General features: G+C 42.8%; 1 protein-coding gene across 1 annotated transcript; it reads right to left on the minus strand.

Annotated features, from left to right (window-relative positions):
• Positions 1-25,024: 25,024 nt before the first annotated feature.
• Positions 25,025-106,844, minus strand: LOC126101573 (uncharacterized). The gene is made up of 4 exons (XM_049912222.1): positions 106,745-106,844; positions 55,880-55,999; positions 39,344-39,463; positions 25,025-25,180 (listed from the first exon to the last, which is right to left on the minus strand). The coding sequence occupies exons 1-4, from the start codon at positions 106,825-106,827 to the stop codon at positions 25,051-25,053; spliced, it is 453 nt and encodes a 150-aa protein (XP_049768179.1). The 5' UTR covers positions 106,828-106,844; the 3' UTR covers positions 25,025-25,050.
• Positions 106,845-144,179: the final 37,335 nt, after the last annotated feature.

Below are 144,179 nucleotides of genomic sequence, written 5' to 3' on the forward strand. Positions count from 1 at the left end.
AAGCATTTTGGGATGGTTGCCATATATTGTTGTTGGAACTGATGTATGGGGTTCCAACATTGCACCTTCTTCAGACTTTGAATTTCCTGTATGATGCTCTCGCCTTTGCTCCCACTGGAGAAAACTGCAATGCATGGGGGGCACCTGTTCTTCATAAGTCATTGTTACATGCCTCTATTGACATTTCTAGACTTTGTAAATTCTTATGAGACAGTACTTATGAACTTTTACTGATGTAAGTAATTTATATGCTGTAACTTGTCAAAAATTGTTTCTTAATGGACAGTTCGTCTCATGTACCCTAGCACCACTCAGCACGTTCTTCGAATGTATTATTTTGGACCATTCAGAAGATCTGTTATGCTTACTTCGGTAAAGAAATACCTTTTTTTAAAACATTGTAAAGTGATTTATATGAATTGTTTTATTATGAAATTATTTCATGCGATGTAACATTGAAAATCTAGTTGTAAACAAACAAATGCAGCATGTACCACGTATTCAGCGTCGCCTATCGGTTTAGCCCACTTGGTTTCCAATTTGTCCCATGGTATCTGTTTTCACTTGTCTCGTGATTCAGAATGTTGATGAGATACAAAGTATCTAGTGAACGATTTTATATGACTTACATAACATTGGTAAGCTAGAAAGTCATCTAGCATCCCACCTCTGAATCACTTCGATGTCTTCCTTTAATCTGACCTCCTGGGGATACCAAACACCCTAGCAGCATTCAATAATGTGTCGCACCAACGTTCTGTACCTGGTCTCCCTTACAGATGTACGCCACTTTTCCAAATATGACTATCAAAAGGAAAGCAAGGCAGATGGGCCACATACCGTGAGGAAAAAGAACGCTGAAAACAACTATCGAAGGTACAATGGAAGAACAGGTGAATAAAAATGCTGGATGAAGTGATAAAAGAAACATGTCACACTATGAAGCTGCTGACCTGGAACAGGATCAGATGGAGACAATAACAGTGTTAGAAGCATTCAACTGGCCTGCCATGATACCTGTCATAGGAACTGAACACAACATGACAACTGTGGACTACATGAACACTACTACAGTCCATCTGTGCCCTTAAATGTTTGATGTCTTCCCTGACAGTGATGGTATCCCCCAGTCGAATTAAAGTCAGATAGATAGCTGGTGGGTTTGGCATATTAGTTGGCTCGTGCCATGAATTTTTTTCCATATGTTCTGTGTATGAAACATGTAATAGCAGAATCTGTTCCAAAATTGTGAACTTTGGATGTAAAGGTTTTGTTCACTGTGTTCTTCGATTTTAACAGTATAGGTTGTCCAGTCAGTGAGGAATATTACTTAAAATTTCAACATAGTTGCATGAAGCAATCCGAAATAAAAACCTCCCTGACCTGTGGCAAAAAAATAAATGGATTTGCACCACAGTAATCCACCTCCACACATTTTGTTGATTGCTGGTGAACTTTTGCTCAAAAAATTTCTGTAACGATACTCGAACCTCCTTATTCGCCAGAGACAGCCAAATACGACTTTGTTATGTTTCCAGAAATAAATAAAAGTTTAAAAGGCAGTCGTTTCAAAAGCATAGATGAGCTTATAAACGCACCGCAGAGAGAGGTAAAAGCTGTTCCAAAGGTAGAATTTCTGGGACTGGAAAAATCGATGGTAAAATTGCAATAGCTATTGCTGGATGTTATGAAAGAGAGAACATTGGTGTAGACAAATAAATGAAATTATTTCCAAAAAACAAAAATTCCACGCATTTTTCACCACACCTCGTATTTCTCCGCCAGGAAACAATTGAAATAACATTTACAGCGATAGGACTTAAACTTCCAAAAAAGAGACTGTGTAAGAGTTATTGAAACTTAGGAGTGAAGAATGTTTGGAAGTAAAGAACTGATAAATTGGTCTTCTGAATCAAAATTTCGGACCAAATAAAACAGGGAGGATTCAGATTTGCAGTGGACATAATGCGGAAGCAAGAAGACATATTTAGGCGAGCAGTGGATGGAAGCAGGGAATGAGGAAGACGACCCGTTAAGTTGGAAAGACAAATCTAAAAAGGCAATCAAGGGATGGGAGTCGCGAGAATGAATGGCTAACGATGACAAATGAACGGAGAACGTACAACAGAATGGATGAGGAAGCGTAAAGTGGACTAGGTCGGAGACGAAGGAAATGAATCATAATTTATACACATGAAAGACGTTAACACGGCGTGAAATAAAAGTCACGACACCTGCAGCCGTTTCTTTTGCTTTTGATTTATTTACGAGACTAGTTTTGGCGTTACATTACACCAACCTCAGGACGCTTGACCGACGTAAATTGGGAGAAATCCAATATCGTGTCCAGTCTTAACACGAGCCAATATTGAATAACCAGCCTCCGTAGATCTCTGGTTTACGCGTCATTTTCCCTTCTTTCATCAACCGACGATTCGTGTAACTTCTGCTGTGACGGCACACGAGACTGAATTCCTCCCATTTTACGTTGATCAAGGAGCATGAAGATGGTGTAATGGAACATCAAACCTGTTTTACTAAATAAATCGAAAGTGAAAGAGACGGCTGCAGGTATTTTAATTTTTATTTAATATTCATCAGCCGAAGTAGTTCTGGCCATCTATTACAAGAATGGACAAGCAAAGATTTAACACGATGTCTCTGAAGGAGTGGTACATTTCCATTACCAAGAAAGTGGGCTTGGATAGTCTTATCTCTAAAGTAGGCTGCATAAATATTTCTTCCTTTTGTTCTTCTTCTTCTTCTTCTTCTTTCGTTTTACTCGATTTTGAAATTGGTTAGATAAATAAATTTTTTAATGTTCTGTGCTATGATTTTAACGAAGTATTCTTTTATTCTTTCTGATCATGCTTTTCTTTTCTCTTCAGAGATCTGGATCTTTGGTTCGGTATTGACTTTGACCTGGAACCCCTCTTTTTTTGGCATCGTTATTTTTTTGCGGTTTTATCTGTGAGCATATTTTATGACATTTGGAATTCTTTAAAGTCGTTCTCCGTTCCCTTAAACGGATTTGGTTTGTATTTTTATATAGCGTAAATAGTCAAAATTTTTTGGTTAGCCTTTTATGTTCATTCTGAAGATGTGTCCGTAAAAATCAATTCTCCTTTCCCTATTGTGCCTGAGAGTGTTTCGATTCTTTGGTAAAATTGGTAAAGATGACGCGGATTAGTTTGTTGTTATGGAATTTGGTGCTTAGCACTTTTCTTAATATTTTCCATTCTCTGATCTCCAGCCTTTTAACGGACAGTGTTCCTGCTGCGTACAGGGCTTCCGGTTTGATTACCGCGATACAGTGTCTTATTTTTGCATTTCATGAGAGAGAGGCATTTTTATGTTTGTTTCTTGGTGAGCTGAGAGGCCAGTTCAACTTTGCTTCTTGTAATTCTCTTGCCTTTTCCTCGAGGTGCTTCAGATAATCCATTCTCCAAGATATGCGATTTCAATTTTTTATTCTGCTACTTTAAAACGTTTCCGTGGGTTTTTAATGTTTGTCGCTATTATGTTCTTTTCGAAGGAACTTTTGAGAAGTGTTTTTTTTCTGCTTGGTTTTGGCTTCTACCCAGGTCTCGGCTAGTAGGACCATATCACCTGCAAAGGCTGTACAGGTGAGTGTGATGCCTTTGTTTTTAGTTCCGCTATGAGCCTTCCTATTCCACTCTCTGACTATTTTTCTGGCACACAGTTAAATAACAGTAGAAAGAATGTTCATCTCAAAAGGGTCGGGTTGTTCTCCACTGAATTTAGCTTTTGAGTATATATTGGTAAGCATTTCACTGATTAGGTTTGTGGTTTTGCTGTCTAGTATCGAAATCGAGGATCCGCTGTGTGCTGGGTGGTATATTTTGGAACTGAATGAAACTGATAGCGTGTTTGCCCTTCAGTTTTGGTAGTTCACGACGTTTTCGAGATTTAAGGTTTACTATGGGCGGGATCTTCCTTTCCTTAACCCCGAGTGGTATTCTCCAAGGCGATGATCTAGATAGGATTCAGCATGTTCAGTACGACTTTAAGGAATATATTGCATGTAAGTCTAGGAGTGAGATCCCTCTGTACCTGTTGTCGTCTGTTTTGGATCCCTTCTTATGCAGTGGCTGGATGAGGGCCTTTCTGAGATTCTTTCATTTATGCCATTTTCTTCGAAGACAGAGAGGCACTATGACATTTATGTTGACGGTTTTTCATCTGTAATTTGATATTCTTTTGAAGCTTTGTAGTCCCTGAGATTCAATGTGATTGTTTGTAGTTCCTTGATTGTGGGATATTCCAAGTTAGGGCTGAGTCCTGTTGAAGGGCTTTTATAACTTTCTTTACTGACACTGAGGTGACCAAAGTCGTGGGATACCTCCTGACATCGAGTCTAACCTTCTTTTGCCCCTTTCAGTGCAGTGACGTGACCTGGCATGGACTCGACAAATCGTTGGATGTCGCCTACAGAGATATTCAGTCATGCTGTCTCTTATAACATCCGTAATTGCGAAATTGTTGTCAGTGCAGGATTTTGTGCACGTTTTTTGGTCATCAGTCTTCTGACTGGTTTGATGCGGCCCGCCACGAATTCCGCTCCTGTGCCAACCTCTTCATCTCAGAGCAGCACTTGCAACCTACGTCCTCAATTATTGTATTCCAGTCTCTGTCTTCCTCTACAGTTCTTGATCTCCACAGCTCCCTCTAGTACCATGGAAGTCATTCCCTCATGTCTTAGCAGTTGTCCTATCATCCTGTCCCTTCTCCTTATCAGTGTTTTCCACATATTCCTTTCCTCTCCGATTCTGCGTAGAACCTCCTCATTCCTTACCTTATCAGTCCACCTAATTTTCAACATTCGTCTATAGCACCACATCTCAAATGCTTCGATTCTCTTCTGTTCCAGTTTTCCCACAGTCCATGTTTCACTACCATACAATGCTGTACTCCAGACGTACATCCTCAGAAATTTGTTCCTCAATTTAAGGCTGATATTTATATTAGTAGACTTCTCTTTGCCAGGAATGCCCTTTTTGTCACTGCTAGTTTGCTTTTGATGTCCTCCGCCCGTCATTGGTTATTTTACTGCCTAGGTAGCAGAATTGCTTAACTTCATCTACTTGGTAAACATCAATGCTGATGTTAAATTTCCCGCTGTTCTCATTTCTATTACTTCTCATTACCTTCGTCTTTCTTCGATTTACTCTCAGTCCGTACTGTGTACTCATTAGACTGTTCATTCCGTTCAGCAGATCACGTAATTCTTCTTCACTTTCACTCCGGATAGTAATGTCATCAGCGAATCGTATCATTGATATGCTTTCACCTTGGATTTTAATTCCACTTCTGAACCTTTCTTTTATTTCCACCATTGCTTCCTCGATGTACAGATTGAACAGTAGGGGCAAAAGACTAGTCCTTGTCTTACACCCTTTTTAATACGAGCACTTCGTTCTTGGTCGTCCTCTCTTATTATTCCCTCTTGGCTGTTGTACACAATGTATATGACCCATCTCTCCCTATAGCTTATCGCTACTTTTCTCAGAATTTCGAGCATCTTGCACCATTGTACGATGTCGAACGCTTTTTCCAGGTCGACAAATCCTATGAACGTGTCTTGATTTTTCTTTAGTCCTGCTCGCATTATGAATCGCAACGTCAGAATTGCCCCTCTCATGCCTTTACCTTTCCCAACGGCAAACTGATCCACACCTAGCGCATTCTCAATTTTCTTTTCTATTCTTCTGGGCTTCAGCCGTGGTGCGCCTTTTCTGGCACACCAGCTCTTTGGCACGGCTATCGATTACCCGGCTGTACTACGATCTTCGCCCCTGTTGTGATCTGGCGGCGGGTGTTGGCGGCAGGGGAGTTGGCGGTCGGACTCGCGGCGAGGCGCCGGGGCGTGCCTGAGGGGACGACGGGGCTGGGCCAGCGGTGGACCTGCCTGCCGGGCGCTGCTCGTCGCATTGCTTTGGGGCCTGTTTTCTCGGAGAGGCCCATCCATCGAGGCCATCTCGAACAACGCTCTCCATCGTACGTGTAAGTGGTTTTGGTGCCTTCGTTTCGTCAAACGATTAGCGTTGCAGCGAGAGTTCTTGTTGGTCGGTTGGTTCTAATGTAGGTGTTGTCGAAGTAAGAGCAGCCGGCAGAGTCTGTGTGACTGTATGCAGACCAGCAGTTACTATTTGCTTCAAAACCCACTGGATGGACGACTATCAAAAAGCAGATTAGCACGAAGGCTTGGGTGTGATTTTGAGTTATTGCCATCAAGCGACGTCCCTGGTATATTGCTGTAAAAGAAAAAAAATTTTGCAACCAGTTATTCTCTTAGTAGTAAAACTTGTATTTTGTAAAGCTAGTCATTTATATGTACTTCCTTATATACGTGCATTTATTGAATGCACTTACTCAACAGTAATTGGTTTGTGTATTTTATTGTTTATCACCTTCTTAACATATATTGACTGATGTTTGGTTCCAGCTTCTGGGAGTTCGGGTGTGTGGGTGCGGCGCCACGTCCCGTTTCGGTGCATAGAAGCTGTGACGTTCTTGGTCGTCCTCTCTTATTATTCCCTCTTGGCTGTTGTACATATTGTATATGACCCATGGGGAGTGACTTCCGGTTGGGCCCCGGCGTTTAGGTGTTGTTTTGGACGGCTGGTCTGCTGCTTCTGGCATTTTAAGTTGTCACCTTTTGCCCAGGTCAGCCTGGCATCACTGCTCGTTTGATAAACTCGCATGTATAATTAAAAGAAACATATATATATTTAAATTTGCTTGCCAATGAATTATATTAACTGTAACGTCTTACTTGTGCTATATGGTGCCACATTCCACATTTCTTTAAATCACATCTGATGTAATTTACTTTTAGTTAAGTAACTGTAATTTGCTACTTGCTTAAGAAGGAAGCTGTCGTTGTATGTTAGCTATTTGGTTAATGTGGTCTAAAATAAATTGTTAATTTATTTCTTGAATTGCTAGTTGCGTTCAAGTAGTGACATTACAGTAGCCTTGATCTTCTATCCTAAGTGTACCCCTCATCCCCACTTCCTGTTACAATATTATTCTTGTAAACAACTTGGATGCATGAGATGTTAAGCTGATTATACTGTAACTCTCGGACTTGTCAGCCCTTCCCGTCTTCGGAACCGTGTGGATGATGCTTTTCCGAAAGTCAGATGGTATGTCGCCAGACTCATGTATTCTACACACCAACGTGAATAGTCGTTTTGTTGCCACTTCCCCCAATGATTTTAGAAATTCTGATGGAATGTTATCTATCCCCTCTGCCTTATTTGACCGTAAGTCCTCCAAAGCTCTTTTAAATTCCGATTCTAATACTGGATCCCCTATCTCTTCTAAATCGACTCCTGTTTCTTCTTCTATCACATCAGACAAATCTTCACCCTCATAGAGGCTTTCAATGTATTCTTTCCACCTATCTGCTCTCTCCTCTGCATTTAACAGTGGAATTCCCGTTGCACTCTTAATGTTACCACCGTTGCTTTTAATGTCACCAAAGGTTGTTTTGACTTTCCTGTATGCAGAGTCTGTCCTTCCGACAATCATATCTTTTTCGATGTCTTCACGTTTTTCCTGCAGCCATTTCGTCTTAGCCTCCCTGCACTTCCTATTTATTTCATTCCTCAGCGACTTCTATTTCTGTATTCCTGAGTTTCCCTGAACATTTTTGTACTTCCTCCTTTCATCAATCAGTTGAAGTATTTCTTCTGTTACCCATGGTTTCGTCACAGTTACCTTCTTTGTACCTACGTTTTCCTTCCCAACTTCTGTGATGGCCCTCATTAGAGATGTCCATTCCTTTTCAACTGTACAGCCTACTGAACTATTCCTTATTGCTGTATCTATAGCTTTAGAGAACTTCAACCGTATCTCATCATTCCTTAGTACTTCCGTATCACACTTCGTTGCGCATTGATTCTTCCTGACTAATGTCTTAAACGTCAGCCTACTCTTCATCACTACTATATTGTGATCTGAGCCTATATCTGCTCCTGGGTACGCCTTACAATCCAGTATCTGAATTCAGAATCTCTGTCTGACCATGATGTAATCTAACTGAAATATTCCCGTATCACCCGGCCTTTTCACAGTATAACTCCTCAATTGTGACTCTTGAAAAGAATATTCGCTATTACTAGCTGAAACTTGTTACAGAACTCAACTAGTCTTTCTCCTCTTCCTTTTCCCAAGCCCATATTCTCCTGTAACCTGTTCTTCTACTCCTTCCCCTGCAACTGCATTACAGTCTCCCATGGCTGTTAGATTTTCATATCCTTTTACATACTGTATTACCCTTTCAATATCCTCATATTTCTCTATGTCTTCATCTTCAGCTTGCGACGTCGGCATGTATACCTGAACTATCGTTGGCGGTGTTGGTTTGCTGTCGATTCTGATAGGAACAACCCTATCACTGAATTGTTCACAGTAACACACTCTCTGGCCTATCTTCCTATTTATAATGCATCCTACTACCGTTACACCATTTTCTGCTGCTTTCGATATTACCCTATACTCATCTGACCAGAAATCCTTGTCTTCTTTCCATTTCACTTCACTGACCCCTACTATATCTAGACTGAGCCTTTTTCATTTCCCTTTTCAGATTTTCTAGTTTCTCTACCACATTAAAGCTTCTGAAATTCCACGCCCCGACTCGTAGAACGTTATCCTTGAGTTGATTATTCAATCTTTTTCTGATGGTAGCCTCCCCCTTGGCAGTCCCTTCCTAGAGATCGGAATGGGGGACTATTCTGGAATCTTTTGCCAAAGGAGAGATCATCATGACACTTTCTTCAATTAGAGACCACATGTCCTGTGGATACACGTTACATGTCTTAAATGCTGTGGTTTCCATTGACTTCTGCATCTAGGTAGCCAAATCATTCGTCGCATTGTCCAGAGTGTTCTCCAAACCAGTACGAACAACTGTGGCGCTGAACCATGGTGTGTTGTCATCGATAAAAATTGCTGCGTTGTTTGGGAACTTGAACTTCATGAATGGCTGCAGACGAAGTAGCCCCTTCTTAACCATTTCCTGCCAATGATCCACGTAAATTTAATCCATACCACTATAGAGCTATCATGAAGTTCCACAGTGCCTTGTTGACAACATGGGTCAATAGCTTCAACGGGTTTGTGCCACACTCGAACGTTACCATTAACTCTTACCAACTGAAATCTGGACTTGTATGAACAGGCCACCGTTTTCCAGTCGTCTAGTGTCCAACCGATGTGGTCAATAGCCCAAGAGAGGCGCTGCAAATTAATGTCGTGCTTTTGGCAAAGGCACTCTCGTTGGTCGTCTGCTTTCATAGCCCATTAACGCCAAAATTAACCACACTTTCCTAATGGACATGTTCATCGTACGTTCCACATTAATTTGTGCGGTTATTTAACACAGTGTAACTTGTATGTTAATACTGACAACTCAACCAAAACGCCGCTGCTCTCGATCGCTTAGTGAAGGCCGTCGGCCAATGCGATGTCCGTAGTCAGAGATAATGTCTGAAATTTCGTATTCTCGGCACACTCTTTATACTATGTGTGGTGTCACCGCCAGACACCACACTTGCTAGGTGGTAGCTTTAAATCGGCCGCGGTCCATTAGTACATGTCGGACCCGCGTGTCGCCACTGTCAGTAATTGCAGACCGAGCGCCACCACACGGCCGGTCTAGAGAGACGTACTAGCACTCGTCCCCAGTTGTACGACGACTTTGCTAGCGACTACACTGACGAAGCCTTTCTCTCATTTGCCGAGAGACAGTTAGAATAGCCTTCAGCTAAGTCCATGGCTACGACCTAGCAAGGCGCCATTAGCCTAACAGTGCTTGTAATTAAAGAGTCTCATTTGTATCGTCAAGAGCGATGTACCACAATGATGGAGTAAAGTTAAGTATTAACGCAGCTACGTACTTTTCTTTATAGCATTCATTACGTATCCTGTTTTCACGCCAGCCGGCGTGTGTGTACGCGTGCATTTCGGCTACCCGTCACTGTGGACTGGCTGTCTTGTCAGTCCACAACACTATGAATCTTGAAATTTTGGATTCCCTAACGATTCCCGAAATGGAATATCCCATGCGTACCATTCCTTGCTCAAAGCCTGTTAATTCCCATCGTGTGGCCATAATCACGTCGGATACGTCGCCATGTGAATCATCTGAGTACAAATCACAGCGCCGCCAATTCACGCCCATTTATACGTTGGGTATGCGATATTACTATCATCTGTATACGTACGTATCGCTATCCCATGCCTTTGGCTATCTCAGTGTATTATACACGCTAGTTAAAAAAAAAAAAAAAAAAAAAAAAAGCGGTGCACCACGAAAGAATCATCCGGACTGGATGGGAATTGGTATACGTGATGTACATGTACAGACAAACAATACATCACAATGTCAGAAAAATTGAAAGGTTTAGTCAGGAGAAAGAGCTTCACAAATTAAGGAAGTCAATAACGTGTTAATCCACTTCTTACCTTATGTAAGCAGTTTTCCGGCTTGTCACTGATTGACAGAAGTAGTGGATGTCCTCCTGAAGGATATCGTGCAAAAATATGTCTAACTGCGGCGTTATATCGTCAAAACCTCGTGTTGGTTGGAGGGCCCTACCCAGCCGGAGAGATTCATGACCCTGCTGGTCAAGGTAGGCTTTGCCAAGCACGACGACAAGCTGCAGAAACTCTCGCTGTGTGCGGGCGGTCAATGTGAGCCCAGGATGGCTGGCCATGAAGGGTAGCAGAACGACGCGTTCAATGTCTTCGACGTACCGCTGGGCTGTACGGCTGCAGCGGATGGTAACCACAGGATTGAAATGACAGTCCAAACCATCAGTTCTGGTTGTCTGGTCTATGACGGGTCACAGTCAGGTCGGTATCCAGCCGCTGTCCACAGCGTCTCCAGACTCTTCTTCGCTGGGGTTCAGTTCGAAGCGGGATTCGTCACTGGTATATCCAGTCACTGAGATTCCAGGCCGAAGACGTATCTGGAAATGCCCTGAATAGCGGTGTGGTACCAACCTGAGTGTCGCCCGCCGTACCGCCCGACGACTAGGAAAGATGGTCTGGGGTGACATTCCTTTTCATACTGGGACCCCTTGTGTCGTCTTCCGCGGCACCTTTGCAGCACAGCGATACGTCGACAATGTTCTACTACGTCGACAGTGTTCTGTTTTGTTTTATGCCCTTCGTGGTAACCAATCCTGGGATTGTATTTCCGCAAAATAATGCCATTCCACACACAGTAAGAGTTTCCATTGTTTGCCTTCGTGCTTGCCAAACCCTACCCTGGCCGGAAAGGTCCCCAGATCTCTCCCCAATTGAGAACCGTTAGAGCATTGTGGGCACGTCCCTCCAGTGAGTCGGCGATTTTGACGATCTAACGCTCCAATTGTCCAGAATGTGGCACGATATCCCTCAGGAGGACATCTAAACTCTCTGTCAACCAATGCCAATCCGAATAACTGCTTGCTATGGGCCAGAGGTGGACCAACGCTTTATTGATTTAGCCAATCCGTAAAGCTGTTTCTTCTGAATAAATCTTCCAATTTTTCTGAAATTGTAATAATTTGATTATCTGTACATGTACGTCACATTTACCGAATTCCGTCCCATTCCGATATTTCCTCTTAGTGTGTCTTTTTTTTGTCTTAGACCGTATATAGTAATAAATGTCATTAGATCCTAATATTACAAATCCATACATCTCAACGTAAATTTACTTATATGTACCTGTCTTAAAAGACAGACTAGAGAAACTGAGGAACAGAGTGGTTTCGTCCGTGAGGAGATGTTGATTGCTGTCGTGGTGACATGACTCGTGGGTTGATTTTCATGAGAGAGGACATGGATAAAACATTTAAAGTAATATGTGAACCACATCACGCTGTTCGGAAAAACTGTGATTGCTTCCGAACAGAATGTTAACTGTACGCCGTGCATTCATTCCTGGATGAAGTAAGACTTCTCGTGATGCAAAGGCGGCGTATCGGTGGGTTGGTGATGAAACAATTTGTGTAGAAGATATCAAATCTTAACCATAAGTCGACCGTGTGTTCATGTGCATCAGTCGTGAATTCTGTCGTGTCACTCAAAGTGTTTTGCTCGCTCCACAGAATGGGATATTGCAGATAAATAATACGTCAGTGCTGCGTGTTTAAAACTGTGAGTGCTATGGAACTGCAGCCCCACTACATCAAGTTCACGACAGTGTGAATCGTATCATTACCTGGAACGCATATAAACGGATCTGGAGACAGGCAAAGTGTAGATTTTCGAAACACACTGCTAAAAGCATCATGCTGTCAACTGCGGAAGTAGTATATTACGCTCCTTCTCTTTAAAAATTAACTATGGGTCCACTTGTGGCCTGACTGGACGTTATTCTGTATGTGAACTTAAAATGTTAATATCTCTTACTTATACCTTTGTTAACCAATGATTAATGATTATTCATTGACAGGAAAATTATTTTGTTTGTGTGGAGTCTACTACTCGTAAACAGTAGTTTCTTAGATCAACAGTGTTGCTGGGAATTGTTGCAACTTCAGTAGTATGTGAATCTAGTACTTGCTTCAAAATTCCATAACAATTTTTCTATTAATCTGTAAAACAATGATCATGCATTCTCACATCCACTCGGAATTTTCTAAATGTTTCACGGATTCTTATAACTTACGTACTAAATAATTTATGATAATTAACTAAACAAACACTGTTTTTGCCTTGTTTATCAAATTTTATTATTAATTGGAAGGAAAATCAGCATTGGCCGTATTTTGTTGTTTTGTTGTCAGCAAAATCGATTTTCGGTTACTTAGTGACCATCCTCAGTGCTGTAATATACAATTAAAATTGGTAGGCGCTGGTATCAAGCTATAACCACAAGCGATTATGTGATTGCTCTAAGCTTGTGGTTATAGCTTGATACCAGTGCCTACCAATTTTAATTGTATATTACAGCACTGAGGATGGTCACTAAGTGACCGAAAATCGATTTTGTTGACAATAAAACAACAAAATACGGCCAATGCTGATTTTCCTTCCAATTCTATCCACTATTTGGTCGTGGTGCACACAACACACCATGGAGTCGCCAATCAATTTATTATTAATGTTACTGCACAACCTAGGTTACAGGTTATAAGCCGATTTCCAAGTACATTACTGGTTCCCAAATATGATAATGCACAAATAAACATGATGATACGGCAAAGATAGCCATCTCAACTTCTTAAGGTATCGATCCATAGCTTAATGTCAAAGTACTTCAGTGGCCATTTTTTAACAAATTACATATGGAATTACACAATTCAGCAATTCCACTAACATTGGTGCAGATTGACCTCCATGTCTATCCAGTGTATCAAGAATGACACTCACGGCGTGTGATTTTACAAATCCCTCTTTTTGTGATGGCTGCTTGTTTGTCTTTTGGATTCAAGAAGCAACTGCCTATTGTCTGAGTGTCAGTCATGCTACAATGGGCAGGCAGGCAGGTCAATCAACAACAGGCTTAAAGAACATCATAGAAGCTAGAGACTGAAGAACCTTATTCAGCATTTGCGAAACGTTGCCGGAACAATAACCACAAATACATAATAGATGTACAAGTCTTACCCACAGAGGAATAGGGGGCTAAACTCAACCAGTAAGAAATTTTAGAAATTAAAAGATAGATGTGTACATCCTCACACCTATAATTAAATGAGCAAACCCAATTCAATTATGCACCTCTTTTAGATGAGATCACAACTCAAGGATAGAAGAGAAACTTTGGGCCTCAGTCCACCAGTAGGTAAAAACTTCCTGGCTGATGCATAACTTTAATCCCGTAATGTTAGTGGAATCGCTGAATTGTGTATTTCCATACATAATTTGTTAAAAAATGGTCATTGAGGTAATTTTACATTAAGCTATGGATTGATACCTTAAGAAGTTGAGACGACTATCTTTGCCTTATCATAATGTTTATCTGTACATTATCATATTTGGGAACCAATAATGTACATGAAAATAGGCTTATAAACTGAAACCCAGGTTGTGGAGTAACATTAATAATAAAATTTGTGAGAAAGATGAAGGACAGTGTTTGTTTAGTTAATTTACAATTTTTCACCAAGAACCCACAGTTGGTTCAATTAAAATGAATATAAGAGAACTTAATCCATAACGGATGCATTTGAATTCCGTTACTGTTCCTTTCTAGGAGTTAGAATAATAACCGCTGCCAGTCACAACAAAAGATGATTTTATTTAAAACACGACCGGTTCGGGCTTGTGCCCATTTTCAAATGGTTTTACTTTCAGTTACACTTTCAATGCTCAGTGTTGGAGATCAATACAGCTGCAGTATCCATGTCGTTTACATTACATTCATCACATTTATGTAATTTGAAAACGAAATGGATACTGCAGCTGTATTGATCTCCAGTACTGAGCATTGAATGTGTAATAGAACGTAAAACCACCTGAAGGTGGACACAAGCCCGACCCAGTTGTGTTTTAAATAAAATCGCCGTCTATTGTGACTGGTAGCTGTTATTATTCTACACCATACAAATAATTTCAGTTGTGGAAAGGCAGATCTCAAAACTGTCAATCTGTGGCGTGTGTTCGAACTTATCACATATGAGGAGTCGAGAAGCGCAGCAGGTGCTGGATTCAAAGTGCCAGTTGGTGTACACGTTTTTTGGGGTGGTTTGTTTACAATATTACGCAAGCTGCATGGTTTGGCCGCGCAGCTGTATTTTAAGTCAATGAGTGCATTTCTGAGTCCATGCATACTCATTGTTCAATAACAGTGGTACTGTACAGGGTTGTCCATTTAAACGTTTCAGTGCAAATACAATAGATATAGGAAAACGACTTTCACGGGTATGACTGTAAGTAAGGCAGGGGCTAATGGAGAAAATTCCACGAGACATTCTAAAACGTAACCAAATATTATTTTCAACGGAGGCTTATGTTTTATTTAAATGGGCATCCTATATTCTCTCTTACGCAATCAATAATATGAGAAATCACTAAAAGACTGGTGTTGTTTGCATCGCAATACGTCAGTTACATCTAGAGAAATTGCTAAGAGAAGCTGACGCTTGAAATAAACGAAACGCGCCGCTGTTGCGCCTCCCAAGATGGAAGGGTGAACCCCACATTGCTCGTAATCCGATGTGATTCACATACTACGATGCAACAAACGCCTTAGTTACTGCTATTTATGCTGCTATTAAGGGGACTGGAAACAATACACATGTCCAGTCATCCCCACTGATAACTTCGCCTTTGAGATCCTTGGTCAGCCATTCATGACGTTTATCTTGGCCGGTGATATTAACTTTTTTGTTACCGTTCTGTTCATTTCAGTACTGTAGTAAATATCAATAAATACAAACGAGCAAACCATTTCCTTATTTTTCATTGTGTGTGACTGGACACCCGCATTGTTTCCAGTCCTCTTAACAACAGTGTAAACAGCGATGACCATAGTAGTACGTCAATCACATCCAGGTTACGAGCAACATAGGGTCCACGTTTGCATCCCTGGATTTGAAATAGCAGCACGTTTCGTTTATTTAACTAGTCAACTTCACTTTGCAATTTTTCGGAATGTAATTGACGTATTGCGATGCAACCAACCCCATTCTTCTTGTGATTCTTCATAGTATTGATTGCATAAGAAATAAAAGGAGATGTCTACAAAAAACATAATTTTGCGATGAAATTAATATTTGCGTCCATTATAGAATGTCTCACAGTATTTATTTTCATGATCCACAGCTTTTTTGTCATACCTGTGACACTCGTCGATTACCATTTATTGTTTTCTCAGAGATATTAACGCTGAAATGTTTAAGTGGGCCACCCTCTGTACTTGTATGAACTCTGTTTAATGTAAGAGAATGACATTTCAGCAATTTTTTTGATGTTATTTCTTGCATATTTGAAAAAAGGAACAGAGCGAGAGAGCTTATGAATTCTGAATTGGCCATTAAATTTAATTTCACACTTTTTAGTTCAGAATCTCACAAGTGGAGTTAAGCTCTATTCACTACTTATTACAATTACGTTCACTGAGTTTAATGTAACTAGAGTAGGCTACCACTTGATTACAAAGTCATTACACTACCTACGTTGAGGTCGACCACACCGTTGTTTTATAGATCCTAACTGCGAATGAGCAAAATGTATCATGAAAGGATGCAGGCATAACCAGCTGACGAAATACAAAAGTTTGCCTATCTACCTGCTGTTTGAGAGTAAGGTAAGAACTCAAGCTCTCGATGTAAACCTCGATCACCTTCATTATTATATTACTCTCCATCGTGGGGAGCTTATAGCATGCAGTGTTCGTCAACCAGTGAAACCGGACGTGAAATAGTCATAGCTGCAAAACAATTTAGTATCTATGCAATGTTATCGAGTGTTTCTGCAAAGCTATGCTCAAGTTTACAGTTGTTGCACGTCCCTAGTGCATAACCTCACAGTTACTTAGGCCAATCAATCACAGACCGACTATTCGTTACGTACGACCATCACAGCGGCAGTTACGACAGTTAATTGTTCCTTAAGGAGATGACAAAAGGTATCTCCGAAATTTCTAACTTTTAAATTAATATTAGGTGGCTATAAAATGCAACTATTCACAGTGATCGAGCGAAACTTGATAGATACTCTAATGCGTTATTGCGGAACCGAGTTACGATGAAATAGTTAATTAGAATTCTGGCCACCAAGTACAGATATAGCACTGTGAATGCAAGAAAGACGTATAAAAATATTTCCATACGTAATGAGCTAGGAGCGGGACGTGGGCAGAAAAGTTCAAACAAATGAGAAAAGCATGAAGTTGATGTTACTATTAACTTCCGCTTACATAATTTGTACAATATGAGCACCGGAGACGTCAATGAGATTCTGCACAGCGCCAGATTTGCACCTGGTGGCCAAACTGGAACAAATTTTTTCCAGCGTAAATCGGTTCCCAACTAGCTTATGGACCAAGTGCCACTGTCATACGATAATTACATTTGGCCTGGACCTCCCTGAGTAGCTGCACTTTAATTTAAAACCACTTGGCTTAGCTAGAAAGAAGGCCTCGAAAAGTTTATACAATGATGACATCGCGCGGAACATTGTTCCCATGTAGGCAACTGGCGATTACAGATTTATGGTCACCATCACTTTCTTCAGGCAGTATACTAACTACAGAAGTTTGTCTAAATGGCTGTGATAGGATCGTAGGAAATATTCTTACGAAATATTTTGGGATATGCAAAACAAATTTCTGCATCAAGGTCCAGAACCTCCTACAGAATTAATACGCGGAAAAGTGTAGAACATCTACAAAGCATTAGTGAAAAAAGATGAAGACATCATATTATTACATTAAATAATATTTCCGTCTTTCCTGATTAGATAAATTCCATAATGTGAAAATAAAAAAGTGAATGCCCTCTTTCTATTAATTCATGCTGTCAGACGATTTTAGGCTTCCGTCGCGAGCAAGAGTCTACATAAACTATCGTACTGGACGCCATACACCATGCAGTTGATAACACAACTACAGCCTAAGAGGTAGGGACCTTAATAATTTTAATAATAATTTTGTGGCCATTACCAATTATGGTGAAGTTTTGCTGAAAAGAGTAATACGAGTATTAATTAAATGTCTTGTGAATGAATTTTTTACCCCACAACGGGCTTTCAATTGCTTTAATTCTTTCCTGATGGATTAAAACTGTATGCCGGATAGGAAACCGAAGCCGATCCGTTGACTTAGACTAACAATGCTTTAATTGTCTAAGGTGTGACGCAAATCCGTCCCTCACAGATTTAATTTCCCAGTACTTGGTCCGGAAGTAATGGTGTGCAATAACACGAAAGACACATATAAAGAAAATGTTGAAATGTAGAAGAGATCGACAAATAAGAAATATCAAAAAGATAGACAACGGGCCGACCGGAGTGGCCGTGCGGTTCTAGGCGCTACAGTCTGGAGCAGAGCGACCGCTACGGTCGCAGGTTCGAATCCTGCCTCGGACATGGGTGTGTGTGATGTCCTTAGGTTAGTTAGGTTTAATTAGTTCTGAGTTCTAGGCGACTGATGACCTCAGAAGTTAAGTCGCATAATGTGAACAGCACTGTAAAGTATGTCCGAAGTTATGGTGAGGCGTTGGCGTCGGATGTTGTCTTTCAGCATCCCTAGAGATGTCGGTCGATCACGATACACTTGCAACTTCGGGTAACCTCAAAGCCAATAATCGCACCGACTGAGGTCTGGGGACCTGGGAGGCCAAGCATGACGCAAGTGGCGGCTGAGCACACGATCATCACCAAACGACACGCACAAGAGATATTTCACGCGTCTAGCAATATGGGGTGGAGCGCCATCCTGCATAAACATCGTACGTTCCAGCAGGTGTTTATCAGCCAGGCTGGGGATGATGCGATTCTGTAACATATCGGCGTACCTCCCACCCGTCACGGTAGCAGTTACAAAACTAGAATCACTCATTTCCTTGAAGAAAAAAAGGCCCGATAACGATAGATGTGGTAAATCCGACCCATACCGTGACTCTCTCGTCGTGCAATGGAGTTTCCACGACATTTCTAGGATTTTTGGTAGCCCAAATTCTGCAGTTGTGGGCGTTGACAGATCCTCGAAGCGTGAAATGAGCTTCGTCGTTACTCAACCAATCGTCATCTTCCGCCATCTTTTGAAATGCCCACACCACAAATGCCCTCCGCTTCACTAAATCCCTAGGTAACAGTTCATGATGCCGATGGATTTTGTACGGATAGCATCGCCTAAGTGGCAACCAAACAGTAGTGTATGGAATGCCGGTGCGACGTGCGACTGCACGAGCGCTGACTTCCCCGTGCATAGACGAACCCGCTACAGTCTCCATTTCTTCCTGAACTGTCTCAGCAGCATTACGCCTTGTGCTCGGTCAGCCAATACGGGGTCTATTGTCTAAACAACCCGTGGCTTAGAACTTCGAAATCATTCTCGCCACAGCTGTATTTGTCAACGGACCTTTACCCGTTCGAATCCCCTTCCTATGGCGATAGGATCGCAACGCTGAACTAGCACCTTCCCCATTCTGGTAATACAGCTTCACTAAAAGCGCCTTTTCAGGTAACGTCAACATGCTGCGACTGCTGGCGCATCTGATTCTCTCTCTCTTTCTTTTTTTCCTTTATTGTAATTTTGCACCTTGCACAAGGTGAGCTGGCAGCGGCAATTTTACGCCGCTCCTCAGCCTCAGGCAGTATAAATAGAGATAAACAATGAAGACACATAAGTAACAGAACATAATGGTGGTCAAAATAACAGTAGACACAGTAATTAAAAAACACGAAGCCGTTCACACGCGAAGTAAACAAAAGACTCTCAGCACTGTTCACAAACACTGATGATGGTGACGATACACGTGAACGATGGAGCGTGGGCGGCGAAAAACACTAAAGCACAAACACGACGGCACACACACAAAACTGATGGCGACGATCTCCAGCGCGCTAATGTACACGAGGCGTGTGCGAATCCGGGGACCTGCCAAAAGAGGAGAAGAGGGTGGGGGAGAAGGGAGTGTTTGGATGCCAGGGGCAGAGGAGGTGGGGGGAGGAAAGAAGGTATGGGGGGCGGTAGGGGAAGCCCGGGGAGGAGGGGGGAGGAAGGGAGGAGGGAGGGAAGGGAGGGAGAGTGCCCTGAGGAAAAAACACAGGGAGAGGAGGATCAAAGTTGATAGGAGGGCATCATCAGGGAGAGGGAGCTGGTGGAAGCCACCTTGGGAGAGAGTAAGGAGAGTGGAGAGATGGAGAGCAGGTGGGACGTGGGAATACAGGCGTGGCGGCGGACGGGGGCGGGAGAGGATGGGAGAGACAAGCGGGTGATGGGGATCTAGTTTACGGGAGGTGTAGAGGATCCGTATCCGTTCAAGGAAAAGGAGGAGGTGGGGGAACGGAATAAGGTCGTACAGGATCCGCGTGGGAGAGGGCAGACAGATGCGATAGGCAAGGCGGAGAGCATGGCATTCGAGGATTTGAAGGGATTTGTAAAAGGTAGGAGGGGTGGAGATCCAGGCAGGGTGAGCATAGCAGAGGATAGGGCGGATGAGGGATTTATAGGTGTGGAGGATGGTGGAGGGGTCCAGACCCCAAGTGCGGCCAGAAAGGAGCTTGAGACGGAGTCGGGAGCGTGCCTTGGCTTGGATTGTCCGAAGATGGGGGGTCCAGGAGAGGTGACGGTCAAGGGTGACGCCAAGGTACTTAGGGTTGGGGGTGAGGGCGATAGGATGGCCATAGATGGTGACATAGAAGTCGAAGAGACGGAAGGAAAGGGTGGTTTTGCCTGCAATGATCGCCTGGGTCTTGGGATTCTCTCTCTCATTACAGCTCCTTTTATACAAGACTGTCATGCGCAGTCACTGACGTTTTGCTGCCCAGCGCCATCTGTCGGACGTTTTGCGAACTTTTTTTTTGTTCTAATAAAACCCCATGTCATTCCAACATTCTGTGTCAATTTTTACCTCTCTATCTACATTATTCCGTGGTTTATTAAGTTTTCAAATTTATATTGACTTTTCGATCACCCGGTATGTCTCATTATGATATTAAGGACGAGTTTCTTTTTTTCTAGGAAATATGAGCATGTAATAATTAACAAAGTTGTAACATATGTGCATAGAATTCATTATTAATTATTAATGATGCTTCGGTACCCAAAATATACTTTGAAGAGCATTGCGCTCTTGAGAAAGTTGGTATTGCTTGTGGTAATAAACTAAGGCAAATTTGGTATTCAGTGGTACGATTCCGCTGGAGTTAGTGGCGTCCGTATAGCGAACGTTAACGTACAAAGTGTTTCACAATTCATATTACACACTTCTATAGGTTATGGAGGGGACTTAGTAGATCATGTTTTACATAGGAACCCATGTCTCGCAACGTTATCTAACGACGCTACAGTGTCAATGTTGTTGGATCCGGCACCTGTAAATGTATGTATACAGGGTGGTCCATTGATAGTGTCCGGGCCAAATATCTGACGAAATAAGCATCAAACGAAAAAACTACAAAAAACTAAACTCGTCTAGCTTGAAGGGGGAAACCAGATGACGCTATGGTTGCCCCGCTAGATGGCGCTGCAATAGGTCAAACGGATGTAAACTGCGTTTTTTAAAATAGGAACCCCCATTTTTTATTACATATTGGCGTAGTACGTAAAGAAATATGAATGTTTTAGTTGGACCACTTTTTTCGCTTTGTGATAGATGGCGCTGTAATAGTCACAAACGTATAAGTACGTGGTGTCACATAACATTCCGCCAGTGCGGACAGTATTTGCTTCGTGATACATTACGAGTGTTAAAATGGGCCGTTTACCAATTGTGGAAAAGGTCGATATCGTGATGATGTATGGCTATTGTGATCAAAATGCCCAACGGGCGTGCACTATGTGTGCTGCTCGGTATCCTGGACGACATCATCCAAGTGTCCGGACCGTTTGCCGGATAGTTACGTTATTTAAGGAAACAGGAAATGTTCAGCCACATGTGAAACGTCAACCACGACCTGCAACAAATGATGATGCCCGAGTAGGTGTTTTAGCTGCTGTCGAGGCTAATCCGCACATCAGTAGCAGACAAATTGCGCGAGAATCGGGAATCTCAAAAATCTCGGTGTTGAGAACGCTACATCAACATCGATTGCAGCCGTACCATTTTTCTATGCACCAGGAATTGCACAGCGACGACTTTGAACGTCGTGTACAGTTCTGCCACTGGGCACAAGAGAAATTACGGGACGATGACAGATTTTTTGCGCGCGTTCTATTTAGCGGCGAAGCGTGATTTACCAACAGCGGTAACGTAAACCGGCATAATATGCACTATTGGGCAACGGAAAATCCACGGTGGCTGCGACAAGTGGAACATCAGCGACCTTGGCGGCATTATGGGAGGAAGGGTAATTGACCCCCATTTTATTAATGGCAATCTAAATGGTGCAATGTATGCTGATTTCCTACCTAATGTTTTACCGATGTTACTACAAGATGTTTCACTGCATGACAGAATGGCGATGTACTTCCAACATGATGGATGTCCGGCACACAGCTCGCGTGCGGTTGAAGCGGTATTGAATAGCATATTTCATGACAGGTGGATTGGTCGTCGAAGCACGTTCACCAGATCTGACGTCCGCGGACTTTTTTCCGTGGGGAAAGTTGAAGGATATTTGCTATCGTGATCCACCGACAACTCCTGACAACATACGTCAGCGCATTTTCCATGCATGTGCGAACATTGCGGAAGGCGAAATGCTCGCTGTTGAGAGGAATGTCGTTACACGTATTGGCCAATACATTGAGGTTGACGGACATCATTTTGAGCATTCATTGCATTAATGTGGTATTAACAGGTAATCACGCTGTAACAGCATGCGTTCTCAGAAATAAGTTCGCAATGGTACATGTATCGCATTGGAACAACCGAAATAAAATGCTCAAACGTACCTACGTTCTGTATTTTAATTTAAAAAACCTACCTGTTACCAACTGTTCGTCTAAAATTGTGAGCCATGTGTTTGTGAAAATTACACCGCCATATATCAAAAAGCGAAAAAAAGTGGTCCAACTAAAACATTCATATTTGTTTGCGTACTACACGAATATGTAATAAAAAATGGGGTTCCTATGTAAAAAAACCGCAGTTGATATCCGTTTGACCTATGGCAGCGCCATCTAGCGGGCCAACCATAGCGCCATCTGGTTTCCCCCTTCAAGCTAGAAAAGTTTCATTCTCTGTAGTTTTTTCGTTTGACGCTTATTTCGTGAGATATTTGGCCCGGTCACGATCAATGGACCACCCTGTATACAGGCTGATTCAGTGATGATGTTACAAACTCTCTAGGATGATGAAGAAAGATAAATGATACAATTTGAGGTAAGGCTCCTTGTATCGGAGACAAGCAGGCCGACAGTTACAAGCGAAAACCGTTCCGGCACCTCTGCGCCACCTTGATCCCCCTCACCCCCTGGTGTGTCCCTTCCTCTCCACTCCCAACCACTTGCCGCGCCTTTACTGTTGTGTCCCTCCCTCTCTCCATCTCCACACCCTCCATCTCCTTTCCCAACACAACTTCCACTGTCTACCCCTCCCGGATGATGAGCTTCGCCCTGACACTACCCTTCCTACCAACTCTAACCGCCTCTTCCTGCCTCCTCCTCAGGGCTCCCTCTCCCCCCCCTTCCTCCTTCTGAGCGGATTTCCCCTCCTACTCCCCCTCCATCTCTTGTGCCTTCTTTCAGTGTCTCTGCGCTCCCTCCTGCCCTGTCTTCCCTTTTCCTCTCCCGCCCCATGTGTCTCCTGCCTCTTCGTGCACCCACGGTTGCCCCTCCTCTCTTCATCCCGCCGCTTCCCCAGCTGCCCCATGCTCTCCCCTCCTTTTGCATCCTCTCTGACCTTTCCCTCGGCAGGTCCCACCTGGTAGTTTTATTCTTCATCGTGTGTGCTCCAAGTGGGTTTTAAGTGTGTTGTTTCGGAGTGTTTTTAATACTGTGGCCAACTTTTAACCTGTGCATGCTCATCCAGTGTCTTTGTTTTAAGAATCGCCAACTGTGTTTTTTAACTTTCTGGTGACTTTTTTAACTGTCCCCAATGAACGTCTACGTGTCAGTGTATTTTTACCTCCATTTTCTCCCCTTACTCTGTTTTATGTTCCCCTTTTTATCTCCTTCTGTATGTATTATTTTATTCTTGTTTTAGTTGTCATGTCACTCGGCTGAAGAGCGGCGGATTGTGCTGCTGACAGCCCTCCCCTGCCCATATGGGGCAGGGGAATGAAATCACAATAAAGAAAAAAAAACCGGCACCTCTGATAGTGGAATACATGTACATGTGCTGTTGTTGCTAAGATTGTAGTGTAGGCAACTTTCAGAAGTGGCAGTATGGACCGAAACAAGGAAAAAATGTGTAGCATACGTGGGCTCTAAAATGCACACCTAAGGAGCTGTTATCATTTCTTCATCTTGACTACTGTACAACACACAGCCGGCGCCATTAACTTTGATGCTCGGTAGTGTCTTTGGATGACGTTTACGGAGATCGATTACTATGTAATCCTCTAGAAACGTGTAACATGAACTGTGAAACACCCTGTATAGCAAACCAAATCTGCTGAAGTAAGTAAAGTTAAAGATTGGTCAACGATTGTGAGCCAGTGTAAAGCGGAAAATATTTGTTTTATGGTGCAAATCCGTTTTACATAGGTATCCTTGTACCTGACATAGAGCCTAAGAATACCTATGAAAAACAAAGTGAGATTAAGTACATATTATTTAAGTGTAAGAATGTAGCGTATACGACGTTTGGTAAAAGAAAAGGGAAGTTTGCGTTCTAAATAAAGGCATTTGTTTGCAGCATATGACTGCTCTTCAGTTTTTTACCGAAACTGGGATCATATCCGGTTCCATCCCGATGACCTCTGCCGGGAATTTCCAGTACCAAACGATGCAAGATTGAACAGGCTGGCTTCAACCTTCTATGGGAATAAAATAAATATGCGTGCAACAGTACTTTTGTTGGAAGAATTACGGTATTGTAAACCAGACTGCGAGGCGCTCACACAGATACTACGATTTCAGATTGGAGCTTTACAGACAGTTGTGGTACGCTAACATTTATTAGAGCCTCAATAGAATAAAAAGAAGTGCTTCTCAGAAGCAAGCGTAGAAAATGGCCTCGTGGATAAGCAGGCCTCACTACCATGGTGGAAATTACAGGTTCACGAACGAGTTGAATAAGGAAAGGAAATATTGGATATTTCAATGGAATGCATTGGGTTCGCAGGTGGTTATTTGCTGGACATCATTTTCGGTAAATAATGGTAACAACGTTTCCAATTGTGTGTATTGAAACAAAATGTTTTTATTTTCTTCAGTTGGTTTTATTTACAGTAACTGAGTGATCATAGAAATATGTGACGTGTGGAGGGCTAAGTGAGCTCGGTACCAGAAGAGCGTTGAACCGGTCAGCTGCTGTATGCCGCGCGCCACCACTCCGCGGAGTCGACGTCTGTGTAGCCCTGGTCCGAGTCCACGCTCTGGTCCCAGTCACCAGAGTCTGGTACCCACCACGACCACGGGGCGCGCTTGCGACCTCTGCAACACACGTGTCAAACCAATACGTTAAGTACTAATCAATAGTGATCTGTCCACTGTAGCTCAGCAGATTACAGGAAAAAATCACACTGAATTATTTTAATTGTGTAAACTGAGGAGCGAAGGCATGACAACACTGTCGGTCCATCTTTGGAACGCAGTACAACAACAGTTCTGCGTACCATCGAACAGATAAGCGCTTGGTAGTTTTCTGAAGACACGTGGCCCCAGACGTCAACGCTCCGGTCACGCAGTTTCCGTAAACTATAGGTCGACGGTTTGTGGGTAAGGAGCTGGCCACCGAAGTGTTCCATCGCGTTCACATGAGGTGAATTTGGAAGGTAAGACGTCGACGTGAGTTAACTGTGACATTCCTTAAACTACTGTCGTACGGTTCTGGTACTGTGACACGGACAATTGTCTAGCTGGAAGATGCCATCGCTGTCAGGGAAACATCACGCACGAAGGAGTGAAGATGGTTCACACACATGGAATCGAAGCCCAGGCAACGACCTTGTCGCAGTGGATACACCGGTTCCCGTGAGATCACCGAAGTTAAGCGCTGTTGGGCGTGGCCGGCACTTGGATGGGCTGTTGCCATTTTTCGGGGTGCACTCAGCCTCGTGATGCCAATTGAGGAGCTACTCGACCGAATAGTAGCGGCTTCGGTCAAGAATACCATCTTACGACCGGGAGAGCGGTGTGCTGACCCCACGCCCCTCCTATCCGCATCCTCCACTGAGGATGACACGGCGGTCTGATGGTCCCGGTAGGCCACTCGTGGCCTGAAGACGGAGTGAGTGAGTGAATCGAAGCCCACCTGAACGTGCCCCATACCGTAATACTGCCCCCACCAATCTGCATCCGTGGATCGGTCAATGTTTCGACACTCATTCGCCTACAGCTGCTACTCCCTATAGACTGAAAAAGTAACTTCTAGAAAATTATACCTCCAGTTACTGATTACAGCGATATTATTCTGCAAGGCCTCTCTCAGGAAAGCTCACGGCTCCTGGACCTGGTTATGAATGCCTGTGATGCTCGACTTTCTGCTCAAATTTCAGCATCACGTGCGCAGCTGTCCCACCTGCGTGCAGAGAGGCTCAGTGACATTTCCATACCCTGCGCCTTCTCTTCTGTCTTATCAACGAACACTGTCCGCGGTATCTTATCTTAACAACACAGCAGAAACAACCGATCCCGCCAGACGAAATCCTGTTTTTCTCACTCCACCGTTCAGCCACTCCCTCAATATCCTTCTCAATATCAGGAACCCCACCGTATCGCAACCTCCCGCATAATATCAGAGAACTCTATAACATTGCCAGCTTCATAAGATAGTTAATGACGTACTACTAAAGCAGCAATAAGCATTACCATTGTCTCTGTACGCACTCGTTACTCTCCTTCTTCCCAACTTGATATCCCTAATTTCCCACCATTCTTAGCTGATACAGTCTCCTTAAATTTATTTTCTGCAGAGCTCGCTATATCAGGAAACATCGATTTTGCACTATAAATTCTTTTTATATCTGCCATTGTCATTATTGCTGTTATTGACATTATTATTATTATTATTATTATTATTATTACTGTTATCACTATAAGTGGCTACAGAACAATGCTGAAGATTAGGTGTGTCAATTAACTAAATAATGAGGAAGTACTGAAGAAGTGCAGCACGACAATAATGTTGAGGGCGTTCAAAGGATTGGAGGTCATTACGCACATGGCACGTTACGCCTCCAGACAGCAGAACACCTAAACCACCAAAACGATCATATTCGACCATGCTTCCGGGTGCAATACGTCTTTCCACATCTCGCCATCACTGTAGATGATGATCGTTTTGGTGGACCAGGTGTTACGGTATTGGGGTGGCAAAATGTTGTGTGGATGCAGTGAACTCCAAGTCTCTGAACACGGTACACTCACCGGTAGTTGTGACTCTGTACTCCTTACCCATGCGCTTTTTTTCAAGGAAACATTCGGCCCTGACTTCATTTTTATGGATGACAGTGAGCGACGGCAACGAACAGAGCAGGTGGAGGAGCTATTGGAACGGCGGGACTGGCACGAACATCCCCCTGACATGAATCCTGCCGAGCACGCGCGGCACGAGTTGGGGAGACGCATTACAGCGAGCTCACGTGCACCAATGACAACCCCGCAGTAGTCAACCGTGCAGATGGGGGAATGTAACGCACCGGCACTACAACTGCTTCCCAATCTTGTGGGCAGCGAGGCAGCACAACTTTGTAGTTTTCTACTTGCTGATCGATTCTGCAGGCGGGCGTCATCCGTCCCACTTCTATTATACGCCTAGGATATCTACACCAGTAGTTTCTCACATAACCAATGTTATGTTGCGAATAGTGCTGATCTTATGCACTGATGAGCCGAAACATTTTGATTACCTGCTTAATAGCTTGTTTGTCCATCTCTGGAACGAAATACCTAGCTGATTCTGCGTATTACATTTTGTTGGTATGTTTGTGGAGGAATGTGACTGTATGTCTACGCACAGGTCTGTAATTCGCGAAAATAACGGGCCGCCGAGACATCAACTTGAGTTCGCTATAACGCCCCTCAAACCATTGTAGCACGCTTATAGTTCCGAGGCACGGACAATTATACTGCTAAAAGATGACATAGCCGTCGGGGAAGACAACAACCATCAAGGGATACAGGTGGTTCGAAACTATCAGCGTATCTTCGATTACTACCATAGGTCCCGCGCAAGCGCTGGAGAATGATTTCCATACCATTATGCTGCTCTCACCAGCCTGCGTCCGTGGCGCTCTGCAGGTTGCGAGGCGCCGTCTGCCTCGATGACAGTGTTTGTGGAGACGACCAGCGACCCAGCGTAGCAAACTGTGATCCACCCGAAGAGCCGACACTTTTCCATTTCCTGATAGCCCTGTGCCCACGGTGATCGTAACTAACGGTGTCGTTGCGTCAACATGTGAACACGTGGGGTTTTCTGATGCGGAGCTCCACGTTCAACAATGTACACTGTGCGACGAACAGTGTGCTCCGAAACACTTGTACCTGAACCAGTATTTTGCTCGTTCGGCACAGCTGCCACAGATCACCATCTGTCCTACTTTACAGAGCAGCCAAGCCTCGGAACCCCACGTTCTGTGAAGAGTCGTGGGCGTCCAAGCATTTAGCGCCTAGTGGTAGTTCACTGCCCTTCTACCTCTTTCCGCAGAGGCTTGCGACAGTAGCACGAGAACATTCGACTAGCTTCGCCGTTTTCGAGATACCGTTTCATAGGCTCTGCGTAATAATTATCCGCCCTTTCTTAAAGTCGCTTATCTTACGGGATTGCCCCATTTTCAGTTCATATCTTCGCTAGGTTGAGCCGCCGTCCGTGAATGCTCCGCTTTACGTACTTTTGCTACCGTGTCACGTGGCCGCAATGCCACCGGGGTGCATACAATGTAACGGTGGGTAAGCGATCATAATACTTTTGCTGTTCAATGTATTTGCGATTTAAGTTCAAAATGGTTCAAATGGCACTGAGCAATATGGGACTCAACATCTTAGGTCATAAGTCCCCTAGAACTTAGAACTACTTAAACCTAACTAACCTAAGGACACCACACACACCCATGCCCGAGGCAGGATTCGAACCTGCGACCGCAGCAGTCCCGCGGTTCCGGACTGCAGCGCCAGAACCGCTAGACCACCGCGGCCGGCTGCGATTTAAGTGCCAGCAACTTTGTTATGTTACGTTGTAAACTTTAACTTACAATTCCACAGTCAGAGTGCAGACGTGTTTACACTGTGAGCGCCTCTGGTGGCCTCTTCAGTTGGCGTCTCATTGCATGAGGTGTGGTTGCTTAGAGCGGCTTATCAAACAGTATGAAGGTCGGCGGCTTGCTGCTGTGTGAAGCAGGACAGGCGGCGGTCTGTGCCACACCTGGCCACAGACTGCGCTGCTGGAGCGGACGCGAGCGATTCAGAGTACACCGGGGCGCCGCAGTAAACGTTCCCTACTTCCTCACATGTTGCGCGACGGCATCGTCAGTTACGATTACTCTGTACACTGGATCATCGAGAACGTACCGCTGCTCAGTGTGAACGTGTCGTCAGGTCGGATGAATCACCTTTCTTGTCAGCAAGTTGGGTGGCGGTTTTCGGTTGCGGTCTTCATTTGGGTGAACGGCTACTCGGAAAAGTTCACCGCGCCAGAGACTCAGACCTGTGGCGGCAGTATTACTCTGTCTGGGACACTCACCTGGGCGTCCAGTGGAACTGTGGCAGTAATGGAAGGCGACGTGACTGCTGCGGGCATCGTGGAGAATGTTCACGCCACCTGCGTTCCTTCACAGCCGCCGTCATCCCCAATGGCGTGCCATCTTACGGCACGATAAATTTCCCTGTCACAAGGCGACAGTGGGCTACAGTGATTTGAGTAGCATGATCGTGATCTCACGCTGATTGCTTGGTCCCCGAATCCGCCAGATGCGACCCAGATGTAACACAGCGGGAATGCTATCGGGCTCCATGTCCGCACCCGCAAACCGACATGTTTTGTAATGAGATGGTTGATCAGTGCATTTATCCTTCCGTATGCTATCATATAGCAATAGATAAAATGTTTTATACGGCAAAGTGTTTTGTGAAGTGGACGAAGAACCTAAGATCCCGACAATTCATTATCGTTGTCATTTTCATTAGTACCATCACCATTTCAGATCATCAGTTTCCTCACCATAAACAGCTTCGAGATGACACAAATCTTTTTCACCCCAACGAACAAGCTGGCTGGACATGCAGTCGAGAGCCGTTCAAATTCCGTCCTTCCATCGTGATTTACACTTTCGTGGTTTCATTAAACTGCGTAACAAAAATACCAGGATAGATCGTTTTAGAAGCATCCTACCGGTTTCCTTCCTCATGCCTTGCCAATAAGAGCTTGAGCACTGGCGTATCGACGAGATCCTGATCGCCCTTTCTTTATTTCTTGTTGCTTACCTCTAGTGAACAAAAATATCCACTATTAAGTAAGATGAGCTAAACATTCCCGTTCTGCCAATAAAACAGTCCTCCATTCACCTTCCCTGACGCCAACCTGACGTGTTGATTCTATTCATCCCGTCACTCTGCATGTTTAGGCCTAAATGTTTAATCGAAACGACTGTGTCAAGCTGCACGCAACTAATGCTTTATTCGGCCGTTGCAAGTAATCTACGTTTTTGTACATTGAGAGCAAGCTGTCATTTATCACACCAACTACAAATTTTGTCTAACTCATTTTGTATGTTCCTACATTTACTCAACGACGACACGTTCCCGTACACCACCGCGCAATTGGCAAACAGCCGCAAATTGATACTCACCCTGTCCGTCACATCATTCATGTATGAGGTCCGTTCAAAAAATTGCGGAAAATTCGTAATTTCGCGGCAGTGGTGTGTTTGAGGGAAATGCGGTTGGCATCCCTGCACACGCCTGTGATTTGTGTTTAAGTACCGGAATTTTCAGTGTTGAATGCCTGTTAGTTATTCTGTATTCTGTACTGAGTAGAGCGTTGTGTCGCACAGTTTGCGAATATCGAGATAGTAGAGTTAGAGCAGCCACGCTTCTGCATGAAACTGTGCGTGAAACTAAAGGGACACGGTAAATGGTGCAGGAAGCCTAGGGTGATGGGTGCTTAAGCCGTACTCGGTGTTTCGAAGGTTCACACGGTTTAAAAATGGGTGGACGGAAGTTAAAGATGAGCCTCGTTCAGGACACCCTTCGACGACTACCGACGACGCTCGTGCAGGTACGTCAACGAAACTGTGCATTCCTTCGAATACTGACTGTCCGGGGAGACTGCAGAAGAATGTAACATTTCAGTTGCATCATGTGATACCCTGACATAACATCTTGAAAAGTACCATGTTGGCACCAAGTTCGTCCCACGGCTCATTAAATTTTGGAAATTTGTAGTAAGGTCTTATGAGACCAAACTGTTGAGGACATCGGTCCCTAAGCTTACACACTACTTAATCTAACTTAAAATAGCTTACTGTATGGACAACACACACACCCATGCCGGAGGGAGGACTCGAACCTACGACGGGGGAAGCCGCAAGGACCGTGACATGACGCCCTAGACCGGCCGGCTACTCCGTGCGGCCGGCTCATTAATCAGGACTAGAAAAACCTTCGCCTCGCAATCTATTAAGATGGCGTAAATGTGATCGAAATGCTCCTTAAGAGAGTCATAACTGATGATGAGACGTCAGTTATGATGTTGAGACCAAGGTTCAGCTTCACAATCGATCTGGAAAGGTTTTCTAAAACCAAAAAAAGCTCGTCAGGTCAAATCAAATGTCAAAGTTATGTTCATAATTTTCTTTGGCTCTGAAGGATTAGTTAATCATGAATTCGTGCCACAGGAACAAAGTGTTGATCGATGATACTCTCGGGACGTGTTGCGACTCTTGAGAGAAAAGAAAACGGCCTGAAATGTGGCGAGAGAATTCATGGATCTCGCATCATCACAACGCATCCGCATATTCGTCTCTGTTGTTCGTGGTTTTTGCACAAACAACGAAATCACTGTGCTGCCTCATCCTCCGTACTCTCGTACCTGACCCCTGTGGTCTGTCTTTTATTTCCAAAGTTGAAAACCCCGTTGAAAGAACGAAGATTTACAACGACAGACGAGATGGAAGAAAACTAGCAGACGGCGCTTCACGCGATACAGCAAGAAGCGTACCAAGATTGCTTCCATAGTTGTTGACGGCATTGGAGCGGTGTATCAATTGTGGAGGAGAATATTTCGAAAGAGACGGGCACAATAAGGAAAAGGTAAACGTAGAAAAGTTTTGTGGACGAAGTTCCGGAATTTTCTGAACAGACTCTTCTTCTTCTCCTTACGTTACGGCCTCTCTAGGACCACGGGTAGCCCCTTCGTGACTGCATTTTCCTCTTCTTCTCCCAGAACCTCTTCATTTTTTCTCTTCTTCTCTCCCGGTCTTCTTCCGAGATCTTCAGTTTCCGTTTCTCCTGTCGGCTCCACTGGTGACACTCTAATCTTTTCCTGTATTCTTCTCTGTCATTGCTCTCCGGCATATTGGTCGGTGTATATTTGTTCCTCCAATTTTCCTTTCCTTCGACCTTGATCCCCAATTCCAACCAGTCCTTCCGAAGTTCAACAATCCACTTGGTTCCTGTCTTTTCGCTTGTCCTCCCTGTTGTTTCCCACACTCTCTTCGTCATTCTGTCCATCCTCATCCTAACTACATGTCCAGCAAACCTTGCCCTTTTGAGTCTGATTTCCCCGGATATTGTTCTCATGTTCTTCCCCAGGTCTTCGCATCCACCTCTCTCCACCTCTTTTGGGACATAGTATTTTTCTCAGTATTTTTCTCTCTTCTTTCTCTAGTTGTTCTGCCCCATTTCTTCCTAGTGTCATCGTTCAGCGGCATATAATACTGCATTCCTCACCGTTGCCTTGTAGTGGCGTAACTTTGCCTCTGTGGATATATTCTTTTTGTTATATATGCCTCGTCATGCAGAAGGCTGACCTCGTCTTCTTTATCCTCTCTGTTATTCCCTCCTTGCTCCTGTTCCTTACTGTTATAAATTCTCCCAGATATTTAAATTTGTCCACCATTTGCACAGTGCCTTCCGGTGTTTGCCAGTCTGCAGTGGTATTCAATGTCTTTGTCTTGTTGTAGGCGATGCTCAGTCCCACCTTTCTGGCTATCTTACTTAAATGTGTCTTTGCGTCTTCTTCCGTCTCACTTACTACTGCTATGTCGTCTGCAAAGGCTAGGCAGTCCACTTGAGCCCTGTTGTACTTTTTGTCCTCCACATGGGTCTTTGGTATTCCCATATCCTCGTTTATAGCTCTCCATTGCCTGATCACTTCGTCCAGTGCTATACTAAACAACAATGGTGACAATCCATCTCCCTGTTTAACATCAGTCTTGATCTCAAATTCTTCTGACAGTGCTCCTCTGAATTTCAACCTTGCTTTTGTGTCAGTCAGAATTTCTTTTATGAGTTCTTGTGTAGTTCCATCAAGTCCTCTGTTCTTCAGGATCCTATCAAGAGTCTGTCTGTCGATGGAGTCATATTCCTTTGTGAAGTCCACGAAGGTTATTACTGTCTTTTAGTTTTTTAAGGCCCTATGTTCTATCAGCTGCTTCAGGATAAGTATCTGTTCTACACAGCCTCTACCCTTTCTGAATACCGCTTGGTAGTCGCCTACTGTCGTTTCTACCTGTTCTTCTAGTCTCTTGAGCAATAGTTTTGACAGCACCTGAACAGACTCGTACATAAAAAATAAATAAAGGGCATCGTACGATTTAAACAGATTTCAGGTTGGTCTCTATGGACCGAAAACGATAAACTGATGACAGTTTTTTTGATCATCGACTGTAATAGAAGAAAGATAATTGATACTCAGCCATTTTTACCAAACTGCCACACTTCATAATCAGACTCCATTAAATGTATAAATCCACCAAATTAAAAATTTTTTCCGTTGAGAAATGAAAGTAAGAGAATTGATAAAGTCAATGGCAGTGACTGCCATATCTAACTACTAAAAATCTTTATGATTTTCTTCTAATGGATGGTTTCTTAAATGAGTAGTTGAGAGTCTCATTGAACGCACGTTGAGCGAAGTCTCACAGAGCAGATATGGGAGGGCCAATGTCGAGCCATTAGTCCCGCAAGACTACGAGTCCTACAAGAGGGGTACAAGCCGCCACTGCCGAGGAGGCGGCGAGGTGCCAGGTGCAGAGGCGCTGTGTGTGACCAGAGGTCTGCCTGTCAGTGCTTGCGGGATATTGAGAAGTAAAGGACTGTTTTCAGTGTGACATTTCCGCCAGCGCCAGGAATGCACAGCGACTCTTTCCCACTGGTTAAGAGCTACGGAGTTTGCAGGACTGTGAAGAAGTGCACCCTGCAGTTGTCCCGCATTCTGGGAAACGCTGGGCCGGGGACAGTTTAGAGGTCAGTTGTAAGAGATGGAATGAGAAGAAGCCATCCTGCAACTTTATACTTGCGGGCGTGGCTGACTCAGGTTGATAATTTTTTGGTAAGAAACTGTGCGGGCACGTACCATTGGTTAATATAAATACATTCTGGAGAGAGAGAACGCTCTTGACCAGTGCATGCATGGGGAGGCCTTATTCGCTGGACAGATAGTGGGACTCAGACACTGCCTGTTTCCGAGCTGCAGCACTAAAATTCCCCACTGCTGGTTAAACATATTGAAATCGAGTATGCGATGGAGACTGCTGCCTTATTAGAACGTATCTCATTGGGCGGCTCTCAAAAGAACAACTGTCATTGGCGATCAAAATCGAAGCTCACATTGACAAAGTGAGAGTAAAAATTCCCTTCTTGCCGAAGAGCTCTGTAGAACAGTTCCATACGAAACACGACAGGGGAATTTTCGTCAGACAGTCGGACTTCGACCTCGGGCTCTGGGGGAGTCCAGGCTTCGATGCAAGGCGGGTGGGTTCCGCAGCCACCACAGCAGCCACTGGCCGCTACCGGGAACTCCCTGTACGGTAAACAGCAGCTGTGTTCACAAGCCGGATTGTAGGAGGCGAGCGTTCTCAATAATGGCAGGACCTTCACATTTTTATTCCAAGTACGTTTATTATTAATTGCAGGCTCAACATTAGTTCAGTCAAGTAGGTACATGGGCAATTTGTTTCTGTTGTCATTTGGATCTTTCTTGATTAAAGATTAGCAATCACTGCGCGGCTTCTAAGAGCCTAGTTGCACCCCAAATGTTGTGCTGGTTCTAATTTTCTCACTCGAGATTCATTATACAATCTCTCCCAAGGTGTTGAGGCTTCAATTAAATAGTAACATATGTTAATGTGAAGGGCATTCAGTAAGTAATGAAACACTTTCTTGCGGCCAATTTCCGTCGAGAAAATGCACAATACGCTGTGGCACATCGTGGAGTATTCCCGCTTCAGCCTCTATAGCACCATGAAGTTCAAATAGGTGGTACAGCTATAGGTATGTTGCCTTGAAAATGGCGTCTGTAACGAGATGCGTTCCAACAATGGAATTGTCACTCAATTTATTTTGGCAGCAAACCAGAGCATCGCAGATATTCACCGGTACTTCTAGAATGTGTACGCAGACCTGGAAGTGAACAAAAGTACGGTGAGCAGTTGAGTTAGACATGTGTCACTATCGAAAGAAGATCCCGCAGATCTGTTCGATTTCCCGCGTGCCGGCTGGCCGCACGTAGCTGTGTCTCCTGAAATTTTGGAACGTGCAGACACTCCCATTCGACGTAATCAACGGAGCACAATCAAACACCTCGCTGCTCGGCTGAACGTCTCTGTTGGTTGCGCTGACACACTCGTCCACCCGTTGGCGATATCAAAGGTGTGCGCCTGCTGAGTTACTCGTAGCCTAACAGGAGACCATAAAGAGCGAAGGATGACCATCTGCGTGGAATTGTTTGGCCCAGTGCAGGATATACATGGATAGCGGGGAGACTACTGATGCAGCAAGACGTTCGCTCCGTTGTCGACAAGCGGAGTGGCACCATGCGGGCATACAGCCCCCTGTAAGGTGGCGTGAGGCCGTCGCATTGAACGGAGATTGTATGGAAAAATGGGCTGTTGTAGCTATAAGAGTGGGGAATAAGATGGAATATTGGAATCCTGAATAAAACCAACCTGCTTTCAGAAAAAAAGCTGTTACATTACTTATTGAACGCCCCTCGTTATTGCAGGCTCAACATGCGCTCAGTCAAGGCAGTAGATAAATGTGCGATTCTTTATGTGCTTCTTTCTTTCCTTCCTTCTTGATTAACAACCAGCAATCTTCTGCGAACTTAGTTGCATCCGCAAATGTTTCGCTGATTTTAATTTGTTCACTCTAGGTGCATTGTCCATTATTCGACGTTTATCAAGGTGCTGGTGCTTTAATTATATGGTAACCCGTGTTAATACGTCATAAAAGTAACTGTCCTTTGTTATGTATGCAGTCTGTGTATAACCTGAAGCCTATAGGGACTTATAACAAAGAGAGCTTTATAGTGACCATTGTTTAATTTATAGTTTGATGAATATCATTTTTGTGAGTTACAGCACCCATGTCTTTTAGTCACCCTTGTTAATTAATTAATTAACCTATGCCTACATCCGAACTCTGCAAACCGCTACTAGACATTTCCTTTCCTGTGTCACTTGGAAACAGAACAAGGAGAAAACAATTGTCTATATACCTCTATGCAAGACCTAATTTCTCTTATCTCGTGGACCTTACACTAAATGTACTTTGACGGCAATAGAATCGTTCTGCAGTCAGCTTCAAATGCTCATTATTTAAATGTTATCAGTACTTTTCCTCGAAAATAACGTCGCTTTCCTTCCAGTGATTCTCAGAGGAATTAGCGAAGCATCTCCATAATAATTGCGTGTTGTTCAACCTACTTGTAATAAATGTAGCAGCCCGCCACTAAATGTCGCCCTTTAATCCTACCTGGTCTACATCCCAAACATTGGCAGTACTCAAGAGTGTGTCGTACTAGTGTTTTATGTTACGTGGTATCCTTTGTGGAAAAGGACCACCTTGCAGCAATGTCAGTTGCATTTGGGTAATCTTCAGAGTGTCCCGTGTATGCTGGATTCTCTGCCTTTCTGCTCCACAGTCGCTCTTTGTAGGCGTATTTGGTTTCCTTTTATACAATGACTCCGCACATTTGCAGTGGTTCATCTTCATTTGGTTAAGAATTATACAGGATTTTCTTCGATGGACAAAGCCAGAAGGGTTTTCAGCAGTACTTTCCTAAAATCCTCCCAATAAGCCGAATTCGACCATTTCATATCGCTAGACATTTAATCGACTGTACTGTGTCAAGCAGCACACTATAGATGCTGTCTTCGGATATTGTCGGTTTGTTTTTCCTACTGATTTGCAGTAATTTACATTTTATATATTTGAAGCTAGCAGCCATTCATCACAGCAAGAAGAAATTTTGTCTGAGTCATCTTCTATCTTCCTACAGTCATTCAATTTCGACACCTTCCTGTACACCACATCATCATCAGTGATTATTGGAAGTAAGTGGAGCAAGCAAATAAAGTGGAATAATGGCCTTCCTCAAGGGTCCGTCTTAGCTCCTCGCCTCTTTAGCATTTGTATTGCAGATACACCTGCAACAACATCTCGAAAATTTTGATACTCTAATGAGTGGGCACTAGCTGCACAACACAAGGAAATAAAGAAACCAGAGAATGTTGAAACAAATGATTTGGCTGCTCAGGGAAACTATTTCTGCAAATGGAGGGTCCAGCCCAGTTCAACAAAGACGGAGATTTTGTGCTTTGACCTGAACAATAGATTTGCAGATATATAACTTGATATTCGTTTCAACAGTGTCACCTGAATTCACAATAAATCTCATAAGTATCCAGGAGTTACTTTAGACAGAAAGTTAAGGTGTAAGGCTGACCTGAGAAACGCAAGGAATGAAATCAGACAGAAACGTGGCGGTACGTGGGGCCCTCCGGCACCTGCATCATACACAACGGTTTTAGCTCTTATTTAGCTCAACTGCCTGCACACCAAGAAAACAGACATACTTTGGTCACTGTTATGAGGACTCCCACCTTGTATCTAGCTGTCCTAAGTCATACACCTCCACCAAAACTGCGAAGTCAACAAGCACTTCTTAGAGAGTTTGGAAAAATGCAAAACAATTAACAAATTTCTATCCATTCTTTCACTGATGACACGAATATTAAACGACGCAGCTCAAGAGAACCATCATTTTCGGAAGCTATATTTTTAGAAAATGGCGACTTTTTTATTGTGCAATACAGGGAGGTAGCCTGGAAAAATACTATAAATGCAGACCTACAGAAATTTCGAAGTATTGCTGATAAACCTTCTGGCTTTGTCCATCGAAAAAAAAATCCTGTATAATTCTTAACCAAATGAAGATGAACCATTGCAAATGTGCGGTGTCGTTGTATAAAAGGAAACCAAATGGACGTACAAAGAGCGACTGTGGAGCAGAAAGGCAGACAATCCAGCATACACGGGACACACTGAAGATTTCCCGAATGCTACTAACTTTGCTGCAAGGTGGTAAGATTTTGCCACAAAACATTTAATATTCTTGTAGATGTTTATTTATATTAGATCACTGTTTACAATGCAAATTCGGGTTATAGATCGTTTCATTGGATGACAGTGGCTAATACCACGTACCAACAATTTCTGTACTGAGAGGTAATTTGGGCTGAGCACTGAAAGTAAAGGTGAAGTGGGCCACATCTTCCTCAGAAGCAGCTACCGGCCAAAGAGGCGCTGGGAAGAGACTTACGTTTTCTGCAGGGGTGAAGATTTGCTGTCCTGAGAGAGAGAGACAGACAGAGAGAGAGAGAGAGAGAGACAGAGAGAGCGCAGAGTGTATTGGCAGAGAACAGCAGGTGTGCCTCGCAGATCATCTGCACTGCGGCCAACGTGCCAGCGAGCTGACCATCGGTCCGGTGCAGCTGCTGGTCGTACTTCAAGAGGTGACATGCGTATAGGGAGACACTCACAGTAAATGTGGTGAGTTTCATTTGCTTGCCTAGTGAGCATTTTCTGAAAGCGTCAGTCAGAGTGAAGTCTTTTATTTCTCACAGTTAAACAGCATCAGCAAACATTGTGCCTGTATAACAACAGGGGGCACCGTCTAAAGGAAGTCAAACGTATCTTCTGCAAATCTCGAAATCACATGTCGGGGTAGAACCCGATATTGCATGCTTCATATTTATATAAGTTTTTGCATTCTACATGTTTCTTGGAGAATAAATAATTTACGGTATCTAAGTTGTGATTCATTTTAGTAGCACCCCAATGGGAATGATGGTGCTACACTGAAGTGAAATAAACAACACGGTACCTTATTTTATGGAAGTCTCTAAGAGTATGCAGTCAATGGCAGGGTCATCTTAATCATTTGTAGGCATAAAATTGTACTGTGGAGAAAACATTAGGCAACCAGACATGCACACGCCATATGTTACAGACACTGGGGCTTTACAGTTCAGTTAACTGTATTTGTAACTCAGGTGTTTAGTTATGAATGTCACTTGGCTTATGTCCATTAACGTGATCCTTAGTAACCCTGTACGATGAATGCAGTGGTCGGTGCTGCGAGGCGGCCGTACTCACACTTTGCGTACGTCGACGGCGCCGTAGCCCACGGGGACGTGCTTCACGCTGCCCCCCATCGCCTCCAGCGCCGCCATCGTCTGCAGCTCCGCCAGTCGCTGGTCAGACTGCCTCTTCCCCCTGGAAGCGTGCCACACGCACGATTTATTAGCAGCTGCTGCACTCGCGTTGTGACAGACAAAGAAATATTGGAAGAAGGTATTGTTTAATCTGTTTAACTCGCCGCTCTTTTCATAAATCAGAGATCAATTGCGGTGACACGATCTATTTCGAATAGACTGCTTCAGATGGAAACTCCTTCGTGAAGTATAACCTGTAATTATACGTAACAGAAGTTGGTTGCGATGTAACGTAACAACACTCTCGGTCACTATGTATAACTGCGCGAAATTATCAGACCGTTTCCATATCGATCTATTTAATTGTGTTTACTTTGTCAGTTTTTTCGAGTCGATCAGGTTTCGGTATTTGGTGTCACTCAGAAGGTTGTATACATGGAAGAACCCTGGAGATATTAAAAGGTATCAGATAGATTATATAATGGTAAGACAGAGATTTAGGAACCAGGTTTTAAATTGCAAGACATTTCCAGGGGCAGATGTGGACTCTGACCACAATCTATTGGTTATGACCTGTAGATTAAAACTGAAGAAACTGCAAAAAGGTGGGAATTTAAGGAGATGGAACCTGGAGAAACTGAAAGAACCAGAGGTTGTACAGAGTTTCAGGGAGAGCATAAGGGAACAATTGACAGCAATGGGAGAAAGAAATACAGTAGAAGAAGAATGGGTAGCTTTGAGGGATGAAGTAGTGAAGGCAGCAGAGGATCAAGTAGGTAAAAAGACGAGGGCTAGTAGAAATCCTTGGGTAACAGAAGAAATATTGAATTTAATTGATGAAAGGAGAAAATATAAAAATGCAGCAAATGAAGCAGGCAGATCGACAGGAAGTGCAAAATGGCTAAGCAGGGATGGCTAGAGGACAAATGTAAGGATGTAGAGGCTTATCTCACTAGGGGTAAGATAGATACTGCATACAGGAAAATTAAAGAGACCTTTGGAGATAAGAGAACCACTTGTATGAACATCAAGAGCTCAGATGGAAACCCAGTTCTAAGCAAAGAAGGGAAAGCAGAAAGGTGGAAGGAGTATATAGAGGGTCTATATAAGGGCGATGTACTTGAGGACAATATTATGGAAATGGAAAAGGATGTAGATGAAGATGAAATGGGAGATACGATATTGCGTGAAGAGTTTGGCAGAGCACTGAAAGACCTGAGTCGAAACAAGGCCCCCGGAGTAGACAACATTCCATTGGAACTACTGACGGCCTTGGGAGAGTCAGTCCTGACAAAACTCTACCATCTGGTGAGCAAGATGTATGAAACAGGCGAAATACCCTCAGACTTCAAGAAGAATATAATAATTCCAATCCCAAAGAAAGCAGGTGTTGACAGATGTGAAAATTACCGAACAATCAGTTTAATAAGCCACAGCTGTAAAATACTAACACGAATTCTTTACAGACGAATGGAAAAACTAGTAGAAGCCGACCTCGGGGAAGATCAGTTTGGATTCCGTAGAAATACTGGAACACGTGAGGCAATACTGACCTTACGACTTATCTTAGAAGGAAGATTAAGGAAAGGCAAACCTACGTTTCTAGCATTTGTAGACTTAGAGAAAGCTTTTGACAATGTTGACTGGAATACTCTCTTTCAAATTCTAAAGGTGGCAGGTGTAAAATATAGGGAGCGTAAGGCTATTTACAATTTGTACAGAAACCAGATGGCAGTTATAAGAGTCGAGGGACATGAAAGGGAAGCAGTGGTTGGGAAGGGAGTGAGACAGGGTTGTAGCCTCTCCCCGTATTATTCAATCTGTATATTGAGCAAGCAGTAAAGGAAACAAAAGAAAAATTCGGAGTAGGTATTAAAATCCATGGAGAAGAAATAAAAACTTTGAGGTTCGCCGATGACATTGTAATTCTGTCAGAGACAGCAAAGGACTTGGAAGAGCAGTTGAACGGAATGGTTGGTGTCTTGAAGGGAGGATATAAGATGAACATCAACAAAAGCAAAACGAGGATAATGGAATGTAGTCGAATTAAGTCGGGTGATGTTGAGGGTATTAGATTAGGAAATGAGACACTTAAAGTAGTAAAGGAGTTTTGCTATTTGGGGAGCAAAATAACTGATGATGGTCGAAGTAGAGAGGATATAAAATGTAGACTGGCAATGGCAAGGAAAGCGTTTCTGAAGAAGAGAAATTTGTTAACATCGAGTATAGATTTAAGTGTCAGGAAGTTATTTCTGAAAGTATTTGTATGGAGTGTAGTATGGAAGTGAAACATGGACGGTAAATAGTTTGGACAAGAAGAGAATAGAAGCTTTCGAAATGTGGTGCTACAGAAGAATGCTGAAGATTAGATGGGTGGATCACATAACTAATGAGGAAGTATTGAATAGGATTGGGGAGAAGTTTGTGGCACAACTTGACCAGAAGAAGGGATCGGTTGGTAGGACATGTTCTGAGGCATCAAGGGATCTCTAATTTAGTATTGGAGGGCAGCGTGGAGGGTAAAAATCGTAGGGGGAGACCAAGAGATGAATATACTAAGCAGATTCAGAAGGATGTAGGTTGCAGTAGGTACTGGGAGATGAAGAAGCTGGCACAGGATAGAGTAGCATGGAGAGCTGCATCAAACCAGTCTCAGGACTGAAGACCACAACAACAACAACAACAACTGTTATTAACATATACTGGAAGTCAAAACCACCTGTTATTACCAGTGCCGTAACACGTTTGGTGGGCTTCCATCAACTAAGCCTGAAAACCCGTCGCTGGAACAGTGTTCGTCTATTTTGGCATTAAAGAAACAAAATGCTTTTTGAAGCAAAAAACGAAGCTCCTAGAAGGAATTACCTGAATGGGACGGAAATCGGTGGATGTAATACACGTGTACAGAAAAACGAATTATTACAATTTCAGAAAAATGTGATATTTTATTCGAGAGAAAGAGGTTCACAAATTGAGCAAGGCAATTACGCGTTGGTCCACCTCTGCCCCTTACGGAAGCAGTTGGTCGGCTTGGCACTGATTGACTCAATTTCTGGATGTCCTCTTCACAGATATCGTGCCAAATTCTGTCCAATTGATTCCTCAGATCATGAGAAACCCCATATGATTGGAAGGCCTTGTCAATAATGCTCTAAAGGTTCTCAGTTGAAGAGATCCGGCGATGTTGCTGGCCAACGTAGGATTTGGCGAGCACGAAGAGAAGGAGCAGAAACTTTCGCCGTGTATGGGTGGGCACTATTTTGCTGAAACGTAAGCCGAGGGAGGCTTGCCGCGAAGGGCAACGAAACGGGTCGTAGAATATCTTCGACGTATGGCTGTGTTGTAAGGCTGCGGCGGATCAAAACCAAAGGCGTCCTGCAGTGAAATGTAGTGGTACCCCATATCATCACTCCTCGTTAATCAATAATTCAAGAATAGTCTTAATCGCATATTTCCTACCGTTATGTAGACAGGAGTGACACCACTTGCAGTCGACCAATGGTGTAAACGCCCAGAAGATGACCCCTATGTCGGGTTGAAACCGGTGTGCGGTAATATAACAATAATAAATGCGATTAAGACTGTTCTTGAATTATTAATTAATCATACTAATCGCTGCTTCTCTCCACAACCACGTTGTCCAAAAATCACTCCTTGTTGCCGGCGATATGGCAGACGACAGTAAGATTGGTAAACCACCGGTGTCCGGGGCGTCTCCAGACATGTCTGGTCATAGAGGCTCATTTCGAAGTGGGACTCGTCGTTGAAGACTACTCCACTCAGTGATAAACTGGTAATGTTTTGTTGCCCTTTATGGCATCCATCCTGTGCTTACATTTCAGCAAACTGATGCCCATCTGCAAACGCCGAGCCTTTTCTTTTCGGGGTTTTCCCACGGTCCACAATTCAATACTATACAATGCCACGCTCCAGACGTACATTCTCAGAAACTAATACTGGCAGACTCCTCTAGGCCAGGCATAGCCTCTTTGATTGTGCTCCGCTCATCTCCTTTTTATGTCCTCCTAGCTTCGTCCGATTAACTTCTCTTGTTCGCGATCACCAATTTCCATGTTAAGTTTCTCGCTACACTCATTTCTACTGTTTGTCATTTCTTTGGTCTTGTTCTGTAGTCCGTACTCATTAGACTCTTTGTTCCTTCAACAGACCCTATAATCCCTCTTCACTTCCTCCTAGGATAGCAATGTCATCAGTGAATATTATCATTTATATTTATTCATTCTGAATTTTAATCCCGCCCTTCAACCTTTCTTATATTTCCGTCATTGCTACTTCGATGTTTAGATCCCAACATTAGAACAGTCTCTCTTGTTCCCTTACCTTTTTGAAAGAAAGCTGGTCTTCATCTAACAGATCCTCAATTTTCTCTGTTGTCTGTAATATTGCAGTATCATCTTTGGGGAGTTGGGCATACAGTCCGTGCGTCTGACACCTGAAAATTCACGCATTAAACGCGTTCGGAAGAGCCCTCCAGTAGCGCGTTATAAAACATGCTGCTTGTATGATATATGTTATATGGACACACGAGTCGTGCTCTCATTGCAGCTTTCTTTACTCCAGTAAGCAACGTCGTGTGTGGAAGGGTATGAATAAAACTTTCGCTATCATTTAGGTAACACAATTCTTCCGATAACGGAAGATAATGGTTGCAATAATTCAGTGTTATCGTTTTTATTGTAGTATTCAGTCTGAAGACGTGTTTGATGATCTTCACGATAGCCTATCCCGTGCTAGTCTCTTCATCTCACGTAAGTATTGCGACATAAATTCATCTGAGCCTGCTTACTATAGCTAAACCTTTGTCTACCTCTATAATTTTTACACCAAGCACTTCGTACCATTACTCAATTGACGAACCCTTCGTGCCTCAGTGTATGTTCTATCAACTGGTCTCTGCTTTTAGTCATATTGTGCCACAAATTTCTCCGCAACTCGATTCAGTTCCTCGTTAGTTAGTCGATCCACCCACCTAATCTTCTGCATTCTTCAGTGCCAGCAGAGTTCAAAAGCTTGTCGTTTATTCTTGTCTGAAATGTTTATTGACTACTTTTTATTTCCATAGAAAGCTAAATTCAAAACAAATATTTTGAGAAAAGACTTCTTAATATTTAAATTTAATATTCGATATTAACAAATTTCTGTTTTTCAGCAATGCATTTACCGTCTTCTGTGCTCTGGCCATTGTCACAGAACTCATCCCCTGCCTTTCATATATCATTACATACGTTTATCCTGATGTACAGAATGATAATTATTGAACTATATGAATAAAACGTAAATTAGTTGCAAACTACGGGGTGCATACACTTTATTGAAGATGTAAACGTCACTACAGGTATTCAGATTTACGTTGTGATTATGTTCGATATGCTTGCCATCATTAGCGATGATGTGACGCAGACGAATAGCGAAATTCTGCATGATCCGCTGAAGCGTCGGAGCTTCGATGCTGTCGATGACGTCATGAATAGCTGTTTTCAGCTCAGTGATGGTTTTGGGGTTATTGCTGTACACCTTGTCTTTAATATAACCCCACAGAAAGCAGTCGCATTTGTTGAAGATCCGAAGAATATGGCGGCCAATTGAAGCCTATGCCAGTGGCCTCTGGATACCCCAGAGCCAGAATGCGGTCCCCAAAGCGCTCTTCCATGACATCAAACACTCACCCGCTTCGATGAGGTCAAGATCCACCTTGCATGAACCGTATCTTGTCGAAATGAGGGTCAGTTTGGATAATGCGGATGAAATCATCTTCCAAAAAATTCATGTACCCTTCGGCAGTCATGCCATCAAGAAATATCGCACCGATTATTCCGTGACTGGACACTGCACACCACACAGTCAGCGTGAAGAGACTTCTCGATCGTGAAGTGCGGAGTCTCGGTCCCCCAAATGGGCCAATTTTCCTTATTGACGAACCAATCCAAATGAAAGCGTGATTCACCGCTAAACCAAACCGTACAGGGCGTACTAATTCCCATCATACCCCGCGGCCAACCGTGCAGTTTGAACATCCTAACACAAACGGTTCAGAAGTTATAACGATTTTATTTCATACAGTTCAATAATCATCTCCGTGTAATTAAACTATATACAAACTACACAACTCGTCATCATCTTAGCATTCTTTCAAAGAGCCGAGTAGGGTGTGTAAAACAATTTACTAGCTCTATCTTAATATACTTCTTGCCTTGATATAGTCTACCAATTTCCTCCTTTAGTCTTCAGATCTTCCTTAATCTGATCCAATCATCTTTTTCTGAGTCGTCCTATCGATGCTTTCTCCTGTACGTTTCTACCCAACCACTGTTTTGGCAAGCGGTTATTTTTCATGCTCTTCACACTTCCAAACCACAACTTGAAGAACTTAGGCAGTAATTGACAGAGCCACTTTCATATCTGCTCTAATGTTTCCATTCCTAATTTCATGTAGTCTTCTGCAAGGTTGATTGCATACTGGTAGCTTGCTCAAACCTGCCTTGTTGATTACACAGAACTCCTAGCTGTATGTCATAATCGGCCCGAGATACGTTTCAAATATGGTCCGTTTGGCTCTCATAGTATCTCCCTTTACCCACAATTGATCGAAAAATTCTGACTTCTTTCTTACTCTGTTCTGTACTTCTATTCTTGCAGTTCTTTCCTTAATATTGTAGTTTCCAGGTAACTGAAAGCGTCCACACATTGTTTTCTCTCCATCTAGCTTCAGGTTTCCCTGGACAGACGTCCTGCTCAAAATCGTCGCTACAATTCTGCTGGTGCTCACTGCCAGGTGGTACTCTTTAAACTTGGAGTTGTACTCGTCTAATCTTCCCTCTACCACCAGTTCTGTTTCTCCCCAGGTAGCGACGCCATCACCAGGGACTAACACATTGAGATTACCATTTACTATCGCTTTGATTTCCTTTAAACTACTCCTATAAATGCAATAAAAAGTAACAGGGAAAGTGCACTAATCTGCCTCAGTCCTCTCTCTCTCTCCCTCTCTCTCTCCCTCCCTCCCTCCCTCTCTCTCTCTCTCTCTGTCTCTGTGTGTGTGTGTGTGTGTCCTGAAGCAGTTCGGTCTGCCAGTCTTCATAGAGCACATACACAATCTTTACTAGGGAACTGTGAATCATAAATTTTTCTAAACACTGTCATATGATTTTTCCAAATCCAGAAACACGATTATGAGGTCACCACCGAAAACGGCTTGTTACAACAGTCTGAAATAAATTAAAAAAAACGAATGAATAAAGGTTTGGATAGTTCTAAGAATTAACTGTAACAGGTGGCTGTATAAATGAAGCTGAAATACACATATGGATCTAATAGACGAAGCAATTACGATACGAGTTGCAATATTTTATCACACAATAATATATTCAGTATGAAAGAAGTAGAAATTTATTACCTACAAACCATAACTGACATCCCTGCTAATTACGTAAGGTCAGGCGGCATGCTATTGAAATAAAAGTCAGGGAGGGGTATTCAAGAAGTATCCCGGAATAATTCCCCAAGACGCTACAGCATTCAGTCTCAGTTAAAAGGACGATTGACAACTAGGAAGATGCATGACGATGCTATATCGAATGCACGTCTATGAAAGTGTATAACCAAATCAGATAATGTCATGTTGGAAAAAAAGGAACAATCTCATCGTGATGAACTGAAAATTTACTCACTCGGAACCAAACGCAACAGTCTCGGTCTTTGTGATAGATGGAAAATTGGTTTATACGGCAAGAAACTTCATGTAATCTTTGTAGATGGCTTAGAGACAAGGGAGATTTAATAGGTAACTAAAATTTAGCGATTTTACTCGTATTTACGACAGGTCGGTATTCGTTGCGTTGAGACTGTTTAGCACGAGAGGTTCAACGCTTCAGCACCGCTTTCTTATCTCCTTCACTTTTTTTAGTACGAGCATCGGGCAAAAGTCCCTTGTGCGTCACAAAAGTATATGACTGAAGACCACAATTCAGATATTTTCTCGTATTTTTTTCTCCCTCGATAAGAATCCGTTAGATATCGTATTACGCAACATGTACTGGCTGTTTTTATTAGTGCCTTTATTACTGGACCCCACATTTCAGATATTTTTTAGGATTTTTTGCCTCGTTAGGAATCCATTAGATACAGTCTTACACAACTGACGCGAAGATTAATGTGAATTCCGACGATTGTCACTTGTAGAGAGACAACGGGACTGATTGCCTTTAACGGACCGGACTTGGACCTTTGAATAAGAGTTCGCGTTATGGCCGCCTGAACTGACGTCACGTTATGTTTGTAAACATCAGAGACCCACGTTCAGGCTCTCCGGTTCGTGTATCTCTACTGACGACGCTGAGAGTGTCAAGTACGTACGTGACACTTGGGACGTAACGCAAAGGAACTGGTAATAAAACACGTTTTAAAGCTACTATTAACAATGGCATAGATTTAGACATAACATTGCTGCGCTGACGGCTATGCTCACGTGCTAGACACGTGCCTAGTGTGACCGCTCAATGTCATTCAATACGATCACGACGACACTCCTCGATCGACGTTAGCACTCGTGGTGTCACTCACCTTCATACATGGCAGTGGACGTTTGAAAATTCGTGACGCTAGCTCAATGGTCGTCAATTGATTTAAATGTTATTTCCGGCTGACTCTTAATTCAATTACTGCCACGGGGGTGAGGAGAAAGAACACATCCTGGTGATACCAGCATTATGCGTATTTAGATGTTCGATTAACCTGAATGGTTTGCAATGTTCCAGCGATTCTATTCGAACTCTATGCTGATGTACCGACAAGGACCATTTTCGCAGATATGCATGCAAGTACGTAATGGATGTTCAGTTTCTCAATATGATTCGTCGCACTCACACATTATACATCCGCTGTAACAACAGTTTCATGGATTTACATTTTTGGTGTCCCCAATATTGGTTGGCTAAATATTATGACGATACGTTTTATACAACTTCCACAAATATTGTTTATCATGTAGTCAAGACTACGTAATGAAGCCGAAATCGTGGGTAAAATTGAAATGTAGTTTGTTTATTAACACTCTTCTTTTCACTAACTAAGTATGAAATATGAATCGGGATTGGAGGTGATGATCCTATCCTTCATATCTGGTAGTTAATAAGCGAACTATTTTTATGCTGGCGCGTTGTTTGTATCAGTTACCCCCGCAACCGTCCAAGGATTAGATTCTCTTAATGTTCCGCGCACGCGCGTTTCACAATTTTACAAAATGCAAAATTACGTAAACTATAGCTTTCCGTTGCGTACAGCTTTCGTGGGTTCCACAACCATAATAGTTTCCCAAGAGTATTTTCCCAGCTAACACAAAGTTCGAATTATGTTGTCGGAATCATTTTCACTTCACCCGACAATAACCGCCTCTGATCACTTCGTCACACGTAATGTATTTCAAACGTGCTTGAAGAGTCTTTAAATAATCTCCTTAACGAATTTCGCAGTCGCGTACCACTTTTTCATCGACTAACCCGATCGCGATAACTGAAGGTAGAGAGCTCAATAATGTCTTACATGTTCTTTTATATGTATTAAAAAACAAACGCGCCCCTATATCTTTCTGTCCCGCTTGGTCTTTGCTACTTTGCTTTTTATTACTTTTCATTATATTGCTTCTTAGTAATGCTGTGCAGTTATTAAAGTTTCGTATTACTTTCCCCTTTTTAATTCTTCCAAAATAAAGTCTATTTATCCCCCATTTTAATTAATATGATGCCAATTGACACGCCTGCCCGCAAAGTACCGTTATACTAGCCAGAATGAATACTTGCACCATCTAGTCATCTAAATATTGGTCAGCGCGAACATACCCAGAATGACGGTGGGATTGACCTCAAGTATAAAGGACAACAAGGCGAATTTCCGGACGTTCAGAACTAATTTTTATCGTTTATAATCGCCGAATTACGACACCGACTTAGTTCATTACTGATTGAACTGTATACCTTTTTCTGTGATATTTGAAAGACCTTCTAAGAGAAGCTTCACTACATAACATGTATTGATCGAATAATATGAAGATATGAGCGCCGCGAACTACTGTCCCGCCGTCGGAAGAAAAGGCTCCTTTCTGTTGTACCAAATGTAAGCAGGCACGTAACTCACAAGGGAAACTCGCCGTTGCACCCCGCTCAGATTTAGTAGTAAGATGGTCCAGTGGGTAGCCCGTAAAAAACTGAACACAGATCAAGCGTGAAAACAGGAAGGAGGTGTGCTGAACAGCAAAATAAAAAAAAAATCAGTGAACGGTCCAGGGACAGGAAGTGCAATGCAGAGCAGCTGGAGGTCTCAGGGGCTTAGTGCTTGCCTGGCCGGCACGGCAGCTCAGCTGGCTGGTCTCTGCAGTGAAAAACTGAGTGAGGGGTCAGAGTCGGACTTCAGTGAATGTCACGTGACGTCTGCTACGATCAAATACAACGAACCATAATAGGAAAGAAAGAAAGAAAGAAAGAAAGAAAGAAAGAAAGAAAAGATCACGGTGTCTGACTGTTAAGCGGGTGCGCCGTTTCAAAACTACACTCCTGGAAATTGAAATAAGAACACCGTGAATTCATTGTCCCAGGAAGGGGAAACTTTATTGACACATTCCTGGGGTCAGATACATCACATGATCACACTGGCAGAACAACAGGCACATAGACACAGGCAACAGAGCATGCACAATGTCGGCACTAGTACAGTGTATATCCACCTTTCGCAGCAATGCAGGCTGCTATTCTCCCATGGAGACGATCGTAGAGATGCTGGATGTAGTCCTGTGGAACGGCTTGCCATGCCATTTCCACCTGGCGCCTCAGTTGGACCAGCGTTCGTGCTGGACGTGCAGACCGCGTGAGACGACGCTTCATCCAGTTCCAAACATACTCAATGGGGGACAGATCCGGAGATCTTGCTGGCCAGGGTAGTTGACTTACACCTTCTAGAGCACGTTGGGTGGCACGGGATACATGCGGACGTGCATTGTCCTGTTGGAACAGCAAGTTCCCTTGCCGGTCTAGGAATGGTAGAACGATGGGTCCGATGACGGTTTGGATGTACCGTGCATTATTCTGTGTCCCCTCGACGATCACCAGTGGTGTACGGCCAGTGTAGGAGATCGCTCCCCACACCATGATGCCGGGTGTTGGCCCTGTGTGCCTCGGTCGTATGCAGTCCTGATTGTGGCGCTCACCTGCACGGCGCCAAACACGCATACGACCATCATTGGCACCAAGGCAGAAGCGACTCTCATCGCTGAAGACGACACGTCTCCATTCGTCCCTCCATTCACGCCTGTCGCGACACCACTGGAGGCGGGCTGCACGATGTTGGGGCGTGAACGGAAGACGGCCTAACGGTGTGCGGGACCGTAGCCCAGCTTCATGGAGACGGTTGCGAATGGTCTTCGCCGATACCCCAGGAGCAACAGTGTCCCTAATTTGCTGGGAAGTGGCGGTGCGGTCCCCTACGGCACTGCGTAGGATCCTACGGTCTAGGCGTGCATCCGTGCGTCGCTGCGGTCCGGTCCCAGGTCGACGGGCACGTGCACCTTCCGCCGACCACTGGCGACAACATCGATGTACTGTGGAGACCTCACGCCCCACGTGTTGAGCAATTCGGCGTTACGTCCACCCGGCCTCCCGCATGCCCACTATACGCCCTCGCTCAAAGTCCGTCAACTGCACATACGGTTCACGTCCACGCTGTCGCGGCATGCTACCGGTGTTAAAGACTGCGATGGAGCTCCGTATGCCACGGCAAACTGGCTGACACTGACGGCGGCGGTGCACAAATGCTGCGCAGCTAGCGCCATTCGACGGCCAACACCGCGGTTCCTGGTGTGTCCGCTGTGCCGTGCGTGTGATCATTGCTTGTACAGCCCTCTTGCAGTGTCCGGAGCAAGTATGGTGGGTCTGACACACCGGTGTCAATGTGTTCTTTTTTCCATTTCCAGGAGTGTATATGTCATTTGCTTTTATTTTTTTCGCAACAACATGAACTGTCCATCCGGTCATTGAAATGTTTTTCCTCTTTCTGTAGTCTTGGCAACTGTCATACAATAGACTGATTATAGAATAGAAGTCATGTGGTAAGAATACGTTACCGTCGCAAATAAATGTGATGAATAGTGAGAGCAGGAGAGATACCACATAGACGTCTCACAGAAATGAAAACAACAAATAAACAGGTGTGAACTGTGTTACAACAAAGGAATTCCAGATTCAAAACTCCGAAAATGGAACGCAACTTCAAAAAAGTTAGAAACATACGTTTTGACAGAGCGCAGAGAGACTGTGTGATTGTGCAACTGTTGTGTTCATTTGTTGCAGCTTATGTGACAAACTATTATGTTTTCATCATTTCCTTGGCAGTGATCACATTCACCATATTCATACGAACACCTAAATCGGGCAAGGAGGCATATCTCACTCACTTACCAGGTTTACAAATTAGGTGCGTCGGTAAGAGATTCGTATCATATGGCACTTGTACTGTCACTAATGCCGTGTATGACATGCCAGACGTGTTTTCTGGTGGAGGATTTTGTTGACTTGTCGCCTTGTCGCCATCGTTTGCGGTTCCCATTCGAAATCCACTTCCTTTCGTCTGCTAATAGAGTAGTTGTGCAGAATCAACTGCCATTATAGGCCTCTTTCTTACACCTCGCTGGAGCAAACGGACACAAATTTGAATACGGTGAACTGCGAAAGAAAAAAAATTGATACCACGGAGGTTCGAACACAGCTCCCCTACTTGGAAGCCCACCGCAGGGATCACTGAGCCACGGCGCCATTATTGTATCAAACTGATCTATATTGCTCTTTTTGTGTTTGGACCATTCACTGTGTCTATCTCGCTTTTTCTTTCACGATTCAGCACACCTTCTCCCTGTTTTCATGCTGATCTGTGTTGGGTTTTGACGAGCTGTCCACTGCGTCCTCTTAGCATTAAATCGCAGTGTCGCAATTCGGCGACTATAAATCGTAAAAATTAGCTGTGAACGTCAGGAAATTTGCCACATTGTCGCCTATAACCGCACCTCGTCATATTTACTCATTCTGGACATATCTGGGGAGGCGTTGTTGCAGCTTACCCTCACCCTGCGTAACCTGACATAGTCGCAACAGCCAAAGCAGATGCGTAGTCAGAAATAATTAATTCTCTCAGTATATGGCCACAGAGCTAATGGAAAAATAGTTTTAGCCCTTAAACAAACTCTTAGCAGCGATGGAATCCAAAGAAAACATAATAACTGCCTAGATTTTTTTTTATTATTAGCATGAAAATCACCACAAGAGATATTTTAAAATTAGTACATTATGTCAAGACTGAAGAAATTGTTAGATAATAAAAGAGGTATTTAACTGATTACGAACAAAATGTAAAATGCCGGTAGATGAAGGAGGCAAAGGTGAATACAGTCGTCTAAAAAATAAGATTGACAGGAAGTGCAAAATGAAAAAGCGGGAACGCCTAGATAAGAAACGCCAAGCTATAGAAACACACACCACAATGGAGAAAACAGATACGGGTACAAGAATATATTAAAGAGAAGTGCCCGTACAAACTTCAAGAGCTCAGATCGCAAGTTAGTACCAAGCAAAGAAGGAAAATGTAATACGTATATATATAAACTGTACAAGGGAAACCGAACATAAAGACAATTTTATAAATGTCGATAGAACGGTGAGCAGTGGTTGAAAGTCTGTTCTCCAGGTTATTCAATCTGTACATCTAGCAAGCAGTAAAGGAAGCCAAAGCTGAATTTGTAGAAGGAATTAAAATTCAGTGAGAAGAAGTAAAGACTTTGAGTTTTACCGATGACGTAATTCTGTCAGAGGCAGCGAAAGACTTGAAAGTACAGTTGAACGGAATGAAGAGTATCTTGAAAGGCGAACGTAAGATGCAGATTAACTAGTGCCATTAGTCGAAGTAAATGAGACGGTGCTGAAGGTATTACATCAGGAAATGAGAAACTACAAGTAATAAATTGGGCAGCAAAATAACTAACGATGGCCGAATAAAGGAAGATATCAAATGCAGACTGAAACAGGAAGAAAAGATATCTGAAATAAGGGAAATGTTTTAACAGCGGATGTAAATTTAAATATTAAGAATTTTTTTCTGGGTATATTTGTCTGGATGTGAAACGTGGACTTCAAGGAATTCAGATAAAAAGAGAATTGAAGCTTTTGAAATGCGGCGGTATAGAAGAACGAAGATTGTAGGGGCAGTCGCATAACTAATGGGGAAATACTGAACGGAAAGGTGTCCAGACTGGATTATTTAAAAACATTAAAAAAGTTAAGACGATGATTTTATTGTTTCAGGTGTTCCACATAGTCTCCCCGCCACTTGAGTTCAATGCATAGAACGTTCTTAGAATCACGTGAAACTATCAGAAAAGCACTTCTTTGCGATTTTGTACAACTCGTGTGTCACACTGCTCAAATGTCGCTTATGTTGCACCATCATGTGAATTCCTGCACATTGGGTTTCGTGGTACGGTCGTTACGTAACATCGTCTCGTCGCCGGTGATGATTTTCTCCAGAAATTAATTGCCCGCATTATACATTTCAATCGCGGCGCTGCAGGCGTCCTCGCGTTATTGTTTCTGTTCGGAAGGCGAGGTGTGTGGCATGAACATTGCCCACGCTTTTCTCTTCTTAAAAACATTCTGGAGAATGTCCTGAACGTAAGCCCACTATTTAACACTGCCTGGTCACAGCTGACTGATCACATGCAGGTCTTTCGTTGTTTACAGTTGTCAGCTGCCACGACAGCTACTGTGCTGCAGCCGCTTGTATGTCAGGAATAAAACCAATCTTTGAACTTTTTGGACTGGCGGTGTACGGTAGAAATTTACTAATTAAGAAAACAGGCAAGCGGTTGATAGGTCACGTCTTGGGATGTCAAGGGATCTTTAGTTTAGTAATGGAGGGAAGGATGTGGGGTAAAAATCGCAGAGCGAGACTAATGTTTGACTACAGCAAGTCGAGCCACGCGGGCGTAGGTAGCAACAGGTACGCAGAGAAGATGATGACTGCAAATGATGGACCAGCCGGGAGACATGGATGGATCCAGACTTCGTTCTGAAGTTCACAATAACTTCAGCAACAACAACAACAACAATAACTATGACAACAGTATATCAAGGAAGAAGTTAATCTAGTTGTGTGGGTGTCACATAAAGAAATATTGTACTATTGTGCGGATTTCATAATTCCCTGTTTGATATAATTTTACAGTTAATGGTATAAGATTTACAATTAGAAATACGTAAGTAAATCCGGTCTTTACTTCTCATCTACGTGCAACACGGTGGACGATAAAGATACGCGGGCGCTGAAGACTTCTTTACTCGGAGACCACAGTTGATTATCCAGGTAATACATAGATCACCGATATGGGGACGAGGAGGACATATTTAGCACAGCGGTACGTCGACGGTGTTCTACGTCCCGTTTTCTTGCCCCTCATGGCAAGCTATCCTGGGCTTACATTCAGCAAGGTAGTGTCCGCACTCACACAGGAAGAGTTTCTACTGCATGCCTCCTGCTTGCCAAACCGTACCTTAGTCAGGAAGGTCGCCAGACCTCCCCCAAACGAGTACGTTTGTAGTATTGTGGGCAGGTCCATCCAACCAGCTCTGGATTTCGACAGTCTAACGCCCCAATTGGACAGAAAGTGGAATGATATCCCTCGAAGGAACATTCGACAACTCTATGAATCAATGCCAAGCCGAATAATTGCTTGTATAAGGGCCATAGGGAGTCCAATGCGTTATTACTTTGCTAAATCTGTGAAGCTCTTTCTTTTGAATAAATCATCCATATTTTGTGAAATTGTAATCATTTGTTTGTGTGTACATGCACATCGCTACTACCAGTTTCAGCACCATTCTGGGAATTCCTTCGAGTTGCGTCTTTTTTTGTCTTAGAGTGTACATAGAAGTTAGTAGGACACTGTAACGGTATCTTCTCTGTCATGTGGCGAAAACAGGCAATGGAATCTGATTTTAAAGAAGTACGTTCGGAGTACAGGCCCACTAATGACGATAGTCTATAACAAAAATGAGATTTTTGTGAACAAATAAATGGAGTACATCGGAGCCAAAAAATACACATAATCTAGAAAACTGGCGAACGGGAACATAAAAAGCGAAAAATTCCACAAAATTAACACCAAGCTTTGCTATCAATCTAGACTAGTGATGTCGATGTACACACTGATTCGAAGATATCGAAAAGCAATGCCTTACACCCATGTTTCAGTTGAGCTCGTACTTTTACGGTAAGCGGAGTGTAGGCTCTTGGTAAACATAAGAACGCAATGTCAGTAAGGCAGCATATATTTTGTAGAAACCTTGCAAGCGTATAGCAAGTCAGACACGTACAGTGGTCACTTGTTCACTTGCTGCAGTGGCCGGCTGTGTGGTCTGGTCGTACTCACACTTTCTGCACGTCCACGACTCCGTGGCCGACTCGCACGTCCTTGAGCTTTCCTCCCATGGCCTCCATGGCCAGCCTCGTCTGCAGCTCCGCCAGTCGCTGGTCGGACAGTGTGCGCCTCCTGGAAGCGAGATGCAGAGGCTCAAGTTATCCGTGAAAACTAAGGGAAGGAATACGTAGCGGAAGCAGTCTGTTTCATCATCGCCACGTCCTTTCAAAACAAACAAAAATAGCCGCTTACTGTTACTGTTTTTACGAAATTCTGGCAAAGATTTTAAAGTGAAACGTAGAAACTAGCGGGTTTGGTGAATTTAAGTGACCACATTGCCTGTAAGGACTTTTATATTAAATATTTAGTGGATCACTTAACCACTATGATATGAGGTTTTAGTTTTGACGCATTTCAAATTGTTACGTGACCATGTTTTGTAAAGACGATATTCAACAAAATCTTTTTAATTTATTAATTTTTATTTCTACAGTGATGTAAGAATTTTGTATAGGATAGTTGTATGGACCTATTAATGATCCCTGGCGTTGGTTTTCACCACTAAGATGCGAGCAAGCACGTTGTAAGCTGGCGTTTCTTGAATATTGCAAAGTGATTTGCTAATATGCTTGTTGATTTTAGATAGTTTTAAATAGATTTTTATATTAATTTATCGAAATCAAACTCTGTTACTTATTTCGTAACACAGAGGGCGTTACTTGGAGTATGTGACGTAAAATAAGTCTGTAGTACATGCTGTAAACACCCGCCTCAGTTGCCTTCTGCCTATACGCCACTGAGATCATATGACGACTTGTACTGCCACCAGTTTGTTAGATGTAACTCAAACCGTATGTTGCCCAGAATGGATAGCTACTATCGGATAAATTGATTCCGATTCTGTAATTTTCCTTCTATTTTAGCACTGAAGAGGGCTATTTATAGCCGGAATCTAGATACGCAAGAATAATAAAAACCAATGAGATTGCGACTGACTGCTGTGTGCCTGGACCCTAGATCGTCAATATTCCGTGCTGGTTGCAGGCCCTGCCCGTAATCCTTCAAACTTTCTCAACTGGTAACAGTTTGACAACGCATGCACTGTGTTCAGTGTATGCCGCCTTTAGAATCTGAAGATGGTCACCGTATGGCCGAAACAGGTTATGACTGTGTCATAAGAATGTGATTGCGTCTATAAATAAACAAAAAAAATTTTACAAAATAATCAATCATTCACTCCATTGACAAGATCCGGCGATCTCGCTTCCAAAGGAAGCGTTTCGTAAGCACGGAGTCAAGCTACAGAAACTCTCGCCGCGTGTGGGTGGGCAGTATCTTGGTGAATTGTAAGCCAAGAATGGCTTGCCATGAAGGGAAACAAACCGGGTGTCAGTCAGGTTGGTATACCACAGCTGTCTGGGGCCTCTCCTGACACACCTTCGCTGGTCATCGAGAACCCGAATCTCATTGACGTTAGTAGAATTGTCTTCGCTGAAGAGTCTCGCTTCTAACTGAGCCCTGACGACCAACGAAGACGTGTCTGCAGACGCCCTGAACAGTGGCTGGATACCAACCTGACCGCCACCCGCCAAACTTCCCGACAGCCCAGAGTGACGGTCTAGGGCGCCACTTCATTTCATAGCAGGAACCCTTTGGTTGTCATCCACGGCACCCTAACAGCTCGACGGTACGTCGACGATATTGTGCGTTCCGCCTTGTTGCCCTTCATTACAAGCCACCTGGGTTCACTTTCAGCGACGCAATGCCATCCCGGTCGGACCGAGGATTTCTGCTGCTTGTCTTCGTTCTTACTAAACCGTATCTTGGGCAGAAAGTTCGGCAGATCCCTGCCCAACTGAGAACATTTGGAGCATTATGGACAGTGTCCTCCAACCAGATAGAGATTTTGAAGATCTTACGAACTGGACAGAATTTGCACTATATCTCTTAGGAGGAATGCAAAGCCGAATAACTGATTGCGTTAGGGCAGAGATGGACCAGTGTGCTTTGACAATTTGTGAAACTCGTTGGTTTGGATAAATCATCAATTTGCTTTTTTTTGGGGGGGGGGGGGGTTGTGATTACTTGTTTGATGTACGTCACATGACAGGTTTTCCGTCCCGTTCGTATAATTCCTTCGTGGTACGTCTTTTTTTTCTTAGAGTGGGATTACCATTTGCTGGATGGAGTGTTAGAGCGGGACTGAACGCGCTGTGGCTGTGAAGACTGTTTGCAAAAACAGTGACTGTGTTGCCGCTGCCACGCGGGAATACCGTCGACATTTCAACCTTCGACGGAATGTTCCTGTACCGTCGGCACACGCACACAGGTTATGAGTGAAAAACTTTCAAGGAACAGGAAGTCCAGTTACGGCAGGAAAATCCAAAAGTTGTCTGTAACATGAAAGAATAGAGGAGGTGCAAAATGTTGTAATCAAGAGTTCAAAGCCTTATGTGACACAAATTGCGGCAGTGGTGGGAGTGTGCAGTCCTAGTATACACAGAATTTTAAGGCATGATTTAAAGTTGCAATCGTACAAGATACAGATTGTACAAGAGTCAAATGGAATTGATTATGAAAAGCGAATAACTTTATTAATTAAAACTTCCGTGCTGAATTGCCGTGGCCCATATATAAAACTGCTTCCCCTTCCTGACGTTTCGTTGCCTAGCGCACCTCTCCTTATCACGGTGTATGAAGCAGTACGCAACAGACGGTATCTCCCTCGCTTGCTCTCAGTTACGTGGTTTATGTCTTCGTTTTGTGTCCAGCTATTACTTATGCATGTGGTTTTCCTTGACTGTGCGAGCATTGTCTTCCGGGCCCGTAAAAGCGGATCTCCACTGAGGCAAACTAGGTGGGATGTTACATACTACATGTCGCCTAGAGTTGCCAACTTAAATTATTCTACATGAAACTGTTCTACAAAGTTGCTGATGCCCAGAAAATGTGTTGCCCGCTATCCTATGATGCAAGTTGTGTGTGTTTGTAGCATGCGGCTCAGTCAGTTCCACTGAAGCAACATGAGAACAAAGCACCATGTCTTCACCAACGTCTTATAAGAAGCCAGTAGATCATATTACAAACCAGTTCCCTCCTTGTTCAGGTTATGTATCACTACAACTATACTACAACTACAAACACACTCAATATGATTGAATTACCTTATGGTTCACTAACATGAACCTTGCTCACTCCGCTGGTGGTTGACAGTTTTTTCTTGCTTCATCAATGTCTTATAAAAAACTAGTAGATCATAATGGAAACTATTTTCCTCCTTGTTCAGATAATGCACCATTTTTCTTTAACTATTGTAGTTTTTTTACATTTACGGTACAATACTGTTGTTCATAAATTCTTCATATTCTTGTTTGCTTCCAAAACACTACAATCACATTTTTTAGCGGGCTGCTCCAGCTTATCATTTCTCAATTTAGTGTCTTTGTAATGACTACTTTTGGTGACTGTTATAACTAATTTATATCTTTAATGCTTGGTAGTATGTTTAAAATTAAATGTTTAAACTTCTTTTTCCTTTGCTGTTTATCATCTGTCGTTCCAACCAGTGCCTCTTAGTTGGCTATTTAAATACATATATTCATCAAGTAATCACAATTAACAAACATAGAAAACACATAGGTACATGAATTTTGCAGTTGGAGCCGACGAAGAAGGCTCTAGCTAAACAAAAAGTGGGGAACACGGTATTAACAAGAAAGACACGAATTATAAACTACAGACCACAATAGCAAGGATGACATGCTGTAGGCCGAAATATAACACACAGTGTGGTGAAAAAACGCAGATTATAAAACGAACCATAAAAGTAACAAAGTCATTGATGACGATACAGTGGTAATGAAACATATTTGGTGAGAGATAAAGCGTCACCATATGTACTACTGACTGCTGGTGCCTCTGAACTACAGGAACACATTATGAAAACAATGTCAGAGGTTTTTGTAGAACACAATACGACTGCAGAGACTCACATGCTCGTAGAGTAGTGAAGAACAGTTTTGGGTTATCTGTATCAGTGTTTCGTGTATTTATAAAACCACTATTTCTATCTGTGGGAAATGCAGAAAGTATTGCTGCAATAAGTGTTTAACTTGAGGACTCCTTGAGAGAAAGCTCCACTTCAGAACCACTGTACTCGCCTCAAGGAACATTTGACACAGACACAAGCAATGGAAACGTTGTTCATGGATCATGCTCGTCCGTATTCAGAACTCACGTCGTTCCCTGTCGACAGGCGGCGTCAGTAGCTGGCAACTACTTGCCTAGCGCGACGTGCTACGAAGCCGCCTGCAACGTGTTGCCATGTCCCGTCTTGATCTGTTGCTCCTTGTATCATTCGTCGTAGACTAAAGCCACATGTTGGCTCTGTGGAATGGCGCCTTAGTAACTGTCTCGTATCCAGACCATTTTGACACCTAATTTCATTGCGTTTTTACTTTGTTCAGTCGTACGGTCTTTATCAAAATAGCGTAAAGATAGTCTAGTTGTTGTGGGTAGTAGAGATGACGGATTTTCCGGTTTCATAATTGCCAATATGTGGCAACTGTTAGCAGTTATTAGCTGTAGAACACAGGAGTGCTGCAAATTCTGTAGAAATTGTCAGTGTATTTGCAACGTTTAGGAGTGAATATTACCATCGACTGGCCGAGCTAAGAGACTGAAATTTTCAGGAACATTGTGTAGTATCGTTATGCACTCACGTGACAAAAAGTCATGCGATATCTGCTAATGTCGTGTCGGACCTCGTTTTTGCCTGGCGTGCTGCAGCAACTTGGCGTTGCGTGGACTCAACACACGGCGGGCAGCCTCCTGCAGAAGTAATGAGCCGAGCTGCCTGCACAGCCGTGGATTATTTCAGAAACACTGCCCGTGCAGCAATTTGTACGCAAAGTGACCTCTCGCTTATGCCCCATAAATGTTCGATGGGATTCATGTCTGGCGATCTGGGTGGCCAAATCATTCCATCACATTGTCCAGAATGTCCTTCAAACCAATCACGAAAAGTTGGGTCCTGGTGACATGCCCTGGGGACATGAACTTCATGAATGGCTGCAAACGAAGTATCCGAACATAACTACTTCCAGTCAATGATCGGTTCAGTTGGACCTCAGGACCCAGTCCATTACATGTAAACACAGCCCACACCATTACGAAGCAGCCAGCAGCTTGCAAAGTGCCTCGTTCACTTTGCTTCGTAGAGCCAGCGCCACACTCGAATACTACCATCAGCTCTTACCAACTGAAGTCCGGACTCATTTGACAAGCCTACGGTTTTCTAGTCGTCTAGGGTCCAACCGCGATGGCCATGAGCCAAGGAGAGGCCCTGAAGGCGATGTCGTGCAGTTAGCAAACGCGCTCGACTCGGTCGTCTGCTGCGCAGCCCAGAAACGAAATATTTCGCCGCCCTGTCCTAACGGATACGTTCGTTGTACGTTCCGTATTGATTTCTGCGATTACTTCACGGACTGTTGCTCGTCTGTTGGCACTGACAACTCTACTCGTACACCGTTGCTCTCGGTCTTTAAATGAAGCTTGTCGGTCCCTGTGTCGCCCTTAGTGATAGGTCATGTCTGACATTAGGTGTCCTCGGCGCACTATTGACACTGTCGCACTCGGAATAGTGAATTCCCTACCGATTTCAGAAATAGAATGGCTGATGCATCTAGCTCCAGCTACTATCCCGCGTTCAAAGTCTGTTAATTCCCGTCGTGCGACAGTAATCACGTAGAAAATCTTTTCACATGAATCACCTGAGTGTATATGATAGCTCCGCCAATGCACTGCCTTTTCGTACCTTGTGCACTCGATACTACCGCCATCTGTATATGTGGATATTGCTATCCCATGACTTTTGTCACCTAAGGGTGTAATGGGCATGGAAAGGAAATAAGAAAAAACGAATGTGCAAGCGGCACATACGTTAGTGGTAATGGCGAGTGGAGTGTTTAATTTTTTCAGACATTTTTACGTCTACTTCAGTACCGCTTGAGGACACTTGACGCATGAAAAGACGAGAACCTCAAACTGGTATAAATTTATTGTTCTGCAGTTCCGCGCTTACATTGTAGTACAATTTGTATAAATCACCTATGTTGTGCTTGCCGGTTAAATTCTGTACATCATGCCAAATGCGCTATGTGACGAAACATATCCGGACACCTGGCTGAAAATGACTTACAAGTTCGTGGCGCCCTCCATCGGTAACGCTCGAATATGCTGTTGGCCCATCCTTAGCCTTGTTGACAGCTTCCAGTCTCGCAGGCATACGTCCAGTCAGGTGCTGGAAGGTTTCTTGGGTAATGGCATACTATTCTTCATGGAGTACCGATGTCGGTCGGTGAGGCCTGGTACGAAGTCGGCGTTCCAAAACATCCAAAAGGTGTACTATAGGATTCAGGTCAGGACTCTGTGCAGGAGAGTCCATTACAGGTACGTTATTGTCGTGTAACCACTCTCCCGCAGGCCGTGCATTATGAACAGGTGCTCGATCGTGTTGAAAGATGCAAAAGCCATCACCGAATTGCTCTTCAACAGTGGGAAGCAAGAAGATGCTTAAAACATCAAAGTAGGCCTTTGCTGTGACAGTGCCACGCAAAACAACAAGGAGTGCAAACCCTCTCCATGAAAAACACGACCACACCATAAGACCACCGCCTCCGAATTTTACTGTTGCCATTACACACGTTGGCAGATGACGTTCACTCGGCATTCGCCATATCCACTTTTTGGCATCGGACCGCCACATTGTGTACCGTGATTCGTCACTCCACACAACGTTTTCCATTATTCAGTCGTCCACCGTATACGCTCGTTATACCAAGCGAGGCGTCGTTTGGCATTTACCGGCGTGATGTGTGGCTTACGAGCAGCCGCTCGATCATGTAATCCAAGTTTTCTCACCTCCTGCCTAACTGTCGTAGTACTTGCAGTGGATCCTGATGCAGTTTGAAATTCCTGTCTGATGGTTAGGATAGACGTCTGCCTATTACACATTACGACCCTCATCATCTGTCGGCCATCTCTGTCAGTCAACAGACGAGGACTGACTGTACGCTTTTGTGCTGTACGTGTCCCTTTACGTTTCCACTTCCTTATCACATCGCAAACAGTGGGCCTAGGGATGTTTAAGAGTGTGGAAACCTCGCGTACAGACGTATGATACAAGTGACACCCAACCACCTGACCACGTTCGAAGTCTGAGAGTTCCGCCGAGCACCCCATTCTGCTCTTTCACGATGTCTAATGACTACTGAGGTCCCTGATATGGAGTATCTGGCAGTAGGTGGCAGCACAATGCACCTAATATGAAAAATTGGGGGTGTCCGTATACTTTTGATCACATAGTGTTTCTATAATCGGATAACGAATCTAGCACTTGAAAGTGAAGATGATTTGAGAAATGCGACCAATGCTGTAATGAATAAAAAAATTTCTTTGTGGGTATCGAACACGCAGTTCTGTAAACCCGAGAAAACTCGGAGGACTAGAGAAAAAAAAGAATAATTTGACTAAAAGAAATCTCGGACCTCAATCATAATCGATGCCGAAAGAAAATTAGTAAACCATATATCTTGAGCATCAGACTGCAGGATTTGTTCTATCAAGAGGAGATGTTAGTAAGATTGCCTACAATATGGCGAATCTGCTAGATTTAATAGCTGCCTATAATAAAAATGAGAAAATGGCGGGAAAACTTTGGCTAAGTTCCATTTTAAGAAGTAATCCTGACCGCTTATAAGAAAAAGTGAAGGTTGTTCTCGCACAAGAATTAAAGGGACGAACAGAAAAGAAACATTACTTTGAACTCTTCACCTAAGTGAGAGAAAATACTCTTCCTTACTAACCTGGATTCATATGGTAAGCTGATGAAACTGGACTCCATGAACAGTATTGCTGGACAAGCGACTGCTCGAAAGGGTAACCAAGACATAATGTTATGAAATTGTCATACAAAGACGAGCCAGATACCGTTTTGGCTTGCTGCAGTGCAATAGGCTACTTTTTACCCCCTCTTCCCCATTATTGCTTAATGTAGGGCGTGTACAGAAAACCAGAATTTCAGAGGGGGAGGCACATTCAGGGACAGTTATCAGAATTCAGTGTGGACTCGATTTGCTAAAGTTAAAAAAATGGTTCAAATGGCCCTTGAGCACTATGGGACTTAACTTCTGTGGTCATCAGTCCCTTAGAACTTAGAACGACTTAAACCTAACTACCCTAAGGACATCACACACGTCCATGCCCGAGGCAGGATTCGAACCTGCGACCGTAGCGGTCGTGCGGTTCCAGGCTAATGTTCAGAAAGGCGTTTCAGCATCTAGAGCTAATATGAACGCTGTTCGAGATCACGCTTATATCTTATACTGCAACCAAAACCATTCCTATCATTCTTCTCCAAGACTTTCTCATTTAATTTTTCTGTTTTTACTTCCCGCAAAGTAAGGTACAAGTACTTCAGTAGCATCTTCAAATATGGATTCTTCGTCTCATTTTCCATACCCCATTTCTCCCCAGAAGGTGCAAGGACATCAAGTTCTGTTATTGAGTCTTAAGTAAATGGATGCTTATTTCCAATCTCTGCATTTAATATACACCAGAATCTGCAATTAACAACATCCAAGGCTCTGACAACTTCCTGCCCTATTCCCTCATAGTTAGAATCGTCTTGTTCAGAAAATGAAACTAAACACTTTTAACATAACGAATCCAGCTTACATCGTCAGACAAAAAAATCAAAGAATAAAACAAGAGAAAACCAAATAACAAGAAGCCTGCTGAAAAAGACACTCGTAAGATACAGAGAAATGAATCCAGGTTGTCGAAGAAGCGTGCAAGAGTTTCCAAGAACGGACGGACAATATTGGAATTAGGGTTATCATCAGGTGATAACAGTGACCAGGAGAAGGTTCTTCTCTCCGACAATGTGTCAGAGGAATTCAGTGAAGATGAGTGCGTGGGATATATGGAACCATACCATGAAACTCGATCTAGCCACGATGTGTAGTGTGCGAACGCTGGTTGCAAGTAGACTTCGATTTGCAACAACATGTGTGACGTTTGTGGAAGAAATGAGTAGCAAAAGCAGCAAAAATTACAGTTACACCAAAAGTAGAATAATAACTCCTACCGAGTAATTTATTTGTTTGTTTGGATACCTGTCTACGAATAGTTTCATTCAGCTTCTATGTTTACGTCAGTTATCGTAAGTATTTATAAAATTTAAGTGTTACTCTGACTCCTTTATCGTTTCCATTGGTTTGCAATTGTAATAAAAACTTCATAAGCCAGCTGTAAACCGGCAGGTTGGACTTGTCTCTGTATTTAAAAGAAACCAGTTCCAAAGTACAGTCATTGGCAGCTCTCCTACAGATGGTATGTCATCTTACCTACGCATGGAGGATAGATGGCAAAATACAGGCTTTTCAGATACGGTTTAAAATCCCAGTGTCATTGATGTACACTGGTGTCCAAAATTAAAGCAACAAACGGAATGGTTGCTTTTATTTTGCCACAAAACAGGTGATAGTAAAGTAGAAACAATGTAGAGAATACAGAAATGTAATCAACTGCTGCATGCATAACGATAGACCAAAACGTTCTTCGTGCTTTCCAACTTAACGGATTTGCACACACATACTGACAACTGATTACGCTCTATGACGTCGACCGTTATCACCCATCAACACGAAGTCTGGACCCACAGCACCTCGCAACAGCCGCACATAAGGTCCCATGATCTCATCACGATACATCACAGCAGTCAAACATTGCCGACCCACCTGTACAATTTCGTGAAGATGTGTTCGTGCGGTTGCCTGCCTACATTGTAGGTATCCTCGTCAATATCGATCTCTCAATATCGGTCTCTTTCCACAGTGCTTGAGTCCCGAAATCGTATTCCATGTTCACTCCGGATACGAATCCGTCGAGAATCACTCTCCAGATCAAACCGGGACTGATCTGTGAAAAGAACATTGGCTCTCTGTTCGACTGTCCAGGTGACATGTTGACGCCTCCACTGTTCACGTTCCCTTCTGTGAAGACGCGTCAGAGGTAGACATACAACATGTCTCCGATAGTAGAGGTCACTCCACCGAAGCCTTCTGTACACCGTTTGCCTCGGTACGCACATCCTCGGTGGGTTTCCGGAGGTGTGTTGCTCCAGAATTCAACAAACTGGTCACACAGTTCCGGTAAATTAAGGGCGCCCAACAGAGTCCCAGATGTGTTCCACTGGTCTCAGATCAGGCGAATTTGTTGGCCAAGAGATGTACCTGAGTTGACTATCATGCTCCAAAAACCACCACAGCGCGATTCTGGTCTTGTGACATGGGCAGTTTTCATGCTGGAATATGTCGTGACTGTCAGAGAGGGCATCAAACATGGAGGGATGCAGCTGCCATGGCGCCTTCGATTGTTTCTACAGATTCCACCGAGACTCAGATGGATGCTTCCCATAGCGAAGTTCTGCCCCCACTGGCTTTCGTCTGTGGTGGAGTGCACGTGTCGTTCAGTCCTGACACGACCATCGAGCTGGTAAAACAACAAACACAATACAACTAATGGGACGCCACATTTCGACTAATTCACGACCCAGCCGTGACGATGCCACGCCCACTGCAATATTAAATGACGGTGCCGTTCGGCCAACAAGCTGCAGAATCCAATGCTGATGTGCCGGGTATTGGTGAAGTAAGAACATGAATTTTGAGCCATTTTGTTATATGATGGTCGGTAGCCGTGGATTTTTTGTGTTTTTTATGTGCGATCGTTCCCATTTTTATTAGCTTGATAGCTTCTGTACGGTGAGCATTGTTTTTAATGTTTATTTTCGTCATTGAGCAGATTACAACTGAGCGACGTATCCAAGTTATAAAGTTATTACAAAGCAGTGAAGCTCCCGTTGACACTCGGACTTAATGTCGCTCGAACTGAATCATCAGTTCGAAAGTTGATCTGGAAGTTTGAGACCACGAATTCTGTTTCAAACGTTAAGGAAACAGGACGACCGCGTTCCGTTCGAACACAAGAAAGCACTGTTGTCGTGCGTGACAGTGTGACCGTAAGCTCCACAAATCGGTTCGCCGACGAGCTCGACAACTGAGTTTATCACGTAGCTCACTGCGTGAAATCCTTCCAGAAGATCTCAAAATGCGTACGTGCAAGATTCAACTTACACAAGATTTGAAGCCTGCAGATGATGGAAAGAGACCTCGATTTGCTCAGTGGGTCACGGTTCGACAAGCGGAGAAAGATTACGTCACAAGAAGAATAATTTTCTCAGATAGGCCCACTTCCACCTCACTGAGTACGTCGACAAGCAGAGCTGCAGAATTTGGCGTAACGAATATCCGCGGGCGACTGTGGAAGGTGAGATGCATCCACAACGCACGACTGCCGAAACATGCTTTCTGACCGGTTTTTCCCTCTTCTTGATGAAAATGTCGATTTTTCGTTTCAACAATATGGTGCGACGTATTACACATCCCGTGAAGCGATTGCTATGCTGAATGAAAAGTTTTTGTGGTTACGAACGCGCTGAAGTCGTTTCTTCAGTTTCCCCAGGGTATCACAGTACACTTCAGAGTTGATCGTCGCACCGTGAGGGAAGACACCGAACAGAATAACCTCATCACAGTCTCAGACGACCCTCGCACTGACTTCACGGGCTGAGCGTGAGGATTTGAACTTTTTCTGCGGAGGAGAGAATGTACGGTGCCACTACACGGATTGCCGTTTTGTTACCAGTTCGAAGAGATGAATCCATATTTCATCGACTGTGACGGTGTTCGACAAAAAATTGTCACGATCAACCTCGTAACGTCTTAGCAGTTCCGCACAGATGGTGCTCCGCTGCTCTTTACGGCCTTCTGTCAGACTGCTTGGACTGCAGTGGGCGCACACGTCACACCCTTGGGCACCCCAACTGGTGGAAGAGTGTGTCAACACTAGCACTTGAGCAGCGATGTGTTTGGCTGTGATCTGTCGACCTCGTTGCGATGATGGCGGACACCTCTCCCAACGACTCATCATGCTTTTGTTCAGTGCCAGGTCACCTTATACATTCCGCAACCTCCTACGAATATCTACGATGCTGTGCTTTTCGCTAGGCGAATTCAATGACAGCTTCTTGCTCGCAGCGGACCTTCGTTACATGAACTTCATCAAACCGTAGGGGCTGAAGCGGGAATATTTCACGATGTGCCACAACAAATTCAGCGTTTTTCAACCGAAACTGGCCGAGAAAGAAAAGTGTTTCTTTACTTATTGAACGCCCTTCGTAGCAACATCCCTTATGCTACAATACAACATTGATCGCTTCGCAATCAGACTGTCAGAACGCGGCGCTGATAATTAACACATTAACACATTAACCCGAAAACACATTAGTGAGTGTGGCTGTCAAAGTATAGACTCCACCAGCCATCTTCCCTGTTTCTTTTCTGTGCCACGCGAAGCACACATACGAAGCAACGACGATCACAGTATCGGATCGCATTGTCAGCCGGACATGGTTAAACAAGTGGCAGCTGCAATAACAAAATACATAATCTGCGATAAAGTTAATGGGTAAACTTATGACAAATGCCACAAAACATAAGGAATATATCGCCGTGGAAGAATATAAGGAGTGTCTGGAAATTCCCGTTAAAGACCCGTCGGGCTTGTAAATAGGACTGAATAGATAATATTTTGAATAGGAACCCATGCCTGGAGACGTCACCCAGCGATGCTACTGACCTTCAAAGGTCTTGTGGTGCCTGTAAATATATGTGATGATATTACAATTTGTAGGCTGATGGAGATGAATAAATGTATCATTTTGAGGTAAGTTTTGTCTGGTCCGGAAACGAACGGGTCGAAAGTTATAAGCGAAAACCACTTTGATTCCTCTCACAGTGAAATTTTTGTTCTGTTACTGTTTTTAAGCTTGTTGGGTAGGGGTAGCCTACTTTCAGAGATGGTATAATGTACCAAAAAAGGAAAAATGTCCAGTTTGGTTCTAAAACGCATAATTGACAGGCTATGAGTACTTGTTTACCTTCGCCACTACTCCTCTGTTGAAGAAGCCCTCATGGCTCCTAAGGTATGCATTTTGGAGCCCATGTTTACTGGACTTGTCTTGCTGAAAGTTGCCTATCCAACGATCTCTGCTGCAGGAGTGCCAGTACATACATTCCACTGTCGGTGGTATCAGGACGATTTTCGTTTATAAATTCCGACTCGTTCGTTTCCGGTACAGGATCCCTTACCTCAGAATGATACCTTTATCCTTCTTAATCATCTTAGAAAGTCTGTAACATCATGACGGAATAATCCAATATATTCATACATTTACATGGTACCGAAGCTTTTAACTTTGACACTCTATAACGTCGCTGAGTGACGTTTCCGGGCATGGGTTCCTATACAAAATACTACGTACTCACTCCCCTACAAAAGTCCTAGTAGTTTTTAATGAGAATTTCCGAACACAGATTATTCGTTGAGATATCTTCTTCCCTGCCATTTTGTGGACTTTATACCATGCGGTCATTCCTCCCAGTCTTCTTGCGTTTTACATTGTTATAGTTCACTTTTGGTTTGTCTTCTTGCTGATAAAGTTTCTTTTACATCTTCTGCTGCTAAGTTGCTTTATCAAGTACCACCGTTCCCCATTCGCCTCCGTTGCTCTTATTCCCGTTCTCCGATTACCGCGTGCCGTCCCCGCAACGCCACCAGGCCCTACTGAGGCTCGCGGTTTGCAGAGGTCGTTACTCTTCTGTCCAGCACTGTGTGGACACGAAACGGTAGCCACTCAGCGCGGATCGTTGCACCGTAATCGAACGAATTTGAGCGTGTCAGGCAGTGCTGTTTTGTCTGACTAAAAGCTCCTGCTGGATTAATCTGTGGTTGTTGCGTTCCATTGTATTTGGAGGCAGGAATTCCGAGCAACTAATATAAATAATTGTGATTTGAAAACAAAAGAACGTTCAAAATTTAACTCGTACTTTGTTTTCCTTCATCATTTCGATTCACGCTTTATGCTCTACTGCACCTGTCTCAGTAAAAGTTGATTCATACCCTCTGTGATTAGCAAAAATTAAAATGTGTGAATTTTATATGTCTTAACCATTGACGATAACATGGCGTTGCTACTTGAGAACGATGTAAAAATGATGCTTCCTGTAACTCGGACAAAAGTCGACCTCAAGGCAGCATACAATACACCGAGATCCTGATGCAGACACCAACTGATAGGTTAAAGGTCAGGGAGAAAATAAAAAGTGTTCGGAAATTCCCACTACAAATTTCTAGAACTTATAGAGGGGAGTGAGAACAAAATATTTTGAACCCCGTGTTCAGAAACATGCCGTTTCCGTTCAGTTCAGAAGTTCAACTCATCTCCTTCTGCCTGAGGAACTGAATTACGCGTGACACGGTGCAATTATTAAGTAACAATTTGAAAGGAAACATGAGAAAACATCCACGTATCACTTAAGCACGTTTATCTGCATTAACACTTAAACATTACGTGTTTGCATTGCCCCAAAACAAAATAGAATTCAGCATACTGTACGTACAGGACAGTACTGATGGATTAGAACAGCGCATCGACGTGGCGACCACCTATGTTGTAACAGACATTGTACCCAAGAAGCATGCTCTGATACAAACTGTCCATTCCACCTGGTCTCTCTTCAATCTCTAGCGCAGCGACCGGCACTCGTGCCCGCAGTTTCGTAAATTAAACTTTGCATACGACTCTACAAGAAGAGTTACACGTCACCGAATCTTCCTTATTGCACACCAGGACAAGCATCTCTGAGACTTTCCTCTTTTTCTCAGCAGACGTGAACGCGTTACACATCTGAATTGAAACTCGTAAAAAAAAAAAAATCGTTTCTGGGCATGAGTTACTATTCAAAATATTTTGTGCTCATTCTCCTGTACAAGTTCTAAAAGTCTGTAACGAGTATTTCCGAACACCCAGCATAACAAAGAAATTAGAAGCTAACAAGAGCATAACAGACAGGCCACAAACGCTGCATTTGGCAGGTCAACGGTTAAGATCTCCGTCAGTCCATTCAGATTTAATGTTTTCATCAGGTCAGAACCAACAGCCGTTAAGTACTTCAGGAAATCGATTTTAACCATCAGCTGTTTCATTTAAACTACACTCCTGGAAATTGAAATAAGAACACCGTGAATTCATTGTCCCAGGAAGGGGAAACTTTATTGACACATTCCTGGGGTCAGATACATCACATGATCACACTGACAGAACCACAGGCACATAGACACAGGCAACAGAGCATGCACAATGTCGGCACTAGTACAGTGTATATCCACCTTTCGCAGCAATGCAGGCTGCTATTCTCCCATGGAGACGATCGTAGAGATGCTGGATGTAGTCCTGTGGAACGGCTTGCCATGCCATTTCCACCTGGCGCCTTAGTTGGACCAGCGTGCTGGACGTGCAGACCGCGTGAGACGACGGTTCATCCAGTCCCAAACATGCTCAATGGGGGACAGATCCGGAGATCTTGCTGGCCAGGGTAGTTGACTTACACCTTCTAGAGCACGTTGGGTGGCACGGGATACATGCGGACGTGCATTGTCCTGTTGGAACAGCAAGTTCCCTTGCCGGTCTAGGAATGGTAGAACGATGGGTTCGATGACGGTTTGGATGTACCGTGCACTATTCAGTGTCCCCTCGACGATCACCAGTGGTGTACGGCCAGTGTAGGAGATCGCTCCCCACACCATGGTGCCGGGTGTTGGCCCTGTGTGCCTCGGTCGTATGCAGTCCTGATTGTGGCGCTCACCTGCACGGCGCCAAACACGCATACGACCATCATTGGCACCAAGGCAGAAGCGACCCTCATCGCTGAAGACGACACGTCTCCATTCGTCCCTCCATTCACGCCTGTCGCGATACCACTGGAGGCGGGCTGCACGATGTTGGGGCGTGAGCGGAAGATGGCCTAACGGTGTGCGGGACCGTAGCCCAGCTTCATGGAGATGGTTGCGAATGGTCCTCGCCGATACCCCAGGAGCAACAGTGTCCCTAATTTGCTGGGAAGTGGCGGTGCGGTCCCCTACGGCACTGCGTAGGATCCTACGGTCTTGGCGTGCATCCGTGCGTCGCTGCGGTCCGGTCCCAGGTCGACGGGCACGTGCACCTTCCGCCGACCACTGGCGACAACATCGATGTACTGTGGAGACCTCACGCCCCACGTGTTGAGCAATTCGGCGGTACGTCCACCCGGCCTCCCGCATGCCCACTATACGCCCTCGCTCAAAGTCCGTCAACTGCACATACGGTTCACGTCCACGCTGTCGCGGCATGCTACCAGTGTTAAAGACTGCGATGGAGCTCCGTATGCCACGGCAAACTGGCTGACACTGACGGCGGCGGTGCACAAATGCTGCGCAGCTAGCGCCATTCGACGGCCAACACCGCGGTTCCTGGTGTGTCCGCTGTGCCGTGCGTGTGATCATTGCTTGTACAGCCCTCTCGCCGTGTCCGGAGCAAGTATGGTGGGTTTGACACACCGGTGTAAATGTGTTCTTTTTTCCATTTCCAGGAGTGTATATATCATCTACCAGTTTCGTTCATAGACCATCATCAGTGCGTATAACGTAAAACAGATCAATTAAAAACATAACACATTTTCCTTTTAAACTGATAAAACGTAAAGGCTGTCTCAGTGAAAGCACCCAAACAGCTGTCACAATCACGGGGAACCTAAATCAGCTGTTTTCAACCGTCGTCCTCCCTTATGCGAATCCAGTGCGCCACCTCGCTCGGTATGTGCGGATGGCGGTAGTTTCGCGTACACGAGTTATGAAAGGGAGACGCAGCAGAGGAGCTGTCGTTTGTACTCAGACGAGCCACGTGGGGAGGTTTCCGGTGTGATTGTGGCCGCACGATGGCGATTAACAGACTCTGAACGCGGGATCGTAGCGGCGGCAGCCAGGCCCTCGGCATATTCCATTTCGAAAATCCTTTGGGAATTCATTATTAACCGACCCACAGTGTCAAGAGTGTGCCGAGAATAGCAAATTCCAGGCAGCGCCGCTCACTACGGACAACGACCGAGAGCAGCGGACTAAGCGTAGAGTTGTCAGTGCTAACAGACAAGCACCGCTGCGTGAAAAAACCGTAGAAATCGATGTAAGACATACGACGGACGTATCCGTTAGGACGTGCGGCGAAATTCGGCGTTAATGGACTGTGGTTGCAGACGGCCGACGAGAGTGCCTTTGCTAACAAAACAACATCGACAGCATCGCCTTTCCTGGGTTCATGATCATGTCGATTGGACCTTGACGACTAGAAAGCCGTGTCAGATGAGTCCGATTTCAGTGGATCAGGACTGACATGCTCCCGTGCTCGGGGAGCACGTCTTTGGTTTGTAATCAAAACGTTCTCAGTCCCGTGTCCGAACGCCACCACCGCTTAAATTTCGAATAAAAATCATCGGCAATGACGGCCCAAGACGTCTAGCGTAAAAAGTCACTCTCATTCAGTCAACGGCCTTGTGAAAGAGGGCGGGGGCTCTCCTAGGGGAGGGAAACTGCTCCTAAAGGTGGAAGAATCAGCCATGATCAACGGCGTGAGCTTGCAGAACACAATGGAAACCACTGCATTAAAGACACACATGTGGCCTGTAATTGAAAAAGTGCCATAGTGATCTCACCCTTCGCAAAAGATTCCAGAGTAGTCCCCCGTTTGGATGTCCGGGAGGACGCTTCCAATGGGGAGGTGACCATGAGAAAAAGATTGACTAACCAAAGAAAGGGTAATGTTCTACGAGTTTGAACGTGGTAGGGAATCTAGAAAATCTGAAAAGGGAAATGCCAAGGCTCAGTCTAGATATAGTGGCGGTCAGTGAACTGAAATGAAAAGAAGACAGAAATTTATGGTCAGATGAGTACAGGGTAATATCAACAGCAGCAGAAAATGGTATAACAGAGTAGGATTCGTCATGGATAGGAAGGTAGGGAAGGGAGTTATTTACTGTATACAGTTCACTGATGGGGTTATTCGCATCAGAATCGACAGCAGACCAACGCCGACAACGACACTTCAAGTATTCATCCAACGTCGTAAGCCGGGGACGAAGAGACAGAGAAAGTATATGGATACTGAACGGGTAATTCGGTACGTAAAGGGAGATGAAAATCTAAAAGTTACAGGCTATTGCAATACGGTTGTAGGAGAGGGAGTAGACGAAAGGGTTACGGAAGAATATGGGCTTTGTAGTAGGCATGAAGGAGGAGAAAGACTAACGGAGTTCTGAAATAAATTTCAGCTAGTAATAACGAATACACTGTTCTAGAATCACAAGAGGGGGAGGTATACTTGGAAGAGGTCGGGACATACGTGAAGAATTGAGTTAGGTTACTTCATGGTCAGTCAGAGATCCCTAAGACAAATACTGGATTTTAAGGCGCATCAAGGAGCAGATATAGACACTGCAGTAAGGAATAGCTCAATAGTCAGAGAGTGGTGGACATCTCCAAAAAGGACACTCACAGACGGTAGGAGGAAAAAGATAGATACAAAGAAGGTAACGGCAAAGAAGACAGGGTTAACAGAAGAAATACTTCAGATGATCGATGAAAGAAGAAACCAACCAACCAACCTACTTGTACGGCGATTTTAGCGTTTCGAACATCACAGAACAATGAAACACCAGTTTACGTCTAAATCATTGTAGACGATGAAAGGTGGTGGTATGAGGGTCACAGCATGTTGTTTTGTCCCAAGGGTACAGTAGATGCTGTACACTGCCTGTTAGGTCTATCAGTAGACCGTCTGTGCCACCACGACAGCTCTCCTGCTTGCATTGTGTAGCGTGTTAGGCAGTTTTGGCAGTTTTGCACCAAGAACCACCCGTGATTTGTTTTCGTTGTCTTTTTTTTATTCCCTCGCCGTCGCTAGCGAGTTTGAGCTGCCAACAGTACAGCAGGGTACCCTTCAAGGTCGAGCACTTAAACCGATACAAATCGCCTTAAAAAGGAGAACTATCCATAAGTTTTAGAATTATTGAAATTATGAACTCGTTTTGATGGAGTTTTAGAAGAAATACTGAGAAACTACTGCAGCAGTTATACTAAAAGGTGAAGGCCCTAAAGTGGGAGGAGATAATTTGCCAGAAGTCCAGTGACTCTGATGGTGTGACGAGCAGGTGGGTCAGTAACTGCGAATCTGCGTAATGTGGGACAGTGGGTGATAATGAGACGTAAGTTTCAGGATGGTTGTAACGAGGATGAAGATCAGGCCATGGATATGAAGAGCGAAGATCAGTAGAGGGTTGAGTGCGGATGTGCGGGAGGATAGTGAGCGAATCAGATCTCCTACAAGGGATACATGTTGCGTCGGAGTCCATTGTCTGGGAGTGGGAGTGTGATAAAACTGAATAGAGAGAGGATGTGGAAAGTGTGAACGTGTTTGATTAGTGGGCCATGATGGTACAATTCCAGTATCATTCTACGTTTCGAAACAGTTGGCTAGATGGAGTCGAATTTATGAGAGCAGAAAGTAATGAGCTGGGAAATTATTCGTGTAGGATTGCGCAAATGGAGTGCGTGTTATTCACGGATTTGGAGAAAGTGATAGGACTGTAGCGAAACGGGTGTTCAGGCTAGATTGTCATGCCAGAGGATGCGACAGATCAACGATTTGTAGGTCTGAAGGACGCCGGAAGCCTGCTACGTCATTATTATTATTATTATTTTTATTATTATTTTCGTATGCCGGATAGTACATTACACTTACTTACAAATTCAAAATATATCTACAGTATTTAAGTAAGACTTTGTGCATACGAAACTCATTTTGAAGATCAAAGTTCGTCAGTCTTGATGGTTGGAACATTTGCTTGGCCCAGGTTCTCATCTGATAGGGTAGTTCGAAACCAGTAACGGGCTCTTGCTTTACATTTTAGTTATTACTCCCAGTCGCCTTGTCTCGCCAGAGTTCTATTCGGGGAGCTGAAGGTGACGATGTAATGGCTTCAACTGTTCGAAGAAAGGACTTTTTAGACTTCTCCCTAGAATGTGGGATACCTTCCACCACCAGGACAACAACTATAAAGAGACCAATAGGCTTTTTTGAAAACCAGCTCTGATAGTGATCTCCAATAATACTGAAGCTACTCGTTTGTTTGGAAGGTCACTATTTTGGGATTTATATTGGATGTTTGGTATTTAGGCTTACACTGTTAGTTTGCATTTGAGGGTTAGTCCGAGGTATTTTAGTATTTTACCAAACTGTGTAGGACAGTAATAAACGGTAGAAGAGTCGTGAAGACAGCTGCTACCGCTGGGGCGTCCTATAGCTATTGTTTTTGTTCCGAATCGATTTGTCTTGAAGATTTACTGGATGCTGCAGCAGGTGGTCTGCGGACGTGGAGGTGAAGGCACGATTCCGATTTGTGGAAGGTACTGTGTGGAAGATGTTTGACACAGTTCACCGTTTCTAGCTCCGTAACTCTGTATTTCTTTTTGCGTAGAATTAATGGAGACTAATAGGGATGCATTTTCAGACGCGAAGCTTAACGAAAACAAGACTAACTGATGATTCGGCAAGGATAACTGTTGTTTAACTGAATCAGAATCATGCGTTCAAGAGCCATCTAACAGATGGAGGCATCACTAACGACTCACCGCTCCAAGACAGCAACGGCAATGACTTTTAAAAGACTTCATAAAAGACAGACTTGCCGTCTTCGACAGATGAAATTATTTGTTTATAAAATTCAATTTTGGCCTTCAATCATTTGCAGCTGCAAGAATGAAAATTTCGTGTGTTACTACACGTCAAAATTGGAAAATATGAGACTTATATACGTCTATGGATGAGGATGTGAAGTTTATGGCAGCTTTTGCGTGAGTAACGTCAACCTGCAGGACACGTTCACTGTTCGATAGCAAATGAAGTTGCTGCCTAAGCAACAAAGACCGCATTTCGAATGTGATCCTCTCGTCAACCACTTCAGCTGTACCAAACAGTGAACGTATCCAGTAGGTGGACGTTACTCATGTAAAAGACGTCAAACACTTTACATTCTCAGACAAGGGGGCAACCCCGACGTTGGGACGTACGATGTGTGGCCGACCTTGCAGGCGTAACGTCGCGACTCATCCGATGTACCAGGTGATGACGACACGTACACGTGGTTTTCGTGTTTGTAAGACTGTGAACCCCAGCCAAGAAAAAGCTATAAGAATTCCAGTTAGCTTCCGGCCCTCTCACACGTTTTCAATTTTAGCGCAGCTAGTGCCTCTAGAACGAACTGCATTCAAGTGTTTGCCGCTCTGACAGTAACATGTATCTAAGCTGTATGTTTCCATTTTGGAATCATCACAGTCTTATGACCGGTTTCATGCGGTCTGCCAGGAGTTTCTCTGCTGCGCCGACCTCTTCGCCTCAGAGCAGCATCTACATTCAACGTCCTTAATTATTTGTAGGGTGCTTTGAAATCTCCGTCTTCCGCTACTGTTCTGACGCTCTGCATCTCTCCAGAAACCGTGTAAATTATTCCCTGATGTCTTAACACACGAGGTGGACATAAATCGCAGACACAGCACGCTAACACGGCACAATACTGCAACAATATAGATGGCTATATGACGTTAAACCTAATATTCCTTCTTCGCTTGGAACTTAACACGCTTATTCTCTTCCAGAGCAACATGAATCTTTTCTTCAAATACCTCTTTGCCGAGTCCACTGTTTCGCTACTAATCAAAACGAACGAATTGCTCAAATATAATTCCATTAGTTGCTATTCCTAAATCATATTCACTGACGACAAAAGGGACAGAAAAAGGGCAGTAAGGCCCATGGAGCATGTGGGCGATATTTTATAAGAAAATTACGATACTCTCTACACGAATTTCAAATTAATAGATATATTTTAAAATCAAGAAACTACGTTCATTTAAATGGCTTATAATGTTGTTAGTTGTGTTATCCTCTTTGTCACACAGCGCAACATTAATATGCATTAACTTTTTTCCGATCTCTGATCATTGCCACGCCTTGTATAAAGGTGAGCGTGTCTCTCACAGGAATTGAATTTTTAATCGTTATTTTACATATAGTTTATGAATTACAAAATTATTCAACCGTCTATTACCTTCAAAGATCTGCGGTTTACCTTCAACATATCTGCGCGAGATGTAACATGAAAATCTCTGTATTAAAGGCCAACACTTTCACAGGCAAATATCCAGTCCGAACAAAAGTAACCCTAGATAATAGATCCACTGAGCAGGTACTTCCTCTCCAATACATTGCGCGTCACGTAACTTACGGCACTGATACTGCCATTACCCCCGTCTGAATACATACCAGACTACATGCGGAACGACCCAAAGAACAATATCTGGCAAAACGAGAAATCGAACGAGATTGAAATGTTCCATAGTGATAGCTGCGAAAGTATTGTTGGCCATCTCGGAGACATACCTGATGAACGCTAAACATCCTGGTAAGATACGGCTGCCAGAAGCGAACCGTGCTACACTGCACGAAATACATTAACAAATGATAACGTGCGATGGATTTTTACGAAATAGAAGATAAAATCAACAAAATGAATAAAGATGGCTATCACACCGACCAGGTCTTAGAAGGAAGAATACCGAAAGACGTTTTATTATTTAGACTGAATGGCGAAAGAGAACTGGGAATGCCATGGAAACTTTTGGCAACAAATCCTTCTGCGCCCGGAAAAGGTCAATCACATACTCTTTTAAAGGGAAAGAAAGAAATAGAATAGCCTTGCTTTAACAGAAATATACCCTGTGTACATGGACGGGCCTCGCATATAAAATAAACACGAATTTGCCTTTTCGTTTAAGTTTCATTTTTCATTTTTTTTGGTCATCAGTCTACTGACTGGTTTGATGCGGCCCTTCACGAATTCCTTTCCTGTGCTAACCTCTTCATCTCAGAGTAGCACTTGCAACCTACGTCCTCAATTATTTGCGTGACGTATTCCAATCTCTGTCTTCCTCTACAGTTTTTGCCCTCTACAGCTCCCTCTAGTACCATGGAAGTCATTCCCTCATGTCTTAGCAGGTCCTATCATCCTGTCCCTTCTCCTTATCAGTGTTTTCCACATATTCCTTTCCTCTCCGATTCTGCGTAGAACCTCCTCATTCCTTACCTTATCAGTCCACCTAATTTTCAACATTCGTCTATAGCACCACATCGCAAATGCTTCGATTCTCTTCTGTTCCGGTTTTCCCACAGTCCATGTTTCTCTACCATACAATGCTGTACTCCAGACGTACATCCTCAGAAATTTCTTCCTCAAATTAAGGCCAGTATTTGATATTAGTAGACTTCTCTTGGCCAGAAATGCCTTTTTTGCCATAGCGAGTCTGCTTTTGATGTCCTCCTTGCTCCGACCGTCATTGGTTATTTTACTGCCTAGGTAGCAGAATTCCTTAACTTCATTGACTTCGTGACCATCAATCCTGATGTTAAGTTTCTCGCTGGTCTTATTTCTACTACTTCTCATTACCTTCGTCTTCCTCCGATTTACTCTCAAACCATACAGTGTACTCATTAGACTGTTCATTCCGTTCAGCAGATCATTTAATTTTTCTTCACTTTCACTCAGGATAGCAATGTCACTAGTGAATCGTATCATTGACATCCTTTCACCTTGTATTTCAGTTCCACTCCTGAACCTTTCTTTTATTTCCATCATTGCTTCCTCGATGTACAGATTGAAGAGTAGGGGCGAAAGGCTACAGCCTTGTCTTACACCCTTCTTAATACGAGCACTTCGTTCTTGATCGTCCACTCTTATTATTCCCTCTTGGTTGTTGTACATATTCTATATAACCCGTCTCTCCCTATAGCTTACCCCTACTTTTTTCAGAATGTCGAACAGCTTGCACCATTTTATATTGTCGAACGTTTTTTCCAGGTCGACAAATCCTATGAAAGTGTCTTGATTTTTCTTTAGCCTTGCTTCCATTATTAACCGTAACGTCAGAATTGCCTCTCTCGGCCGGCCGTGGTGGCCGAGCGGTTCTAGGCGCTACAGTCTGGAACCGCGTGACCACTACAGTTGCAGGTTCGAATCCTGCCTCGGGCATGGATGTGTGTGACGTCCTTAGGTTAGTTAGGTTTAAGTAGTTCTAAGTTCTAGGGGACTGAAGACCTCAGCAGTTAAGTCCCATAGTGCTCAGAGCCATTTGAACCATTTTGCCTCTCTCGTCCCTTTACTGAAGCCAAACTGATCGTCACCTAGCGCATTCTCAATTTTCTTTTCCATTCTTCTGTATATTATTCTTGTAAGCAGCTTCGATGCATGAGCTGTTAAGCTGATTGTGCGATAATTCTCGCACTTGTCAGCTCTTGCCGTCTTCGGAATTCTGTGGATGATGCTTTTCCGAAAGTCAGATGGTATATCGCCAGACTCATATTCTACACACCAACGTGAATAGTCGTTTTGTTGCCACTTCCCCCAATGATTTTAGAAATTCTGATGGAATGTTATCTATCCCTTCTGCCTTATTTGACCGTAAGTCCTCCAAAGCTCTTTTAAATTCCGATACTAATACTGGATCCCCTATCTCTTCTAAATCGACTCCTGTTTCTTCTTCTATCACATCAGACAAATCTTCACCCTCGTAGAGGCTTTCAATGTATTCTTTCCACCTATCTGCTCTCTCCTCTGCATTTAACAGTGGAATTCCCGTTGCACTCTTTTTCATATCAGGACTTTTATCTCGAGACAGTTACCTGGAAATCAAGAAAGGCGCCAAGCCATGTTAGCAAATTTATGAATGCAGAGATTGCACAATCAACGGTAATCTACCATGGAAATAGAATTTACGTACGTTCTCAGATAAGAGAGACTTCTCTGCATATCTTGTGCATCAAAAAACATTGACAGCAAAACTGAATAAATAATGAACAAAGTAAGAGCATATGGGCTATCAGACCAATTGTGTGATTGGATTGAAGAATTCCTAGATAACAGAACGCAGCATGTCATTCTCAATGGAGAGAAGTCTTCCGAAGTAAGAGTGATTTCAGGTGGTGTCGCAGGGGAGTGTCATAGGACCGTTGCTATTCACAATATACATAAATGACCTTGTGGATGACATCGGAAGTTCACTGAGGCTTTTTGCAGACGATGCTGTGGTGTATCGAGAGGCTGTAACAATGGAAAATTGTACTGAAATGCAGGAGTATCTGCAGAGAATTGACGCATGGTGCAGGGAATGGCAATTCAATCTCAATGTAGACAAGTGTAATGTGCTGCGAATACATAGAAAGATAGATCCCTTATCATTTAGCTACAAAATAGCAGGTCAGCAACTGGAAGCAGTTAATTCCATAAATTATCTTGGAGCACGCATTAGGAGTGATTTATAATGGAATGATCATATAAAGTATTAGGACACAAGCAACATATGGATCAGAGTGCCTAACATTGAATAAGAAAGGCGAATTAAGAGAACTAGAAAAAAGAGAGAGAAAAATATTAAGAAAAATTCTAGGTCCTGAGAAAAACAAGGAAAATAGGTGGATTAAAAGGAGAAATGAAGACCTATACAAAAATACAGAAAAGATCACAGATACAATGAAGAAGAGACGGCTAAAATTTTATGGACATTTAAAAAGAATGGAAGAAACACGGATTACAAAGAAAATTTTTAATTACGTAAGCTGAAAAACACTGTAGGATGGATAGAAGCAGTAAAGAAAGACGCCAACAAATTAGGTGTTACAGAAGAAATAATACGTGACAGGAAAACTTTAGGCTGCTTATAGAAAACGCAAACTATGAAGAAGATGCGCCAAAACCTCGACCCAAGAGAGTGTGGACAGATGAGCAGAGACGAGCAGTTGGCGAGAAAATGAAGACGTACTGGGAAGAACGGAAGAAAAAGAAACACCATAAGTCTTAAGTTGTATGCGGTCCATAGCTGGCCAAATTCATAAAAAAAAAAGGTTGATCGTCGGTCACTGGAAGAATCCTAAGGAACTGCAATCCGAAAACAAAGGAAGTAGATTACAGTACGCTTGTTCGCTCACTGCTTGAATACTGCTCACCGGTGTGGGATCCGTACCAGATAGGGTTGATAGAAGAGATAGAGAAGATCCAACGGAGAGCAGCGCGCTTCGTTACAGGATCATTTAGTAATCGCGAAAGCGTTACGGAGATGATAGATAAACTCCAGTGGAAGACTCTGCAGGAGAGACGCTCAGTAGCTCGGTACGGGCTTTTGTTAAAGTTTCGAGAATATACCTTCACCGAAGAGTCAAGCAGGATATTCCTCCCTCCTACGTATGTCTCGCGAAGAGACCGTGAGGATAAAATCAGAGAGGTTAGAGCCCACACAGAAGCATACCGACAATCCTTCTTTCCACGAACAATACGAGACTGGAATAGAAGGGACAACCGATAGAGGTACTCAGGGTACCCTCCGCCACACACCGTCAGGTGGCTTGCGGAGTATGGATGTAGATGTAAATGTAGAAAATAAACCATGTTAGTGTACACAGAAAGAACCAAAGCACAGTTCAAAGTCTTCCTTTACTTATACGACGGATAGACGGAAAATCGATAATTTAGAAGCAAACTTACGTGCGAGAATAAGTGAACTTTTGACAATTTATTTTGCTGTAGTGGGGGAGAGGAAGATGAAAATAAAATATTGTAATCTGCAAGATGCACCGTGCCTTGCGCGTAGTAGGACGCTGATAGACAGAATATTTTGGACTAAGGTCATGCAGTACTTTACTAAACAGAAACTATAATATAAAATTTGCATGAGTAGGCCTATTGCAAGTTAAATGTGCATTATGAACGTAATTTGGCCATCGATGCGAAGGTTAACAACGGGCAATAGTAAGGAAGTAAAACAAAATAAAATGAATACAAATATACAGCGTAGGAATTTATTTTATTTTATTATCTAATTTTTACACATTACTTCCTGATTTTTTTCTGTTCATTTCTGTTATTGATAATATTACATTAAGCTGGAAAAAGGTCTTAAATTTCCCAACATACTAGCATGATAACCTTTGCAAACAGGTAGTTAACAGGTTAATACGACATGTTAGAGGCACGATAGCGAACAGGTCAATTAAACTGACAATCTCAATAAAGGATAAGAAAAATCTGATCAATTGGGAATGCTTACAGTCATTTAAGTAAAATAGAAAGACTTTATGTACTAATAAATGTATTAATAAGCATACACATAAAGAATAAATATTTCTTTGCTGGTAACAAAATCTGCAGATATAATAATTATAGTGCAGAGAAGTCATTGTAATTAATAATTTGAAAATCCAATAGTGCTTTACGGTTGTTACGTAATTAATGAAACGCAGTTGGTAAAAACATGATAATGTAAACGCATAACTAAACGTTATCATTTAACAACATAATGATAAATGACCGAAAGTGATCTGAGTAGTGGAATTGCTGTTTAGGAAATACGTAATATCTCTTTAGTACCCACGACACTGAATAAACGCTGGAATTCTGCATGCCAAGGCAACACAATAGAAGTGCAATAAACTAAAAGTATACGTATAATAATAGACACAGGCTTAGAGGAAAATGTGTATTATTCCGTTTGCTCTCGTCTAGGCCTTCAGAGAGCCACGTGCCACTACAGTTCTTCACACCATTTTGATTTCTCTTTCTTTCCCTCCAACCTTTTCTTATCCATCCTTATACATGACTAAAGAAATCAGTCATGTCTTTGATAATGTTCTCTTTATATTTTCTACTTTCTGTATATTTCAACAATACTTTTTAATTTCTAGTAGGTGGTAACTTTTAGTGCACCAGATCTTTTCCTTGCAATTCAGCTCTGCAGTGTTTCTACTTCATCCAACTTACAATTTAATGGTAGGCGTTCAATTTTTACCGCTGTGATGTGGTGTTCCCCTTAAGATTCTTAGATAAGAATTTTTATCGTAATCCTCCATGTTACGATAAGCTCCTGTCATCTTGTGGCTCCCTACCTCTGCAGGAAACTTTTCTTAACCATTTTCTTGGATTATTTGTCATGAATATTTGACTTTCTCGTGTTTCACAGATTTCTGTTATTAAAAAGTTCGGAATACTTTTTATTTTTGTGACCTTTTTTTGTTCAGCGATTGTTATGTTTCTTTTGTTGGCTTTTTCCTCCAAGAAATTTTTTCACAGCATTTGTTAAACTGTCTGAAAGTATAGCAAAATCATCATCTAATATCAGAAAACTCAGTTGAAGGCCTATGTTCTCTACCTGCAGCGTTATTGGTGAAATTTTATGCTCAGGGAATTTTTAATTCCACTTTCTTATGATTTTCTCCACAACACAGTTGAAAAGAGTTGGAGGGAAACAATCAACTTGTTTCACTGCTGTATTTGTTTTTAATTTTCGTGTTGCACCCATACATTTTATTTTCGAGGTTGTATCTGTGAGAGACTCACGTATTAGGTTTGCTAATTTAGCTTTAACTCCAAATCCTCGTCTTATTTTATCTACAGCATCCCTGTCAACAGTGTCAACTAGTAATAACTCTGTTCTCGTTGTAACCTGTGATGAATTATGGAATTTAAACTGAATATGTTTCGATTCTTTCCTACATCGGTATGAACGCAAAACAGTGTCAGATGTTCACTCTGCCCAGCAAAATTTTTGAGAATATGCTCTAAGCACCTGGCAGAAGACAGGCGTATATGGCTCAGTAGGTATTGACATCTTTTTTGCTGCCGTTGTTTGGATCTTCGGAATGGAGTATTTATGATGAGATGTTACTGAGCCGTGCTGCGGCTTGCGTTGCTGCTGTTTGCAGGTTTCCGCCCTCTCTTGGAGGCCAGACGGTATCGTTTAGTTGGCATGGTTGCGGTTATGTGTCTTCTTCTCGAGTTAACTCGGTTTCGCAAGCCACTCCGTGGCAGCAGCGGTGATTATCGGTATGTAGTAACTGTTGCCTTATCTTCGGGGCGACTATGTTTTTCCGGGTCGTGTGAGTGTGCGAGTTCGGTTGGGGACTCAGGAGGAGCCAGATCCGTGCAGTGCCAGAAAACGCTGAGACCGCTGGCGGTAGGCATGGACTGCCGGATGGAAGGGCTGTGGTCACGAAGGTGTACGACCTCGTCGTAAACCGGATCCACGAAGCTTTACGATGGCGCATTTCAATCCAAGTAGAGAAACCTCCACCATAGTGATATCCCGCGATTCTGCAGTGGCTTGGGTTCGTGTTGCTACTCGTAGTGTCGCCGAGGCGAAGAGCAGCGAGTGCAGTGCTTGAGGAAGGCGGGTCTGATTAGCTTTCCTCGACTTTTTATTACTATTTACTGCGTTCAACTACTTACAATTTGTTAAGTTCAACCAGCGGTAATTTTTCTTGCCTGGTGGCCGCTAACGCCCCAGTTACCTGCCCTGGGGGATGGTTGGTGATTCTTATACTCTGTTGGTAGTGATTCCTTTCTCGTTGTGGGCGCTCTAAGCACAGTGTTCTCGGGACGTAGTGCAGACCTCCGGTTCCGGCTTTGGCGTATTGTTCCATCGTTGCATTTAGTTTATCGGACGTCAGGTAGCTTCAGCAAGATTATAATTAGTCATTCGTTAGACTTCCACTAGTCCGAGTTACCATCTTGTGAAGTGAATGCAACTCTTGGCTGCCTAGCTCATCGCACGCGAAAGTGTTTGTTGCCGGACGTCCTTAGAGGTCGATTCCTGGCTCAACGTCCCTGGTTTTTGTAAGACATGTGTGTTCCAAAAGGAGGTCTGATGGCCAGTAGTTCAGTGTAACGCTCCTTCAGTCCACACCTTCTGCGAGTATAATCTGCTTTAGTAGCCTTTAAGGAACTTATGTACTGGTCCTTGTGTTTTATTATTGTATTATATATTACAATACCTTGTAATGCCTACATTAAAGGTTATATATGTCTAGTTATTAGTTCTGGTCGTCTTCTGGGATAAATCTAGCAGTCAATTCCTATTCACAATGTATATAAATGATCTTGTGAATAACATCGGAAGTTCACTGAGGCTTTTTGCGTATGATGATGTAGTATATAGAGAGGTTGTAACAATGGGAAATAGTACTGAAATGCAGTAGGATCTGCAACGAATTGACGCATGGATGCAGAGAATGGCAATTCAATCTCAATGTAGACAAATGTAATGTGCTGCGAGTACATCGAAAGAAAGATCCTTCATCATTTAGCTACAATATAGCAGGTTAGCAACTGGAAGCAGTTAATTCCACAAATTATCTGGGAGTAGGCATTAGGAGTGATTTAAAATGGAATGACCATATAAAATTAATCGTCGGTAAAGCAGATGCCAGACTGAGATTCATTGGAAGAAACGTAAGGAAATGCAGTCAGAAAACAAGGGAAGTACGTTACAATACACTTGTCCGTCCACTGCTTGAATACTGCTCACCGGTGTGGGATCCGTACCAGATAGGGTTCATAAAAGAGATAGAGACCATGAGGATAAAATCAGAGAGATTAGAGCCGACACAGAGGCATACCGACAATCTTTCTTTCCACGAACAATACGAGACTGGAACAGAAGGGAGAACCGATAGAGATACTCAGGGTACCCTCCGCCACACACCGTCAAGTGGCTTGCGTAGTATGGATGTAGATGTAGTGTTCAGTGGATGTTGAGTGTTGTGTTATAAAGTTTACCATCTTATTTCACCCGTTTGGTGATCAGTTGCTTGGTTTTTTAATTAACCTTCGCTAGTGTATTTGCTGTTTTAGAGTTTTTTAAATTTAGATTCTAATTTGGTATTTGTATTTTAGCAGTAAGCTAATTATTTACTGCCATTCCTGGCGTCTGATGCCTTCTGGTGTGTTTGTGGTGACTTAACTTTAATATTTGAACACCTGTAATTTGTAAGTTGCAGCGAGTTTTAATCAATTCTTATTTTATTGCCATTCCTAGCGTGTAACGCCTTCTGCCCACACCACAGTGGCTTGCTTTTAAAACATTACCTGCTGTATCTGTATTTAATGGCGATTTTCTAAATTGTAACTCACTGAAAGCACTATTTTTTACATAGTTGTTCATTCCTTCATTGATAATGTGTGGTATTTTTTATTTTTTGTTGAGTCTGGAATTACTAGTTTAAAATAAATTATGTGTAACTGTAAAAGGCTACCAATAGTAAATGATTACGGTCCTGTCCACAATCGTAACCGAATCCTGCCTTCCTTTGACTACCAGGTTTCAGTTACCTGTTCTCCGCATGTCTTCAAAATATAATTGTAGGTTTTCAATCGATTTCAAACGCTCAGCATGCACAGATTCGACTTCTCTGCACTAGATTTACTGTTTTCTTTGGTTTACTTCCAGTATCGTTTTTGTAATAGCTATATAACAAAAAAGATTCAGAGATTTAATCAGGAGTAACTGTTTCGTTGGAACATTTAATTGCATTCAGTGCACTATGCACTATTGCAGATTATAAAAACTTGAGATTAGGTACAGAGAAAAATTACGGATCAAATTTTTATATTTACGAGGTGCATTCAAGTTCTAAGGCCTCCGATTTTTTTTCTCCGGACTGGAAAGAGATAGAAACATGCGCATTGTTTTAAAATGAGGCCGCGTTCATTGTCAATACGTCCCAGAGATGGCAGATGGAATTTTACCGACAGCGGCGAGAATGAGCACTGTTTTAAATACTTAAAATGGCGACGTTTTCCTTACTTGAACAGCGTGCAATCATTCGTTTTCTGAATTTACGTGGTGTGAAACCAATTGAAATTCATCGACAGCTGAAGGAGACATGTGGTGATGGAGTTATGGATGTGTTGAAAGTGCATTCGTGGGTGCGACAGTTTTATGAAGGCAGAGCATTGTGTGACAACAAACCGAAACAACCTCGGGCTCGCACAAGCTGGGCTGATGACATGATCGAGAAAGTGGAGAGAATTGTTTTGGGGGATCACCGAATGATTGTTGAACAGATCGCCTCCAGAGTTGGCATTTCTGTGGGTTCTGTGCACAAAATCCTGCATGACGACCTGAAAATGCGAAAAGTGTCATCCAGGTGGGTGCCACAAATGGTGACCGACGACCACATGGCTGCCCGTGTGGCATGTTGCCAAGAAATGTTGACGCGCAACGACAGCATGAATGGGATTTTCTTTTCGTCGGTTGTGACAATGGATGAGACGTGGATGCCATTTTTCAATCCAGAAACAAAGCGCCATTCAGCTCAATGGAAGCACACAAATTCACCGCCACCAAAAAAATTTCGAGTAACCGCCAGTGCTGAAAAAATGATGGTGTCCATGTTCTGGGGCAGCGAGGCGTAATCCTTACCCATTGCGTTCCAAAGGGCACTACGGTAACAGGTGCATCCTACGAAAATGTTTTGAAGAACAAATTCCTTCCTGCACTGCAACAAAAACGTTCGGGAAGGGCTGCGCGTGTGCTGTTTCACCAAGACAACGCACCCGCACATCTAGCTAACGTTATGCAACAGTTTCTTCGTGATAACAACTTTGAAGTGATTCCTCATGCTCCCTACTCACCTGACCTGGCTCCTAGTGACTTTTGGCTTTTTCCAACAATGAAAGACACTCTCCATGGCCGCACATTCACCAGCCGTGCTGCTATTGCCTCAGCGATTTGCCAGTGGTCAAAACAGACTCCTAAAGAAGCCTTCGCCGCTGCCATGGAATCATGGCGTCAGCGTTGTGAAAAATGTGTACGTCTGCAGGGCGATTAATCGAGAAGTAACGCCAGTTTCATCGATTTCGGGTGAGTAGTTAATTAGAAAAAAAAAAAAAACGGAGGCCTTAGAACTTAAATGCACCTCGTATTTATCTGTAATATGTAATCAATAATTCAACGACAGTAAGAATACGATTTAGAAAAAAAAACACACAGGATTCCAGCCCAAGGAATAATGAACAAGGTCTGTACCGTGCCCGCCTACGACTACAGCTGAATTTCAAACGTAGTTCAACAAAAGGTATTTTTGAAATATAGCTTTAAAATAACGGGACTGTTGCTGTAAAACGTCTCCTCAAACATACACTCTTAGTTATTGTCACCTTCATTATACTCCCTTCCTCTATGCCTACAACGCTCCACACGAATTTTCCACTGATGCAAACAGGGATGGAAGTCTTCCTCCGTGAGCTCCTTGATGAGTTGTGCCGCTTTTCCTTTCACTGCTTCATCGGACTGGGATCTTTTTCCTTTTAATACGGTTTTGAGCTTGGGGAAAAGATAAGTCTCACGTTACTAAGTCAGGTGAATAAGGTGGGCAATCTAACACTGGCATGCTGTACTTCGCTAAAAACAATGCGGCCTGACCATTGTTGCAGATCACATGACTTGTTCTTTCACACATCGGGTATTTTTTTTTCTGACAGAGTGTGCAGGAATCTCAAGCAAGTATGTCGATTAATAGTTTGACTTTCAGGAAACGAGTGAAGATGCACTATTCTATGCATTAAAAAAATCGTCACTACTTTGAAACGTTTTTCGCTGTCGGTGAAGTTTGGCAGTCCCAATGCATGAATTGGCGCTTAATTTCAGGATCATAAGTGATAGACCAAGATTTGTCACTTCTTATCAGTCTTCCCAAGAAATTAACATCAATTTCAATGGTGTTCCAAGTGTGAGAATTTACGGCACCAGTTTCGCACACACTTTTCCTATTAAACTGGCTATGTAAATTTTCCTGACACGCTCTTTGTCAATTTCTACAGTTCCAGCAATCGATTGAGTGCCCAACAGACTGTCAGATCGAATCAGATCACTTACTTTTTCGGTATTTTCATTCGTTTTTGATGTTGAAGGGCGTCCCGGGCGTGAATCATCTTCAATGGTTTCTCTGCCATCTTGGAGACACTTAAACCACTCAAAATCTCACGTACGCGATTAACAGTCTCCGCCATAGACTTCTTTTAGTTAAAAAAATAGATTTCAGTACCAGTTTTTCCAAGTTTCATGTGAAACGTCACGACAGTTCATTGCTCTATTATTACGCTTATAATTTTTCTGGCAAAACAAAGTACAGCTCTTACACAGACGCAGGCCACATCCACAATGATTTGTCTACAGACGCTGCATTCAGCTGACAAGGATTCACGCTTCACAGCTGTTGGTCATTCATCTTTGGCGCATGCGCACTTACTCCGTGACAACACCAGTCTCGTTAGTTAATAGCCACGCCTCGGAAAATATCACAGACTGGTGAGCCAAAGCACTGTGGCCGATACCTGTCGCAGACTGTTACGGCCGTAGTGTTGGTACGTGGACATGACCACACTGTGAATGAATGTACCCGAATTGTAGGTGTATCAATGGCAACTGTCCAACGTGTCTAAAGGAATGGAGTATGGCTCACAATCATGTATGAAGGTGTAAGAAGGATGGTCGCGAAAAAATCCTAACCATCAGTGACGGCAGTCTATAGGCACGACTTGCCAATGACAGGTGGTTTAAACCCGCTAGGAGATGCCGCTCTCAGTGAACCCACATCCATATCAAACACTTTCCAAGACGAACATCACGAAGGGACCTGTACGCAATGGACATTTGATGTCAGGTACCTCGCAAAGGCCCTTGGTCAGAGCGCCACGTACGGTACTTTTTAGGTGGCGCTACAGTAGAGCGACTATCGTAGAAACGAGAGACTAGTCATCCGAAAATGTACTCAATGCTTTCTCAGAAAATTATTTTGAACAATTAGTTCATGAGCCCACTCGAAGCGCAAATGGTTGCCAAAGCGTACTTGACTTCTTAACAACAAATAATCCTGGACTAATAGTGAGTATTGTGGCGAATACAAGAATAAGCGACCACAAGGCAGTTGCTGCTCGGCTGAATACCGCAACACCTACAACCATAAAAAAGAAACGCAAAGTATATTTATTTAAAAAACCTGATAAAAATGCTCTTAACGCCTTTTTAACAGACAGTCTTCTCTCCTTCCGATTTGATCATGTGAGAAAACTTGTGGAATGATTTCAAAGTGATAGCAGTTGAGAGATATATACCACATAAATTAGTAAGTGATGGTATTGATCCCCCATGGTACATAAAACGGGTCATCTGGCTGTTGCACAACGAACGAAAAAAACATGCCAAATTTAAAAGAACTCAAAATCCCCAGGTCTGGTAAAGTTTTGCTAAAGTTAGAAATATAGTCCGTACTTCAATAATTTCCACAACGAAATTCCGTCTCGAAATCTGGCACGACACCCAAAGAGATTCTGGTCATACACAAAGAACACCTGTGGCAAGGCGCAATCAATAGTTTCACTGCGAGATAACAACTGTGAAGTCACTGATGACAGTGCCACTAAAGCAGAGATATTAAACACGGTTTTCCGAAACTCTTTCACCAAAGAAGACGAAGTAAATAATCCTGAATTCCAATCAAGAACAACTGCCAAGATGAGAAACACAGAATTAGATATCCTCGGTGTAACAAAGAAGATTAAATCACTTAATAAAACCAAGGCCTCCGGTCCAATTTGCGTACCGGTCAGGTTCCTTTCAGAGTATGCTGATAGAATAGCTCCATATTTAGCAATTATATACAACCGCTCGCTCACAGAAAGATCTGTACCTAAAGACTGGAAAACTGCTCAAGTCACACCATGATCCAAAAAGGGAAGTAGGAGTAATCCTCTGAGTTACAGGCCCATATCACTAACGTCGATCTGCAGTAGGGTTTTAGAACATATAATAAATTCGAACATTATGAGGTACCTCGAAGAAAACGATTTATTGATACATAATCAGGACGGATTCAGAAAATATCGTTCTTGCGAAACACAACTCATGAAGTAATGAGTGCTATCGACAAAACGATTTTAGATATCCAGAAGACTTTCGACACAGTTCCTCACAAGCGTCTTGTAACCAAACTGTGTGCCCATGGAATATGGCCTCAGTTGTGCGACTGGATTCGCGATTTCCTGTCGGAAAGGTCACAGTTCGTAGTAAAACAGAAGTAATATCCGGTGTTCCCTAAGAAAGTGTTATAGGCCCTCTATTGTTCCTGGTCTAAATTAACTATATAGGAGACAAACTGAGCAGCCGTCTTAGATTGTATGCAGATGATGCTGTCATTTACCGTCTTGTGAAGTCATCAGATGACCAAAACTAATTGCAAAATGAGTTAGATAAGATACCTGTATGGTGCGAAAAGTGGCAATTGGCCTTGAATAACGGAAAGTGTGAAGTTATTCACGTGAGTACTAAAAGAAGTCCGCTAAATTTCGATTACGCGATAAGTCACACAAATATGAAGGCTGTAAATTCAACTATATACTTTGGGACTACAATTACAAATTACCTAAATTGGAAAGAGAAAGATTTGTACAGTGTTGACTCGAATAACCTCTTTGAAATTACGAAGGTAGCACGAACAATAAACAAGGAGTGAAAATTTATGTTCAACTTGTACAGAAACCATCCTGTAGTCATAAAGAGTAGGAGGGCACGAGACGCATTAGCTGAGAAAGGAGCCAGACAGGGTTCCAGCCTATAGCCGCTGTTATTTACTTCGTACACTGAGCAAGCTGTGATGGAAACCAGGGAGAATTTTCTAAAGGGAGAAGAAGTGAAAACTTTGCTGTTTGGCAGCGGGATTGCGATTCCGTCAGAGACGGCGAAGGACTAGAAAGAGCAGTTGAATGAAATGGACAGGGTCTTTGAAAGAGGTTGAAGGATGACCTAGATGAAGAAATGGGACGCTGAATGTAGTCGACGAGTTTTGCTACCCAGGCAGCAAAATGGCTGATAATGGCCGAAGCAGAGAAGATATGAAACGGAGATTGGCAACAACAAGAAAAGAATTTCTGAAAGAGTTAATTTTGTTAACATCAATATAAACTTAAATGTTAGAAATAATTTTCTGAATTTATTCGTATGGCGTGTAGCCTTGTACAGAAATGAAACGTGCACAAGAAACAGTTCAGACAAGAAGAGAACAGAAGCTTTCAAAATGTAGTACTACTGAAGAATGCTGAGGATCAGGTGAGTTGAGTGGATAACAAATAAAGAGGTACTAAGTCGAAATGAAGAGAAAAGAATTTTGTGGCACAACTTGACTAAAAGCAGTGGTCAGTTGATCCTATGGCATCGAAGAATCGTCAGCTCGGTAATGGACAAAAGTGTGGGGTTAAAAATTGTTGTCAAACCAAGGCTTCAAATGAAGAAGCTTGCACAAGGGTGGAGTTAATGAAGAGCTGCATCATCATCATCATCATCATCCCCTCATCATCGTCAAGAACAACAAGTTCAGAATTTTTTAGTATACACACATACGAAACCATCCACCTCCAACTGAAATTTTCTTTGCAGGAGCTGTGTTTGATATTAAACGTTACAGGAGCGTTGTGTGCTTCGAACCTATTACTGTTTGCAGAACAACGAAACAGGAAGATGAGAAAAAAGTGTACCTGCGACTGGAAGCGCGCGGATCGTCTCAGTTCCCCGAGGGGTCATGAAGAGAAATGGCAGAGGAAGTAATAATGGCAGAGGAGTCGCGTCGACGTAATACCACCATACGGCACTACCGTATCTGAAAGTCCATGTCCTATTCTTTGCATGTTCCAGTTTCCTTATTGGGCGGGTTTTGGGAACAAACACAGTTGTTTGTAAAAACGCATAACCGTCTCCTTCAATATTACAAAATTCCACAATGAAAATTTGTATTCTGTCATTAATACTTCCTACTCTGGGTTGTAGTAACGCTGTTCTGTAACGACTTCCCTTGTTGAAGATGAAGGCGAACACTGGTATGGAACACTTACGTGATGTTCCTCTTTTAACTAACACCATTCCCCACGAAAGTAATCAGCCTGTGTTCTGCAGACAATCGCACACGTTTGCGTCCCCTTTTCACCTGGCGGCAGCGCACTGATTTGCGGCACTTGTTACTATTTCATGAAGTTCCAAGCGTGGTATGTCGTTGAAATCCTCTTCTAAAATTCTTTCGAATGCCACACAAAGAAGTCAGTAGTTCTGTAACAAATCGATTCCATAACTCGGCAGCTGTAAACAAAAAAAAATTACTTATCCACGTCAGAAAATTTTCTACATTGCCCTCTATAACGTAACGAAAACAGGACCACGTTCTTTACGTATTTTGGTTGACTTGTCTTAGTTTTCGCATGTATAATCTTGTCAAAATCTGATTGGATGCAGCTCACAACGATAATCTACCCTGTTCAAATCTCTTCATTTCTGCGTAACTACTACAAGCTTTGTATCTGCATGCTGTGTTCATCCATTTGCCTCTCTCCACAATCTATACCCCTACACATTCCTCTTTTACGAAGCACTGATGCGTCAGGATGTCATATAAAACTATCACTTCTTTTAGTCACGTTTGTGACACAAATTTCTATCTTCACCAGTATATTTCAGTATGTCCTTTTTAGTTATCCAACCTATTCAGTTAGTCTTCAGCATTCTTACGTGACTACACATTTCGGAGTCTTCCGTCTGAAATGTTCATTGTCCACGTTTCACTACAGTACACGGCTACATTCCAGACAAATACCTTTGGAAAAGAATTTCGAACATTTAAATTTATGTTCGATATTAACAAATTTATTTCAACCAGAATTGCTTTTGTTGTTGTAGCCAGTGTGCATTTTATATCATCCGTACTTTGGCCATCAGCAGTTGTTTCCCAGGCTTACTACTAAAACTCATCTACTTGACTGTGCATAGTCAGTACAGCAAGTGTGGGGAGGGTGGTAGTGGTGGGTGTTGCGGGCAGGCGCTGTCGGGGAGATGCCAAGCGCTGGAGGGGAAGCGCCATTCTATACGAGAGCCTACACTCGCATCTTTTGTAAATTTTAAGTGCATCTCCTACACGCACACACTTGCATGGTTTCCATCCCAAAAGATTTACTTTTACTTCTGCAAAAAGAATACGACTGAAAAAGAAAGAAAATCAGCGATATATTTTCACCTGACTTGCAAAACATTTGTAGCTTTTAGAGAAACGTGATGAGTGGCGAATTTTAAAGAATACCTACATTTCTCTTCTTCTATTGCCAAAACCCTGCTGAGTTTACACAGTCTCACCTTACTAATATGTTGTACAATCGTAGTTGCGAGATAATTCCCAAACAGTGATTCATTAAGTTTGTTAAGTGAGGAACTGAGGACAAGGAAGGTTAATTGTTTATAAAAAAGCACATCCTTGGTACAAAAATAAATATTTTCCCTTATATTGTCCAAAAGATTTCAGCATTTTTCGTTTCACGAGCTATAGATGGCCTTTAAAAAATATATTCTTCCATCGAAAAAGTCTGTAGTTGGTGTAACAACACAGCAAATAATGAAGTTCCACATAATAACGATATGGAAAAATAATCTCCTCTTTGCATTCGCCAAAAACGGATTTCTGTATCTCAAAATCGTTGATGAAATGTGAAGAATGTTACGGATATTTCATTCTGGCTTTATCGCTGGTGGATGCAATCACAAATGACGGTGCTAAGAGATAAGTTTTTCTGAGATTGGTCACAGACACCTCCATATCTAAAGAAAAATTCAGTACATTAGCTGAAGTTCATAAGCAGCACCATGTTACGTAAAATACACCAAACGTAAAGTGATAGCGATTCCCATTTTTCAAAGCAAAAACTTTTTCGAATTTTGCGTGGTCTCTCAAGTAAATGCAACTATGATCGTTAAGAAAATGATGGCTATGTCATCATGAAGCTGACATATAAAGCTATAAGTGACGTAAAAATGATTTTTTTTACCAAATAGTTTCTGTAAAATCATTTGAGAAAGGTTAGAGGGCGTGCGCCTCGATTGTGTCATCGCAGCTAGTCGCCGATAGGCCGAATGTTGGCAGATAATATGGGCCTCATCTTCCAAACAAACGAATGAACTCTGCAAGCGCTTCAGACAAAAACTGGTCACTGTGCTTGGGCCCCTCTACCGTTAGTGTCTTGTTTCTCACTCTAACCTTTCAGCACTGCCACACCAAATTCCTACCATATGCTGACACAAATAATCGACAAACTGGATACAGTTATATTTGACAAAGTGTCTGACTTAATTAACCAAAATGATGCAATCAGTACACTGTTTTATACACTCGGGTGACAAATGCCACTAATATGGTGTCGGACGACCTTTTGCTCGACGTAGTGCAGCAGCTCGACACGGCATGGACTCAACAAGCCAGTGGAAGTCCTCTGCAGACATAATAGCGGTCCACGATTACGAAAGTGTTGCCAGCGAAGGGTGCTGTGCACAAAATGACCTGTCGTTTATGTCCCATAAATGTTCGATGAAACTGATGCGGGGCGATCTGGGTGGAGAGATCGTTTGCTTGAAGTGTCCAGCGTGTTCTCCAGACCAATCGTGAACAATTGTAGCCTGGTGACACGGGCATTATCATCCGTAAAAATTCCATGCTCGATTGGGAACACAAAGTCCGTGAATGGCGGCAAGTGGTTCCCAAGTAGCTGAACATAGCCATTGTCAGTCAATGATCGGTTCAGTTGGACCAGAATACCCAGTGTATTCCATACAAGCACAGTCCCCACCGGCTTGCACAGTGCCTTGTTCACAACTAGGATCCATAGCTTCGTGGGACCTATACCACACTCCAACCCTACCAGCAGCTCTTACCAACTGAAATCGGGACCAATACGACCAGCGCACGATTTTTCAGTCATTTGGAGAACAACTGATATGATCACGAACCCAGGAGAGGCCATGTCGGGCTGTTAAGAAAGGCACTCGCGTCGGTCCTCTGCTGCCATAGCCCATTTCTGCCAAATGTCGCCCCACTGTCCTAACGGGTACGATCGTCGTACGTCCCACGTCGACTTCTGCCGTTGTTTCACACACTGTTGTTTACTTGTTAGTACTGACAACTCTACGCAAACGCCGTTGTTCTCAGTTGTTGAGTGAGGACCATCGGCCACTACTTTGTCTACGGTGAGAGGCAGTGCCTGAAATTTGGTATTAGTGGCACACTCTTGATACTACACAACGCGGAATATTGAATTTCCTAACGATTTTAGAAATGGAGTGTTCCGTACGTTCAGTCTCTTAGTTCGCATCATGCGGGCATAATCACGTTGGACAGCTTTTCACATGAATCACCTGAATGCAAATGACAACTCCGCCAATGCATTGCCGTTTTATACCTTGTGTACACGATAATACCGCCATCTGTATATCTGCATATCGCTGTCCTATGACTTTTGTCTGCTCAGTGAATATTAATAGTTGGTGCCAACAAACGAAGAGAAAGATGATAATTTACTAGTCAAAAGGGATGACTGTAGGTTTTTGTCTCATTTAACCTTTTACCACAGAGTGTACCGTGCTAGGAACAACACAAACAGAGCTCGCCGCGGTACTGAAGATAAAAGAAAGCATGTTACTGTCACACTCCAGAAAGCATCTTTTTCTTGCATAGATGTATGCATCACGACACACTTTTAACGTAATGACTACGAGGGTCAGTACTCAAGTATAAACATTACATTTGCAAACTCTCTCACTAACATTTCCTTTTGCAGTCGCATTAGGTCATACGTTATATTAAAACTGTTGCGCAAATGAAAGTAAAAATTGACATTTACATGGTCATTAATATTAATAGACGGTTATTATACCAAGAACAAAGGTTAAAAAGTGGTCAGCTAATTAGTTATACTACAACTGCTAGTTAACTAAACATGACATGCATGCAGTAATAGTATACATGTATCACTGTGTTAACTAACTATACAATAATTATAATACCAAATGATCAAAGGTTATGTGCCAGTTTTCGGGTTAGTTCATGCCTTTTTTAAAGTCCTTGAAGCTTCCAGTCAATTCAAAATCACTGTTACAAGACCGGAAGTAGTTCACTTCAGAACTACGAAGAGTAGTCAGATTTCACAAATTCTGCAACTCTATGATATTCTTTATCGTAACATAAAGTACAATATCTCTGTTCTACCCACAGGAGAAAATTCTCCATAATGTACGACGCATGGATGTGGTTACACTCGGAGTGCTTAAGTCCTCAGGACATTCAGTGGAGACAACTGACACGGATGACTAATATCTTTGAGAACAGATTCTCACTCTGCAGTCGGAGGAGGAGGGGGAGGAGGAGGAGGGCCCGCCGGAGCGGCCGAGCGGTTCTAGGCGCTACAGTCTGGAACCGAACGACAGCTACGGTCGCAGGTTCGAATCCAGCCTCGGGCATGGATATGTCTGATGTCCTTAGGTTAGTTAGGTTTAAGTAGTTGTAAGTTCTAGGGGACTGATGACCTCAGAAGTTAGGTCGCATAGTACTCAGAGCCATTTGAACCAGGAGGAGGAGGGGAAATTATGTTTAAAGTCCCGTCAACAACGAGGTCATTAGAGAAGGAGCACAAGCTCGAAATAGGGAAGGACGGAGGAGAGAGGCCCTGCCCTCTCAAAGGAACCATCCCGGCATTTACCATAAGCGATTTAGGGAAATCACGGGAAACCTAAATCAGAATGGCCCTACGCGTGTTTGAACCGATGTCCTCCAGAATGCGAGTTCCGTATGGGAATCACTACGCTACCTCGCTCGATCGCTCTGCAGCAGAGTTTGCGTCGACTTGAACCTTCGTGACAGACTAAAACTGCGTACCAGAATGGCACTCGAAGCTCGGATTTCTTCTTTCGTGGGGAACTGCTCTGCCAAGTGAGATATCCATTGAGCCACAGAGGGACAAACTAATTCCGGAAACATTGGCCTAGGCTGTAGTTAAGCGATTTCTCTTCAACAACCTTTCTTTCAGGCCTAGTCCTACAAGATAAGCGGGAAACCATGTGTGAAGTTTGGAAGATAAGTAAACCCGTGAGGGCGGGACGTGGGTCGCCCTCGGGTCGCCCAGTGCTCACAACACTTTTCTAAGAACGGCAGAAGTTCCATGTTTGACTCCCGGTCATGCACAGTTTTAATCTGCCAGGACGTTTCAATATGTTCGCTTCGGAGTACCTAGGGTTACGCCGGCCGGAGTGGCCGTGCGGTTCTGGGCGCTTCAGTCTGGAACCGAGCGACCGCTACGGTCGCAGGTTCGAATCCTGCCTCGGGCATGGATATGTGTGATGTCCTTAGGTTAGTTAGGTTTAAGTAGTTCTACGTTCTAGGCGACTGATGACCTCAGAAGTTAAGTCGCATAGTGCTCAGAGCCATTTGAACCATTTGAACCTGGGGTTACAGTCTACTGGAAGGCAAAGATTTTACTGCAATGTTGTAAGTGGAAATGTATGACCACATTCGACAGACTGTGCCACCATGACTCTACTGTGTTATTTGGTTGACGATGTGTATCAGCACGAACGTTAAAACACGAGGAATAGTCTGTTCCTCAGGAAGCAGGCGGGAAAATCCCTTTTATTAATAATATTTCGAACAAGATTTGTTTCATATTCACGTCTAATACCATGCGAACTGCTAGCTGGTTTCGCGTTCCAGGAATGCAGTTTCCCAGAAAACCGATGTGAGAGACTGAACAGTGGTCCGACATGGAAACATCACCATCTGGACGTAAAATTTCAAGGAGAAAAGAAAAAAAACCTGGTGCAAGCTGTCAACCCGAACAATCGATACCGCGCTGAAATTGCCCCATAATTTTGACTAGTGGAAAAAAAATCATCCGTTGGTGTACAAAAAAGGCCACTACGTTCCTCTTTAAAAGCCTTTGGCAGAATAGTACGGAAAGAGCTGTCACAACCCCCATTCCGCCCAAAAATTTTGGTATGCGAACATACTCGCGCTCTTTTCAACTTTCTATAAATGTCTCTCCCTCACTATCTCCTTTTTCTCCCATTGATTTGCAAGGTACCCCACTGCCACTTCTGCCCTCTCTCACTTACACTGTCTCGCTTTGCCACAGCCTCCGTCTCTACCATACCACGACAGCTCAAAAATTCTGGAGGATACAACTTACCTTTGGCCCGTAGACCCACGTGATTAAAATTCCGGTTCTAAATGCACCCTCCTCCTCTCTTGCTACGTGTTAAAAGTTCGGCAGTATTGGGCGATCCAGAGCCCAAAACCTATCTACTGTTTTCACTCATATGTGTTTTTCATTTACACTGTCTTCTCTCTGTTTTACTTCCACTGCTTCTATCTGTCTGTCCATCGCTCTTTCTCTCCTACTGCTACTGTCCGTCACTGACCATCGAAATCTCCTCTATCTTTGGACTCCACTACAATTGTCTCTCTCTCTCTCTTTCTCTTTCCCTGTCACTTTCTCTCTCCCATCATCGCCCTCTCCTCCGTCTTTCTCTTCTTCTGGCACTATCTCCTCTCTCTTCCACCGTCACTGTCTTTCTGCTACTCTCTTTCTATACAAAAAGCACGAGTGTGATCGCATGCTAAAATTTTTGCTGCGGAAATATGGACTGAGGCAGTTGGTTGTCCACTTTTCTGTCAGAGTCTTTTGAAGGGGAACATATTTGCCTTGTTTATGCTCCAACAGGAACATTTTTCCGTTAGTTCCCTTCTTTTTCCTGCGGCAGCGTGTTGTGTTGCTTATAATTCTACAGGAACTAATGTTTCGACAGTTTATTTGTATACTTCTCCCTTTGTATACTTTGGTATGTATAAACAACAAAGATGTACGAAAAATGTAAGGTTAACACAAAATCGTTTGTTTTACTCTCTCATTAGTTTATGTCTATTAATTGCTTTATTAAAAAAAATGGTTCAAATGACTCCGAGCACTATGGGTCTTAACATCTGAGGTCATCTGTCCCCTAGAACTTTGAACTACTTAAACCTAACTAACCTAAGGACATCACACACATCCTCCCGACTGTACCGACTATAGCGCCTAGAACCGCTCGGCCACACCGGCCGGACTTTGCTTTATTATTTCTCTCCTGTTTTAAATGCACAACTTTTTTAGCTGTTGGGTGATTTTCCCTTATTTAACTTACGTATGTTTCTTTTGTTTGGGGTTTTTATTTTTTTTATTTTTGGGTCATCTAAACCTCACGACTTGTGATTTATATCTTAAAAAATTAAAAGTGTTACTAGAAAAGTTTTACTGAATTTCTAGTCTTTCCAGTTTTACATAATTTTTGGGAGTCACTTTCAGCTCTTTTCAGTCACGTAAAGATAATTTCAGTCCATTTTTTGTTACTGTAGCGGTTCTTTGGGCATATTTCTGTAGGGTTGAAGCACCCGTTCTACAGAGACAGTGAGTCATAAAGTTTTATTCGTGAGAAAATTCTGACTTAAAAAATAGTTTGGTGATCTCAGGACTCTAGCTATGGCACTGCAAGGCTTGTCATATCCTCAATACGTCAGGAAACTACATTTACGCTTCAGACCGACTATTATACGCTTACTTAGCCTTAATTTGAGGAAGAAATTTCTGAGGATGTACGTCTGGAGTACAGCATTGTATGGTAGTGAAACATGGACTGTGGGAAAACCGGAGCAGAAGAGAATCGAAGCATTTGAGATGTGGTGCTATAGACGAATGTTGAAAATTAGGTGGACTGATAAGGTAAGGAATGAGGAGGTTCTACGCAGAATCGGAGAGAAAGGAATATGTGGAAAACACTGATAAGGAGAAGGGACAGGATGATAGGACATCTGCTAAGACATGAGGGAATGACTTCCATGGTACTAGAGGGAGTCGTAGAGGGCAAAAACTGTAGAGGAAGACAGAGATTGGAATACGTCAAGCAAATAATTGAGGACGTAGGTTGCAAGGCTACTCTGAGATGAAGAGGTTAGCACAGGAAAGGAATTCGTGGCGGGCCGCATCAAACCAGTCAGTAGACTGATGACCAAAAAAAAAAAAGCATTATAACTTCCAACCTGTGGATCTCGGTAGCGCTTATGATATCGAAAAGAGTTTCAAAGTTCTTTGAGAACATCATCTTAAAAAGATATCGTATAAATTTCGATTATTTTCCACGATAAAAAAATACAGAAGAGACCGTTCCCACAGGCAATACCTTTGGTACCCAAAAAATCATGGCTTCTCGTGCGTGGATATAGATTTTCGAAAACGGAAAAATAGCGTTTGTAGACGAATGTCTAAAGTCTGTACGGTTACGATTTGAGCCATACGTTTTTGTGAGTTGTTTAGATAGTTGTTGTCCACTGTGCAAGGACGGTTAAAAATTGATTTGAGCGGTTTTCTGCACAAGGACGGCAATATTAACCTCTAGAAGTCGGTAACAGATAATGAAACTGAAAAAATTTCCGAATTTTCCCGAGAACATCAGATTAAGAATAAAAATTTAGACGCTCTGCCATGAGTAGGAATTACAGATGTGTCCATCCCCAGGAGCCGCCCAAGAACAAATGTTGCTTTTATAAGCCGACTGAGGTCCACCGTAGACGATACCTAATGCCAAAGGATCACCCAATTTGCTCCCTTTGCTTGGGCTGGAGATAGTGTGTAGTGTTTAAATTTTTACCCTATACTTTAGGATAGCTACAGTATGCCCGTTCTTTCGACGGGTATAAAAATGGTCGCTACAATAAGAGCTATCCAACACACGTGACCCCTTAACTGTGATCCATAAACCCGAGGTAAAATTGGGAGATTTAAAACTTCTCCGGCGTGCATATTGTTCCACAAAATTTCGTGCGAAATGCCGGATGTTTGCAACTTGTTTGCAAACATCCTGCAATTCGCCCCAAATTTTGTGGAACCGAGGTACAATTCCCTGAAAAATCATGTTTTCGCGCGCGGCTTTTTGGAACATCTTGGTGCGGTGAACTGATCGATAGCACTCTGTTATGACCCACGGAACGTACAGCGTTTAAACATTTGCGCGCTCCGGCTGTTCGCCACTCGCTCGGCCCCGCTGCAGCCGCCAGATGTCCGGGCACGCTGTGTGGTGTACGGTGGCGTGGCCCAGAGGTTTGTCTTCACAGCAAGCTACAGGACTCTGATCAGTGAGCGATTTCAGAGATCTTTTTGCTTTCAACATTCTTATGTTGCGATTCACAAGTGCAATGTAAATTAATGAAATGAGTGAGTGTGTCATTAAAGAAGTAGATATCGCCATTTAATTTAACATCTCTGTTATACGTTATTTTATTTGGACTGAAAATCTGACAATGTTGAATTGAAATACATTTGCAACAGTTGCGGTATTCAATGTCACCGGCATGATTAAATAGTAAATTGGAAATCATTGACTACATTTCATACCAACTCTTTGTTTGGTTAGGTTTTTTCCCTTTGACCCCTGCAGGTTCTTCCATTTCTGTCGATCTTGAGCTTCCCGTCACCAGTTCAGTTCGACTGTCTTTCTGTTCTCTGTCGTATCTATCCGGTGGTCTTCGCCTTGGTCTTTTTGGTAGATTGTGCTGCAGTGTAATACTTGTTTTGGTCGCCTGCCACCTTTCTTTCGAGCGACATGACCAGCCTACCGCCATTTCAATGTATTCACTCTTTCCATCATCCCACTGACCTCTTTAGTCTGTCTGATACCAGTTGCATTCTTTCTGTTTTCCTTTGTGTAGCCCAGTATTGATCTTCCCATTCCTCCCTGGGCTACTTTAAGTTTACTAACAAGAAATTCATATAATCTCCATGTCTCACGGCCGTAAGTTATTACTGGCAGTATACATTAGTGAAAAGCTGTTTTCTTCAGATCGGCTAACAGACTTCAAAACTGAAGAATGTCTCCCATAAGCTTTCCAAACTAATATAATACGTCGAAATATTTCTGATTTTTAGGTCTCCTTTTATATCCAACAATTGACTGACATTGACATATCCTGTGACCTTTGCAGTTGTATATCTCCAGCAAACATACTTCCCTCCGGTATCCAGTCACTCATCACCATCTTTCTTTTGTCGTGGTTTGTTTTAGGCCATCTTCAGAGCAAAGTAACACAAGATCACTAACAAACATTTTAAGTTCTCAAAATTTTGTACATGGCTGCACGTTCAGAGACCGGAATAGTTACAGTTGAAAGAAAACAGCCCTCGGTCACTATTTTTAACGAATTGACCGGGTTTCAACACTGCTAGGAGTGTCTTCCTCAGAATTTAAATCAAAGAATGGTCTATAATATGGTCACAGAATTATGACTAAAAACGTATGATACAGAGTATAAGTACAGAATCATCGTGAAAGACTGGCAATTAATGACATAGCAGAATATCATATCCGCCGTTTGACTTGTCGAGTAGTAGGGTTCCATTGCTAACAAGTGGCGGAAGAGAGAAAATGTGAATGTACTACACCATTTGTTCGTACAAACAACGCAGTAACAGTAAACACACAAGTGAATCCGCGTCTAAAAGAAGTTAAAACACCATGATAATGCACACAGGTTGAGAGTACAGTACAATAAGGCACACAAACATGACTAAAACTAACGGCCAGCACCTCACAAGTGACTGCAGACCACCTAGCGGTAGGCAGAGTACTGTGAGTAAGACCTCATAATATGCTGCCGACACATTTGACGGATCGCCAATGCAACGACTGTGCTAATATTCGGAGAAAAGCGTCACACAGCCCTTCCTATAAACATGTGTTTATTTCGGAAAGCATGCGTTTCCGGACCGACGTGTTTTGGAACTGAAGAACGAAAATCAAAAAGATAGAAAAACAAGACAGGAAAATACTAGAAATGTGTACGGGCTGGTTCAGAAAGATGTGACCTGGATAAAGAAATGGACAAAAGAATTGTACGAACAGAGACGATTACAATCGTCAGGAAAAGAAGGGCAAATTTGTACAGACGCATACATAGGATGGACGAAAATAGACTGACCAAGAATATTTTTAATATAGTGACAATTAATGCCGCAAAAATCAACTGGCTAAAGGAGATTGAACATCTCCACAGAAGATATGGTAACAGGAAAAAATACGGAGAAAAAAATCAGAAAAAAGAAATTTCACCAAACTTTCAGAGAAGAAAACAGGAAAGAAGTGGACATAATAGAGGAAGAAGAAATTCAGTGAATATATGAGAGGTATTTGGGAAGAAGAAAAGGAAGAGATAGAAAAAAATGCCATGGAAACTGATTGTGTTTCAGCGCTCTGCTGTCCGTTGGTTTTCCGTTACAAATAAATGATTTTTAAAGCGGAATTTTGCGGGCCCAATGGATAGAGTGGTCACAGACCATCCTAGTGCGGCATTTATTTGATCGATATGTGTTAACATGGCTAGTAAGACAAGAAAAACAAACCAGTACACCAGTGGACACCTTCGCCCTGTCCCGTGCTGCCGACTACCGCCATGCAGGAGCGCCGATCAGTCACTGCTGGAGTAGCAGTTATTCTTCCGGTTATACTGTCGCTCTTAATACATATCGATAAAATGAATATTATGTCAGGCTAATTGAGAACCGCTCTATCGAATGGCGCTTAAAATTCTGCTTTAGAAATCATTTCGTTTGTAACGGAGAAAACAAACAGGCGCTTTCCGCCGACACTGGACGTCACGTGAAAGGTGTCAAGAGCTGTATTTGTTTGGGCCGTCCCATCTAGACAGTTTGAAAATGAAATTGCAAATACTTGCCAAAACACCAGAGAAAACGCTGCTGACTAATCTTAGGAGCGACGCCCTGTGTATACAGGTCGTGTCATAGTTAAAGGCGTAAAAGTATGCAGTTGATTGAACATGATACTAGAAGCAAAAAGGTGCAGTAATCTAGGGCTCTAATATACATACCTTACGACCTACGACCAGTTGTTCATCTTCGCTACTGTGAAGACAACTCTTCACAAGTGCTCGTAACTCGTAAGGTACGCATTTTAGAGCCAATGTTTACTAGACAAGTTTGTTTTCTTTTCGTATGTACTACCTTCTCCAAAAATATGGAAACCAAAGAGACTGCAGTAGAAGAGGTAAGAAACTTTCCGGCAGGTTCAGACTATGTGTTGGACCGAAGCTCCAATTCCGGACCTTTGCTTTTCGCCGGCATGTGCTCTACCGACTGAGCTACCCAAGCACGACTGACGACCCGTTCTCACAGCTTTAATTCCGGCAATACCTGATCTGCTACTCTCCAAATTCCACAGAAGCTTTCTTCCGAAACTTGCATGACTAAAATTGCTGAAAGAGGCACCGATTACGTCAGCATTCCCCTCACACGTCTCCGCCCATCGCAAAGACCAATCTTGCCATTTAGATTTTTGTTCATAATTTCCAGCAACTGTTCCTGAAGAATGCCGACGGCAGGAGATAGCACACTAGTTGAGTTGAAAGTTGTTGTTGGTGTGCTATTTCTCCACATCGGAAATCTTGTTATTCCATTCACACCTCCCCCACCCAGTTCAATCAGACTTGTTCTTTTGGGCACATATACTTGCTTCACACAGTCAAAGAAAAAGACTGAACGTTATGAGAGCTCAAGAATTAGCAAGACTCCTTCACACAGTGGAAGTAAAATTATGTTCTATTACGATTTCAAAAGAACAACTTCAAATATGTGGCGTAAATCGTGAAATGTAATACAAAATAAAAATATTGGCACTCAGTGTTGCCTTTCTGATATCGATAGATCGCTATACGCGTCGGAAACATATCGATTCTCTGAGACATATTGATACAGGCCTTTGTAACGCCGTACCGTTGAACGGAGAATATGGAGAGAAATACGATTTTGTAGCCAGAAGAGTCGAGAATAACTTGGTGTATTGGAAGCCTGAATAAATCCAACCTGCTTGCAGAAAAAAAAGTGTTGCATTGCTTACTGAACGTCCCCCGTACATTCCACGAGTCGTGACTCTGGCTTGTGCAGCTCTGTGAGGATTGTGACGCTAAGGGTCCGCCTGGCTCAAAACTCTGGGACTGTCGAGAGGGACTGATCCGGCACGAGTGTCCAGTGTTTAGGACCCAGAGGCGCTCCTCCCTCCTACCTGGCGGAGGCGCGGCTGGCGGCTGCCAGCAGCAGCAGCAGGAGCAGGGCGGCGACTGGCAGGGCGCGGCCGGCGGCGGTCATGGCTGGCAGGGCGGAACCGGGGCTGAACCACTGTGCACTGTGCCGCCGCCGGCTCCCCTTATATACGGGCAGCGGGGGCGGCGGGTGACGCCACCCACCCGCCTGTCACCGCCACCACAATTTGCCAGACGAGGGGCAGGCGACCGAAGCTCTCTACGTGATTAGCTCTGCGGGCCTGCGTACACTCTCGCCTAGTCCGGGGATCGTTCTTTCGCTGTCAGTTGCGCGGTTATGAATGGCTCGACGTGGGTTAGTGTCGCAGGTGCTCCGTTTTAACACACAGCTCCGGCACTCTATTCCGACTTCTGCAGCGCAGGTGATTCGGCTGTGAGCAGAAGCGATCCACACTACAACACCTGCCAACTGTTACGGGTTGCCGCGTGGCTATGTTTGGAAGTAATATTAACATCGATATAAAACAAACAATCCACGAGAACAGAATCACTCCCATCGCTATTGTCGGAGTCACTTGAAATTGGTGACACATTACACTTCTTTACGGATCTATGATGTCACTCTCAGAGGAATCGTTCTCAGAAGTATGAAAATATTCTATATCTACATCAACATTTACATACATACTTCGTGTGGCGCGTGGCGAAGACTACCCTCTGCCGTTACTAGTCAATACCTGGCAAATAGATCGAGGAAAAAACACCTGTCTATATGGCTTCGTTCGAGCCCTAATCTGTCTAATCTCATCTGCGTCGTCCTTACGCGAAATGTACAGTGCGACAGTAGAACCGTCCTGCAGTCATCCTCAAAGGCTTCTTCTTTAAGTTGTCTCAGTACTGCTCCTCGAAATTTACCTCATCTTTCCTCCACGGATTCTCAATTGGCTTTCCGAAACATCTCCATAACACTTGCGTGTTGTTCGAATCTATTGGTAACAAATCTAGCAGCTCCCCTCTCAATTGCATCGTTGTCTCCCTTTAACCCGAACTGGTGCGGATTCCAAACACTGGAACAGTACTCCAGAACAGTACTCCAGAATAGGTAGTGCCTTTTATTCCGTCTCCTTTACAAATGAACCACACCTTCCTAAAATTCATCCAATACACAGAAGTCGACCATTCGCCTTCCGTACGACAGTCCTCGAGCGCTCATTCCACTTCATATCACTTTGCAACTTTACGCCTAGATATCTAAACGACGTGACTGTGCCAGGCAGGACACTAATAACGCTCTATTCGAACATCTGAATTAACTCACATTTTGCTACATTTAGAGTTAGCTGCAATTTATTACAACAGCTAGAAATTTCGTCTGAGTCATCCTGCCGCCCCGTACAGTAACTCAGCGACGACAACTTTCCGTCACCAGACCGCTGCCCAGCCCGTCGCCACATCATTTACGTATACAGAAAATAACAGCGGCCCCGTCACACTTCTCTGAGGCACTTGTCCCTGATGAACACTCTCCATCGAGGGCAACACACTCGGTTCTGCTACTTAACAAGACTTCAAGCCACTCACATATCTGGGAACATATTCGCTATGCGCGTTGCTTCGCTAACGGTCGGCAGTGTGGCACTTTGTCAAATGCTATACGGAAATCTAAGTATATCAGATCTCCCTGTTGCGCTTCATCCATAGTTCGGAGGATATCATGTAATGAAAGGGCAAGATGAGATACGCACCAGTCATGCTTTCTAAAACCGTGCTAATATTTGGACAGCAGCTTTTCTCTGTGAAGGAAATTTGTTATATTCGAACTGAGAATACGTTCAAGGATTCCGCAGCAAAGCAACGTTAAGGATACTGGTCACTAATTTTGCGGGTCGTTCTGTTACCCTTCGTATATACAAGGGTTACCTGCGCTTTTTCCAGTTGCTTCGGACATAGCGCTAGGCGAGATACTCGCGACAAATGTAAGATAAGCAAGGGGCCAATGCAGTAGGGCACTCTTTGTAAAACGGAATTCGGAATTTATTCACATACTCATCCGGTTGTGCATTCTCACCAGGAGCATCTGAATAATCCCAGTCAAAAACCTCCAAAGGAATTTCAGGTTCGTTCATTTCCTTCCGTATTCTGATTAGTGCCACCTATAAAACCGGGAAGAAGTTAAGGACGAAAGTAGTAACTATTTGAAACGTCTAAATGCAATCGAAACGCTATATAAGTGAAAATTACACTATGGCAAGCAAGTTTGATGCATTCACTACTCGTGTGGACACCTATCAATGAAGAAGCTAGTATGGAATAACGACTGTATTATGCAAAGTCTGCTACTCACGATATAGAAGAGATCTTGAGTCACAGAGAGAAATAACAATAGGACCACCGTACATGTTTCAGCCGAAAGACCTTTTTCTAAAGTAGACAGCACACACACATTCATGCAAGCTAGAGTCGCCGTAGGATACCACAAGTAAGCGTGAACTATGGTAGTTCTCATGATGGTCGCTTTGGTCGCTTAAGGTCGTACCTGCGTTGTCTGTACGTTAGGTGTGTTGCATACCTATCGGACGTTATCTCATAACGAATTTTTTTTTTATGCGTTTGGATAACACCATCACAGTCGTACACGAGAATCACCATAAATTTCACCATATTGGGGCTCCGACGCACTTTCGACTTTCGCGGCGACTCATAATGACGCCATTCGTTGGATTGTCGTTTCTGTTTCGGCTTAACCTACTAAACGCTTTTGTTCTACTTACTTATCCTCCTATCTGCTGCGCAGAAATAAAAATTTACAGCGAAATTGAAATTGTCAGTGGTTTAATTCAGGTTTTGTTCGAAAATTGTTGATTTGTGACGTGAAACAGAGAGATGTTGTAGTAAAAATAAAGAAAACAGTACGGATTCATGTTATAGCGCCAGAAAACGCAATTTCCTCAGCAGAAAATGTAATATGAAAAAAAGGAATTCGAAGCAAAAAACGTATGTAATATCATTTCGATATTTCGTCGAATTTATATAAAACATGTTTCTGTTATTCATTAACAACTTTCGCATTTATTGAAAATGACAGAAAACTCTTGTCTTTGATCATGATGACAAACGTACTGTTGAGTGCAAAATAACAAAAATAATTATATACATATTTTTCTTTTGTGCATGTAAAATGTACTTGCATCAAAAGTAATTTGCTCTGGTCACATAAGAGCGATAAAGATAGGTGATAAACAATTTTATTACTTTAAACTTACAGTAAGGATATAAAATACACAGTGGATTGACCCTGAATGATAAACAAACAAACAAGAAACTAAGAGGAATCGTCGGCTCGCAGTTGCTGTCTTCCACACTCATTTACATTCCTTTCCCTACAAACGCCATTAATACTACCGGTAATCCCACCATTTATTACGCCATTCATGAAGCGTATCAAAACTACCAAACCGTCCGCCCCCGGTAGCTGAGTGGTCAGCGCGACAGAATGTCAATCTTAAGGGTCCGGTTTCGATTCCCGACTGGATCGGAGATTTTCTCCGTTCAGGGACTGGGTGTTGTGTTGTCCTGATCATCATCATTTCCTTTCATCCCCATCGACGCGCAAGTAGCCGAAGTGGCGTCATATAGAAAGACTTGCACCCGGCGAACGGTCTACCCGACGGGAGGCCCTAGTCACACGAAAAAGAAAACAAAAACTACCAAACCGTAGTTTTTGTACAGCGCAACTCTAACGAGACCACAATCCAGAACACGCACCCCCCCTCCCCCCCCCCCCCACACACACACACACACGTCGAGGCCACAGGATACGACAGCAACTAAACGGGTAGGAGAAAGATGCAGGCTGTGTTTACTGAAAGCCGTTTGTTGCTTCATGGTAGTTGGTAATTATTTATTGAACAAGATGCACCTATAGCATCAATAACATACAAATCAATAGTAGCTGTAGAGCCCTTTAGTCACTCGTAAAATTTCAACCTGCCAAATGTGACTTCTCTAGAATTACAGAAAGACCATTACCTTAAAAATTTGAGAACCACTCACTAGACAGTAAACTTCAAATAAGGAACGTGGCCCTTATTTAGAAAATTTAGAAAAAAAATACGAGTTCAGGATTACGATTAAAAAGCTTGAAGACGCTTCTGGAGCTAGCAAATTAGAAGCCGAAGGACTTAAAAATTTACAGGTTCAGTAATCTACAATTAAAAGATCTTCGAATCAAAGCAAATCTTAAGGCAGCAATAACAAGACAAGTCGGTGCTGACGGAGGCAAGGCCTGGCTAGGATGGTTTAGGATAGCGGGCACTTTGATTTAAAGTAAAGTCCGAAACCCGTAGGAAGCGAGGAGGGCGCGCCGCCTTGGTCGCTACCGCCAGTCTGGGGGTGGAACATCGCAGCCGCGCGGGTAGCGGATAACGCGCTGGGGCCATCGGTTCCAGCGCTACGAACAACTCGGGGTTGCCGAGAGCAAGCAGAAAGGCACGTAATTCGTGCATGACTGAGCATCAAAAATAAGTAATTTCTCAAGACCGCTTAGAAGAACGCAAAATGCAAACCCGACCCCAGGTACCGACCAAATTGTAAGTGCTACAATGATTGCATAGATAAAACAAAGGTAATTAATCGGTTAATCGTTTAACAGCAACGACCAAACATAACAGTTTTATTAAGCAGCCCACTGTTAACAATACCACCAAAAAGCAAGTTTACTCAAGTAAACTTAAGATGTAGCAAGGAATGCTTGAGAGCTAATACCTAATCACGAAAACATAGAGGTAATAAAATATATAACACTGAAAAATAAATTTCTTCTTTTAAGCGGAGTGCTGGATCTCACCAAGATCTGTTGACATGAGTACAGAAAACGAGCCAGCATTTATCGGGCCGCTGGCATTTGCTTATCACGACCGCGAACGATGTTGCAATTCATGCACAAGTCGGCCAAGTGCAAACTTGCCACCTCAAAGGTCAGGCTCGATATTCGACCTCAATGGTCACTAATATATGTGAAGCCCTAGAACGTATTACAACCAAATCATTAACGACAAAGATCACCGACACGCTGAATAAATTAGAATAAAAAGGAAAATACAGTTTAGATACGCTCAAATACGGTCCATAAAAGGAGTTTACACAGAGAGGTGGGCGAATACAGTACGGAGTGACGGTGAACAGCGGGGAAACCAACCTAACGGGAGCAAGTCTAACACTGGACCACATGTACCAAAATCCACAAACGGAAATACGTTAGCCAAAAGTAGGATAGGACGGGCGATTAACAGGGAAAGTCAACGTGATCAAGACGCCCACGTCAGCAGACGGTCACTCTCCGAAACCCAGATAGTCAATCGGGCGCAACAGTGTAGAGCCCCGCTCTCCACACCAAAACGGCGCACTTGAACGAGCGACAGCCGACCAGGCCCCGTAACCACACGCTCACCGTTCGTCACACGCTTCTCTTTTTCACTGCCCCGCCGTCAGTCAACAACCTGCCTCCAATTCCCTGTAACCAAAGCGCCAACTACCAGAATGCCGCAGCGCCACCGACAGGAAAACGGGTATGTGTGTGTGTGTGTGTGTGTGTGTGTGTGTGTGTGTGTGTGTGTGTGTGCATGTGTCGGGGGGGGGGGGGGCGTGGGGGGGTGGAGGGGAGCTTGTACTTGGGTGAATGCATTTATGTCGTTTACTTTACAAAAAGGCCTTTTCGCCGAAAGCTCAACATGAATGAAAATGTTTTTATTGTGTCTGTCTGGGCCCCAACGCCTCCTCTACATGCTGAGTAGCAATCTGTCCTTGTCGAAATATTGTCGTGTAAACTGTAAGTAGGCTGTTTGTATTTTCTTATTGGCAAAGTTACGTAGCGCTCTATATGAAAATCACTGGCTGTGCAGTCTGTGGCTAGTTTGCATTGTTGTCTGCCATTGTAGAGGGGCAGCTGGATGTGAACAGCGCGTAGCGTTGCGCAGTTGGAGGTGAGCCGCCAGCAGTGGTGGATGTGAGGAGAGAGATGGCGGAGTTTTGAAAAATGTCATGAACTGCTGTATATATTATGAATATTGAGGTAAATACAGTGTTTGTTCTCTATTAATATCTTTCATTTGCTAACTATCCCTATCAGTAGTTAGTGCCTTCAGTAGTTTGAATCTTTTATTTAGCTGGCAGTAGTGGCGCTCGCTGTATTGCAGTAGTTCCAGTAACGAAGATTTTTGTGAGGTAAGTGATTTGTGAAAGGTATAGGTTAAAGTTAGTCAGGGCCATTGTTTTGTAGGGATTATTGAAAGTCAGATTGCGTTGCGCTAAAAACATTGTGTGTCAGGTTAAGCACAGTCTTGTATAAATTGTTCTAAGGGGACGTTTCATATGTCGACCCTTAGCCTAGGATACCTCACTGGAATCTTCTGATTTTTTCTTGTAGGTTGTATATTTAGTGTAGCTTTTGTGTATTGCTAGCGCGTAATTGTAGAGAGAATCTCCTTTGTAGTTGCAGTCTTTCATTGTTGTACTGTAAAACAGTTGTGGCATGCATGTAGATTTGCACCAAGTATTTCGCAGCTGCAATTAACTAGATATTATTTTCAGTGCTATATTAATGTGTTCTCTTATTTTTGCTATTCAAATTGTGCTTTTCTGTGTTATCGTGTGAAATATTGTGACAATAATGGCGTGTGAAAAACGTAACACTTGGCTCCAAAGTAAACTAACAAATGACAGTGAAGACGAAAGCAGTGTGTTGGCCCCACCATGTAATGTTCAAAGTAGTAATTTGGTAACTGTGCATAGGGAAATGGAGCGGGCGTCAAACAATGGCGTAGACAGTCAAACAGGTAGTGAACAGGGAAGCATTGTCGATCGATCAGTCGGCAACAGCTCGCCTCAGGAATCCGAAATGATAGGACACAATTTTGCAAATACTGTAGATTCAGGTTTTGCGTCCTCACCGTTTTCTCAAATAAGTCAAGACACATTTTCAGCTTGTCAAAATGTGAATGTTGCCGGTGCAAATGCACTGCCGAAAAGAGTAGAGGAACAGATTCCAGACACTAATGCATTGTTATTACAACTAATGCAACAAATGGAACAAAATCAGAGACAAACACAGCAACAGTTAGACACAATGGGACAAAATCTTCAAAAGTTAGACACAATGGAACAAAATCAGAGACAAACACAGCAAAAGCTCCAAAAGTTAGACACAATGGAACAAAATCAGAGACAAACACAGCAAAAGCTTCAAAAGTTAGACACAATGGAACAATACCAGAGACAAACACAGCAAAAGCTTCAGAAGTTAGACACCACACTTGAACAAACACGTGAAGATTTAACTACTGAGTTACATAACATCGAATCGAAATGTCAAAAGGTCTGTAATGACGTAAAAACACAAATTTGTGAGCATTTCCAACCTATTTTTTCGCGTCATGAGAATGCGTTACAGAATCACGAAGCAGCCATAAAAGAACTGCAAACTATTGTTCATGAAAATCATGAGACCTTGCAAGCTAAAATGGACTCAGTTGCATCTACCGATTCGGTTACGCAACTTGCAAAAACTCAGGAAAACTTAAAGGACACAGTAGAAAGACACATGGAGGAAATTAGTTCATTATCAGAGAAAGTAGCCGAACTTTCGTATCAGGTCACTAACTTATGTTCAAAGGTAGATGATGATCTGAATGACACAAGACCCGTAGCCTTCACTGACACAGAAGAGTATGAACAAATAAGACAATTCAAACAAAATCAGAATCAAATTAATACGCAATACAAAAGAGAAATGCGGGAAGTACAAGATCAGCTGACACAGGTAATACAAGAATTACGTATTTCAGAGGACACTCGCGCCCCAATAAGGGAAGAGGGACATAGAAATACGGAACAGCCACAAAATAATAACACAGGGCATTTCGGTAATTATGAAAGAAATTGGCAAAGTACACCGAATTTTGAGATGGAACCGCCGACACGACGTAACAATGACCGATATGCTACTCGCCGACACGATGATTTTGACTATAAGCTGTTCATTACTACACGTAAATTCAAAACGTTTAAGAAGTCTGCCAACGACATTCATCCACAAGCGTGGCTCCATCAATTCTCTCATTGTTTCCCTCCCAACTGGTCATTGGAGCACAGGTTAGAATTTATGTGTGGCTACTTAGAGAATGAACCAGCTGTAAGAATGCGATCGGTCATTCACGATTGCCACAGTGAAGGAGAATTTTACCATGCCTTCCTCTCAGCATATTGGTCTCAAGCCACACAGGACCGAGTAAAACATAGCATCATGATGATGAAACACTTCGAACAATCTGAATTTTCCAGTCTTGTGAAATATTTTGAAGACATGTTGCACAAGAATCAATACCTGTCAAACCCATACAGCCCCTCAGAACTCATCCGCATTTGCTTAATCAAATTACCTCAACATTTACGACATATTATTTTAGCAGGACGTTGCAAAGACGACATTGAAGCTTTTCAGGGACTCTTACAAGAATTAGAAATGGACACAGACAGTCGCGGGATGCGAAAACGGGAAAACAATCACTACAGGGCACATCCGTCACAATTCCGTGACGACAGAAATAATAACTGGACACGACCAGGCTATTCTTACAACGCAAATCGTGATCAAAACAGACACCACCCATATGACAATCACTGGCAGAGTAATAATAGTTACAGAGAAAGATCGCATTTCCGTAGTAATGAATATGACAGAGATAACCATAGAAACAGACAATATGGTAATCAGAACTATTATTATCAAGGGAGACAGAATAATTTCAGACGCAACAGTTCAGCGCGCAGTTACGATTCAGGGAGAAATTCCCCACCACGTGACCGACACGAAAGAAACTGTGTAAACTACTGACGAAACGACAGACCTGAATTCCATCAGAACTGGCGGGATTTAAACAGAGCAGAGCCCTCTCGGCAAGGCGAATTTGTAGAAATTAGGTCTCCAAATCCCAATAACGACGCGCGCCAACAAAGGAACAGACAATGACTCGCACCGCAGGTTGCTGAGTGCGCTGGCTGGCTCAGGGAAAAATAACATTGACGCTAACGTTGAGCAAAATTCCCGTATTCTTTACGGACGTATACTGCATGATAATTGCGTTCAAGCTGAAACTCTGAGTACTTTGAAGAGTAAAAGATTGTACCACATTTCACACGTAAAACCGCTTACTGAAAGATAATCTGCTTTTTAACTTAGTCTTTGCAATTTTCACTTCACGCTACTTGTACAATTTGTCACACTGAGAAACTGTTAACATGCAACTATGTTTTAAAGCTAACTAACCATCCAGTCAAGAACATAGGTAACTTAGACAAGTAATTGCGAATGCATTGTTATTGCGAACAGACGACACAGTGTGGTTATTTATACATTCCTCCTTGTTAGTTGCACGATTACGTAACGAATATACGGCTTACATACTTAGAACATATACCAGCACTGCTAATGAAATTTTCATGCAACATTTTGGTTTGCTTGAGAGTGGATTCTGGATTTGAGGTGCTTTCTGTGAAATGCCAGATGACACAGTGGTTAGTTTATGTGACAGCTACACGATTTTATCACGACGCTGCTAATACGTGACAATTTACAATGTTGCTTTTGCGGTGTATCTGTTTTATATCTGCACAGTTTTTTCTGAATTCTTCTATAAAGTAAAACATGTTTTAGTGGTGACTTTTGTGCTATTGCTACAAGGAGACAGCCTTTTCCGTAGGACAACAATACGTTACAGCACAGTACTTTCCTCATCACGGCAATAAGCGTAATAACTAAGTTATCTATACGCAAAGCATTTCACTTTTGTGTATCATGAGGTAAGTACATTGACTTCTGCAGAACTTAGCTTTCGGAGGACAATAACTACGACACTTCCCCAGAGATTATCTTACAGCAAGACGCATATTTAGCGCTACAGGACACGTATTTGAGTGATTAATTTTGTACTTAAAACATTTATTTTTAGAGATTTTTGAATTACAAAGAAAGTTTTTCGTGATACATTTCATTCCATTGCTGTAAGCTATAATACCTGAGGATACAATTACAATAATCCTCAGGGGGGTACACGTTTACTTAGTGTATCATGTGTTTGGCAAGCACAAGGAGCCCTAGCTAATATGGTATTTGCTTATACAATTTAACACATCGGTACCATATTTCTCTAACACATAAATTACACAGCTATCTGCTCATTTAACTGAGACAGACAAACTTTTTTATTACGTTAGTGACAGATGTTTACGTGATTACACCGTTGGATAACTTCACACTTAAGAAATTGTATTTTGTCTGTACTGTGTGAACTGTTCATATTTTTTCAGAACCATTGTGATACTATGAGAGCTTTGAATGATGTATTTGGTAAGGGAGAATGATTTTAAAGTACGTTTGAGGCAGATGACACTTTTGAAATGAGCAGAGAATTTTTTTAGGTTTTGAAATTATTGGAGGAAGCTGCGACGATTTTGAGATTTGACTGAGGTGTTATGATGTTATTTTTACGACGACGATGTGTATTATGCTGCTGAGGTATGTTTATGATTAATAGGCTGATGCTATATGAGTTATTTGATTATGCTACGTATGTTATGATGAAATATTGAAGAAGTGTTGACGAATAAGGTAAGGAATAATGAATAGAAGTTAGGGACTCTTGACTTGTGAAAAAGGATGTTGGAAACCGAGAATCGTACTTTAAGAGTTATGAAATCTGTGTAAATGCGTGAATGTATCACAATGCCGGCGAAAATTCTTTGGACACTGTTATATTAATAAGATTTTGTTTCTACAGATTTGTAACGCAAATTCTTGACCTGTGAAGACTGTCACTGTAGCGGAAACTGCTGTCGTAAATATTTCCGTAAGAAAGTTAATTGACCACCTGCACGTGCGTCGTCGGGACACAGCTGTGTCAAACACCTGGAGAACAAGCCATTAGGGTGTGCCTTTCATCGCTAATGCGACACCCTCGTTACTTGAAAACATATGATTTTTGTAATGCGTTGTGGGCACACAGCTGTGTCAAACACCTGGAGAACAAGCCATTAGGGTGTGCCTTTCATCGCTAATGCGACACCCTCGTTACTTAAAAACATATGATTACTCGCACTTTGTGCTAATTATTGAAATGCTTATGAATTGATGGGAAATATTCGTACATCTGCACACCTGATTATGACAAGTGTCTTTCTCCGAGAGTTGAGTGCTACTGACTTACGAAATGCCACATGACTATTGAATGATATTTTTATGCTTTGCTTTTCATAGTTGCTTATTTCATTTGATGTCTGGTTTCCAGCTGTGTTGCAGCATTAGTTTTATAAAATAAACTTAGATGCATTTGCTAATGTGAACTCTTTCTGTCAACAGATCTATTAAATTATTATTTTATGATCCACATTCATTAAAAAAAGGAGCACTTGGAAAGGAAAGAACAATAAGAAGGAACTAGTAACAGTAACACATAATTTTCTTTTCAAGTACATGGTAATATTTTTTTTACAATCAGTTGTTATGGTGCACCACTTTAATTACATAGACATTAAGATGTGAATAGACATTTCCCTTGTCTGCATTGTTGTTTTTACTGTAATATTTTTTCTGCTTGAGCTATGTCATGTCTAGGTATAAGTTGCTGCTGTTTGCCAGGCATAGTGTTATTGAATTTGACTTTTGCTAATTTCTTAATGCTGCTTGCTTCGCAAATCTGCGTTTTTTTTCATTGCTGTTTATATTAACTGTGTTATGTGATGCTGCATTGCCTCGTCCCTTGGTATATATATCTGAGCTCAGTAGATTTAAGTTAGCTTAAGAGGGGGTAGACTATATAAGAAACTGACTATGGAGAATAGGTAAAGAATGCAATGCGAAGTTATATGAAAAAGATTTGGGCCCAAATGAGTATTGTACAATCAGAAATAATTATTTTGAAAGAAATATGAATAGAATACAGGAAGGAGATATAGATAGGACTTTTTGGGAATAATGATGAATGAAGGGCGAGCTCCGAGAAGTAAAGAAAGTTTTGTTTGCAAAATACTGCAGTAAAACAAACCCTGTCCTTTCCTTTGGTGTTATCCCACTATATGTTTGTGTACCCTTGTGTATTTGTGTTTTTCCTGTCTTTATGTGTTTAGCTGATGAGAGCTATGTTGTAGAATTTTTCTAATACTCTGTTATTTTCTTTGTAAAGATGCTTAGACATTATTTATTCTGTGTTGTTTTAATGCTCATGTGTGAAGTTGACGTTTCAAAAGTGATTCTGATCTTTTATTTTCGTACTCATGTCATCATTCTTGTAACACTGATGTATATGTTCATTTCTATTCTTTTGTAAAGCCCCTATTACTACAAATGTTATCTGTATTGTTATGTTTTTAATGATGTATTTTGTATCTTTGTAATTGTATTCTTATGTTATATAATTGTAATTGACGCCAGTTAATCAAATTAAGTAACTTGTAAGCATTCATTTCACTGCACACATTTCTGTTGGTCATAGTATATGGACAATATGTGTGAAGTAGGGACTGATAGTGTTTGCACGTGTGTTAATAATTCAGCAAGGGACTGGATAACAGCATTGCTGGTTCTAAGGACAATTAGAAAAAAAAAAAACTTTGTGAGTGGACAAGTGGTGGTTATGGACTTGCTATATTATCCGCAAGACTCTTCGATGGTGATTGTGCACCTGCAAAGTCGCAGCAGATGGCTGCTGGCCATCTCTACCAGGACTACAGTGGGTCTACACCTTTGCTGACTCACCAATACCATTATTTCTACAAGGACTGCAGTGGGTCTGCACCTCTGGTGGCCCACCGATACCACAATCTCTACCAGGACTACAGTGGGTCTACTCTGTGATGACCTACCTACCAATATTCATCAACTTCGACTGACTCTGCTGTGGGTTTGCTCTGTTGTGGCCCATTACCTGTCAGCATGTCAAGAGTCAGCACTGTCTTTCTGTTGGAAGGACAACACTACTTCTTCAAGACTGCATGGACATCCACTACTTCCGTGTGCATTGTCTTTTACTGATCAGACTTTGATAAAAGAAACGGCAGTTTTACTGTGGTGAATGATCAGGACTGTCTTTATGGACTGTGAGAAAATTTTAGCTTTTGACCAACATTGTATTAATCAGTGTGTGCATTTGATATCTTTCTTACTGTAATTATGAAAAAATTTTTCAAATCTGTATTGGCCACTGGCCAAAAAATTTGTAAAATTTTTTGTGGGGTGCATGGGGGCTATGTAAGTAGGCTGTTTGTATTTTCTTATTGGCAAAGATACGTAGCGCTCTATATGAAAATCACTGGCTGTGCTGTGTGCAGTCTGTGGCTAGTTTGCATTGTTGTCTGCCATTGTAGAGGGGCAGCTGGATGTGAACAGCGCGTAGCGTTGCGCAGTTGGAGGTGAGCCGCCAGCAGTGGTGGATGTGAGGAGAGAGATGGCGGAGTTTTGAAAAATGTCATGAACTGCTGTATATATTATGAATATTGAGGTAAATACAGTGTTTGTTCTCTATTAATATCTTTCATTTGCTAACTATCCCTATCAGTAGTTAGTGCCTTCAGTAGTTTGAATCTTTTATTTAGCTGGCAGTAGTGGCGCTCGCTGTATTGCAGTAGTTCCAGTAACGAAGATTTTTGTGAGGTAAGTGATTTGTGAAAGGTATAGGTTAAAGTTTGGTCAGGGCCATTGTTTTGTAGGGATTATTGAAAGTCAGATTGCGTTGCGCTAAAAACATTGTGTGTCAGGTTAAGCACAGTCTTGTATAAATTGTTCTAAGGGGACGTTTCAAAACATCTAAATAGACGAACCAGTTAAAAAATGGCGTCTACAGACAGAGAGTAGAGATTATTTACAGAATCGAAGTCCCATCTATAAACCAGCTTCAAACGACTGATAACCTGATTACCTGAATATCTTACAAGTGAGTTAATGTGGCAGATGTTTGACGTTGCACATACTAAACTCTCGTATCAGAAGACACACGATCCTAACTACGTTGCTTTTACTAGTTACGGATTATTCATCCATAGATGCAATATAAATATATTTTGGGTAGTTTCGCTCTTTTTTAAGAGAAGCAAGTTCTTCACCTATGTCAATGTTGACGATGTCGTATCTTCTCAACTACGTGTCGTAAAGTGATAAAATTTTGCAGATAAATCCAGCGGTACACTTGGATACAGCCCAAACACTGTTCCGAATAGACTTAGCTGTACAGAACTAATAAATTGAAACGTCATGCCAGCTGCTTAAGTATTACCGTATTAACAACCAAAATTTACTAAGCGATAAATTCTTTCCTATCCATTTTTTGTGGGTATATAAACGATGAAAAGTTTAGAAAAAGTTTCAAATCCTCTTTAAATATTGTCGGAAGCCTCTGTTTGCTTTCATTATCAAACACGAGTAAGCATATTGTGAGTAATTTTTGTTCCATTTCAAGAAAAGCTAGTAGCCAAACTTTATGACGTTATGACTCATCAACTACGTCTTGTAAAATAATAGAGTTTTCCAGGTACGTTTAGTGGGATATATCGATACTGCCTGCAAAATGTACTGCAAACAAAGTTACTAATATGAAAGTAATAAATTAAAACATCATGCCTGATCCTGAGGCTTTACTGCATGAACAGCACAAACGCAGTAGGCAGAAAACGTTCTTCCCGTTTGTCCTTTCATTAATTTCCAGGGGGGGGGGTCAAGAGGAAAATGTTTCTAAAATGTTTGAAATTATATGTGAAGTTTGTTCACAATAGCTAAAAGGCCTCACACAAAAATATTGGATGAATATAGTCTGGGTAATATGCACGCCTGGAATTAATGCTGCTTCGAGACATGTACCCAGTATCTGTCTTCAGTACTTTACTTAGTGTGTTAAACCTTGAGAACGTTTATATAAAATACTCAAAATTAAATTTTTGTTGTCTCTCGAAACCGTTAGAAAGGCGATTTGCAGCTGAGCCTATAACACTCCTGTTTGCTACTGTTATACCATAACCTCAAAACTGGAGGCAATTTACAAAACAGAATTATTTTGTTGGATTAATAATGGTATAAAGCAACAGAACAGTGTTACCCTCTGAGAGGAATTTTGCTAGGTTGACCGTGTTGTTCCTAACGGAGGTGGCTTATCGGAAATGAAAGTCAGAATTACGTAAATATTTGAACAGTAACAAACAACATTTTTGCCTATCTGCACTGGTTAACGTGTAAAGAAAACGGTCGCCAGCCTAACTAGGCAAGAGAATGATTAACATTCTCGTTCAAGAAAATAGTTATTAGTAACTTTAATGGATAAACACAACCTATACTTTGTCACACGCGAGTGCAGTGAACTCTGACATACATATGTTTACGGTAAGATTGAAACTAACAGAGCAGCAGAAACAATTTGCAAAATTATAACAGATACCGAAACACACTATTACTTTCAGGGTTTACACAAAGTGAATGGTCTTTAAAACATTACTATTAATATGCACTTCTAATACACAAGAGAGACAAACACTTAGCAAACATGAGTATATAACGTTTCACAACTGCAGCTTTCTCAGTTTTACTACAGCGAAACACAATGTTGACAAAATTGCAAGAAACTGACTCACCTTTTAGAATTTACTACAGACAACAATGTGATCATTTACTTTATAAGCCTCAGTCTTAAGAACTTTAAATTTTGAAGTTGGCAACAACACATTAATAAGCAGTATTACTAGGAAAATTATTTTCAGCAAGCATCATTAACTTTAACTCACTCTCTTGCCACATTAACTTTAACTTTCTTTTTACTATGTTGAAGAGTCATTAATGAGAAAAATACTGGGCTTTAATGTTCTTTTAGTAAGGACACTCGGATATCACTTTAGCTCAAACGGAGAGGAACCTGAGAGGTGTTATGGTGAGGAGAAAAATCAGGGTAGGTACATAAAGTCAGATATAAATTACCTTATATTTGAGCACACTAACACATCCATTAAGCTGATCCTTCACTGTACACCATTGTAGTATTCCGATGTAAAGATTGCGCAATGTGGTGGCAACTGCATGTTGTTAGGTAGAATTGCAGGTAGAATTGCTGGACTCTGTCATTTCTTGGTGGCGATGATTGACACCAATCCCAGAATAGTTCCAGCTATTTATCCATACATCCGAGGCATTGGAAGTAGCAGAAAAAGCCTCTCTCGGAACCAGCACAATATGCATCTTTTACATGGCAGTGCACAGACTCGTAGCTCGTCCCTGACTCGTAGCTCGTTCCCGACTGACTATCAGTTCCACCTTATCCACCTAGGCCAACCACAATTTGCACGCACTACACAGTTCAGTTCCCGAGGGGAACTACAACACCATTTACGCACAAACTAACTAAGAACCCTAAGTGAGGATCAGCAATTTACATAACAGCAACCAAATGCATTAAATAAAACAAAACATTTACACATATTGACATCTCTACAAAAAAATTATTCACACAAAATTACAATTATATACAGTAAGTTTTGTTCCCTCCAAATGGGACAAAGAGTTTAAATGAAAGATATTCTACACAGCATAGAACCAAACCATGACATCAAAGTTTGTATAAAGAAAGCAGTATACAATTTTATGTTATCGATTCAATCACACACGTTTACAGAAGCAGAGCAATGTAACATTAAATGAAACGAAAGCAAAATAAATCAGTACAGCATTAGAGCTATGGTGTTACAAGCCGTTTAACAAAATAGTGAAGTTACAGTGCTTATAATACCACCTCAGAACTAAATAAGACTCATCTCCTGTAATTTTACTAAATTTTGACCGTGATCGTGTTAAGCACAGTTTGTTTACGCGGACAACGCTGATTTACTCGTGTCCGAAGCACAGCATAATCAGCACACAATAAAGTACAGATTGTGGAACATTTCTGTTAGGTCACACAAAACTGTTGTTACGAGCTGCAGCAAGGTAATATTACGGTTGGCAGTATACATCGGAAGCAAGGAAATTGCAATATTTAAACCCAGAACTTCATGAAGTAAATAAAGTTCTTCACTGAGTGTTTCGTGAGAAATCTATTTCAAGGAATCAGCTTTATACTATCGTGTTGATTTTACGCTTTAGAGTTGGATACTAACTAACAAGAAAATCGCGGTCTCACATTAGCGATTACGAAGATATCCTGGATGGATCTGAATAAAACAACTTAAGAAGTTACCATGGAAATCAACGTACACAGCTACATTCATTACAAAGATATTCCATTAGCACAAGTTCACATTGAGGATTATATGCTTGTCTCACTTACAAAACTGCAAAGGCTAAACAAAATTTAGACCTTTATGTTACATGTTTCTTCAAATCGTACTGCCAGAATCAAATTACTCCTGTATTTTTCAAACTAATGCCAACGTTTTATGCAATTCATATTCTATTCCAATATACCGCAACATCTTAATTGGTATCCTTTTCAGCTTTACTGAATCGGCAAATTGTTTTTCAAGAAAATGTTATCCTCTCACAGTGTTTATTAAGAAAATGTGTGTTTTTCGTTACAATTATTACGCCAAGATATATTTTAGTGTTCAAACCGAGATCGTATCACAGGTAACGTGACTTAGGTCGATAACATTCTCGATACACACGTCAATTAAATTTTTCCACTATGTTCACAAAAGAACACACTACAGATACCGACCCAAATGTTTTTATAGTACTAAAGCAAACAGTACTTTGCCTGGAGTCTATATTATACGAGTTGGCGTCGGTGAGTGTTGCATAAACGTAATTCCAGTATTTACGCTGGTCACGCATGGCTCTTTTTCTAATTACCAGCACCCGTGCAGCAATATATAAATCATTTCACATCGTCACATGCATAACCAACGTCGTTCTGAGACTCCATTTCCTATCAACTGTAGATATTTTAGCCTCGCATCCACTGGCCGGAAAATGCATAGTTTGGTGGGTAACCGCCGACTGCTGCCTCATTCGCTACGTTTTCCATCGGCGCGCTTTTTCCTCACTGACAGAGAGCGAGTTCCCTGCAGCTTCTCCTGTTCTATCGTTACAATTCTATTCGCTTATACATCAACGAGAAAACTACACAGCCCCCCTCCCCGCGCCTCCTTCAAAAGAAAAAAAGACACAACTAACGCTGGAAGGCAAACTGGTTGGTTTTCAAGAGGGAACCCTATACGGAAATGCGCAGCTTGGGCGCTGGAGTGCGCCAAAATCCGGGAACAAACGGTTATGAGGGTTTGTGTTCCTATTCGTTTTGGTGTTTGAATACGGGAGGTACGCAACACTTTAGGCATTTGTGTACTGCGGGTGAACTACCAGAAACTGATAAAATTCTCGCGCATGCGCTACAGTCCTCCATAAAGCCTTTGTGCGCGTACTGCTGTGGACCTTGTGTGGTCTGCCAGTACAGTAACGTTGTGACATCAATGCAACATGTACCAGTGGAAATGACCGAGATGGTGCTTGCACACAGTAAAGCGGACTTCAAGCGGAACGATTTCGAAACATCACTCCATATTTGCAGCTATCGAGAGACGCGTCAGGGAAGGCGGGAAGTTGCACACAGATGTTATCTACCAGAGATGTGTCTACAATGCAGTGAAGTAGCAGCATTTTGTGTTTGATATTTGCGAATACTATCACTAGTCTAACGTACGTTTTCTGGCAGCTGCCAAAACGTGATGCGGGTCATCCGTACTCTGCTCGTACAGCAGGAGCAGGACGTGTTGTAAGTAGACTGTATAGAATTTTTATATTGGTAACGCCACGTAGCGCTCTGATGAAAATCACTGGCTGCGCTGTGTGCAGTCAGTGGCTGGTTGGCATTGTTGTAATACTCGCCAGTGTAGCGTTGGGCAGCTGGATATTAACAGCGCGTAGCGTGGCGCAGTTGGAGGTGAGCCGCCAGCAGTGGTGGATGTGGGGAGAGAAATGGCGGAGTTTTGAAATTTGTAAGACTGGACGTCATGAACTGCTATGTATATTATGATTTTTCAACACTATTAAGGTAAATACATTGTTTGTTCTCTATCAAAATCTTTCATTTGCTAACTATGCCTATCAGTAGTTAGTGCCTTCAGTAGTTTGAATCTTTTATTTAGCTGGCAGTAGTGGCGCTCGCTGTATTGCAGTAGTTCGAGTAACGAAGATTTTTGTGAGGGTATAGGTTAATGTTAGTCAGGGCCATTCTTTTGTAGGGATTTTTGAAAGTCAGATTGCGTTACGCTAAAAATATTGTGTGTCAGTTTAGTGTTGATCAGAATAGGTAAAGAGCGAAATGTCTGAGTGCGTTCAGTTCTGCTCAGCTGTTTGAAAAGCAAATAATGTAAGAGGTTTATCAGCACAGTAATTTATAAATTTTTCTAAGGGGACGTTTCATATTGTGTGTCAGTTTAAGGACAGTCATGTATAATTATTGTAAGGGGACGTTTCATATGTCGACCCTTAGCCGAGGATACCTTACTGGAATCTTCTGATTTTTTCTTGTAGTTTGTGTAATTAGTGTAGCCTTTGTTTATTGCTAGCGCGTAATTGTAGAGAGAATCTCCTTTGTAGTTGCAGTCTTTCACTGTTGTACAGTAAAACAGTTGTGGCATGCATGTAGATTTGCACCAAGTATTTCGCAGCTGCGCTTGCAATTAACTAGATATTATTTTCAGCGCTATGTTAATGTGTTCTCCTATTTTTGCTCTTCAAATTGTGCTTTTTTGTGTTATCGTGTGAAATATTGTGACAATAATGGCGTGTGAAAAACGTAACACTAGGCTCCAAAGTAAACTGAGAAATAATAGTGACGACGAGCGTAGTTTACCAACACCACTGTGTAATGAATTAACAGACATTCAAAGTAGTAATTTGGTTACTGTGCATAGGGAAATGGAGCGGGCGTCAAATAGTGGTGTAGACAGTGAAACAGGTAGTGAACAGGGAAGCATTATCGATCGATCGGTCGGCAACAGCTCGCCTCAGGAATCGGGAATGACAGAACACAATATTGCAAATACTGTGACTCAGGTTTTGGGTTCTCACCGTTTTCTCAAATAAGTCGAGACACATTTTCCGCTTGTCAAAATGTGAATGTTGCCGGTACAAATTCACTGCCGAAAAGCACTCAGGAACATGTTTCAGACACCAGTGCATTGTTATTACAATTAATGCAACAAATCGGACAAAAGCTTCAAAAGTTAGACACAATGGAACAAAATCAAACACAGCAAAAGCTTCAAAAGTTAGACACAATGGAACAAAATCAGAGACAAACACAGCAAAAGCTTCAAAAGTTAGACACAATGGAACAAAATCTTCAAAAGTTAGACACAATCGAACAAAATCTTCGAAAGTTAGACACTACGCTTGAACAAACACGTGAAGATTTAACTACTGAGTTACATAACATTGAATCGAAATGTCAAAAAGTCTGTAATGACGTAAAAACACAAATTTGTGAGCATTTTCAACTTATTTTTTCGCGTCATGAAAATGCATTACAGAATCACGAAGCAGCCATAAAAGAACTGCAAACTATTGTTCATGAAAATCATGAAACCTTGCAAGCTAAAATTGACTCAGTTGCATCTACCGAGTCGGTTACGCAACTTGCAAAAACTCATGAAAACTTAAGGGCACAGTAGATACTCTGAAAATTGGTTCAGAAAGACACATGGAGGAACTCAGTTCATTATCAGAGAAAGTAGTCGAACTTTCGGATCAGCTAAATAATTTATCTACAAAGGTAGATGATGAGCTGAATGACACAAGACCTGTAGCCTTCACTGACTCTGAAGAGTATGAACAAATTAGAAAATTCAAACAAAATCAAAATCAAATCAATACACAGTACAAAAGAGAAATCCGGGAAGTACAAGATCAGTTGGCACAAGTAATACAAGAATTACATATTTCAGAGGACACTCGCACTCCAACATGGGAAGAGGAATTTAGAAATAAGGAACAGCCACAAAATAATAACAAAGCGCATTTCAGAAATTATGAAAGAAATTGGCAAGGTGCACCGAATTTTGAAATGGAACCGCCGAAACGACGCAACAATGACCGATATGTGACTCGCCGACATGATGATTTTGACTATAAGCTGTTCATTACTACACGTACATTTAAAACATTTAAGAATTCTGCCAACGACATTCATCCACAAGCGTGGCTCCATCAATTCTCTCATTGTTTTCCTCCCAACTGGTCATTAGCGCACAGAGTAGCATTTATGTGTGGCTATTTAGAGAATGAACCAGCTGTAAGAATGCGATCGGTCATTCACGATTGTCACAGTGAAGGAGAATTTTACCATGCCTTCCTCTCAGCATATTGGTCTCAAGCTACACATGACCGAGTAAAACATAGCATCATAATGATGAAACATTTCGAACAATCTGAATTTTCCAGTCTTGTGAAATATTTTGAAGACATGTTGCACAAGAATCAGTACCTGTCAAACCCATACAGCCCCTCAGAACTCATCCGCATTTGCTTAATCAAACTACCTGAACACTTAAGAAATATTATTTTGGCAGGACGTTGCAAAGACGACATTGAAGCTTTTCAGGGACTCTTACAAGAATTAGAAATTGACACTGACAATCGCGGGACGCGAAAACACGAGCACAACAATTAAAGGTCACATCAGTCACGATTCCGCAATGAAAGAAATAATAACTGGACACGACAAGGCTATTCTCACAACACAAATCGTGACCAAAACAGACACCACCCGATGGCAGAGTAATAATAGTTACAGAGAAAGATCGCATTTCCGTAGTAATGAATATGACAGAGATAACCATAGAAACAGACAATATGGCAACCAGAACTATTATTATCACGGGAGACAGAATAACTTCAGATGTAACGGTCCACCGTGCAGTGATAATTCAGGGAGAAATTCTCCACCACTTAACTGACAAGAAAGAGAATACAGGAACTACCGACATGACGACAGACGATATAATCATAATGGCAGACCTGAATTTCATCAGAACTGTCGGGATGTAAACAGAGCAGGGCCCTCTCGGCAAGGTGAATTTGTAGAAGTTTGACCTCCAAATCCCAATAACGACGCGCGACAACATAGAAACAGACAATGACTCTCACCGCAGGCAGCCACGTGCGCCAGCTGGCTCAGGGAAAAATTACATAGACGCTAACCTTGAGAAAAATTCCAGTATTCTTTACCGACATATACCACATGATAATTGCGTCGAAGTTGAAACACTGCGTACTAGGAAGAGTATTTTTTCGGAACCATTGTGATACTATGGGAGCTTTGAATGATATATTTGATACTGGATCATAATTTTCATAGTACGTTTGAGGTAGATGACACTATTTAAATGAGCAGAGAATTTTTTTTAGGTTTTGAAATTATTGCAGAAAGCTACGACGTTTTTGAGATTTGACTGAGGTCATATGATGTTATTTTTAAGACGACGATGTGTATTATGCTGTTGAGGTATGTTTATGATCAATAAGATGATGCTACCGTATATGAGGAATTTGATTATGCTATGTATTTATTATGATGAAATATTGAAGAAATATCGACGAATACATATATGAATAATGAGTAGTGTTTAGGGACTCTGATTTGTGGAAAAGGATGTTGGAAAGCAAGAATCGTACTTTAAGAGTTATGAAATGTGTGTAAATGCGTGAATGTATCACAATGCCGACGAAAACTTTTTGAACACTGTTATATTCATAGGATTTTGTTTCTTCACATTTGCAACGCAAATTCTCGACCTGTGAAATTTTTTATATGAGACTCTCACTGTAATGCGAACTGGTGTCGTAAATACACTCCTGGAAATTGAAATAAGAACACCGTGAATTCATTGTCCCAGGAAGGGGAAACTTTATTGACACATTCCTGGGGTCAGATACATCACATGATCACAATGACAGAACCACAGGCACATAGACACAGGCAACAGAGCATGCACAATGTCGGCACTAGTACAGTGTATATCCACCTTTTGCAGCAATGCAGGCTGCTATTCTCCCATGGAGACGATCGTAGAGATGTTGGATGTAGTCCTGTGGAACGGCTTGCCATGCCATTTCCACCTGGCGCCTCAGTTGGACCAGCGTTCGTGCTGGACGTGCAGACCGCGTGAGACGATGCTTCATCCAGTCCCAAACATGCTCAATGGGGGACAGATCCGGAGATCTTGCTGGCCAGGGTAGTTGACTTACACCTTCTAGAGCACGTTGGGTGGCACGGGATACATGCGGACGTGCATTGTCCTGTTGGAACAGCAAGTTCCCTTGCCGGTCTAGGAATGGTAGAACGATGGGTTCGATGACGGTTTGGATGTACCGTGCACTATTCAGTGTCCCCTCGACGATCACCAGTGGTATACGGCCAGTGTAGGAGATCGCTCCCCACACCATGATGCCGGGTGTTGGCCCTGTGTGCCTCGGTCGTATGCAGTCCGGATTGTGGCGCTCACCTGCATGGCGCCAAACACGCATACGACCATCATTGGCACCAAGGCAGAAGCGACTCTCATCGCTGAAGATGACACGTCTCCATTCGTCCCTCCATTCACGCCTGTCGCGACACCACTGGAGGCGGGCTGCACGATGTTGGGGCGTGAGCGGAAGACGGCCTAACGGTGTGTGGGACCGTAGCCCAGCTTCATGGAGACGGTTGCGAATGGTCCTCGCCGATACCCCAGAAGCAACAGTGTCCCTAATTTGCTGGGAAGTGGTGGTGCGGTCCCCTACGGCACTGCGTAGGATCCTACGGTCTTGGCGTGCATCCGTGCGTCACTGCAGTCCGGTCCCAGGTCGACGGGCACGTGCACCTTCCGCCGACCACTGGCGACAACATCGATGTACTGTGGAGACCTCACGCCCCACGTGTTGAGCAATTCGGCGGTACGTCCACCCGGCCTCCCGCATGCCCACTATATGCCCTCGCTCAAAGTCCGTCAACTGCACATACGGTTGACGTCCACGCTGTCGCGGCATGCTACCAGTGTTAAAGACTGCGATGGAGCTCCGTATGCCATGGCAAACTGGCTGACACTGACGGCGGCGGTGCACAAATGCTGCGCAGCTAGCGCCATTCGACGGCCAACACCGCGGTTCCTGGTGTGTCCGCTGTGCCATGCGTGTGATCATTGCTTGTACAGCCCTCTCTCAGTGTTGGAGCAAGTATGGTGGGTGTGACACACCGGTGTCAATGTGTTCTTTTTTCCATTTCCCGGAGTGTATTTCAGTAAGAACGTTAAGTGACCACCTTCACGTAATGAGTCGTGGGCACCCAGCTGTGTGACAGTCGCCTGGAAAAAAGCCATTAGTGTGTGCCTTTCAGAGGCACAGGTGGAGAAAAAACAAAAAAAGAGGCCATTATCCTCGCTATTGACATTCCTTAATAGAAAGCATCGCAAATACGACACGCTCAAACTTGAAAACATATGATTATACTGTGGAGCTCTTAATTTATGATATTTACTAAAATGCCTAATGAAACGATGAGAAACATTTCATGGCTATTGTCTTGCTAGTTGAGAGAAATGCAATTGCTTTGCTAATTTCTATAATGCTTTGCAAATCTGAATTTTTTTGTCATTGCTGTTTGTGTTAATTTGTTATGTGCTGCTGCATTGCCTCGTCCCTTGGTATACATATCTGAGCTCAGTAGATTTAAGTTAGCTTAAGAGGGGGTAGACTATATAAGGAACTAACTATGATGAATTGGAAGAAATGCATTGAGAATCTATAAGAAAATGGTTTGCCCAAACAAGTATTTTGAAAGAGGATATGAACAAAAAAGTAGGGTTTAGGGACAACAGGTTTAGGTAGTATTTTCTTGGAAATAAATAACGGGGTAAGAAATATGTGAACATATAAATACAGAAAGCATGCTTGAATAGGATTTTTTTTGGTGGAAACAAATGTTGAAATAAGACGAAAGACCTATGGAATGAAGTTTTGGGTTGGACTGCAGTAACAAATGTTACACTGAAAACAAACGCTGTCCTGTACTTTTGTGTTATTACACAATGTGAATTTGTGTTTTTCCTGTCTTAATGTGTTTAGCTAATAAGAGTTATGTTGTAGAATTTTTATGATAATATGTTATTTTCTTTGTAAAGATGTTGAGACATTATTTATCTGCTCTGTTTTAATGCTCATGTGTGAAGTTGATGTTTCGAAAGTTATTCTGATCTTTTATGTATGTACTCATGTCATAATTCCTGTAACGCTGATGTATATGTTATTTCGATTCTTTTGTAAAGCTTGTACTACAAATGTTATCTGTATTTTTATGTTCTTTAATTATGTATTTTGTACCTTTGAAATTGTATCCTTATGTTATAAAATTGTAATTGACACCAGTTCATCATATTATTAACTTGTAAGTTCCATTTCACTGCACACATTTCTGTTGGTCATAGTATATGGACAATATGTGAGAAGTAGGGACTGTTAGTGTTTGCACGTGTGTTAATAATTCACCAAGGGACTGGATAACAGCATTGCTGGTTCTAAGGACAATTCCAAAATCTTTGTGAGTGCACAAGTGGTGGTTCATGGACTTGCTATATTGTCCACAAGACCCTTCGATGGTGATTGTGCACCTGCACAGTCACAGCAGATGGCTGCTGGCCATCTCTACAAGGACTACAGTGGGTCTGCATCTTTGATGACCCACCAGTACCATTATTTCTACAAGGACTACAGTGAGTCTACACATTTGCTGACTCACCAGTACCATTATTTCTACAAGGACTGCAGTGGGTCTGCACCTCTGGTGGCCCACCAATACCACAATCTCTACCAGGACTACATTGGGTCTGCACCTCTGGTGGCCCACCAATACCGTAGTCTCTACCAGGACTACAGTGGGTCTACTCTGTGATGACCTACCTACCAATATTCTTCAAAACGTCGAATGACTCTGCTGTGGGTTTGCTCTGTTGTGGCCCATTACCTGTCTGCATATCGAGAGTCAGCACTGTCTTTCTGTTGGAAGGACAACACTACTTCTTCAAGACTGCATGAAAATCCACTACTTCTGTGTGCATTTTCTTTTACTGCTCAGACTTTGAGAAAAACACTGCAATTTTACTGTGATGAATGATCAGGACTGTCTTTATGGACTGTGAGAAAATTTTAGCTTTTGACCAACATTGTATCAATAAGTGTGTGCATTTGATATCTTTGTAATTGTAGTTATGAAAAATTTTATCAACTCATTATTGGCCACTGCCCAAAACAATTTGTAAAAATTTTTTGTGGGAAGCATGGGGGCTATGTAAGTAGACTGTATAGGTTTTTTATATTGGTAACGCCACGTAGCGCTCTGATGAAAATCGCTGGCTGTGCTATGTGCAGTCAGTGGCTGGTTGGCATTGTTGTAATACTCGCCATTGTAGTGTTGGGCAGCTGGATGTTAACAGCGCGTAGCGTAGCGCAGTTGGAGGTGAGCCGCCAGCAGTGGTGGATGTGGGGAGAGAAATGGCGGAGTTTTGAAATTTGTAAGACTGGATGTCTATGAACTGCTATGTATATTATGATTTTTCAACACTATTAAGGTAAATACATTGTTTGTTCTCTATCAAAATCTTTCATTTGCTAACTATGCCTATCAGTAGTTAGTGCCTTCAGTAGTTTGAATCTTTTATTTAGTTGGCAGTAGTGGCGCTCGCTGTATTGCAGTAGTTCGAGTAACGAAGATTTTTGTGCGGGTATAGGTTAATGTTAGTCAGGGCTATTCTTTTGTAGGGATTTTTGAAAGTCAGATTGCGTTGCGCTAAAAATATTGTGTGTCAGTTTAGTGTTGATCAGAATAGGTAAAGAGCGAAATGTCTGAGTGCGTTCAGTTCTGCTCAGCTGTTTGAAAAGCAAATAATGTAAGAGGTTTATCAGCACAGTAATTCATAAATTTTTCTAAGGGGACGTTTCATATTGTGTGTCAGTTTAAGCACAGTCATGTATAAATTGTTCAAAGGGGACGTTTCAGTGTTGACCAGGTTGGATGGGGAGCCAGCCACCATCACTCGGCAGGTGGGACAGGCTTTGCAGGCGGGTAAAAGTGTCGTGCGGCGTGTCCGTGGAGAGCGACTCCGCCCATGCCGTCTGCAGAAAGTCAAGGCATTACGAGAGGGGGCCCACCACGACGGGTACAGCCTGCGCACCGGCCTACTCCAGCCACAGTTTCCGAGTCTGGCGCTATTCGCTGATCAATACACGTTTACTAGAGGCGACGTATCACACTTGCGCAACATGCATGTTTAGGCTGACGAAAATCGGCGAGCGCAGGTGATTCAACGTTACCAACACACGGTCAGCATTAACATCTGGGGCGGGATAATTGCTGACCATATCATTCGGCCATATCTACTGCTAAACAGACTAATTGGACCGATCTACGTGATATTTGTTGGAGATGTTTTGTCTACCGTATTGGGTGCAGTGCCACTAAATGTTCGGTTGGACATGTGCCTGCAACACGACTTTGATATCGATGTGCGGAATAACCTGAATGCCGCATTTCTCAGATGGATTGGTAGTTGTGGTCCAGATTCATGACCGGCACGCTCGCCAGATAATACACTTCTCAGTTGTTTTCTGTGGGATCGTATGAAGAGTATAGTGTAAGGAAGACCTGTAACGTCAGAGGAGGAAATTATTGGTCCAGTACACGGAGCTGTTGAAATACATCAAAGAGAACCGCTCATGTGCATGAGGCTCAGAACTGCTGATGTAGGCTGTGTACTGACGTAGGAAGCACGCAGTTCGAAGTCCGTTTGTAGTGAAGGCAGCGCGATGAGCTACTCATCCCGGGTTTATCGGCGCAATGTGGAAAGCACACCCATCTCACACTCGGACGTTTTCCAGCGCTCAAGCAGTGCGTTTCCAGATGTGGGTTCCTTCTTGAAAACCGATCAGTGTGCCTTCCCGCACGACATACTAAGCGTTTTTTGGGACACCCTGTGTAATATTTTACAATTTACACTACACGTATTAAAACGTTTATGTCCACCAAAATTAACATAGATAGTAACAAAGTAAACATGAAAAATTCATGCAAAAAAGTGCGCGGTTAATGCTTTATTATAAATGTGGGTTTATTCCCTTGCCCACAGACCCCCCCCCCCCCCCCGCGTCTATTTGCATAAGCATACAACATACTGACTACAGGGGGACAGGAGGAGGAGCCAGAAATCCACAGACGAAATACCGAAGGTTGTTCAGAGATATTTTACGAATGTTTTGATATAACGAACCTCTGAGCTCCGGTGCCTTCTTACAGAGTAGTTACCCCTTGTGTCGCTACTAGACTGGCAATATCTGCACAACAGTGAAAAACTCGACTATATGCGGTGTGCCTTATCTCGAAACAAACTTGTTCCATTCACTCGCTCTACCTGCTGTTGACGACGGTAATGACTCCATTACTCTTTGCCCTCACACCTGCATTCAGTGCTGCTCTTTACCGACAGTTTTAGTTGTGGGTTAACAATGATAAAGAGTGAGGCGGAACGAACTGATGAAAAGTTGGCCGATGCGCGCCTCGGGCGTGGGTCCACTGCAGAGCGGGGCGGCGGCGGCGCCGTGCACGGCTGATCCCGCGTCACGGCAGTTTCACATCTGCCACACAGGCGCCCGCGAATAACCACCTCCTTTCGTGTTCCTGCGTTTTGGCGACTGCGCATTTCACTGACGCGAAGATAATTCTGGTGACAAATCCGAATAAATCATAATTACAGTACTACACTGTAACGGAGCACCGGAGGCCACAGGTTCCTTACACCAAAATACGCAGTAAACATCATTGAACAACATCTGAAATTTTGTCTAAGGAGATCTTGTTCAACGCTAATTAGGAGAAATGTATGGTAAAGTAACGAAAACATTATTACTGCTGTCGTCGTAGGCATTATAATACCTGTATAGGGGAAGCTGCAGTATAATCTGATAGCTAAGGAAGAAGCTAGAAAACAATGACAATTTTGATTGTTAGAATTTGAAATTTATTTCAGTGAAATGTAAACAAGCTATGAACAATTTAGTTGAACTATGAGGAGCTATGTTTGATGCTTCACTTTACATTTAATATGAAACTGGGTGCCGGACAGAGATTCGAACTCGGGACCTTTGCCTCTGGTGTGCAAGTGCTCTACCGACCGAGCTACAGGAGCGTGGCTCACGACCCGCTCACACAGCTTCAGTTCCGCCAGTAGCTCTTCTGCTACGTTCCAGACATTACAGAGGCCGTGAGGGCGGGTCGTGAGTCGTGCTTGGATAGCACAGTCGGTGGACCTCTTGCCCAAGGAAGGCAAAGGTCCTGACTTCGAATCTGCCAGGAAAGTTTCATATCAGCGCACTCTCCGCTGCAGAATGAAAATTTTATTCTATATTTAATATATTCATCACTGTGCAATACGTGGTTATATCCCCATTCCTTGGGGTAAAAGCAGGTACCCCGTGAGGCACAAGACGGCGGTTTTACATTTTCCGTGTGAACCATGGGACACATCGATACTCATGCAAGTTATCTTGAGTCAAACGTGTACAAATGTCATGGGACCACTTCTCGCACTTTAAATACTTTACCCAGTCACCTGATTTTATTGATGAGACGAGTACGTCTCTTTGCAAAGAAGTTTGATTCTCTTCTTCACAAGGGTTGTTTGCCTCACACATCTTCAGACCCTCGTGATTCTTTTTCGTGGTCTAGACCCGGAGTCGTACAAGATTTTTTTTTTTTTGATACGCCGGGAAGATACTTTTGTTGTCTTGAGTTTACTTTTGTAGCGGAGCTCCGTGATCACGGCGCATTCTCCTCTGCACCTAGTTTGTGATGGTAATGAGGAACTGGCTTCACACTTTCTGGTGATACATTAAATAGAGGCTGTGTTTACACATCAGTCGATCGACCAGGACGTGGAGAAGAGACTGTAACTGACTCTGTTGTGTTCTGGGAATCTGGCATTATTCTTGCTGTTGTATCTGATGGTGCAAATTTCGCTTCGCATAATGCTTTTGTATCAAGCGGGCAAATACCTGTATTTTCAAACGGAGACAGGTCATTTTGCATTCTTACTGTTCTAGTATATGCAAGTGAGAACAACTGAGGTATTTGTTTCTGGGTTGACACTCTTCCCGAATAGCTGTCAAGCCAAGTCTTAATTCCCTCATTGTGTCATGAGCTTAATGGTTCCATCCCACACTAAAATATACGTTTTCAAATGTTAGTTATTGAAACTTCTACACACAAGCAGCCGTTAAGAGGATAGCTTCTTATTTCACACATATAAGTTACGTGCAGCGAGGTGATGGGGTAATATCAGGTAGTTCCGGTTTTACGCCATTGCTTTTTCTCGTTTTTACCCCAAATGTACCTTATGTATAAAATGCCTTCTGCACGAGAAGTAAGGTGAAGAATCGTTTAACGTGGCATATTTTGATAAACTCTGTTGAAAGCATTACTCATTATTTCAATAGTTCAATCGTACAATACGACGGAATAAGTTCGTTATTGAACACAAAATATCACCAACTAAGATACACAACCACAAAAATGTAACAAATTAAATTTTCCAACAACAAGGTGTCCGACACTGCCAAGCCTTGTCGCGGTACTGAAGCTGCAGGCTGCCTTCGTGGCGCAATGGTAAAGAAACAAACTATGAGGCTTCCTGGTTTCACCCCCATACACCAAACCAGATCCAAGTCTAACAGCCACGGATTACACTGCAGCTGACTAAATGCAAAAGCCTGCCCCTTCCTCGAGTGCTCGACGCACTGAGCCAGCTCAGGGCACTGAACGCGCACTCTCGCTCCTGCACGGGCTGAAGTCTGTCTGGCCAGTGTCCGGTGTAGCGCTGCCGCGGCCGTTCCAACTCCGACAGTCGTGGACGCTGCTTCGCACACGGATCGTTGGAGCGCAGGGCGGCGCTGAGGTCGCGCTACAAACGCTAGCTGGCTTCATCGTCTCGGCGGTGCGTGGAAGCGGGTGCTTTGTCCGTGGCAGTTTCCGACCAGCCTGTGGCGTGTGAAAACTGCGCTCCTTATCCAACCACAGGACAAAGTCTTACTCCTGCACTACAGTTAACCACAGAACCGCCAAGCACGGTCAAAAGTTTATCCTACAATTTTCTTTTATTAAAATATCATAACAAATGTCCGTCTACGTTTATGAGCCCTTCTCTTTTTCTCTTTCACCTTATGAGGTACTATAGTGTACATTCATATGAATAAAACTTTTAAAAATTTGAAATAAAAATACAAATTTTGTGCTGAAGTTCATTTTTTGCTCTGGGTTGGTAATACATGTGACCAAAACTGAAACTGCGTCTAATCTTGACATGTAATAACTACCTTAATTAATTCAGAAAATTGCTGTTTCTTAATGTAAAGGGAGGGTTTCTTCTTTATTACCTTTATGTACTCTCTCCATTTGCTTACTCATATGCACGAATTGTTGCGGACGTATAATTTGTCGCCATCTGTGTAAGAGTCATTCAGAATCAATCACATTGTGTGCAGGGAGCAAATGTCGTCTGTAAATGACACTGTTCTTTCCAACTGAAGCGTGTTTCAAAAAATGGCTCTGAGCACTATGGGACTTGTTTTCTGAGGTCATCCGTCCCCTAGAACTTAGAACTAATTAGACCTAACTAACTAAGGACATCACACACATCTTTGCCCGAGGCAGGATTCGACCCTGCGACCGTAGCGGTCGCGCGGTTCCAGACTGTAGCGCCTAGAAGCGCTCGGCCACTTCGGCCGGCTGAAACGTGTTTCTTGAAAGTTTTCAGTACACAGTAAACTATACTTAATGCAAGTGATTTACATCTGTTTTCGAAACTTTTCGTCAAGGACAAAAATGAATTATTTTTTAGATCAAAGAGGGAATAGAAATTTTGCACAACTTGAATATTCAGGTGCGGACTTTGTTTCTAGTTTATGTAAATTTTCACTGTCCAAGCTCTGACCACTATTGCTTGTTATACCTTTCATCTGGGAAAATGTATTCTAGCTTATACATTTTTGGATGCACTACATGTTCCAAACATTACGCTTTTAGTTAGAATGTTCTTGAGCGCTACTACACAAATCTCACACTGGAAACACAATAACTTAAATAGGGTATTATATGATTTATAGCCTATTGTAACAAGGGCAACTTTTTCCCTTGGTTAGTCGTCCGTGTGACCAAAAATAACTTTGTACTCCTAAGGTTAACAGTTGACTGCGGCACTGACAACGCCTCTAGCTTCTAGTAGACCGCTGAAGCCTTCCCCCACTCACCCTCGACACACCAACTTCCTGTCTGCTCACTCAAAAATCACTATTAGTGCTTGAATAGTTTTCTCAATTACCGATGGATAAACTTTTCGATAAACTAGTTGTGTGATATGACTGCAGACGACATCTTGCTTCTAAAGTTAGGATTTTTTTAAATTTATTGCTGAAGCATCGCAGCAGGTATACACAAAACTAACGTGTACATCTGCACCTACTTTCCTGATCTCAGAGCGGCGTGAAATGTGTGGGAGAGGCACCTCCAGTGGTAACTACTAAGGCTTCTTCCCGTTGCATTCAAGTGTGGAGCGCAGGAAGAACGATTACTTGAACGTCGCTGTCCGCTTTAATCAGTCCTGCCTTGTCCTCGCGATCCTTACGGGTTGTGGAAAATTAGTAGTTTCATCGCTTAAAGCTGAATTTTGAAACTAATCGGTTGTTCGTACTGTCGTGAGCATGTGTGGAAAGTAATTGCCGGACGGTGGCACGATGAGGAAGTGACAGGGTTTTGGAGGTCCAGGCCTCACCACAGAACGTGGACGTCAGAGCAGGATAGGCGGCGATCTGTGGAAGAGCTCACGACGGACTACAGAGCAAGTGTCTGTGAACACACCGTTCTACACACATTGTTGAGGATGTGACTCCACAGGTGACGGCCCCAGCGTGTTCCCATGTTGCTCCAACGACACTGTCAGTAGCGATTACAGTGATCAGAGTGTCGTCCAGATCTGACCGTGGCTCGTTGCAGACTTGTCGCCAGGTCGAATGAAGCCACTTTGCACACGTCGGTTATGGTGTCCACATACGTGTAAGGCACACGAATCACTGATTTCAACGTGCATCGAGCCACAGATGTAGGCTGGTGAGTGCAATATTATACTATTAGAGAGATTCATTTGGGCCTCCATGGTACCTGTATTAGTAATGAAGGACATCGTGACAGCTGTGGATTACATGTACATTTTTGCCGATCACTTGAATCCACTCTTGCTTGACGTCTTTTTCCAAGAAAATAGCATCTTCCCACTGTCCATGTCGTAGGGCCAGAATCGTTGGACGGTGATAATGAATATAGAGTGAAGCAGTGCATTAAAATTTGTATCAAGCCTGGAGTTCAAACCCGTGTCTTCTGGTCACCAGGCAAATGCGCTGACCACTGCGTCACGCTGGCACTGCGACTGACAGACCTGCACGGAACACCGTAGTAGCCGGCCGTTGTGGCCGAGCGGTTCTAGGCGCTTAGGTCTGGAACCACGTGACCACTACGGTCGCAGGTTCGAATCCTGCCTCGGGCATGGATGTTTGTGCTGTCCTTAGGTTAGTTAGGTTTACGTAGTTCTAAGTTCTAGGGGACTGATGACCTCAGAAGTTAAGTACCATAGTGCTCAGAGCCAACACCGTAGTAGGTGTCCCTCCCTAATATAAACTTCAGCCGTCAGCCCATGTTGATATTTGCCTTCTTAACTCGTATCAGTGTTGCTGAGGCTCTCCAACATGAACATCTTAGCACTGACCAACAAGGGAAAAATCCTTTCTGTATATCAGTCATAAGTAATACATTAATCAGATAAATTCTATGTTGCAGAGACGTATTAAGGCTCAGCTTTACCAGTGGTAATATTCCAATGTAGGAGAGGCTCTTAAATTCTGATTCGAGTTAAGAAAGGGAACATTGAAATAAGTTGGGACGTGAATTACTAGCGTAATACATGGAGCTGACTTAGGTGCGGTGCTTAGTGCATCTGCCTAATGAGCTGGAGACCTGCATTTGAGATACTTGTTCTTGGCACAAATTTTAATTCATTGTTTCGGCCCGTATTCATTATCATAGACTGTCCTGAGACTCAATGTCTCTCTGGAAATATGATTTATGTGACTGCTCCATAGGGGTTTGAGGCTTGTGATAGCGAACTCACACAGACGTCTCCGTCAGCAAATTCGTCTGTTCTGACCCAGTTGGAACACATCTGGAGACCAACAGAGCGTGCCGACAATCCATCGGTCCATAATTATCGGCAACTGCCTGACGTGTGTAGGCGTCTGGTGCCACACGTCTCCAGATAACTAACAAGGACTTGTAAAATACATGCCAGCCACAATCGTTGTTGTATCGCATTGCAAAGTTAAGCAAATATTAATGATGTTTGGGCTGAATAGTGTATATAGGCCATACCACTGTGTTAATGTATCGTATAAAATCCAGCCTTCTAAAATGGTAAATCATCTCCCAGAATGTCCTCAATCCCACATTATGTGAGGAAAATCACTTGAAATTTCCATATGACTGCGGGTACATTCAAAGAACGTTGCCATTGTACAGAACAAAAGCTGTGATTTAACTATGACTGTCGTAGCCTCTTCACTGGAGCAGTACAGCTTCCCAGCCACAAAATTCGGAAATTAGGAAATGGAAATTAGGAAATGGAAGAAGTCAGAGGGAACCTTGACTGATAAACATTTCGGTGTTCTAACAACTCTTACTATAATCCTCAATGTGTAAGATTTCTAAATTTTTTTGCTATTCCAGAAAAGTGATGTGAACTCTATTTTCACTGACTGTGTCATATTTCATATCTATACGCTAAACATTTTTCAAACAGGGGTTTTCAATAGTCGATATACACTCATGCTCATAAATTAACGGTAATGCTTATACATGGTGAAACAACGCTTTGGTGGGCGGTTTGCGGGTTTAAATCACCTCGGGGTATGACCATGCGGTGAATCTGATCTGCGGTCGTCGCACTGTGGCGCTGGCAGCATAGGTGTGTTGCTGCATGTCAGAGTACGGTACAGCGAATAAGTGTGCAGACATTTTCAGACGTGCTAATGGTGACTGCGTGTCGAAAATGGCTCAAAGAACACATACTAATGACATTATGAGGCGTAGAATACAAGGGCGACTGGAGGCTGGTCAAACGCAGCATATCGCAGCACGCGCCCTCCGTGTGCCACAAAGTGTGATCTGAAGATTATGGCAACGATTCCAGCAGACAGAAAATGTGTCCAGGCGCTACAGTACGGGACGTCCACTGTGTACGACACCACAAGAAGACCGGTATCTCACCATCAATGCCCGCAGACAGCCACGGAGTCCTGCAGGTAGCCTCGCTCGGGACATTACCGTAGCCACTGGAACGGTTGTCTCCAGACACACAGTCTACAGACGACTGAACAGACATGGTTTATTCGCTCGGAGACCTGCAAGGTGCATTCCACTGACCCCTGGTCATAGCAGAGCCCGTAAAGCCTGGTGTCAAGAACACAGTACATCGTCATTGGAACAGTGGTCCCAGGTTATGTTCACGGACGAGTCCAGCTGTAGCTGAACAGTGCTTCTCGCCAGGTTTTCATCTGGCGTGAACCAGGAACCAGATTCCAACCCCTTAATGTCCTTGAAAGGGACCTGTATGGAGGTCGTGGTTTGATGGTGTGGGGTGGTGTACGTACATCCCTGCATGTCTTAGACAGAGGAACTGTAAGAGGTCGGGTGTATCGGGACGTCATTTTGCACATGTCCGCCTTTTCGGGGGTGTAGTGGGTCCCACCTTCCCCCTGACGGATGATAACGCACGGCCCCACCGAGCTGCCATCGTGGAGGAGTACCTTGAAACCGAAGATACCAGGCGAATGGAGTGGCCTGCCTGTTCTCCAGACCTAAACCCCATGAAGCACGTCTGGAATGCTCTCGGTCGACGTATCGCTGCACGTCTTCAAGCTCCTATGACACTTCAGGTGCTCCGAGAGGCACTGGTGCAAGAATGGGAGGCTATACTTCAGCAGCTGTTCGACCACCTGATCAAGAGTATGCCAACCCGTTATGCGGCCTGTGTACGTGTGTATGGTGATCATATCCCATATTGATGTCGAGTTACATGCGCAGGAAACAGTGGCGTTTTGTAGCACATGTGTTTCGGGACGGTTTTCTCAACTTATCACCAATACCGTGGACTTACAGATCTGTGCCGTGTGTGTTCCCTATGTGCCTATGCTATTAGCACCAGTTTTGTGTAGTGCCACGTCGTGTGGCACCACATTCTGCAGTTATCCTTAATTTATGAGTATGATTGCATTACGCCACAGAGGTTCTCAGTAGAAGCCCTGTGATATTTGATTGCTAGTAGTATTGCCATTGCGTCAGCATTTTAGGGAAAACTAGTGAATGAATCGGATGTTGGCTATGCTAGCGAGCGATATTAAATAGCCTGCAGAGAACAGAGATATAGATAGGGAGGATAATGAATTTTGGAATATGATTTCGCAAAGATTAATTTTACAAATAAATGTATGAAGTAATGTTGTTTCTCCACGGCATTCAGAGGCGTATTTATGATGTTTTTGAATAACGGAAGAATTTAATGAAATTTTTCTTTATAGGATTGTCCAGCCGGCCGGTGTGGCCGAGCGGTTCTAGGCGCTTCAGTCTGGAACCGCGCGACCGCTACGGTCGCAGGTTTGAATCCTGCCTCGGGCGTGGATGTGTGTGATGTCCTTAGGTTAGTTAGGTTTAAGTAGTTCTAAGTTCTAGGGGACTGATGACCTCAGATGTTATGTCCCATAGTGCTCAGAGCCATTTGAACCATTTTTTTTTTCATTGTCCAGATGAGAATAAGTTAAGTTAGCAGTTCCCATCGGTTGCATTCAGAAGTTAGTTTTGCCATTCCTTTACTATTTTCAGTAATTAATTTCATGGCCCAGAAATTTCATCTGCATTATTCAGTGTTTGGAATTTTGTTTAGTCAGATCGCGTACGTAAACTCAGGGAATTTTCATAGAAACATTTTGATGATTTATTCATTCAAAATTTAGTTAGTAATTTTGTAGAGCATTTTTATTCTGTAAGCTTTGTACGTTGAAAGTGCGAGTCGCATAACGTGACGTCACGCTGTGTAGGGCTGCTCGCTCCGTAGTTTCACAGGACAGCTTATTTAATTTACAGTTTTGGTTTTCTGAGTACTTCGGCAGAGCTAATTAAAAATACAGTTACACAGTTTACGTTTGGGCGACTCATTTTATCAGATACCGTTTTTTTAATTACATCACTTGTTTTGTTCAGAATTATGTCACAGATACGCGAGCTACAAGGGAGAGCAGTTCAGTTTACTCCCGTTTCAGTTCGT

The sequence above is a fragment of the Schistocerca cancellata genome, chromosome 9 (genome assembly GCF_023864275.1).
Source record: "Schistocerca cancellata isolate TAMUIC-IGC-003103 chromosome 9, iqSchCanc2.1, whole genome shotgun sequence".
NCBI lineage: Eukaryota > Metazoa > Arthropoda > Insecta > Orthoptera > Acrididae > Schistocerca > Schistocerca cancellata.

Coding starts and splice junctions, on each gene's coding strand:
- LOC126101573 (XM_049912222.1), bottom strand. CDS start 106,827: ATGACCGCCGCCGGCCGCGCCCTGCCAGTCGCCGCCCTGCTCCTGCTG. Junction 39,464..55,879: donor GTCGTGGACGTGCAGAAAGT/GTGAGTACGACC, acceptor GCACGCTTCCAG/GGGGAAGAGGCAGTCTGACC. Junction 25,181..39,343: donor GCCGTCGACGTACGCAAAGT/GTGAGTACGGCC, acceptor CGTGTGTTGCAG/AGGTCGCAAGCGCGCCCCGT.